Below are 144,179 nucleotides of genomic sequence, written 5' to 3'. Positions count from 1 at the left end.
CTCTCTCTCTCACTCCCCCTCTCTTAGGTGTCTCTCTCTCTCTCATTATCTCTCTCTCCCTCTCTCCATCTCTCCCTACCCCTCCATTTACCTTTCTCTGTCTCTGTCTCCCTCTCTCTTAGGTTTCTCTATCCCATTCTTTCCATTCTCTCCATTCTTTCCCTCTCTCCCTCCCTCCCCATCCCTCTCGCTCTCCCCTCTTTCCCTCTCTCCCTCTTGTTCCTCTCTCACTCTCTCCATCACTCTCTTTCACTCTCACTCATCTCTCCCTCTCTCTTAGGTCTCTCTCTCTCTCTAGCATCGAGCTCTCTTCTATTCTCTCCCTTCCCTTCTCTCTTTGTTTTCTCAACTATCTCTCTCTCTCAAGTGTCTCTCTCTCCTTCTCTCTCCCTCTCTCTCCCTTCCCCATCCTTTATCTTCCCTCTCCCTCTCTCCCACCCATTATTTCCCTCTCTACCCTTCTCTCCCTCTATCTATCTCTCTCCCTCTACCAAGTCTCTCTCTCTCCCCATCCTCTCTTTTAGGTGTCTCTCTTTCCTATTCTCTTCATCTTTCCATCTCTCCCTCCCCCATCCTCTCTCTTCCCTCTCCCTCTCTCCTTCCCATTATTTTCCTCCCCCTCTCTCAAGTGTCTCTCTCTCTCACACAAATTATTTTCCTCTCTCCCTCTCTCCCTTTCTCTTTCTCTCTCAAGTCTCTCTCTCTTTTCCTATAACACTCTTTCTTTCTCTCCTATTACCTTTCTCTTTCTCTCTCAGGTATCTCTCCCTCTCACCCTCTCTTTTCCTCTCTCTCTCTCTCAATCCTCTCTCTTCTCTCTCCCTCTCTCCCTCTCTCCCTCCCAAACCTAACCTAAGATAGAGAGAGAGACTAAGTGAGAGGGAGAAAGGGATGGAAAATGAGTATGAGACTAGAGAAAGAGCATAGGTGAGAGAGAGGGGTGGAGGAAGGGAAGAGTTGAGAGAGAGAGAGAGGTTGATGGAAAGAGAAGAAGAGACTATAGATAGAGAGAGCCCATGTGAGAGAAAGGGAGGGAGGAAGGGAGGGGTTGAGAGAGAGTTGAAGTGAGAGAGGTGGAGGAAGGGAGTGGTTGAGGAAAGGAGAGGGGGAGAGAGAGATTTCAAGTGAGAGAGAGGGAGGGAGGAAGGTAGGGATCTCTACTTTTGTCTTTCTCACTTCGTCCCTCCTTCCTTCCCTATCTATTTTTCTTTATCTCACACTCTTAAAAATCCCTCTCCTTCTCTCTACCTACCACTCTTTTCATCCCTCAGTACTTTTAACTCCCCTAACTCTCTACATCCTTCCCTTTATACTCTCTCTCTCTCTAAATATCACCTCCACTTCTATCTATCTAATCTATCTATATCTTTCTCTCTATCTATGTAGGTATTTAGATAAATATTTTAAGGGGGGAGTGCAAAAAGGTAGGTAGATTATGTAGATAATAAGAGCTTAGTGATTACTGAAATTTGATTATGTTTGAGAAATTATAATATCTAAATCTTGGGGAGAGAGGAGAGAATGAGATAGAGAGAGGTGAAGAAAGGATGAGAGAGATAGGAAAATAGATAGGTCTAGAGCTTAAGGGAGACAAATAGAGTGAGATAGAGAGATAGCAAGTGAATGATGATACGATCCTACTAATTACTGAAATTTGACTAAGTCTAAAAAATTATAGGATCTCCTAAAATCTAGAATATGCATTATGACTCCTAGAGATGTGAAACCACTCTCAAACATCCTGACAATATATACATAAAATATAACTTAAATTATATATCTTTTATCTTTCTTATACTTAATGTTATATTTTATGTATATATCCTACTAAAAAACCTAATGGAATGCTAAATGAATTGCATACAAGCTCATATTACTAATCCAACTTTATTAATTTGAACCCCGTATGCGGTTTGTCTTCTTAAAACCTCATATGCGGTTTTGTTTATTAAAACCCTGTACGCGGTTTTGTTTATTAAAACCCCATACACGCTTCATATTCAAAATACCTTGTACGCACTTCATATTCAAAATACCTCGTACGCACTTTACTTTATTTATGCTTGTGAATAGGCTTGGATGACAAAGTTGCAGGTTGGAAGTGTGTGTGGGAAAAGTGGTGCAATGAAATAGAAATTTTGATTTCAAAAGGTCCACACACCAATGGGACTCTTGGTGCAAGTTATGGAGCTATATTGAATAGCTCAACTCCCCAAGGGATGTTCCATTGTTCTCTATCTCACAGGATCCCTCAAGTCAACGCCTTTTCTCTCAGATCACTGATCAAAGTGACTTCAGGAATGACAACTCCAAGAATGAGGGATGCTTGATCAACTTAATATGAATGTATTCCTAGTTATGCATGATATTAAATCTCATATGATTTAAACTAGCATGGATATGATGATAAGATAAAAGATTAGTAAAACCTATCCTAACATGATATACTAGTCTAATATGAGAGTGCTATGATAATGGAAATGCTTCTTAAAATGCTTATTAAGATGATTTCTATCCAAAGAGAGGCTAAATGCTTGATTTAAAAATGATTATGAATTAGATGAATGAAACTTGTATACTTTAGTAAAATGTCTATAAGTTTGATACTAAAGACTTGGATATCTAAATGAGAGAATGAGAGCTCTATTTATAGGAAAAATAGGGCAATGGATGGTCAAGATTGGATAATCTTAACAAGGGTTAGGATTGAAAGTTATCAATCCATGTTCACAATTCTCACCAATGAAATGGTGACAATTGTCAACAAAAGACTTCTTGAGAGGAGATGAAAGAAGCATTAAATGCTTGAGAAGACATGATGGTTACCTTAGGAGGTAAGGGTTAAGGTTAGGTTAGGGTTATCCATTGGATAAAGTTTTTACCCAAAGGATGAATTCTTTTGCAAGGGTTAAAGGGATAACCATGGTCAAAGCAATGAATGCTTGATGAGACCCTTAGGTTAGATGAAGGTTGAGTTAGAGAGAAATTCTCTAATCATGCAAGAAGGTTGAGTTAACCATTAATGGTTAGGAAGACTTTAAAGGTTAACTTGTTGAAGACATAAAGCCTTTAATGGTTTTCAAAGACTTTGATGGTTTGAGAAGTGACTCCCCTTTGCTTAGGGATGTGACAATATTTAGGAGATGGATTAGGCTAAATTAGAAGTGATTAGAAAAATCTAGAAAGGGGTTTAGAGAGGCAAGTGGGAGATGTAGGAAAATGCAAGTGGATGGAGGGGAATTTTAATTAAAATAAATTACTTTATTTCAACAAAAATAGATGCAACTTGCATAAATACAAGTGAGGGATTTAAGTAAATAAATTAGATTTATTTACTTGCAAGGGTCAATTTAATTAAAGTTAAATTTAATTTAAAAGGGGAGAAAGGGGAATTAATTAAATAAAGTGATTTATTTATTTAAAGGTTATGAAAGGCTTAGGTGAACTTAATTAAATAAATTGAGTAACTTATTTAATCAAATAGATGAATGCGGAGAAATTAATTAAATAGAATTTAATTAATAAGGGGAACGAGGTTAAAATGAATATTAAATATTCACTTAGGAAAGTGGTCATTTTTATACGTCTACAGGGAGTTTGATTTACTTCCATTTCCCTCATTTTTGACGTGTTTTGTTTTATCAACTTGGTTTCTCAACTTTGTCATCATCAGGTTTACACTTCATCAACTGGGTATTTCTAAAATTGCCACCATATTTTGACCCATCTTCTGAAGTTTCTAACCATATAATTTTATTTAAATTTGAACAACAATAACATATTATTCTTGAATTTCTTTTACTAGTGTCTCCATAGTTCTCAGAGACATATGTGTACCATTTTTTTAATAACTTTTCATCTACTTATCCAAATTTTAAAAAAATTATATATTATTGTACTACACTTGATTCTTTACAATTTAAAAAAAATTGCATTTTCGATTATTTTAGTGCAAGTTATGCTTCGCGCACGAACAAGTACCTGATTTTCAAGATGTGCTTGATTCGAATCATAAAAAAAAAATACTCAACAAAAAATTACAAAAAAAATACAAAACTTCTAGTGCTCACTCTTAACTATCTTTCTACCAAAGGATTTGTCAAAATACTAAATCTAACTATGACTTTTTTGATGTGCACATCAGACACTATGTTATGTTTTTCAAAAAAAATCAAGATTTGTTTTTCGTGCACAAAAGATTTGACCCCCTTAATCTTATCCAATTTTGAAAAAAAAATAGTAGTTTGGAAACTAGATTCAGAGTACTACAATCTTTGTTCTTTGAGTATCTTCATATCTTGAGTGGACGACTCTCAACTTTCTCCTCCAAGTTCAGGTTTACCTATTTTCAGAAGAAGAAGAAAAGTGTTCACTTGTACCCCACTTTTTGCACACCATCTTGGTGTACTTACCCATACATATACATATGAATGCATGTGTGTGTGTGTGTGTGTGTGTGTGTGTGTGTGTGTGTGTGTGTGTGTGTGTGTGTGTGTGAGAGAGAGAGAGAGAGAGAGAGAGAGAGAGATGACATAGAAGTTTGGTTTCTTTATAGTATGTGTTATTTGATGTGATAAAGTGGTTATGCTAGTGGGAATGAATAGAATAGAAGCTAAGAGTATATAATCTTAGCCATCATTTTGTGGTAACGGTAGCATTTTGTATGTAGTGATATATTGGGTGTTACCCCAACAGTATATAGGTGATAGGGTTTAAGATGTTTTCATGGCAGACATTGAATAAAATGTAGAATGTAAACTTTTTTAATACCAATATAATGGTTACTACCCCTTAGTAGCTATTAACTAACCCAAAATAAATTGTGAAAATAATTATATTATAAATTATATTAATTTTGATTCAATATTAACAAATAAAAAATTATTATAAAATTGAGTATAAATATAGTTAAATTCTTAAATAAATTAAATTTAAAAAATTAAAACTCACTTTTAATAAATTTTAACTTTTATATTGAAAGTTACAAGTAAGATCACACTTAAAAAGTTAAAATTACTATGAAACTTATTAAAAGGTAAAAAGTGAGTATAAATGAATGATAATAATTATTAATATTATTATTTGCTAAAACATTATTATATTTGTTAAAAAAATATTATTATTTATCTATATGTATTTTTGTTATCGGAAGTGGTTCTATTTGTATTACTTTTCTAAAGAAATTACAATATCAATATCAACTTAAATCATTTTCACAACCCTACTGTATGAAAAAAATTGTATCGACAGTTTTATCAAAAAATCAATCTACTCAGTTTCTACTACTACTGAAAACTAAAATTCTACAGTCCTCGCAAAATATCATATACATTCTTCTTATGAGTAATGCCCAAAAAGTAGATGATTAATGGACACAACACAACCTATTTATCCTACTCCAAACTTAACTAATCTATATTATTTTTTCTTTTAAACAATAACATACTAGATTAATTAAAGAAACAAATTATGATCCTACTTCTTGTATCATTTAATTAGAATACAAAATAGAAATTAATCTACTTAGAACAATGGTTTATTATGATATTCAAACAAACAAGCATAACATGTCATTGCATACCTGAGTTTCTGTTTCTTGTTAGTACTTGTTGTTAGGCTAGTACTATTGCAATCGGTTGCACCCAATTTTCATTAACTAGTTATTATTCAATTGGTTTTCCACCAATTATATCCATATTTTTTTGCTTTCAATGTTTTGTTTTTCTTTAAATAGTTAAGATGCGTGATTTTTATGTTTTCAATTTTCAAATTTTGTTTTTCTTCAATCCAATTAGCTCAAATAATTTGCATCTTATTACCGGATTTCCCAGATCCACTTTCTACATGAATTTTTTTAGGCAAATTTTTAGGTCATTAAAATAATATTTAGTTTGTTTTAATTTTATTTTCAAATTATTTAAAATCTGTATCAAAATCTTTCATCAAGTAATTTGATAATATAAAAAATATATCTTTGATAAATACACTAATATATATTTTCTATGTAGTGTACAATTAAATTTAAATATTAGATAAAAAATGAATATATATATATATATATATATATATATATATATATATATATATATATATATATATATATATATATATATATATATATATATATATATATATATATATTTATTTATTTATTTATTTATTTATTTATTGGTAAACGGCCAAAGCCTAATAATTTTATTAATTTTCAAAGACCTAATACAACCCAACTCACTAGGGGCACTGGTAGGAAAGAGATAGGTAGAGAAAACCTCCAATTTAGCCCCGAAAATAAAGACTTAAATGATTAAAAAGCATCCCCTTATCCATCCATGTGGACAATAGAGGAGCATTCTTCTTTACATATTATGTTGAAACCATACATACAATTGCCCTTTTGGGCTGTTGATACATGAAAATATATCTGTGATATAATGGGGATAAATACAACAACTCATTTCAAGATAGGCAGTCTCCCTTGGCCCCTCCATCTCTGGCACTACCAAGCTTACAAATATTGACTACCTGCAACCTGCACATCTCAAACTGACAACTTCCATCTATCTTTTTTTCAATGTTGGTACCTTAATTGCCACTTACAAAATATAATCAGTGGAGTAGCTTGAGAGAGATGAATCAACGAAAAGCTTATCAAACCAAGTAGGTTAATTCCATAGTACAAACTGGAGCACCATGGTTCTTACTACGCCTGCATACTGAGAGTAATTATAGCCATGGAGAGCCACACAGAAAGTACCATAGATGAGAAATTATATCTATATGCTAAGACATGAATATCGTCATTCAAATATATGCATTGGTGCATAATATGAGAAAGGAAAGGCACCCAAAAGAATATGGCAGAAACTAAAACTGTAATCACTCCAAGGACATAACAGGACATCCCCAGTTATCCAAATGAAAATAGTATAAGTATCATTATAAGTAACTTTATATATATTAGCAGATGAAGAAGTTCAAGAGAGATCATAACCGAGGACATAATAGGACATCCCATTTATCGAAATGAAAACAGAATCGAGGATTAGGCATAAAGTTTATAAACTATAAACTATAAGAATTTCATGACATAACTAAACCAACTTATAATATTATAGTTCAAGCCAGTCCAGTTTAAGTGTGCCATGCCTATATATGATGCAACTAACTATAAAGGTACATCCCTAACTAAATATGGATCAGTCCCGCCATTCTTAAGCCCGAGCCAAAGCCAGAGCCTTCCCCGGTTGAAAAATCCTTGATATGAGGATAGCATTATTCCTCTTTTTTCATCTTCGACTTCTGTTCCAAATGCCTGTATCTCTGAAGCACCCATGACATTGGGGTTTTTGACCTGCATCGGTACCCAACCCTCATCGATCATATAGTCTACCCACCATTCTCCTTTTGGCTCTTTTACCATACCAAGCCATTGCTTGAGGAATTTGATATTCCTCCTTATATCTGGTTTCCGATGTAAAAAGGATTTCTGATCCTTGATCATGAGAATGGGTCTCTTGAAGTCTATTCTGAGTGTCTCACCCTTATCGATAGCCTCTGAGACCCTAACATAGTCCTTCAGGTAAGGAATAAGGAGTTTGTCATCTACACAATTAATGGTCGTCTCAAGATTAACCAAGTATTTATTGTTAAAGATTAGCCTGCATAATGAAGATGCAATTACCTTGTCCTCTCCCATTGTGAGTAAAATGGTTGTGAAGCCAACAAGGATGTCATTGTTTACACATTTCCTATATTCTATGTTTAGGAGCTCATCACCCAGAATTCTCTTGGTCACATGGATGACCAAATCATCCTCCGATCTTAGAAATTTTGTCCAACATTTCTTAGAGATCTCTCCAACAAAGGCCATCTCTCGTTTATCCGAACACAAGCAAATACCAAAATCCATTGTTGAAGACATAGTGCAATATGTTAGAGTGGTAATACCACCTCTAAATATATAAGGCTAGTCAGTCGTTTCAGGGATTAATCAATAGAAACCATAGCTAGGAGATATACTATCCTACCATGAGTGGCTCTTCATCTCATGATAGATGAGTACAATAATTATCGGGTGAGTCTGGAAAGTATCCATGTCTAGGATGCCAGGCCGAATCATTTCTAGAGTTTGTAGTTAGGTAACTATTAATGATTAACTATTAACCATTCGTTCTAACGGCACAAGTGAATGATTATGATTGCATCAAGCAAATGAGCAACACCCACAGAAAAAAGGCCTAACACATAATACATGAAAATCTAAGTGTAATATATGTATATATTTATGTGTGTGTGTATATATGTGTGTGTGTGTGTGTGTGCGCGCGTGCGCGCGGGCGCGTGTGTGTGTATGTGTATACATATATGTATGCACACACACACACACACACACACACACACACACACACACACACATATATATCGATGAGAGCATGAGGATGAAAATATGAGAGTAGAGAAAGTATATGAAAATAGTAGAGGATGTATATAAATAAATACTAAGATCTAGGTATGACACATAATACTAAGATCTTTATATATGGATGTATGTATGTATGTATGTATGTATGTATGTATGTATGTATGTATGTATGTATGGGAGGGAATAAGAGCGCCTGACCATCCTAGTTGGGCCATCAACTAGTACCAACATTTCTGTGAGTAATTGCAGGTTGTAAAGATGTGGTCATTTGTTTCCTTGTTCTCCTTACATAAGAAGCAGATTGATGGTCCTTCGTATCCTCTAAGTTTGAATTGTTCTGCTATGAGAACCCTTCCTTGAATTGCAGCCCAGGCAAAGAAACCTGCTTTTGGGAGACAAAATTTGTCCCAACATAGTTTAGTGGGATGTAGTCCTTGCATATCTTTGCCTCATCGTATATGGTTCTGAATTCATCTTTACAGTTGTATTGTCCATCCTTAGATTTAGACACATCATTTTATCCGACCCATGTCTGAAGATTATCATCCTACATTTGAGTATTTGATGTAGTTCTTGAATTTTATTATCCAACACGAAAGGATGCATGTCTTTCCATTTCCATCCAAACGTCGAGTTTGGTTCCATTATTATATATTCCCTTACATAATTGCCCTATAGGTCTTTCAATTTTTCCTTTATACCAATGGTATCCATAAGTTTGTCTATTAGAGGATGTCCCCCCAAGGAGTCTTCCCAAAATAAGGTATATTTGCCATCGTAAATGTCCCAATACAGGTGTTGGAAATGAGTATGCGGTAGTCTTTCGTGAAATTCTAGAACCTGGATCCTTTGGGCGGGTCCATATCCCTGAATATTGCCTCCCTATGATTATTCATTAGATATTTGTTCCTAAGTATTCTAGGACATTTGGCTTCTGAGGAGGTGTATAACCTCCAAACTAGTTTTGCCCCTAAGGCCTTGTTTTGCCATAGGAGTTTCCTTATCCCCATACTACCATCACATCTGTCTCTACATATTTTATCCCATGATATTAGTTTGAGTTTGTTCCTATCCTCTGTGCCTTTCCAGTAGAAGTTTTTTATTATCTGAGTTAATTTATTGTAGGCCCCCATCAAAAGTGGGATACATGATAGGAGGTAGATGGGCATCGTCGCTAAGACTGTCTTGATAAGCGTTAATCTACCTGCACCTGTCAGCCATAATCCTTTCCAAGATGACAACTTTTTCCTAACCTTCTCATTCAAGGGATCCCAAAGTTTATTAGTCACGATGCCTTTATCCAAGGGCATGCCTAGATATGTACATGGTAGATGACCAATTCTGTAACCTAAAAATTTTACAATTCTAGATTCCTCCTGTGCGATCATGTTAAAAAAGAATATTTCAGATTTTTCCCCATTGACCTTTTCCCCAGATGCCAGTCCATAAGAATGCAAGATTCTCTTGATTTCCTTGGCTTCATTCAACTTCCCTTTTCCCAATAACAATATGTCATCTATGAACTGCTGGTGTGTACACGAGTCCACACCTCTTGTAATTTGGATTCCTACTAGCCTTTCGTCTCTTTGTGATGCATCAAAGCATCTTCCTAGGGCTTCAGACATAATAATAAATAAAAATGGGGAGAGTGGGTCTCCCTGCCTTAGGCCCCTAGTTGCTTCAAAATACCCTTCTAACTTCCTATTCAATATGATTGAGAACCTTGGGTTTGAGATGTAGTAATGGATCCAATTTACCCATTGTTTGTTAAAGCCAAAGGCTCTCATGCAACTATAGAGGAAGTACTAATCCACTTTGTCATATGGCTTCTTAATATCTAGTTTTATCATCATATTTGGTTGACCTTGGGCCTGAATGGAGTGAATAGCTTCTTGCAATATGACTATCCCATCTAAACTTGATCTATTAGGTACAAAACCAGTTTGCTCTTCTGAGATGATGACCGACAATAGCTTTTTCAGCCTATTGGCCATGACCTTTGTTAATAATTTATATGTCATGTTGCACAAAGAGATGGGCTTGAACTCTTCCCATTTCGAGGGGTTCTCCTTCTTCGGGAGTAAGGCTAGGAAAGTGTTGTTAATATCTTTCAAGAACCTTCCTACATTTTGGGCAGATTCCAGGGCATCGGTGACCTCGTCTCCTATAATGTGCCAACATTTCTAATAAAAACCGGCAAGGAATCCATTCGGCCCAGGGGCCTTATCCCCTTGGAATTGTGATAGGGTAATTATGACTTCTTCATGGGTGATTTTGGAATTCAACATATGGTTATCTTCATTTGTTATTAGTTTAGGTATGTTTTTTAATAAGGCCCTATTGTTTAAGAGATCAGAGTGCTCCTAGTTATTAAGGATATTTTTGAAATACCAGACTGCATCCTCTGCAATTAGATTTTGTTCCGTAATGATTTGGTCGTTGTCGTTGGTGATTCGGGTGATTTTTTTTATTGCCCTTTTCAGTTTGACACTGTTGTGAAAAAATTTGGTGTTTCTGTCTCCATCCTCCAGCCAAGTTTCTCTAGATTTTTGTTTCCAGAATATCTCTTCCTTGGCTAAAATATCTTCATACTCACATAGAAGCCTTTTCTCTTCCTCATATGTTGTTTGGGTCATCCCATGTTGCATAACATCTTTATTCACTATTTCCAGTTCCTTTTCAACTCTTATCTTTTCCTCGAAGATGTTTTTAAATTTTTTTTTGTTCCAGTCTAGCAATTTATGCTTAATCTCTTTCAACTTTGAGATAAGACAATACATTTTAGATCCAACAAAGAATCCTTTTTTCCACCACTTCTGGATATTAGGGAGGAACTCCACATGTTTGAACCACATCAATTTGAGCTTGAATGAACTCCTAGTTGACTTTGTTTCCCCCATTAATTCTAATAGCACTGGGTAGTGGTCAGAACCTGACCATGGCAAAACAATGGCTTTTAACTCGGATTTAAAGTTGGTCAAGTCTCCGTTGAAGAAAAATTTGTCTAGATTTTTAGCAATATTACAAAATCCCTTCCTTTTGTTATTCCATGTGTGAATCCCCATCTCAGTCCTGATTTCCAAGAGGTTGTTGTTGCTTATCCAGTTAGAAAAGTCTTTTTGGGGCCGTCTAATGGACCTTATCCCACCACTTTTGTCTGTTTGATGTAGAATGGTATTAAAATCACCTCCTATGATGATGTGATGCGCTTCCTGGTTCATTAGGAAGTGCTCTATTTATTGCCATACTAGTCTTTTATTGTCTGTTGGGATCAGACCATAGACATTCAAGATGATAAACTCAAGGTTTAGACTAAGGGATCTTACTTTGCCAGCCATCCAATTTTGCATTTTGGCATAGCATGTGAATGTGATTGAATTATTTTTCCACATTATTGCCAACCCACCCGAAGCCCCTATAGAATCCACCATCTCCACCTGCCACTGGGAGAATTTTCTACTAAAATTGGTCATGTCATCCTTTCCCAATTTTGTTTCTTGCAACATCACTAAATCCATAATAGATTTCATTATACTGCGCTTGATTAAGCGTTGTTTGTTAGGGGCCCCCAGGCCCCTAACATTCCATGTCAGTATGTTTATTCCTTTACAGGGGGTGGGGGGGACTTTCCCGGACCCAACAGAGTTGTGATTTTGGTCTGCCCCTCTGCTTCCCCATCCATTTTCATCTTGTCTAAAAAAGACTTATGTCCTTTCTTGATGCCAGTGGACTTGCCACAATCTAGAGTCGATTTATTGCCTTCCATCTGGAGGATGCCTCTGTTGTCCATATTACTTTGGTTGTTGTTTGATACCATATTATTTTCCTCCTCCTACATAGTGATCAGTTCTTTGATTATGAATTCTCTTTCTTCATCTTCATTCAACCCTTCCACAACAAGAGAAGAATCATCCATATTGGAGGAGTCCAAGGCGTTCTCCTTAGGTGCAACTCGGGTTGAGTTATTACCTAATGTCTGGGTTTTGGGGGGAGTCTGTTCATAATCTAAATTGAGATTGGTGTTATTGGTTGCAATGTCTGTCGGAGTATCGATGTAGACCTCCTCTACGAATTCTTCTACTAGTTTTCCCATTAAGTTATCAATGGCGTTGTTCAATTCCTTCTAAATCTGATCCTCATGCCTACATCCAAGGGGCTCGATATTATGATCTGTTTTGTTTGGATTATTTTTGGTGCGTAGATACGAGGGGGGGGGTTGCATGGCTATTTTCCTTTTGAGGATCAACATTAATGATGAATCTACCAATGTTGTTGTTAAATTGGATATCGACTCTGTTCGATGACTTTTCAGGCCTATCCGGTTTTGGGGCTTGGGGTTTTTGTATTCTAGGGTTAACCCTTTTGCAAAAGGATAAATTCTCAGAGACTAGACCATAATACCATTCCGAAGATAAAGTATAATTTCCATATACTATGCCTAGGGAGATGCTTTTTAAATTGTTAATGCTATTATTTACCTCTATTAAAATTTTGATATTGGATTTTTCTGAGCAATTTGCTTCTACGGCAATGAATTTACCCAATTTATCCCCGATATCTATGAGGATTTTGGCATGCATTAACTCAACAGGGACATTGCGGATTTCAATCCATCTAGAAGTTGAGTTGAGTTCAAACTTGTTTGCATCAAATTTAGGATGCCAGTCAATGAATTTGAAATTTACTCCTTTGTAAAAAACATACTCTTCATACAAAAGCTTATTTTTCAGCGATTTCTTATAACATTCGATATACAAAAAATTGTTAGCTAGGGCAAGGATACTTACCTGGCCTTGGAATGTATCTCTCCACCAATTAGCAATCTTTGCAAGGGGTTGGCCATTGCCGCACCATTTTGTGAAGAGCCCATGTTCCATGCAATAATTCCTCAGCTCCAAAGCGACACTAGGAGTAGAGATTTTGATACATTCCAGATTGGAAGTTATAGGATTATGGGCACTCTATCTAATTTTTGCCTTAGGGGCAAAATTGTTCACAGGATGTTTAGGAGAACTTCTAACCGCCGAAGTTGGCTTGATATTCCTTAGGTTATGGCGTTGGTGTGGCAAGGCTGATCCTTCAACATCGATAGGTTTTATGAAACTCTCTGCATGATTTCTGCATGGATGGATATTGTGTTGGGGCCTTTGAAGAGGTTGACACGGGCCAGAGACAACAACCCTGGATCCCAAAGGAATGTGATTTGCCTTTGTAGCATAGCCTGGGATTCGTGATGTAATGGGAACCGCCCAGACATTAGACAAGTCCATGGAAGCCCTAGCCTCCCTTCTTCTTTCAACTCTAATAGCTCGCCTGCTTTTGATGGTTTGCCATGGTTGATTCTGCAGAGGGGGAGCCCTACCGGCTGTTAAAGGGATCCCTACATCATGCCTTTCATAACCCCTATCTTGATGATTTAATTGACCGAAAAATTGCAGAGCCATTTTTCATTCACATTACTTAAATCTGATAAAAATGAATAAATAATTTTAATATTATTAATATATTTAAGTCTATATATACAATAATATAATTAAAATTATTATATTAAGATTAAGATTAAAAAAATTAAAATTAAATATGTTAATTATATATAATCAATTAATCAATAGATATTGACAAATTTGTTAATAATTCATTAATTTTATCTTGTAATGGACGGTGATAGCAACCAGTGACGATGAATTTGGGTGGGGTGGCAAGGTCGCAACCTATGTGGCCATGACCACACAACACAAACACTCTTAAACAATGCAAGTGTATCATGGTTGGTAGATGATGATTTTTCTGAACAACAAGTGCATGGCGCTATGATTGATGATTTTCGAGAAATGACGACACTGGTCCTTCCTCACAGGAAGATGCGATGGGCAGATGTGTCATTTGACAACCATGATTTGGCTCAGTTACAAAGTTATAATCATTCTCCTCAATGGATTGTCAAGGATGGTCGTTGGTGTGACTTGGCTTATGACAAATTCCTATCGGCTTCGTCATATTTTTGCAAATTTACAGGTAATTCTATTCCAAAACCTTTGCGTTCTTATTATAAATCTTCTATTCCCAAGGCATTAATATTTTAGGGTATTCTCCTCCTCCTCCTATTGATCACCCAAAGACTCCTTTTAAGCGTTTGCATTCCTTTTTTGGTTCTAAAAAACCTAGGAAGCATAGATCTATTTCGCCTCAACCGCCATTCAACATTTGTGATGGCTCCCCGCATTCTGATGGTTTTTCCCCATTAGCTCCTTCTAGATCTCCCTCCCAAGATTGTAATCCTTCCCTCCCATCTTATGTCACCTGGCCAAATAACACTTTGGTTTCTAACCCTCACTTCCTTTCTTCCCCAAATGACATTTGTGTTTCTAAACGAGCTCCCTTCCATCCAAATCCACTTCCCCATAACTCTCCCTCTGCATTTTTCGATTTGATAAGGGGTAATCTGCATTCTTCTGTGCAGTACAAGGTTATATTCCCCGATTATATGATAAGCTTATTTCTCTGGTTTCTCTTGGTAAATTGTTAACATGGGCAAAGTCTAATTGGGATGGTATGAAGGATTTATTCCCATTTGATAAATATTCTCTATATTTCACTGTGATTTTTTATTCTAAAAAGTATAGGGATTGTGTGCATATATTTACAGGGTGGTTTTATTTTGGGATAGGAATTTTTACCTATTGGCCAAATAACACTTTGGTTTCTAACCCTCACTTCCTTTCTTCCCCAAATGACATTTGTGTTTCTAAACGAGCTCCCTTCCATCCAAATCCACTTCCCCATAACTCTCCCTCTGCATTTTCCGATTTGATAAGGGGTAATCTGCATTCTTCTGTGCAGTACAAGGTTATATTCCCCGATTATATGATAAGCTTATTTCTCTGGTTTCTCTTGGTAAATTATTAACATGGGCAAAGTCTAATTGGGATGGTATGAAGGATTTATTCCCATTTGATAAATATTCTCTATATTTCACTGTGATTTTTTATTCTAAAAAGTATAGGGATTGTGTGCATATATTTACAGGGTGGTTTTATTTTGGGATAGGAATTTTTACCTATTCTTGGTCTCCTCATTTTGGTATTCAATCGGTGAAACCACAGTTTATGCCCTTCTGGGTAACTTTCTCGGGTCTTCCTTTGGAGTATCGTGATGTGTATATGATTGAAATACTGGAAAACAAATTGGGCATCTTTATTAAGCATGATTTAGTTCCTTTTGAATGGCCTCATCTTCCAGTTCGGGTTTTTTTGTTATTAAATCTATCTAAATCCATTCCCTCTGAGATTACTATTTGCTCCAAATATGGTGCATGGATTCAGCCTTTGGTAATTCAAGATTCGATCACTATTCATTCTTGTGCTCCGTTACTTGGCCATTTCACCTCTCAATTTTGTGGTGATTCTGATGCACCTTTACAAGTTTGTTCAGATTTTTCATCTAATTTTCGACAATGTTCCTTTTTAAAAAGTAAGGATCGTCAGTCTTTGAAGGATCATAATGTTAAGGATTCTGCTCCTTTACCTCTTTCTGTTACATCTCTCATTCCATTTTCTGGATATACTGTATGTGATGTGCCTCTGATGGATTTTACTTTTCTCTGCTCTCTGCTCATGTTCTTCTTTGTTCTGTCTACCATTCGTCGGTTTTGGTCTATTTCTTCAAACTCAGCTAAGTTTCTTCCTAGTCCTTTCAAGGATTATTGGTCTTCTAAATTTTGTTTTGAACCTTTTTTGTTCTCCTCTGCGAGTTTTTTTCAAATTGCTTGTCCTTTAGTTCCGTTTCCAAAATTGTTGTTACCTTCTAATGGTTGCATAGATCATTGCTTTGTTAATTCTTCTCCTCGTTCTTCTTTTGTGGGTCTGGCGGCTGATACCAAAATTATTCATAGTTTGATTTTTGATAGTGATTCTTTTTTGCCCATTCCAAGGTCTCCTTCTTCTCTTTCCATTTTTGAAGAGAAGATTCAACTTATTGATTCAGATATTTTATTTTTCAGTTTCTTCTGATCTATTTGATGAGATTGTTGCAAAGGAATTTCCCAAATTTTCTTTTTCTTCTGCATCTGCCTCTTCGGGGCCTGTCCATGATGGTTGTCATGTTTCCTCTTCTCAGCCAAATTCAGTTGAAGGTGTGGATGCGGATCTTATTGATAGTCCTTCTTGAACTATTTCTAATTTAGATGGATTTCTCTTAGAAGTTCGCCTTGGATCAATCTCCTTTTGTTTCCCCCCTATTGTTAAAACTCCTAAGAAGAGGGGTCGGAAACCAAAATTGGCTAAAATCAAGGAGGAGATTGCGGTTGGTATTCAATCCACTATTGTAGAGAAATTTTCTTCCCAAGTCAAAACAAGGAGGGCATGTTGCTCTCCTTGTGATAAATGAGGATTTTATCTTGGAATGTCAGGGGCTTAAATGCCCCTGACAAAGGGGGAAGGATCAAGAAATTTCTTGATTCTTCAAAAGTGGATATCATCTTATTGCAAGAGTCTAAACTTTCTCAGGATTCTTTTGATAACATAATTTCCAAATGGCCCCTTTGGAAATTTGTTCATGTTCCTTCTTTGGGTGCTTCTAGTGGTCTTATAACTTTATGGAATCCTAAATCAGTCAAAGTTGAGATGTTATCTTTTGCTTCTCATTGGCAGTTGTTAAAGGTTGATTGGTTTGAAGTCTCTTTTGTTCCTGTTTAATACTTATGGTTCGACTTCTCCTTCAGATAAAACCAACTTATGGGATTCCTTATCTGAATTGTTTTTATGATATGATGATTTTTTTATTGTGCTTGGGGGTGATTTTAATGCTCTCCTTTCCTCGGATGAAAAAAGAGGGGGTAATCCTACAGCTCATAAGGTTATTGATGACTTTTCTTCCTTTGTACAAGATAATGTGTTATTCGATATTTTCCCTTCTAATGGTTCTTTCACTTGGACTAATAAGAGATCTAAATGCCATATTGCCTCTCACCTTGACATATTTCTTATTTCCCTAAACCTACGTTTGAGCAACTTTTCCTTTTCTTCTGAGATTCTTACCTCCTCCGATTCTGACCATTTCCCAATTTTGCTCAATTTTGAATATTGGATCATGTTTCCTCTGTTAGACCTTCTTTTAAGTTTGAGAAAATATGGTTCACTCATCCTCGTTTTCTTTCTTTATTAAAGCAATGGTGGATAAGTGCTCTGTTTTGCAAAGGTACTAAGATGTTTCAATTTTATTCCAAACTGAAATTTGTGAAATCTCAAATTATGGCTTGGAATAAATTGGTCTTTAAGAGTATTTTTCATGAAAAAGAGGCAATTGACAATGATTTGAAGGTTGTTAATGAGGAGATTATTAGACATGGCACTAATTCCTCCACTAATTATGCTCAAAAGAAATTGCAAGCTTATTGGGAGATCCTTTGCTCCCGGGTTGAAATCTATTAGCAACAAAAGTCTCATGAGGTTTGGCTTAAAGAAGATGACAGGAATATTGCCTTCTTTCAAGTTGCAGCCAAGCTTAAACAAGCTGCTTCTACAATTTTTAGTATTAAGGATTCTAAGTCTGGTTATGTCCTTAATTCAGATCAACAGATTAGAGAGGAGGGGGTGTCTTTTCTTAAGGAATTTTTATCTCCTTCTTTTTCTTCTTCCTCTATGGATCATCATGTGGATTTGCTTTTAGATTCTATCCCCTCCCTTGTTTCTCATGAGGATTATGACTTTCTTATGAGGCCTTTTTCTTTAGATGAGCTTCATTCTATTGTTTTTTCCATGGCCCTTGACAAAGCTCCGGGTCATGATGGGTTTACTATCTTGTTCTTTCATAAATGTTGGGATTTTATTGGTTTTGACTTATTAATGGCTTTGGAAGAGTCTAGGAGGGGTGGGTATATCCTTAAAAAATTTAACATCACTTATATTGCCCTTATCCCAAAATCTAAGAATCCCTAAACTTTTGTTGAATTTAGACCCATTTCTTTGTGCAACTCTATTTACAAAATCTTCACCAAGGATATTTATTTAAGACTTAAAATTCTCCTTCCTCGTATAATTTCTCCTCAACAAGGAGGTTTTGTTCTGGGTCAGGAAACTCATGAGGGAGCAATCGTTGCTCATGAAACTTTACATTCCATAAATTTGTCCAATATCCCATCTTTTGTGGTCAAACTTGATATGATGAAGGCTTGTGATAAAGTTTGTTGGGCTTTTTTGCTCAAAGTTTTGAGAAATTTTGGTTTCTCTGAAAGCTAGTGTAAATGGATCAAGAGTTGTATTTCTACTGCTTCATTTTCTGTCATCATTAATGGAGCTCCCTCTAGATACTTTTCTTCAACCCAGGGTGTTAGACAAGGAGATCCTTTATCTCCTTTCTTATTTATCATTATGGCAGAAGCTTTTAATCGATTGGTTATTAAGCAAAGGGATCTGGGCTTTTGACAAGGGGTGTTAATTCCTAATTTTGATATTTCAATCACTCATAACCTTTTTGCTGATGATACACTTTTATTTGGGTCTTCTTCTATTCAAGAGGCTACTCATATTAAATTTATTCTGGATACTTATACTGCTAGATCTGGCCAACAGATTAGCCCCCATATATCCAAGATCTTCATTTTTAATACTCCTCAGTTGGTGGCTGATAGACTTGTGAATATCTTAGGTTTCCCAGTAGACTCTCTTCCTTCTACCTATTTGGGGATTCCTTTCTTTATGGGATCTGCTAAGTCTTCTTTTTGGAATTCGGTTATTGAGAGACTTAAATCTCATATTTCTTCTTGGAAGGCTAGGTGGTTGTCTCTTTCAGGTAGGATACTTCTCATTAAAACGGTCCTATCTACCATTCCTAATTACTATATCTCAGTTCTTCAAGCTCCCAGATCAGTCATCTCCCAAATTGAAAAGATTATTCGATCTTTTCTTTGGAAAAATAACATGACAAAAGATAAAAGATTCCACTGATTTCTTTGACCAAGATGTCTCTTTCGAAGCAAGTTGGTGGTGTTGGGATTCAAGACTTATCTAAAAGAAATAGGGCTTTTGGGGGCAAACTAGTTTGGTTTATGTATACTAAGCCCCAATCTTTGTGGTGCCAAATTATGCAGGCTAAGTATTTGGATTCCCAAAATCCTGCTAGGATCTTCACAATTTCTAATCCTCCACAGGGGTCTACTATTTGGAACTTTATGATCTCATGTAGGGAAGTGGTCTCTAATTTTCTCTCCTGGCAGGTCCATTTGGGGGAGGATATTCTTTTTTGGAAAGACTCCTGGAATGGCTTTCCCCCTCTTTCGCAACATGATTCTCTTGCTTCTGTTTCAGTTGTTCTTTTTCAATCATGGGGAGTTAGATTGGTTGATTATGTAGATAGTGTTGATTTGTTTTCTCACAAGGTCTCATGGAAGGATCCCTCTACTCTTCCATTGTCCTTGCAGGAATTTCAAAATTTTAACTCTGTTTTGCAAGATCGAGTGGCTTTCCTTTCTAACATCAAAGATCAACTTATTTGGTGCCCTTCTAAATCGGGAAACTACTCTGTTAAAGAAGGATATTTTGTTGTTCAATAAATGACCAATCAAAATTCTCCTCATCATGCCTTTTTGTTCTGTTGGAATAATTCAGTATTACCTAGAGCTGGTGTTTTTTCCTGGCTCGCGCTGCAAAATAGAATTTTGACTAGTGATTGTTTAGTCAAATTTAATATTGCAGCCTCCTTTTCTTGTGTCTTATGTGGTAAAGCTCTTGAAGATGTCAATCATATTTTTCTTCATTGTGAGTTTGCAAGTAGTTGGTGGCATTTTGTCCTCCAAAAGTTATCTCTTTCATTCCCTTTGCCTTTATCTTTATGGGACATGTTTCAGTCTTGGCTAGTTTTGTATTCATCTTCTCTATTTGCTTGTTTGTGGTTTATAATTCCCTCTTCAATCATATGGGCCATTTGGTGGGAAAGAAACAAGTGCATTTTTAGATGTGAATCATCGGATTTATTTGTTGTTCTTGAGATTTTGGAAAGAAGTATTAGTGAGCAAGTTAATGCTCATGTTCAGAAATGTTTTAATATGAATTCAGAGTTCTCTTCCTGGGACAATTTTATGATTTCTTCTTGGAAAAGTATTGTTATTCCTGTATCACCCGCCTTTCCAAGGATTCAAAAAACAACTGTAGACAGAAATTCCATAAAATGGCATCCTCCTAATGCCCCTTTTTGTAAATTGAATTTTGATGGATCCTCCCGTGGAAATCCTAGTGATTCAGGAATAGGGATAGTTTTTCATGATCATTTGGGTTCTTTATTAGCATTAAAATCTATGCCAATTTCTTCTGGCACAAATAATATGGCCGAGGCTTGTGCTCTTTTAGAAGTTCTTGTTATGGCTAAGGATTTGAATTTCAAATACCTTCATATTGAAGGTGATTCGGCTACTGTCATTAATGCTTGCAAGGCAAGAAAAGCTGATAATTGGCATTTCTGGTATATTCTTGAACAAATATGGACTCTTCTTGATATGTTTGAGTAGCTCATCATCTCACATGTTTATCGTGAAGGTAATGCATTGGCTAATTGCCTCGCTAATATGGGTTGTGACAAAACTATTATTGATTCCTCTTGATTGGGGTGTGATTTGATGAGCTTCCCAAACCAATTAAGTATAGCCTATAGAGATTCGAGTATTTAATCTTTCTTATTATATGATTGCTCATTTATACGATTTGATATTCTCTTCTCTTGGTGAGGTATTCCTTTTCATAATTCCATTTGGTTTTGATTTGAGGTACTTTGCTTTACTCGATCATCACTTGGCATTCATTAATGATGAGTTGGTTGTTATTGATGTTGTTCGTGTGTTTGGTACTCTCTTCTGGTGCAAAATCTAGAGATATTTATTTTCACATTGGGAATCTGTTCTTCATATGTCATTTAAAGTTTGGCGTGGCATTGTTTTCATGAATATCTTTGTATGCCGCTTCTTTTGGTTTGTCAGATTTTTTATGATATATCTCCTCTTTCTTTTCATTTACGACATAAAAATTTTTGGGCTTCATTTCTCTCTAGCATTTCCGCATTCACCTCTTCTCCTTTGGCATTTGTCTATAATGGCGAACCGTAGATCTCATGTCATTGGTGTCAGTTATGTTTTGGACCCTTGTGTTTCTTGTAAATTATCTGCGTTCTGTAGTATATATATTTTGGTTGCAGGTGTTTTTTGGTGCAGGGTCATGTCAATTTTGGTTGCAGGAGTTCTTTGTTGCAGGGCCTTCAAGATATCCCATGAAGATGGATCTGTCCTTTGATGTTGGTTTAGTCCTCTTGCTTTTTGGAGCTCTCTTCTTCATTCACTGGGCAACCTATGTTATTTCTTTTTCATGTCCTTAATTTGTAAATAAGCTTGCATGCTCCTATTCTATAAAATGAGCTTGCATGCTCCTATTTGTAAATGAGCCTGCATGGTCCTTTGTTGATCTCTATTTTGTAACTAGCTCCGGCTAGAGGATTGTTCAATACTTCTCTTCTATAGTTATGTTGATGAGCAATGACCAAAGTTTTTCTTGTTGGTTCTTTTCTCTGGGAGCTCAGTTTGAACCAGTTTTTAAATATATTATTAATAAAATATATCAAGTGGCATTGCCACCTTGCCAAAAATAAAAATAAATTATATATAATAATATAGAAGTAAGTTTAAATATATTAAAATAAAAAAAATCAGAGATTAAGGTTTTAATAAATAATTTAATATTATGCATATTACTGACAAATGTTATTAACATATTTAATTATAATCTAAATTATATTTAAAACATAAATGAAATACAATATTATTTATCTTTATCATATAATATTAAATCTATATAAGGCAATAATATAATCTAAAATACTTTATAAAGATTTATATATTAATTATAAATAATTTATCAATAATAACATTACCAAAAATATATAATAATAAATATATTATTAATAATTATATTAAAAAATAATTATTAATTGAAATTAAGATTATTATTATTAATTTTATGATTATAATTTAAATAAATGATTATAACTTAATTTATAATTCTTAATTATATTATAACTTTAATCTTAATTCTTATTTATTAGTATAATTTGAAAATCATTATGAAAACTTTCACTCACCCAGACTAATCCTAATGGAGTAGTGTAGGAGGTTAGGGCTTCGCCCCAGGGATTTGCAGGGTTTCCGATCACAGGGGGGCATTTCCAGGAGCGAAGATATGAATTTCAGGGTACGCAACAAGGTTTCAAGCAGATGCGAACTGGTAAACGACCATGGCAAAAACCAAGCAAGGTTTGGGATGATCAGAACATGTTTTTTAATCCCCAAAAGCAGTGGGGGGAGGAGGCCAAAGCCAGGGAGCCCAACCTATTTAGAAGCGAGAATTTTAGCAGTTTTGGGCATCGAAATAAAGAATATGGACCTAAAACCATCTGGCAACATTTTTCAAGAAAAAGAGTGGCAACCTAAAAAAAAAACAGAAGGCGACCAATGATCCTGAGAATAGAGAAGGTGAGAGGCCAAAGAAAGTCTCGCTGATGCTGGATAATCAAACCTAGACTGGCTCAGTGGCTTTCTTCCGTGAGCGGGGTCTTTTTATGAAATATTTTGGAGATTGGCCAACCGTGGGAAAATTGAAATGTTGGTATGCGGAAAACTGGAACCACAAAATCAATCTAAAAACCCTGCCAAATGGTTTTTTCTTGGTGATCGTCGATGACGGTAAGGATACGCAGTGGATTTTGAATAGTGGGCCCTTTTTTATGGGTGGTAGGGGACTGTATATTAGAGATTGGGAACCTAACTTCAATCCCTTGCTGGAGCCAATTGAAGAGGTGCCCATATAGTTACAATTATATAATCTCCCCAGAGAGTATTGGAACGAGGAGTCCTTCCAAGCAATAGGTAATAAACTAGGTTTATGTATCAAAGCTGATGAGGCTATAGAGTCAAAATATTTCACTATGTATGCATGAATCTGCATCGATTGGAAACCCCAATATCCACTTCCAGCACACATTGGGATCATTACCAATGCAGGGTAGTGGCTACAAAAGATTGAGGTCGAAGAAACAAGTGAAAGATGCAAATACTGCAAAAAAGATGGACATACGGAGGATACATGTCTGACTGGCCCAAAAGGGAAAAATGTGGAGACAACGATTGAAGAAGAGGTAATTTTTTTTGTGAGCAAAGCAAATGAAATGGGTGGGAAGGAAACAGAAAATGGCACACCACAACCTCCGCAACAACATTTCCTTCAAGGGGAGGTTTCGACGACCACTAACAATAGGACCTCAATGGAGGATGAGATAGTAATGGATTTTTCTCTCTTAAATAAACATCTGGAGGCTGCAGGTTGGGTAGAAGAAGCTATAGTTAGAATGGAGAAAGTAGTAGAGGTCCTGGACAAAGCAAAATCCAGAGCTTCACTTCCTGTGGGAATGGGACAAACTTCGAAGCTTGCCAAGAAGACTGAGGAATTTCAGGATAATGACCCTGAAAAGGATGGAGCTAATGAAAGTAGAGAGATTGAGGGAGATGAAGATGATGATGAATGGGGATAGATGGACGAGGAAGATATCTTGGAGACAAGGACAATAGAGCAAACTGAGCCTGTGTGAAAGAAGGTTCGTGTGGGGGAAAATAAATCCAGAGGTAGAAAGTCAAATTAAGTTAGAATTGCAATGATCGAGAGTGCTAAGGGACAAAGAAAACTTACAATAGGAAAGGGAGTTACCCTTCCTAAGGGACAATGAAAATCATAACTTGGAATGTCAGGGGTTGTAATGCCCCTGACAAATGTCGATTGATCAAATGAGGTTTGGATCAATTGAGGTTGGATGTAGTGTTTTTATAGGAAGCTAAGCTTGATAAAGAGGAAGCCAGTTTGCTCATGAGATCTTGGAAGCAGTGGGCAAGGGTTTTCGTAGAATTTGAGGGAGCCTCGGGAGGGTTGGGTATACTTTGGAACCCGACCAACCATAAGGTAGAGGTAATCGTCGGCTCCCGTATGTGGTAGGTGTGTAAGATTTATTCCTTTCCCTTGAGTGTTGTTTTCTTTTTTATTAATGTTTATGGGCCGACTAAACCAAATCAACAAGGAAACTTTTTGCAATCCCTCTCTTCCCTCATCCAAGAACTGGAAGAAGGAGTTATCATTATTGGAGGTGATTTTAATGCCATAATGGAATCAAATGATAAAGTGGGGGGCAAGAGAGGACCCACTTCATCCCAAGTAAATTTTCAAAATTTTGTGATAAGTAATGGTCTCAGAGAAGTCAAATCCAAGGAAGGACAATTCACATGGTCGAACCATAGGATTTTGGGAAATCATGTAGCACAAAAACTTGACCGTTTCTTCCTGGGAGGGTCCTGGGTGGAATCCCCTCTACTTTTTGTCTCAAATATTCAACCGATGGTTGCTTCAGATCATTTACCGATGGAACTCATCATAGCATTTGATGGCCCCCCCATAAGGTGCCCTTTTAAGTTTGAAAATTGAGGGAAGGGAGTTTGCGAGACCTAATTGTGGAATGGTGGTTTGGGGCTCCTGAGGTCTTTAGTACTATGGCTTTTGGTTTTGTCAAGAAATTGCAATTTGTTAAGATTAAAATTAAAGAGTGGAACCGCACTAAATTTGGTAACATTTTTGCTAATAAGCGTGATCTAGAGGAGAGGCTGGCCACATTACAAGAGGCAATAATACAAAATGGAATGTCCTCAGAGACCTTTTTGTAGGAACGAGACCTCAAAAAATAGTACAATGAAATCCTGGCATAGGAAGAAATCTATTGGCGGCAAAAATCAAGGGAGTGTTGGCCTAATGAAGGGGACAAAAATACAAAATTCTTCCATAATTCGGTCAAGGTGAGAAGGTCATAGAACAAAATCACTTCCATTTATAATAGTGAAAATGTCTTGCTGGACAATTTGGGGGATATCAATAGAGACGCAGTTAAATTTTTTTCGGCATTATTGTCTAAGGAGGGAAATACCAGTTTAGAGTATCAACAAAATGAACTCAATGTTATTCCGGAGCTGATAACAAAAGCACAAAATCAGGCACTCATGAAACCTATCCAATTTGATGAGGTTCAGAAGGTGGTCATGGTGGGTGACAAAGCCCCGGGGCTGGATGGCTTCTCGAATTTTTTCTATCAAACCTTTTGGGATATAGTAGGGAAAGATGTTTGGGTTGTGGTGGAGGAGTCACGAAGAAAGGCGCATGTAGCAAAGGAACTGAACTGCACACTTCTAGCCCTTATCCCCAAGGTGGAACATCCTACTTCTTTTAACGAATTTAGGCCAATTTCATTGTGTAATACCACTTATAAAGTGGTAGCGAAAGTGATTTCAAATCGTTTGAAGCTAATTCTTAATCACATTATTTCAAAAGAACATAGTGGTTTTGTCCTAGGTAGATCAATTGTTGAAGGAATAATAATTGCACACGAAGCTATTTATACTGTATGACAAGCAAATGTGGAATGTATGTTGATCAAGTTGGATATCAGGAAAGCATACAACATGGTGGACCGAGAATTTCTGCTCTAAGTTCTGAACAAGTTTGGTTTCTCAGAAGGATGGATTAATTGGGTTCGAGCATGTATAGGGGGAGTGTGGACCTTTGTTCTGGTTAATGGCAGTCCTCAAGGTTTCTTTCAGACCTCCTATGGGATCAGGTAAGGTGATCCGCTTTCACCCATTCTATTCATTATTTTGGTTGAAGTTTTGGGAAGATTAATTCTCTCTCAGAAGAATCGAGGATCTTGGAAAGGAATTAAAATTGCGGAAGGAATGGATCCGGTAACCCATCAGCAATTTGCGAATGACACCCTTTTATGTGGACAACCTTCACTTCAAGAGGCCAGAGTAATTAGAAGGACAATAGATACCTTTTGCAGGGCATCTGGTCAACAAGTTAATTGGGCAAAAACAAAAGTTCTGTTTTTCAACACTAGGGGTAGTAGACAACAAGAAATTACCAACATCCTAGGAGTCAAAATGGGCACACTACGTGGGAAATTCTTGGGTACTCCCTTATTTGGTGGGCCAAACCGCATGGTTTTATGGCATATTCTTATTGACAGTTGTGTCAATTGTCTTGAAGGTTGGAAAAGTAAATGGCTCACTTTGGTTGGACGAATTATGCTCCTTAAATTGGTTCTCTCTGCTCTTCCTATATACTCCATGACTGCTTTAAAGATACCAGATAAAGTGATTAGCTGCATTAATAGAGGGATGAAATTTTTTTTGTGGAATGACAAAGAAACGCGTGATAAAATCCCCTTGGTTGAGTGGGATAAAGTTTACTAGTCCAAACAAGCAGGGGGTGTAGGTTTGCGAAATTGGACTTTGCTTAATGACACAATGGGGGAAAAAATGTTATGGAAAATTTACTCTCATCCAAATCAGAAGTGGGTACAAATTTTAAAACATGAATACCTAGATCAGATGAGCAGGGAACAAATTTTTACCATCAGTGTCCTACCCAAAGGCTCTGCTATCTGGAACTTCCTTTGCTCCTATAGACATATTATTACTGAGCATATCACCTAGGAATTAGGTAAAGGGACAACGACTAATTTCTGGATGGACTCCTGGGAGGGGAGACCAGCCCTCAATGAGAGACAAGGTTTTGTGGAAATCAAACAGGTCACAGAAGCATAGTGAGGATTGAAGGTAGGGGATTTCCTTACAAAATGTAGGACAAATGGGGTAGACCGCTGGGAGTGGAAGAAGGTGATAACCTTCCTCTGACATCAAACCACAAAGATATGTTGAAGACCATCCTGCAGGAGTACACACCACCTTTATCTAACAAGGAAGATACTCTTAGCTGGTGTGGTTCAAAATCAGGGCAATACTCAGTCAAGATTGGTTATGGTATTTTAGAAAATCTGGAAGGAAGGGTGGACTGGCCAGCTAAATTACTGTGGAGCTCTCTTATCCTCCCGAAAGTAGGAGCCTTCTCTTGGCTAGTTTTGAAAAAGCGAATCCTGATAGGAGAAAGATTGTGTAGATTGGGCTTCCTAGGTCCCTTTAGGTGCATAATGTGCAAGAAGGCAGAAGAAACTTTGGATCATTTGCTACTACATTGTGAGGAGGCACGGAAGGTATGAAGCTTCCTTCTTGGTAAGCTGGGTTGGGTCGTCCCACTACCCAACTCAATTTTTGACATTTTTATAAGTTGGAGACTACCTTGTCGTAAGTCAGTTTTCTCTAGCCTCTGGCTAGTAGCCCCCTCCATTATTGTATGGGATATTTGGAAGGAGAGAAATAGGAGAATTTTTCAAGAAAAAGAGGAATCAGTGGAGAGCCTGTGTCCAAGGGTAGAAAGAGCAATAACTAAAGTTGTCTCTATGGCAGCTAGGAATCATAATTTGGCAAAACAACCTTTCACAAATGAAGACAAAGATATTCAAGTAAACTGGTCTCTTGTGTACTGCCAACCCATTAATGGGTCCTCGGGGGTTGATCCTTTTTTTTTTTTTTCTCTTTTTTGATATAGGGGATGTTAAATGGGAACCACCTAGTAAAGAGTGGATAAAGGTCGATTTTGACGGTGCTTCAAGAGGAAATCCAAGAATCTCATGTGTTGGGGTGGTGGCGAGGATGATAACGGGTCTATCCTCTTCAAAGGAGCAAAACGTTTGAAGGATGGTACAAATAATGAAGCGGAGGTCCAAGCGGCACTTCTGGCAACTGAGTTGGCTTTAAATATGAAAGTCTAATGACTGCATTTGGAAGGAGATTCTCAGGTAGTTATTAATGTAATTGCTAAAGGCAACACTCCATGCTGGAAAATAAACCGTTGGGTGTCTATGATCCGAGAGAAGCTCAAATCATTTGTGGAATTTTGTGTCTCCCATGTCAGGCGAGGAGAAAATGCAGTGGCAGATTTGCTATCTAATATTGGATGTGATATGGACAGTTATACACCCAAGTGGTGGAAAGGAGATGGAAGACTGTGGAGGTGGTCTTAAATGCAGTCTTTTAGGAATTTGCAGCCTGCAATATGTAAGCAAGGGAAGTTTTTTGGCAAGTACACCATGCAAGTTGGAGCTTGCTCCTTGAATGTGGTAGTTATCTTTAGCAGGTTGCACGTTTTGGTGCGGGTGGAGGATGGCAGCAAATCTTTTGTGCAATCTCATGGCATTTATGCCATCACTTATGTATTCATTACTCATCCTAAATGACGACGAAGGAATTAATTTCCCTTTGGTTTGCGAGCTAGTGTTTGTGTGTTTTTTAATTGATTGCACTACTTTGTGGCTTTAATGACATTGTCATTGCAGAAGCTGGTGCAGTTTCAATTTGCAGGTGACTATGGAAGCAAACTTCACCCTACACACAGATAAGAAGTTGGTGCCATTCTTGGGTAAGGTGATAGAGAAGAGGATGCAGGGACTTTTCCGTTACAAGGCACATAAGCTGTGGAGTGTGGCTCGCCTCATGCTTGCAGAAGAGGTGGTGTATGTCCATCATCAATACTAGATGAATATGGAGGTGTACTCCTTGATTTTGGCATGGGCATGCAAGTTTGAGTCGGAGGTGGAGAAGATTAGACTCACATTGACCAAACTGATTGATGGGGAGTACTTGCTCAATCTTGACTCACTTCTGGAGTGGGTTGTGCCTCGAGTAGGCATTTGTATCAAGAAGGGAGATGACCAGGAGGAGTTGTTGCCTTTTGTCTATTGGCTGGAGGATGATATAAAAGAACAATGTCGTGAACATGCTCGTATTGGATGGGAAGCTATGAAGCTATGGAAGCCGGTAGAGACTTGAGAGACAGGTTTGAGGAAGGACGGGTTGTTCAGTTGCTGGCGAGCTTGGAAGGTGACCCTGATTTTGGATGTTTGGATTGCATCCCAAAAATGAAATATGAAGCGGCAAGAGGTAGCTCCAGACACCAAGGAGGGAGGGGAGAAGGAGAGCCAGGGCAATAGCGAGTGAGTGACCATTTGGCCATTGTTTTTATATGCTTTTACAAATTTTCTGATAATAGTTAACTATTAAAACTAAACTATTTTTGCAATATTTGGGTTTGGCGAGAGCAACATTGAACTGGTCTTTTTTGGACTTGCATAGGTTGTATGGTTTTTTAGAACATATTGTATAGTAGTGGGTAGTATGGGGGTTTGCTACCTACAGTATGTAAATGGACTATGGGAGATTGCATTTCTGTATGCTTAAAATTTTGCATTAATATAATACAAAAACTATTACTGATAAAAATAAATAAATCATTATAATAATGATTAGAATTAAAATTAGGTTTCTTAATAAGAGTTAGTGTTAGAATAAGGGTTAAGGTTAGGGTTAAAAAAAGGTTCAATTTATTTCTAAATTAAGATTAGATTTAAGCTTAGAAAGCATTAAATTTTTTTAAAAAAGATTAGGGTTGTATTTAATGTTAGAATTAAGATTATTGTTAAGGTTTGAATTAGTTATAGATTTTATTGCAATTTTGTAACTATGTTATAATTATGAGCACTCTCTATTATATTATTGCAAAAATATATTATGTCAAATTATCATCCAACCTACCTCCAAACAAAGAAATTATTATTGCAATACTAAAAAGGCAAGTACTGGCCACTATGTGGCACTTCTTTTTGTAATGTATTCTCCTAGCCCTCTAATACTTGTACTTGTATACATGCCCACATAGCTAGATGCACAATGTAATATTTATTGAAAGTTAGGTACATGTTCATATAGATAGGTCGCCTCAATACATTAGCTAGATAAATTGACAGAAGTTAGTTTCATTCAGGAATTTATAAAGAGGACAAAGTACACATAACATTGGGTTGTAAACTAATTTTCTTTTAATTATTATAAAGACAAGTCCTAAGGGTCGAACCTATGCCTTGAGGGCTTGCCACTAATGGCCTTGCCTACATCAAGCACAGAGACATCATAGTATGATTATTCAATTTAAAACCATTCCTTTTGAAAATTCAATAATGGGTACACAACCCTTTCTATGGTCCAGTTCCCTAGATAGTTTTCTCACCAACTGCCACCCACTTAGGAGAACGAGAGATGAAAATTTGGTTAAGGATATATTATGCCAATATAGTCCAAGAAATTTTACTTAAGTATTAAGTTTGCATGTGAATAATTCCATATTCATTTATAAACTAAGTTTACTTCCAGCAAGACTCCACATGGTGTAGGAATTACAAGTTATCATTGACCATAAGCACAAAGAAATTTTTACAAGAATTGGATTAATGAATAGCAAAATTGATCTCTAAGAGTGGGTATACAAATTCATAAGATGACAATAACTTGACTTAAAGTAATTTTATTATGAGTTTCTAACCATAGATTCTTAAAATGACCACCACACAAATTAATGGATATTAAGACAATAAACTAGTCAATTTTAATGTATACCAGTAAATAATTAATTGAAAACTAAGGAATATTTACTTCCTATAATTTTTTTAATTTTTTTTTTATGTAGGACTAATCATCGCAACAACCATATACTACAATTAATATTGTATTGATCCAAAATACAATAAATACCATATGGCTTATTACAATCAATTTAAATGCTATTATAAAGATCTCAAATTATAAAGCAATGTCTTTATAGTAGTTGCATCAACATTTCATAAAATTAGATAACAATAAATATCTATGATATCAACTGACATCTTTCAATTCATAGAAATTAATCATTAAATATTCCAAGAACTTATAATCCAACATGGTAAATGCTAGAAGGGTGTTTATCTAATTATGATTGAGCACCAAATCAATAACTCTCTAGTGCTAGTACATCATGATGTTGACACAATTACATAGATATAAGCAGATGGGGAGTGTGGAAGAGTCTATACCTTTATCAATGTAATATAACGAAAAAATAACGATATTTAAAATTAGAACAAATCAATCTCATATTTGCTATTGTAAATCTAACCAATGATAATCATATTGTACACTTTAGGACCTATGTTAAGACTATATTGTAGTGCGAGGAAAAGTTTCACCGTCAAGATAGGAAATCAAATGGAGATAACATATATATAATGATAAAGGAATCCACAACATGAAACAACAAATTCAACCTTGAATCACAACTAAGGGTAAATGTGGAATAAGCTCCCTTAACACAAGGTGGAAACCTCTCTTCCTTAAGTAGATATTCCTTTCATAAGATTCTTTCCTTTTAGGTAAGTGGAATTTGTACAAGGTGTCCATTAGTAATAAAGTTATTGTTTAATTAAATAGATAATACTTAAGCATTTATACAACATTACTTACAAGACAATAGTGCAAGTGATGTAGTAATAATATTCATCATACTATAACTCTATTTGAATTGAGAATATGTCTTAATGTTGATACCCAAGAGCATATCTTAAAGCATAAGCCATAATGTCGATTTAATCAAAATCCCTAAGTGAGTCTACCAAAATGGAAATATTATTATTGCACTTATCTTGCATAAATTTTTCCATACACACCAATAAATAATTTAAACAAAAATAAAAAGAACATTCACTATTATACTCGCTAACATTTGGATATACATACATGCAAATACACTTTTATACTTTTCTTAAACGTTCAGTATTAATTAGTAAGTTTAACTAAACATTTCCTTAATTAAATTAATAAATTACTAAAATAAAATGACTTTATTGTTGTTTACGAGATGGCATGAAGTAAATTAGAGTCATTGAATTTTCTTATACAATTCCATGTTGATATATTAAAAAACATAAATATATATTTTACATACAAAATATAATAATGAGGGATAAATTTTATAAGAAATAATAAAAATTCATTGAAGAGATTAAGCGTCTCAGGACAGCAGGAAAAGCTTTAAACCTTACTGCTAAATATTTTCAAACCCTAGGTATAGCCAATCTGCATCAAACGAAATTCGCAGTGATTTGAAACGGTCCGAGAAAAATGCGAGCAGAGGCGAGAAAAACGTGTACAAAAAATCCAACGGATGGCCGCATTGGAATGTCTTTCCACGCATATGGTCCGTGGATTCAAACACCGATTCGTGTTTGAAACTAACCTAGCCGTTGAGTGTTCTAGAATGTTTGAAACGGAAGGAAAATTCAAAATTCACATTTCAAATTCCATGGAGCGTGCAAAAGTATGATTATATATAACCCTCGACATTTGTAGACCAGGTACAGATAACGTTTTTTCTTTTGATTTTCTCTTTTGCCAATACTTTATTCTATTTTTTTATAATTTCTTTCATTATGTTTTGTTTTTCACAATGCTTTGTTCTGCATTTTTTCTATTTCTTGACTTTTCCATTTTCTGTATGAGTTTGTCTACAGTGTGCACACTGGTCTGTCTGTCCATGATTTTAATCTTTTATTTGTGAAACATTTTGTGTGTCTGTCGTGATTTGTATCTATTATTTGTTTTTGTTTTTCACATTGTGTGTGGCAGAGGATGAAGAGGCAAAGCATAAGAAAAGGCAGGAAAAGGCAGGGATCAGGAAATAGAAATTGAATGAGGGCAAAATTCTTCTTGCAGGTAATTCTTCTTATTATGTTTTACTTATATTTATGTAGTAACAAAGGCAGAGTAGAGGATTCGTTTACCCTGCCAGAATGAATAGGAACCACAAATATAATTTATAGAATTAATAGGAATCCCAGATCTTCCTATTTAAGTTATCTTTATTCTAAAAATTAATGGATTGTTTGCTGCACCTGATAGAATAAGAACCACAAATTGTTTATACATGGACTATAATAAAAAATAGCCATCTACCCTTGGAGCTGCCAGCCCTAGTTTATTTATCCTTAGCATCATTATCTTTATTTCTTTTGGTGTGGCTTGCCTACTCTTCACGGTGTTATGATGACAGCGGTGGGCATTATATGTTAGATATTTGATATAATTTAATGTTTTGATGTAATCAGTCTTTTATCTTGGTATAATTTACTGTTTAAAATATAAATTTATAGATAAAACGTTTTAGATTTGACCACTTCAAAGGACATTATTCTCTTAATATTTAAGTTTTCACACTATGTTTTATTTTTTTTGGAAATAAATATTTCTGTTAGTTTTAATTTCTAATAGATTAGCTCATGTTTATTTTTGTATTCAGTTGTCATGGCACTGGCAACAGATTCATGGGTGGGTCCATTTCTAAGAGGCGGCCTTGCTAAGCATTTCACGACTCCCTCTGAACCTGCTCACAGGTGAGCTGCATCATCAACTTAGGTTAAATCCTTTTTCCTTTAAAAAAACTTAAGGTGTGGAGTTTTGACTTTTGCATGTATTTTTTATCCTTTTCCTATTTAAAAACTTAAGGTGTGGAGTTTTGACTTTGGCATGTATTTTTTATCCTTTGACAATATAAACTGACATTGTATACTTTTGTTGACTCAAGACAAAGTCTACATCTCAAAATAATAGAAAACAAATATCAATTCAAAACAAAATATCAATTCAAAATATGCAAATGTATAAGCTTCACTAAAACTATCTATTAAATTCTAAACTACATAGTTGGCAATGGAATAGCAACCCCAAACGAAGTATACAAATTATTACAAACCCAAATCAAGTACGTAAAATGTGGGATGATAGATTTAGGCTTGTGGCTCTTCCTTTTTTCATTTTTTAAGTTTTGAATATTTATTAGGTGGATGTCATTGGTTTACTCAAGGAAAAAGTTTTTGGATTGGGATGTCTTAATTCTAGGTAAATCGCAAATGTTTAAGGTCATTATGTTGCAATATATTTTGTATTTTAAATTTTTTTGGGTCAAGTTTTGGAATGTTATGACTGACAAACAGCTATCGGGATTGTCTGTGGGTTGTAGAAACACAGAGAAACTGCAGTCATTGAAGTTGATGTGTTTGGTGAGGTTGAAATGAATGATTACAAATAGGACCTGGTATGTACACATGCCTAATGTTTTAGATTGTTTTCACGATCAATTTGTGTGACTACCATGCTTTGTTCTATGTGTTTCTTTTGTATACCCTTCCTTTTCTATGATGAATTTAAAAAAATAATTTTATAGATTTGGAGTCTTTAATCATTATTTTGTTGCTTTGAATATAAAAGAACTGCAATAAAACTTGAGATTAATAGTTTAATTCATTTGTGTGATAATTTATTACATTGTAATTTTCTTTCTCTTTTCAATACAAAAATGTCCTCACACATCCATTTTGTCTAACAAACTGACTGATAACTCTTTAAAAGAACATTTATCATATTGATTTTCCCGAATCTTTTTTATGATTTAATAATTTGATTTATTTCCCATAATGACAGGAACTAGATTCCCAGTGATAAAGAATATCTTTTCTTATAACCACCAATAGCAATTATACTATCTTCATCCTCTGTTTAGTGTGCATTATCTACCTGAAGGCCATAGGTCGCTGGTTAGGAGCCAACTGAAGATAAATGTAGTAGACAACCAATAAAAATAGTTAAAAGAATGAAATATAGATCTGTTTAAAAATTTAAGCAAGCTCTTGAAGAAGAAAATAAAAAATAGTTAAAAGAGTGAAATATAGAACCGTTTTAAAATTTAAGCAAGCTCTTGAAGAAGAAAGAATAAGAAGCATAAAGGCTTTAACATTATATTTCACTCAGTGTATTGATATACCAATGAAGAAAAAATAAAACACCTAAAATGAATGAAATAGACTGGCTAAAATCAGACTTGAATCATACCAACAATAAAAAAAGTGGAGCCAAATTTTTGACATAGACACTAGATTGAAAGTCATTCCACAAGGGAAAAATACAGATGCAATGATGGTCCGATATCCCTTATTTAATTGCAAATTATTGTTCTTTAATAGTGGTGCATCCTTACATTGAATAGAAGACACTATAGAATGAACTCACTAATCCAGATCCAGCCCTGTGTAGTTTCTGTTCTATAATGCATGTCTACTATCAACGCATGATCAGAGCATGCGTTGTTTTGATATTATGATTCAAGAGTTTTATATTACACACATAGTGGAACATTAAACCTACCTAGTAGACCTCTTGGTTGTGTTGGACACCTATGTGAAGCACATGAATTAATTAAATAGATGCTCTGCAACCTACTTGTTTGGGGGCTTTCATTAGTGCATGTAGAGTTTGTAGTAACTTAAGCTTTCCGTAGAGTGTTTGTTTCCATTATCACCTGAAACACCTGGTATTATGTGCTGCTTTCAAATATTTATGCAGAAATCAATAGTTGGGATGATGCCCTAGTAATATGAAAGTTGATGAATGAGAGGGGATTGAAAAAGAAATTGCATTGCAGTGTGATTGGGTTAAAGAGCAGAGTGCTTTTTTTTCTTATCGATGACAGATCCCACCTACAATTTGATGAAACTAATGCAAAGTTGGAAAAACCTAAGGCTGATGGGGGAAGCATGTAATATACCATGATTGCCATGCATAAAAGACCAAATACTGACAAGCGAAGCAGGTTATTTACCATAATGGCCATACATAAAAACATTGCATATCTAAAAATTCACAATCCATGAAGAGGCTGGATAGTAACCACCCAGATCCATCCCCCACCTTTCATCCCCCATGATTGACCTGCCAAAGTTTTCTGCACAGTGCACATATCATTTAATGATGGCTATTGTTAAGCAACCTCCTCCTCCTAATATGACAAGAGAGTATAATTTTAAGCAACGGGAGGTAATTCTATATCAGATTTGATCTTTGATATAACTTCAGTATAGATATATAATGTGATGATAATTATATGGCAATTGTGATGTCTAATATGCAGTAGGATATAAACAATGTGAGAAGTGATTTCTACCACCCCAGAGATAGTTTGATTATGCAATCACTGACTCACGGTGACAATCTGCAATCAATATTTATTACTTATAGAAATGGTGCTATGTTTGGTCCATCAATATTATGTCAACCTGAATGTGGTCGCTTAGGGGTGATTAATATTATAACTGGTTACTCGGTCAGGCTATTTACTCTCTAAATATGTTGTACGCAGTTGCCTGTGCAATTCGGTCAAGCTATTGACTCTCTATGTAGAGCATACCACCTAGAACAAGGATAGTACTGCCAGTATTTAATAACAGATCTGATCTGTTCTAAATCTGACACTGTATCTTCAATACACAGAACATTTATGCAGGAATATGCTAATCTTCTGGTGTACCTACTTATGTCTAAGACTGAAAATATATCCTTAAATACACAAAATACTAATACAGAGAATGGGCTAGTTCTCTGATATATACACTATGTTCTGGGACTGAAATATATCCTTAATACGTAGAATATGTATACAGAGAATGGATGGTATTCTGATATCGATCTTCCTGAATCAGATTCCTTCTTCCGTTTGGGTATAATCTGGGCGTCGTTTTTCCCTCTTCCTTTTCCCCCAATCGTTTCTCATTATATAACTTGTGGTTATCGGACAGTTGCAACCATTGGTTGGAATAGGCATGTTCCTTCCGTTATCGCACTTCCTTATTAACATTGTGTTTCTTCATAACAATATTATGTTTGGTAATTGATGAGTTTATTTATCGATTAGATAGCTTATACACGAGTTGCTAGGATTATTATTAACCTTCCTCCATGCCACGTTAATTGATCTTCTGGCGATTACAATGTATTTATCCATAATCATTGTTCCCTATCGATACTAATTCGGTACCGGAACCTTCACATATGTATGACGATCAATGCTTAGCCGGTTTTCTCCAGCCATGTATGTGACGGGTCTTCATCAGATGAATCTTTGGTGGTGGTATACGGAAGGAGTTTTGGTATTTAGCATAGCTCGATACTTTGCCGGCAGCGGGGAATCATTTATTGTAGAATTCCCATAGTCGGTAATACCAAAAGATAATAGAGGAAATTCTCCAGAACCATTAAATATTAATCAAATAATAATATAAAACTTTTAAGAATATTATTAGAAAAATATTAATTAAATAATAATATTTAATAAATAAATAAATTTCAAATAATCATTTGTTGTTTAATTATTATATTAATTATTAATAATAATTGCTTCTTTTAGGATACATATAGCGATCAAGGAGGGGACATGACAGGTGCTTTGGGTCCTAAAGACATGGGTTCCCTTGAACTATCACTCTTTATGCCTGATTTTACCATCACATCTTTTTACAAGGTATTTGGATCAGATCCAACAGGTTTAGGATGCCTTTTTATAAAAGACTCTGTTCTGGGCTGTCTCCAAAATAAAGGAAATACAGGAACTGGAATGGTAAGCATTATTCATGTTTCTCCTCAATACTTGAGTGATTCTGGAGAATGGCGTGATGGCACAGTGCAGGAGAGCGATGGAACTACTGAAATTGGAGAAGATGGTTATGGCTCCGAGTTCTCTATCAGATCTCATCTTCCAGCATTCTCTGGTGCATTCTCATCAGCCCAAGTAAGGGATGTATTCAAAAGTGAAATAGAATATATGAGAACAATTCTGACAGGGATGGAGCTAGTACAATTTGTGAGGAGATTGATAATCTCTCAGTAGATGAGATTATGAAAAGTCCCATCTTTAGTGAAGAAGAAAATGAGGATGCGATCTGCATAGACTTGGGTGAAAGTCCAAGTGGCCTAAATACTCAAAGAATTTCAAAAAGAGTCCTCCTAGCAATCTGGGTTTGCGCCAACTCCACAATGGGTTTTCTCAAAGAACCAAACATAAAAAATCTTCTACTGAAACCATATCCAAGTCTTCAACGGAAGATTATGGAAATGGTCCTACTTATGATGAAGAAAAGAAGAGTTTGGGTGTGAACAATGAAATAGTGGCATTTGATGCAGCAATATCATCTGTATCACAAGATATTACTCAGACTAAGTTGGTTTCTGATGCGCAAACTTCTTGTTTAAAAGGAAATACCAAGCCATTGCAGGATGATATTAAGAAAGCAACATCCAAAAAGTCTAGAGAAATTGATACAAGAGAATCTGTTTACAATAGCCAAGGAAAATCACATGCAGACCAAGATCCCAGTAAGCCAAATGGTAACAGTTTCTCACATGGATCAAGTCAAGGAGATCACCTTCTTTGAGAAGATGAGATGGAGATTTCTAGAAGAGTGGATTCACAGAGATTCCCAAAGCAGACATGGATAACTTTCAACTTAGATGGTGAAGGCTCTGTTTCTGCAGGTTACGAAATAGATGATAACAGAGACAAAGGTGGAAATCATACTTCAGAACAGAGTATGGGCATTGCAGAGGAAGTTGTTCAGTCTGTCTCTTCTGAAATAAGTAGTTGTGACAAAGATGATAAGCAATTCATGGAGCGTCCAATCCATGCAAAACAAAATATTGTAAATGCCACAACTAGCCTAGCAAATGGTCCAAGAGAGCCTGAGAGGTTTGTTTTTCAGTTAAAAGCAAGCAAAATCCAGCAGAGAATGGATGCATGACAAGGGAAAGTTGTATAAGAGAAGAAACAGAGGGGGCATTCAGGCTTCTAGATAGTAACATAATATAAGAACCATTTTGAGCCATAGTTTTCTGCACAGTGCACATATCATAATATTGTTAACAATATTATGTTTGGTAATTGAAGTAATCATCCCAGCTTTCCTTCATTTCCAAAAAAGGAGCATCAGTGTCTACCATAGGCGATTTCTTTTCTTAATAATTTGCAACAACAATCTTTATATCTGGGGTAGTTCAGAACTGTTGTTAAGTTACTGGCAGTAACATACTTGTTCTCAGTAGTGCCAGTCCCAGCTTGTCTTACATCAATACCCTTCTATTATTTTCTTATGTGCTAAAATTGAGATTTTGGACAGATTATAAGAGGATCCCAACTGGGGACATTACAGCACCTGCATCCAGCAATACATGCCACCTGTTCTGCTGTGCAAGAAACATCCATTGGTAAGAATAATTGGCTCCAATAACCTTGGACTGGGCAGTAGAAACAAAAAGACCTAGCGCTGAGTCCTTTTTCCTTCTTTTCTTATGCTGAAGTTGTTTCCTAAGCTCAGAGCTACATAGTCTGAGTGTTGGCCACTTGAACCAAGCACTGTGTCCTTTGGCACCCTTCTTCCTCACAGTTTATGCCATACAATTAATTGATTCAATTTCAGAGTCATACATAGTTAGTAGCCTCCTATTCTGATGAAATGGATGGGCTTCTTCAAGAAGATTGAAAGCGGAGCCGCTACTAAAAGTGAATACCATGCTGTACTCACTCTGAGGAATGCTAAGATAATCCATTATCCTATTCCTGATATCATACTCAACAGTACCTTCCTTGGGCAGCCCATTTAGTGCATGTGAGCTCAAGTTTGCAGATATTGCTGACAAACTAAATGAAGAAGCTTCCCAATGCTGGAACTACTGCAGGTAAGAAAAGAGCCCAAATCCACAATAATCTGAGCAGACTTTCAAAGTTTCTTCTAGATGCCCATATTCATCATTTCTGATCTCATCCACTTCCTCTGTACTATCAAATTTTGGATACATTTTCTTGAACCTGTCATAGGCCTCATCTAGCCCAAGAATACTCTCATTGTCGAAAAACCTCTCAGCAGCCTGTGCACTGGCTGTCAAGTAGTCTCTCCACGCCTTAAAACGAACTAGGGCCCTGGAATGCGAGATCCCAGATTTGGTACCTAGAGTCACAACAACGACCTCTTCTTCATCATTGCAACCTATGTGAATCACATGAATTAATTGAATAGATGGCTCTGCAACCTACTTGTTTTGGGGGCTTTCATTAGCGCATGTAGAGTTTGTTGTAACATAAAGCTGGACGAGCTTTCCCTAGAGTGTCTGTTTACATTAGCACTTGAAACACGTAGGTAGTATGTGCTGCTTTCAAATATTTATGCAAAGCTAATAGTTGGGATGGTGCCCCAATCATATGAAAGTTGATGAATGAGAGGGGATTGAAAAAGAAATTGCAATGCAGAGTGATTCAGTGAAAGAGAAGAGTGCATTTTTTCTTATTGATGACAAATCCCACCCACAATTCGATGAAATCTATGTAAAGTTGGATAAGCCAAAGACTGACGAGGGAAGCATGTTATGTACCATAATTTCCATACATAAAAGACCAAAGAATGACGAGGGAAGCAGGTTATGTATCATAATGGCCATACATAAAAGCATTGCATATCTAAAAAATTACAATCCTCGATGAACAGGCCGGATTGTAACTACCTAGATCCATCCCCCATCTTTCATCTCCCATGATTGACTTGTCAAAGTTTTCTGCATGGTGCACATATCATCCAATGATGGCTATTGTTACATCTGGATGGCCCAAAATGGTTCTGATACTATGTTACTACCTGGATAACTTAGGACTAGCCTTGCAAGGCTAGCAACCCAGATGGGCAATTCCATTTATTGGATTTGAAGCTTGTATATGATATGAGAATGCATTCTTGGTTTACAATTTTTATGCCCTTTAATCTGTGATTAGTAGTTGCATTATTGTGACTACTTAATCATCTTTAACCAATATAGACAACAACTTACATATTCAGCATTAGCAGTAGTCCCGAAACCTCTAATCATTGTTTGAACTTTGACAGCAATGGTTAAAGTCATCGGTTGCACAGAGTACATCTTATGAATGTTCTCTGTTGCAGGTTTAGTTTTTAAATAAAGTACCAATGAGTTTTGGAGTCAGAATTATCTTGATAAAACTTTTCTCACGTCAAACCTAATCATAGGTGAAAAGCAACAGAAAATACTGAGATGGGGAGGGGGTGAATCAGTATTTTCACACAATTAACAACATGAAAAACCAAAAATAAATGCTTGTAACTAGAGAGACAGACAGATTTTTATCACGTGGAAAACCCAACGGGGTAAAAAACCACGGCAACAAATGCTTCCATAAAAACAACTGGGCACCAACCCAAATACAATGTCATAAAAGAAATCGCCATATTTTAGAAAAGAATTCCCACACACAGATGTCATAAAAGAAAACGCCTCATTTTTTAAGAGGATTTCCACACACGGCTTAAAAGAAATACGCCTCATTTGTTAAAAGGTGACAGATGTTATTTTTTCACAGCACAGACATAACAAACAGTGCTAATAATAGTAACGCCTTAAACAAGAAATATGAAGGAGAAACGCGATGACAAAAACACTTGGCACGCAAGGATACGAATCTGCCAAAGAATGCACATCTTCCGAACTCATACAAAAGTGATCAGAGAATAATCATCGCACAGGTAAGTAAATGCAGAGCTACTACAGAAAAACGCCACTGATAAAAAACCGCTGCGTAAAGAGAGAATGTTCTAGAACGGCAGGTGCAGAAGCAATAAGAGAAACAACTCGTACAGATAAGATTACCGGCACACATGGCCACTTCTGAACTGAAATCGAAACACAAATCTGATCCTCATACCAGTGCACACACGACAAATTCTAAACTGAAATCTGCAAACCCCTTCTTGACATCAATGACAAAACAAATCCAACAATAGGTTGATATCTAAGTTGTCAGCCTTCAGAACTCCCTCTCACATTATGCAGTCCCTCACATATAATAAGAAATTTACTTATTAGACAATAATCAAAATCGTAGTGCAGCAATAGGGCATGCAGTTTTATCCATGCTATCAATTATCTTTGTTAAGTTTAGATCAAACTGATAGCAGTAACAGAAAATCAACACAATAAACACTCAGAACACAATAGTACCCTGGGAAAACCTCCCTCTTGGAGGTAAAAAACCCAGCAATTAATCTCAGACCTTATTAGACAAAAAGCGGTATATATCTTTACAAATTTGCTTCAATTATTGAAGCACCACATGCATCTAAACTAGGGCAATAAACCTGACATACACAGCAGTGAGACTTATCTGCAATGTGATTGAAGGAAGATGATTCGATTAGTCAAGAATTAGGTTCGTTGAGCTGGATGCAACGCAAGGTATTGATTCACTGCTTCAGGAATGGATTCGCTGATCAGAAGATGGTTCGTTGCCCTAGGAGATACTTCGCTGATCAGGAGATGATTCGCTGCCCTAGAAGATACTTCGCTGATCAGAAGATAGTTCGCTAATCAAGAATACAATTCGCTGATCAAGAATATGCACTGCTGAAGGTATTTGCTGGATACTTAATTGCTTGGATGTATATGATGCTTGCTTGAACCTTGAATATATATGAGCCTTTGCCTCCTGATACATCCTAGGTCTGCTCTACTAATAATAATAATATGCTCTTAAATTGGCGCCCATTATAGGGTCGGCCCTATTTGCAATTACAAGTTACATTTGCATATCACAAATCACATTGCCCATTTAGGGCCAGCTTAATTCACAAGTTACATATTGGTTTTGCACATTAAAGTGGCTAAGGACGATAGGCCAATTAGTCACCCACAAGTGCTTGGTCGGCCCTAGAAGGAATCTGACCTAGCTACAAACATCAACAATCTCGACATCATGTCCCTGCCTGGATCAGAACTGATTGTAATCCTCCTCACTGTTTTCACAAAATCTCTGTATATAAATTAAGGATAATTAAAATGACAATTTAATTGATCGCTAAAGGATCTATATAAGAAATCACTTCTAAAGGCAATGCAAAAGAAGATTTCTGTAGGAAACTATTTATATCACATGAAAGAACTTAATTTTCATCATTGTTAAACAAACTCAAATTAATCTTAAGATAATGGTGAAAGAGGAACAGGATTGGATCAGACAGATAACTTACCCATAAGGCTCCTCCCCAACATGCCTCAGAGTGTTGCTAATGTCCTTGTAGAGAACACGATTGGAAAGCCTAAATTATTCAATACCAACATTTTTGCCAAACTGGCATAAAGTTGTTCATATGTACTGAAGAGTGTTAGATCTGTTGATGTGCATGACATATCTTTCTCCTGACTGTTGTCGCAACTTTTATTAATATTTTGTTCCGTGTTAATTTTGCGATTTCTTTATTTTGCTAATCTAATTGTTTTTCCTACGTATATATTGGTTAGTATTAATTTCCTTAACAAATATATTAGTTAGTTCATCTCATTATCAGGGGATGTTGATGATTGTCTATCGGGTTAGTTTATCTTTATCGCACTCGTTGATCTGACAAGTTACCCCGATTGAGGTCATGTCCTTTCACTGCCTTGGTCGGGTATTTAGTTCCCTAGATCGGGAGCATTAATGGTTCGTTGTTGAAGGATATACTGCATACATCCATATAATACCTGTTGAAGATCATACTGCATATGCCCGTGTAATACCCGTTGAAGATATTGGTGTATATATATGTGTATTGACTGTGAAGATATTGTTGTGCACACTTGCATTATCTCTGAGGAGCTAATATACTCAGATACATCGATTATCGTAATCGATATCTTCAGTGACAGGAGATATATTCAGATATAATTCTGAATTAGAACAGTAGTATCAGAGATATTGCTCGATACCTCTGCAATTTTAATTCTGATCCCAAAATTTAACAAGATCAAGGGTACAGCCTACTTCATCAGTCTCACTAAAGACTTTACATTGGACAATTGCATGCTCTAATAGCTTTCCTCCCATATTCTTCTTCAAGCTTAGGAAAGATGATTGATCTTTAAAACTCTGTAAAGTTCCAATAAGGTTGGTGCCAATATCACTGCAGCTTTCGCCATGCTGAAGTCTTGTGCTACAATTGTTAAACATTTTCAATCCATCTGTACTTTCACTAACTGGTACATGAAACCTATCTATTTCTTGATTCCCATCACTTGAGCTGTTGCTTCTAAGCCCAGGTGAACCAGTGTATTTGAAGCTCAGAAAGCCTAGCCCATCTGGGGAGTTTATTCCATCTTGCTGCTGCTTTTGTGATTTTTTGGTGACTGTACCATATGAATAGGCTTCCTAAACAGAAGAAAGGATGTGGTCTTTGGGAATAAGCTACCAGTATACTTACTACCTTTTTGCTCACTTTGTGATGAATTCCTCATTGTCAGTTAACAAGAGAGACCGTTCTGCACCTCGATTGTTCAAGAGAAAGGCTCCCTATATTGAGATCTGTGGAAACAGGAGCCATAGCCCCTGGATCGTGGTGGTTCAGTTTATCTAAAAATAACCAAGATTGGATTTTGTTTTGATGTATATCCGAGAAATCAATCCCATAAAGACTGTCATGCCTGCAGTTACATTTTTGAAAGACTGCGCCATGAGTTTATTTGCCCTAGCACATTATTGGTGAGAGTGTCCATTTGGATTCCCATGATTCCTCCTTGGCCCTCAACATGTAACTCAGGAGGCTGTGTAACTTGGAGTTTTTTCATAGGGAGCTTAAAAAGTGTCATTTGGATGGTAAGCATGTTGGAAACAACTTCCACCAACAAGGACTAACCCGTTTCACGTGTTGTAACAAGTCTAGCTCATACCATGCCACCTGTTTCACAAACATCCAAGCTATGAGAACCTAGAAGTATAAAAAAGTAGAGCTCAGAACTGTCAATTTATTCTTCATCCACTTCCCATTGCTACCTATTTTAATCTAAATTCCTAGGGAAGCCAAAGCAAAATTATAACAAGTTCTGAAAATGATGATTTTTGGCAGTCAACCATGCAGCACACAGATTCCAATTTCCATAGTATCTTTTCCTGGCATCTAACTTGGTAAAACCTACAGCCGATGTTACACCAGTTACAGGTTAAATGAATTGTATTTGTTTACAATTACTTGTGTCATAATTGCTTTAAGTAAAAAATACACTGAGAAGAATAAATCAGAAGACCTTAGGGCTCATAAAAAACTTTCTAGAAACCTGGAAGTTATATGAAATTTTGCATTCAACAGCAGAATATAATCTTAATCTTCATTATATCATAGTTGAAGTTGTAAATTTTGCTAATGGCGAACAGATACAGAAGAAGGGTGGTATCAATATTCAAAAGTTGTGAGTTCTGCTAAAGGGACCTCGAAAGTAGAATAGAATTAAAACATGCATTATATCGTACTCAGCAGTGTATATTATAGTATGATTAAAGATTTTTTCCAAGGGGTACTTGATTCACAAGCAGGGTAGAATCATAGCAAAGTTGCGTTATCATGCAATCTTGTGTATTTTGCCAAAGGGGTCTTGATTGGAAGATAGAATAGAATCAAAATACTCGTTACTTATAATAACAATGAAAATTTGGCAAAGGGGCCATGATTCAGCAACAGAGGTCATAAACAAAGATAATAAAGTAAAGTTTAATTGTTAAATTGGACATATCAATTGATATTAACTATATATTTTTAACTGATTATTCCTATATACATCAGAGTAAATTTCCTACCTTCCCAAAGTGAGTTAACTAATTTTTTTGTTTTTCAATAAATGATATTGGTATGACTAGAATCTGCTTGTCACATGTGGTGCCGCTTCCTATGGAGTTGGTTGAAGTCCTGCTCATATGTTTTATCACGTTCCTCCTAATACTCTATTATATTCTCACTTTCCATCTTGAAACCCTGTTTGTAAACACTATTATTCTCGATCATTAAAATGCACTAAAATTTTCCCACCTCACATGTTGAACCTAAAGCTTTCTGTCAAAATATTAATAGGGGTAAGAGTGACTTTTAAGAATAACTTAGTTATAATAGTCACTGCTTCAACCTGAAGTACAACTGTAATGTCCCATTCCTAAACTGAGATCAGTCCCCCCTAAGCATTATCCACTGAGATCGCCCAAATTCGAGAAGTCTCCAATGGAGACCAATTTGTAAATAAGATTTGAAAAGAGACCAAATAATCTTTATGATCACTATATCAACCATATCCGAAATCAGCGATCCTATAGATCAATGTCTATTGTTAACCGATCAAAAAGAGAATAAAGAAGATAATCCCAGCCATCGAAAGGTCAAACATGTCCAGCGTATATACAGTTCCGCTATCTCAAAAGATGCATAAATAACGCAGAGATATTGTGCTTAATTGGATTGATCGATCAAGGTATATAATCGATACGTAAGAAGCAGTCATAGGAGTATCAACGCTTCACACCGTGCGTTTCTAATCAAGGAGAAGATATCTATTAGGGAAACATGGCGCCAATACAAGACTATCATGATAGAAGATATTAATCAACAATGTAAATGGTTGGTGAGAGCGTATACGTCTCAGAGAGGTCATCATCAAGAACTAAATATTGAACAAAGTTGCTAGAATATCAACCGGGTATATACCAATCATGGTAACAAATATTAGCCATAGGTGATAACCGTGTTTTCATGATCGTAAAAGATCATCCACGATTAAGGCATGAACCAACAGTAATATAGAAATCAAGCTGGGCAAATGCCGATAATTAGATTGCATTAACTAATGCATACCATAACCATTCACCCATCGATATCTGTTGAAATGAAAGCAAATGACTGAATAGCTGTTATGAGTAATGAGTAATGCTTAAGATAACACTTGACTAATTAATTAACCGACATGCTAATGAATGAAAACGACCTGGTTAAAATACAAGTAAAGGAGCTGTGTAGGGGAAAAAGCGAGACTAGGACAATGTACCCTAATCCTAACTTTTGACACACATTGCGGAATACGAAAGAGCCTAGAGATATCGCACAGTTGGCTACTTCTTTTGGTGAAAGAGAGAGCCACGGGATATCTATTAGGATTTCTATTCCCTTGTTGAAATTGAAAGCTAAAATGATACAAGTTCAAACCCTAACCTCGGAATGTAAGTATGAACTAGTAACAAGTTTGCAGAATTGAACTTAAATGATGGAAAGCTGTAAACACAAGGATAAGACAAGAATGAAAATGCGTACCCGGAGTTAAAATCTGACTGAAAATGTTCGGGACGGGGGCGCGGGCGCCATTGTCTTGATTCTGCCCCTAAAACTGCTCTGGAAACTGCTGTTTTTGCACTTTGGAAAAAGCTGTCAAAAATGCTGAAAATGCTGTTGGACCAGGGCGCCCAGCGCCCCTGTCCCAGGGACCAGGGCGCCCAGAAGGGACCAGGGCGCCCAACGCCCCTGTCCTGGCAGGACGAGGGCGCCCCACGCCCCTGTCCTGGCCTTTTGTTCTGAAATTTGGTGGGAAGGCCGGTCTCAGTCTGCTTCTTCCGGATCTGCAACCTGCGGCGTCGTCCGAGTCCCGAAACCTGCAATAATATCTGAAAAGGGGAAGGGGCGGCTATATAGGGTTTTGCCTTAGTCAAACCCCCGCTTCGGTGATTTCCACCTCCACGAATAGCGAAGTTGTTTTGTAAAATGTATTGTGTGTGCAGACCTAGTGTGTGTGCAAGGTCCAAAATGCAAGAAAGCAAACTAGAGCAACCTAGAAAGTAAACCCTAATTGCTTGTAAATGATGATGCCAATGCTCTAAATCAAGATGCAATGTGATCTAAAGCATGAATAAATGATATATCAAAGCTTATGTAAGGACATGAAAACAATATGAAATCATACCCAACCCTCAAGGGAGGAGTACAAGCCAATCTTCAGTCGGTAATCTCCTATTGTTCTCCAATGTCTTCCAAGCCCTAAATGAATGAAATTGATGAATACTTGATAGATGGATGTTGAATGTTGTTGAAGTCTTCAAAGATCTGCTCTTTCGCTGCATATGAAGTTCCTGGAAACCAAAAATCGGATCCTTTCCAATGAGGAAAGAGAGCTTTTATGTATGAAACCCTAGGTTGTAAATTCGTATTTTGGCCGACCTAGAGATTGAACATCCCGCCAATTTCTTGGGGTTAAGCTTTATTTTATGATTGGATCGTGCTCCCAAAATTTCGGGAAAAATGTCCGGGACCATGTTGCACGGGCGCCATGGTCCCGACAACTTTTCACCAAATTTTCAGGGCCGTCAGATATGATGATTTTAGAGAGAATCCCGAAGTTACAGGTGATTTCGAGATGTTTTGACCCCCGAAATCAAGCCCCCAAGTTCGAAATAGGACCTAATTAGGGTTTTTGATTAAATGATGTATAGGAGGAATAAAATGAAAACGGCACACTTTAATGAAAGGGCCCAACTTTATGATATGGGAGATGATAAAATAGGACCTTAGACCTAATTAATTTAATTAATTAAGTGCTAAAGGGGAAATGCAATGCAAAATGCAAAATGCGCCAAGGCGGGTGCTAAACTAGGTGTGAAATTGTACCACCCTAGCAAGTGCGTACAATTTACGACGCTACATTTAGCCCCCACTTTAGCGGTCATATGAACACTACGTGCATATGCAAGCTAAAGTACAGAAAAGTAAACATTATTTGAAAAAGGATATATCCATAAGTCTGTCGAACGAAGCCCCCAGCGGTATCTGCAGTACATAGTTAGGAACCACACCCTACAAAACACACATTAGATCACAAAATCACCTAATGCTTACTAAGGAAGGTGATGAAAATTCGAGGGTAGCTATATGCCCCCCCCTGTTTCGGCTTGCTAATTTTAGTGAGTTGAAACAGGGTATCATGTTTACCACTTCGAATTGTTAAAGAATATTGATGACAAATGCTCACAAAAAGATTTGATATGAGATCAAAAACTAATGGAGAATCATTTGGTAAGAAAGAGGACTAAATCTCAATTCCAACACGACAAAGAGTGTGAGGATTTGAGAGTTCTCAAACACAAGATGAAGGATGTACATGGAAACAAAATGCAAAGAGAAGAAAAAGAAAGGAAAAAAAGGCATGAATACACACATTGGTGATCCATGAGTTAGACAAATATAACATCTTCTAGAATAAGACAAAGAAGAGAATAAGAATGCAATACTTCCTTCTTTTGCGAGGTGAAAGTGATTCTTAATGAAGGATGACGCTCCTTTTAACGCAATTAGGAGAGTGAATTCATTATAGATGTATTTTACCAAGTGCAAAAGAGGTTGTAGTCAAGGACTTACACCTCTTGTAAGAGAGAATCCTTGAACAAACAACAACAAATGCATACAAGGCATAACATCAAGTAATAAAGTCCACACCATCCACAAAATAGGAAAAAGAGTGGATCCTTAGATAAAAATAAGGAAAGATCATTGCCTCAATGAGAAGGACTTACACAATCTTCTAGGGAGAGATTTGGACATAAGCAAAAGAAGAGATATATGAAATCACTCTTGTCCCCATAGGGACAAGGGATAACATAGAAAATTAGGCTATTATGTTGCTTCAAAAATATGATTGCACTTGAAATTGTACCATCATGAATGACAATGAGCCCCCAGTAAATGAGCTACCAATGTCACATAATGATGAGCAACATAATAGCCATTAATGTTATTTAAAGACATGATAGATTGAATGAGGTATTTGAATATGACATGCTAAATGCTCAACTATAAGTGAGATCAAAAACATGTATAAAATTGAAGAAGAAAAGTCACAAGAACTCTTAGAAGAGGGATGAGTGTAATTTATTAGAGCCTTATCCCTGGAGGAAAGGACTTTATGATGAATAGGAGATAAAGATTCATAAGTGGATTTAGAAATTTGAGGGGATTCATAAAGAGATTTGTTCATTGCCAAGATTTCCTTATGAGGCGAATGAGAGTTGATAGAAGTAGAAGATGATTTAGTTGAAGTGAGATCATCATCACTACTAAATATAGCATTCACATTGAGAGATGGTCTTTTAGATGCTTTAGTGCGTTTGCAGGGATTATAGCCAAGTCCAAAGGCATAATTGCGAAAATTAGTCTCTAGAGGAACTTTTATCCCTTGTTCATGAGCGCCACAACCATTTCCATGATACCCATGCTTAGCAAAAATGCGAAAACCACGACCATAACGATTAGCCATTTCAGGAAGAGAAGGTGGTTTTTCATAAGACAAAGAATCAAACTCTTCATAATTAGAGGTGTGAGGAGAAGAAGTTTGAGAAGCGGCCACAAAATTATTGCTCATAGATTCAGGTAAGACTGATTGATCTCTAGTTTCTTCCTTCTTTTTACCTTTAAGATCTCTAGGAGGAACCCTATATTCACCTACAAAGGTGGGATTAAAATCAAGAGATCCCCAATCGTCTTCCGCGAGAACCTTCTCAGGATCAAAAGCCTTTTCATGTGTAGACTCAAGTCCAGAAGGATCTTCTTCAGGAGCTTTAGGCTCATCCAAAGAATTTTGATTATCAGAGGGTGATGATTCATCCATAGGTATCTTGTTTAACGAGTCATCACTAGAAGAGGAAGGCTTAGAAGAACTCCCTTTGGAAGTAGATGTTTGCAAACAAGCCTGAAGATTAGTATCACCTATCAAGGTATATGTCTTATTGTTATAAATAAATTTAACTTGTCTATGCAATGTAGAGGGGACAGCTTGCATACTGTGAATCCAAGGTCTCCCTAATAACAAGTTGTATGTTAAATTTCCCGACATAACATGGATAGGAGTAGGCAAAGTAACAGGTCCCACTGTGACGGGTAAGGTGATAATACCTAATGAAGACTTAGCCACATTATCAAAGCCTCAAATGGGACGAGAGTCAGGCTCAATAAGGGATGTATCCACATTCATCTTATGCAATAGATTAATGCTACACACATTAAGGCCAGAACCATTATCTACCAGTGTTCGTCTTATAGCAGTGTCATTTATGATAACCACAATCATCAAGGGATCATATTGTTGTTGAATTTCACTAGTAGGCAACTCATCTTGGGTAAACACAATTTGAGCTTTAGGATTCGTCATAGAGTTAACCAAAGATACTATATTACTAGATGTATTAGGTGGAGGAACATTCAAATCTTTCAAGGCATCTTGTAACATTCCATGATGAGCAGAAGAAGTTTGGATCAAATCCCAAAGGGATATCTTAGCAGGGGTAGCTTTAAGTTGTTCTATGAGATCATAGTCCTTACTAAGCATTTGTGAAATACGAGGCGCTTGAGGAAGAATAGGTTGGGAAGGAGGAAGTGAAGTGGGGATAACTGGAGGAGGACTAGGTTGCGTATTGTTTCTTGTATTATAGGTATGGGCAACCGTATGATAACTCTCTCTAGTTAGTTGCTTAGCATACTCATAAGGGCTCTTAGAAGAATAACCTCCTTGCACAGTAATAATAGGTTTCTTAGGAGTGCAAAAAGAATCATTAGCATAACCACCTTGAACCACTAAGATAGGCTTATTTAAAGGTTGAGAATTTTGAGAAGGACAAGCACCTTGGACAGTGAAGAGAGGTTTGTTAGGTGTCTCATTCAAATGTATCAAATTGATTGAGGATGGTTTAGAGGAATGAACAAAAGTGTTGGAAGAATTATTGATAGTCTTCTCTTGCACTAAAATCTTATCACGGATTAAATCAATTTTAGGAGAGAGACAAGGGGTAAACATTGATGTTCTAGTAGGAAGAGGAAAGGTCATATCATCCTCTATCATCAAAGGATCTACATGGGGAATAAACTCTCTAGGAGAAGGATCAACACTACTCTCTAAAGTCTCACTTTTGAGAGGGAGATCTTTGAAAGAAATGTTAACCATCTTGCTTTGAACTAGGGTTTCCTTATGAGTAGAACCAAGTTGAGGAGAGGGAGAATAATTGAGATTCAAGGAAGGGGAGAAACTATCAAGGGAGTTTCCAATCTTGATTTCATCCCCTTTGGCTAGGGGTAGAGAATAATCTATACCTTCTTCTAATGGTTCATCCCAAATAGTGAGGTTGTTGAAAGGAATGTTTAAAGTATTGTCAATTTCGGGAGAGGAGCTAACATTGTTTATTAATTCTTCATCCTTAGGAGGGAAAGCATCAATAAATGTGTTAAACTCATCCTCTTTCCTCAAAATATGTTCAATATGATCTTTAGGGGAGAGAGAATTAAGGAAATTGCTTATTATTTCATCTTCTTTCTCTAAGGGATGCTTATGGGTAAGACAAACTTTAGGAGAAGGGTAAGCATTTATCATTAATTCATCATCTCTAGCGGGAATTTTGTTGGAAAAGGAAAGGCCATCACTAGGAAATGTAGGGATAATGTCATCTTCTTGCACACAAGGATCCTCATGAAGGGAGCATTTTTTAGGAGACACAAAGGCATCAAGGGCATCATCCCACAAAGCATGATCATATCTATTAAAAGGTTTATCTTTTGATTCAAAAGGAGATATTTCCTCATAGAGGGGATTATTGAACACAACCATGTTACTAGATTCAGTGGAAGAGTTGATAGGAATGTACCCTTGAGAGGAACCATTTGACTATCTTTCTCATCACATCTAAATGGCATAGTAACAAGGTTTATGAGTTTTTGGTAAAATGAAGGTTTGGTATATTTAGGTTTCAAAAATTCATCTAAAGCTTCATCTAACTCATAATCATCACAAATATGATCATCTTGCAAATAAAAATCTAACATTTTGAAATTGCATAAAATTTAAACACAATGCAAAGAAACACACTTTTTTTTTTTCTTTTTTTCTTTTTAATGAAAATGAAATGAAAACACACGAAATCTAGATCTAGATCTAACAAATGCAATGCAAGAGGAAGCAATGATAGATTCACGTCGGGTTCACCAAAATGTGTAGGGGAAAAAGCGAGACTAGGACAATGTACCCTAATCCTAACTTTTGACACACATTGCGGAATACGAAAGAGCCTAGAGATATCGCACGGTTGGCTACTTCTTTTGGTGAAAGAGAGAGCCACGGGATATCTATTAGGATTTCTATTCCCTTGTTGAAATTGAAAGCTAAAATGATACAAGTTCAAACCCTAACCTCGAAATGTAAGTATGAACTAGTAACAAGTTTGCAGAATTGAACTTAAATGATGGAAAGCTGTAAACACAAGGATAAGACAAGAATGAAAATGCGTACCCGGAGTTAAAATCTGACTGAAAATGTTCGGGACGGGGGCGCGGGCGCCACTGTCCTGATTCTGCCCCTAAAACTGCTCCGGAAACTGCTGTTTTTGCACTTTGGAAAAAGCTGTCAAAAATGCTGAAAATGCTATCGGACCAGGGCGCCCAGCGCCCCTGTCCCAGGGACCAGGGCGCCCAGAAGGGACCAGGGCGCCCAGCGCCCCTGTCCTGGCAGGACCAGGGCGCCCCACGCCCCTGTCCTGGTCTTTTGTTCTGAAATTTGGTGGGAAGGCCGGTCTCAGTCTGCTTCTTCCGGATCTGCAACTTGCGGCGTCGTCCGAGTCCCGAAACTTGCAATAATATCTGAAAAGGGGAAGGGGCGGCTATATAGGGTTTTGCCTTAGTCAAACCCCCGCTTCGGTGATTTCCACCTCCACGAATAGCCAAGTTGTTTTGTAAAATGTATTGTGTGTGCAGACCTAGTGTGTGTGCAAGGTCCAAAATGCAAGAAAGCAAACTAGAGCAACCTAGAAAGTAAACCCTAATTGCTTGTAAATGATGATGCCAATGCTCTAAATCAAGATGCAATGTGATCTAAAGCATGAATAAAGGATATATTGAAGCTTATGCAAAGACATGAAAACAACATGAAATCATACCCAACCCTCAAGGGAGGGGTACAAGCCAATCTTCAGTTGGTAATCTCCTATTGTTCTTCAATGTCTTCCAAGCCCTAAGTGGATGAATGAATTTGATAAGTGCTTGATAGATGGATGTTGAATGTTGTTGAAGTCTTCAAAGATCTGCTCTTTCGCTGCATATGAAGTTCCTGGAAACCAAAAATCGGATCCTTTCCAATGAGGAAGGAAAGAGAGCTTTTATGTATGAAACCCTAGGTTGTAAATTCGTATTTTGGCCGACCTAGAGATTGAACATCCCGCCAATTTCTTGGGGTTAAGCTTTATTTTATGATTGGATCGTGCTCCCAAAATTTCGGGAAAAATGTCCGGGACCATGTTGCACGGGCGCCATGGTCCCGACAACTTTTCACCAAATTTTCAGGGCCGTCAGATATGATGATTTTAGAGAGAATCCCGAAGTTACAGGTGATTTCGAGATGTTTTGACCCTCGAAATCAAGCCCCCAAGTTCGAAATAGGACCTAATTAGGGTTTTTGATTAAATGATGTATAGGAGGAATAAAATGAAAACGGCACACTTTAATGAAAGGGCCCAACTTTATGATATGGGAGATGATAAAATAGGACCTTAGACCTAATTAATTTAATTAATTAAGTGCTAAAGGGGAAATGCAATGCAAAATGCAAAATGCGCCAAGGCGGGTGCTAAACTAGGTGTGAAATTGTACCACCCTAGCAAGTGCGTACAATTTACGACGCTACAGGAGCAACGATTAGCATAAACAATGATAGGGATCAGCGGCGATAGTTGTAATAAGGAGTCACGACCCCTTACAAAGAAAACATGAATGGGAGAAGGTGTGACTTTCAAGATGCAATCCTTCAAGGGTAATGGATACATAAGTCAATCAGATCGCTCATTCCAAACAAGGTGTAATTAGTATCTATCATTTATCCGCAGATGTGAAGAAGTTTGTGGGCAGACCGAAGGCCAAAATTATCGAGCACCAAAACCAAGGCATATAAGTGTTTGACGGTCAAGATTAGTATCAGCCAATTCAATATAGAAGTCATTCTAAAATAGGACGAAGGCAGTATAATTTACATCTAGTCATCTGGATCCCATAAATTATAAGCAGAATTTAAGTGTCTCAGTAGGGGACATTACAACAACCTGAGTGGGTCTAATGGTGAAGGTTGTGTGCTCCATAGAGAAACATGGTTAAATCTGAGGGTGTGTGAACTGTGAAGGATCTATGCCTTATTGAACAATGCACATGGTAAATTGACTATCAGTCACCTTCGTTTGTGGGGTTTAACAACAAGGGTCTTGGACACCAAATTGGCCTCTCTGTAAGTGGGAGGATTCATACGAATTTGGTGTCTCTGTAAGCAAGAGAATTTACACCGTTGAATATGACAGTAGAGGAAGCCGACATGAATATTGTCTAGTAGTCCCATAGCATCAAGAGAATGTACTTGTTAAATTCAAAGTTTGTAAATTTTTTAGGCCAAAAAGGAGCTCAAATTTGGTTATTTTTTAAGACGAAAAGATAGAATCAGATCTTTTGGAAAGGAATTGTAATCTTTGAATAACGAGAGCCATTTTAATAAATTCATTAACCAACACCAATATGTGTTATATCTACAACTAGAACTCCCTATTTTAAACATTCTATTAAAACAAACTTCTAACGTTTCTTTAATTTGTAATAGGATATCTATTTAAAGTGCTACATGTAGAGCATATATATTTACTCTCATAACCAAATTGGGTAAGATTAGCATTTGAGCTTATAAGTTTTCTCACTTTAATTAGTTAATAAAAGTATATATGAACCTACTGTTTTAGATATATATGCATGTTAAATGTGCAGAAGCTACAATATTATCTGTCTCAGTTAAGAGTTTCCTTCATGAATAAAGCTGATGAACTTTGTGTTCATAGAATACTACATTTTAACAGCAACAAGATTTCAAAAAGAATTTTATAATGAGAGTATGCAGAACTGCAGTCTCAATTTTATTCAAATTTTCCAATGAAAATTTTAAACAAAGCCCTATATACCTGTATATATTTGAACTATAAAATAGCAGTGTGAACTATGGACAACATTCTCACCTATATATATATATATATATATAAATCCATCTGGTTGTTTTCTTCTGCAATATCGATATGAGAATGTATATATATGCTATGCTACCTAATAGTTTGATTATCCTCTTTTTATTATTGTCCTTGAAGCTTTTGTTGTTTCTTGCTCTTGGAGATAATTTGATGCTTTAATGTAAATAATAAATTTTCATCTAATATTCATTAGTTAGTTTTGCCCCTTTCGACTATAATGAAGGGAGGGACTGGGCAATAGTTCATATAATCGATGCAAAGAAGAGATGAGAAGTTCATATGTTTGATCTTGGAAATAATTTAATGCTTTAATGTAATTAATATATTTTCACCTAATATCATTAGTTATTTTTTCCCTTTTGAAATATAATGAAATGAGAGTCCAATGCAGGCATGGGACACAAGAGCCGGTAGGAGTTCATAGAACCGATGTAGAGAAGAAGAGATGGGAAGCTCACATGTTTGATCTTAGACAGCCTTCTTGTATCCCCTTCACTGTAAGGGGTTAAGATTCTTTATACAACTGACATTGTTGGCTTAAATTTAATTATAGATTAAGGCCCCGATTCTTTTTACATGCATTTAAGAAATGAAGGTTTGGCTCATGGAGTTCTATTAATAAACAGCTATGGATTGTTTTTCTGGACTTGTACTTTGCAAGATTGTCTGCATCACATGTGGTTCAGCAATTCACTGACCTCATAACACATACAGCTGCAACGCCCTATTGGGCTTCTGGTATGTCCATACATGCCCTGCTCTGCAGTTTTTTGGTGTAGCATTGTATTGTTTATTGGCTTTGAAATATTTTACAGAACCTGCAAATCATCTATAATAGTAAGCTAAAGTTATATCAGCTAACTGAGCTTTGTTGGTTTCAGAATCTAATAATTTTGGTTTAGGGTTTCAATATTTTTTTGAATTCCTTGTTTAGGGAGCTCTGGTAATTTTGTTGGATTTATTCATTTTGTTTATTATTTGAAATGGGATGCAGGGATACGATTTTTCTTGGTTTCAGGCCAGCAGATTTTATAAAGTAGAGAATGAAATATGTGTAATACAGAGAAGCTACAATCATTGAAGTTTACGAGGTTGACATGATCGATTAAAATTGAACCTAACCTGGTACGTATAGTTGTTTAATGTTTTAGATTGTTTTCACAACCATTTGTGTGATTAACTACCTTGGTTCGTGTTCCTGTTTTGTGTGATTAACTACTATGGTAGTTAGAAAAAAAACGTTTACACAACTTGTTTTCACAATATGCTTTGAATGATTTATGACTGACCCTTCTTGAGATTAAATAAATGTTCCTTCTCTGTTACCGCAATTCGTCTTTCTTTGATATTAGGATTGCTAATTCATAAAAATGGCTTTTGAGACTGCCATACTCCTCTTAGCTGCTAATGATCCCTCTGATGACTGCTCAAATGTCTAATGGACTGTGTTCTGGTCTTCATGGACCTTTGATGAGTTTTTTGTAAGTATTCCCTTTTATAGAGGCCATCATACCTTTCTGTCTTTGCTCATTAGTGAGGACTGCTCACTTGTAAGGGTATTGACCTTTGCTAGATTTGGGACTGTTGTTCTGAAAACTGTTTCTTAGTTTGGATCATTGTTTCCTTTGTTACTAGTGATGCTACTAATCCTCATGATGACCTGTGGCTCATGATGAGGATTAGTGGCATCATGAGCCACAGGTCAATGAGGGTTTTGAATGCCTCAACGTACCTTAACTTTATACCCCCTGACTGTATAGGCTCTACATATTATTGGTGTGAAGGTTTATCAAAGATCTGTCTATTCATATGATTGTCTTACTTCAAAACAGATCTCCATAGCTTATCATGAGAACCTTCAATGCTATTACCTGTGTCAGGACAAGAAATGTGACTGTGAAATTTTTTTTGTTGTTATTAATGAGTGTAGGTTTCTTTGGACAGCAGTGATCAAGGACTGCATGCTATCATGGAACCCATATTGTGCTTCTCTTTATTGCTCAGACTGCTCAAACTTTTGCCACAAGTCTGCATTCGTAGCTCTTGGTGATGGATCATTCTAGGACTCTCACAACTTTGTAAGGGTTCTTTATTATCTTTGTACGCTGTGTAACAGCCTTCCTATACAATATTAATCTATCTACTGCAAATAAGGACTGTCTTCCTTAAAGCTGCTCTGAAGCTTGATTATACTTACAAGGACTGTCATCTTGTTTATCATATATGATGGCTATATGCCTCTTGATGGAGACTCTAAGTATTCCTTGTTGCGATGATTGGTATCTTTACCTTGAGCACTGTCCTTAAACATCTTTTGAAGATATTATCCTTTAGCTTTTCTTGTTCACCATTGTGTTTTGCATTTATTCTTTGACTGCCTATTATCCATTGTACAGTGCTCTTTTCTAGTGTGCATGCTATCATGAAACCCATATTGTGCTTCTCTTTATTGCTCAGACTGCTCAAACTTTTGCCACAAGTCTACATTCATAGCTCTTGGTGATGGATCATTCTACGACTCTCACAACTTTGTAAGGGTTATTTATTGTCTTTGTACACTGTGTAACAACCTTCCTCTACAATATTAATCTATCTACTGCAAATAAGGACTGTCTTCCTTAAAGCTGCTCTGAAGCTTGATTATACTCACAAGGACTGTCATCTTGCTTATCATATATGATGGCTATATGCCTCTTGATGGAGACTCTAACCATTCCTTGTTGCGATGATTGGTATCTTTACCTTGAGCACTGTCCTTAAACATCTTTTGAAGATATTATCCTATAGCATTTCTTGTTCACCATTGTGTTTTGCATCTATTCTTTGACTGCCTATTATCCACTGTACAGTGCTCTTTTCCAGTCTGCTGATTTTGCAGTGGCAAATTGAAAAGTTATTGCTGCTGCTAATCAAATCCATGGTGCATCATTCTCGGCACTGTACTATGACATTTTATCAGTCTGGTTACCTAATGCACTTAAGGTTTAATGCCCTTGAGAATGACTGTTAATCTGATCCTTCGTATGTTTTGAACATTGTTCCCTGACTGATTCATATAGAAAACTTATTACAGAGCTCCTCTCGAAGATGATAGTCCTTGTATCATATTTTGTGTATCCTTACAACTATTTTGAAGCCTCTTTGATCTACTCTTTTGAAGATCATTGTCCAATTTATCAGACTTGGGCGTATTTGCTATCTTCTACTACACCCTAGACTAAGGTATTGGCTGATAAAAAACTTTTGTTTTGCATTAGACTGTCCTAAGGAAACATTTACACATTATGTCTTCTCTTTGAGACTATACTTTCATATATTGATCATGTCCTAGTCTGCAACAAAAACTTTGAACGTCATGCATATCTTTTATACCATTAACAGGAGATTTGGTTGTTGTTATGAGGCTCTTCTATGGCTGCAAACTTTGTTTATGAATTGATCTTTGACTGTTTATTGCTGCTCTGTATTGGCTACCTCTCAAACCCTTAGACTATCAAAATAGCATCTGATTGTTCTCTTCATTTCAATGCATCCTTTTGATATTTATCTTTACTTTTGATGTCTTGATGACATTGAGGACTCTCTTTTTTCTCCTCATGACTGCTATTTCCTTGTATACCTGAACTTTATCACGATGGTGACATCATAATTCTGCCATGATTGAATGCTCTTTGAAGACCATTTCTGTGTTTCCCCCATTGCATGGACTATCTCACTGTCAAAACTTTGTTCCTCTTTGTGTCTCACCATGACTTGATGAAAGGACTTGGAGCTGTCTTAATGGCGCTGTGAAGACTACTTTGGATATTAATTTCCTTAAGATTGTCATCAAAACCTTGCCTTCTATTGTTGTTATAATAACTTCCTTTTATCCCTTTGTTCTTTGAGTTAAGATCAACCTTAATGAAAGTTGTAGCTCTCCACTATTATGGAATAAGAGGTTTCTAATTACCGTGCAGACTTAGAAGTTTGTTGATCTCTGAATGGTCCTCAATCTCTGCAAGCATTCTGTTTTGGCTCTGCATGTTGATCTTCTCACAACAGCCCCTTCGTTTCAAGAGCAAACCTAGCGAAACCCTAAACGCATATACGAAGACCTTGCTTTCTACAAATGTAAGAAAGAACTTGATAAGACCTATCTGACCTGATTAATGGAGAACTATGTGCATGAGGCTTGCATGGAAGGATGATAGTGATCTCTATTACTTGCAACGACCTCCACAAGTACTCTTCTCTATCGTGGAGCATATTTCACATTCAACAAACCTGTAGATGATTTCTTAACTTCTTGAAAACTGAAGAACACATGATCTTGACACTCTTTGAGATAGACTGAATATTGAAGTGTAGAAGTAGTATTGAATGGATCTTCAATTCTTTATTAGAGAGATTGGCCGCCATGATAAACCCGCAACTGTAAGAAAACTTACAGAAAGATATGGCTTATTTGTATAATAACTCAAGCCTTCTCAACACAACCCTAGCCTGACTCTTTCCACGTGGAAAACATGCCTCATGACACACTATGCCACGTGGAAATACATTCAAACCTTGAATTCTTCATGCAACGCAGAAAAAAGGGCTGTGGGACACTTTATTTATTTATTTATTTATATTTCACTTTTGGGCATAGTGAATAGGTTTATGTTTGCTCTTTACATTTGAATAAAACAAAAAACCTACGGTCCCTTGTAAGACTATTTTTATCTTGAGCAAAAATAGGTAACAATTACGTCCACCACCTCTTTCACGAACGCCAACATCATCTGTTATTTTCTGCATCTTTGGTGAAATTTTTTTATCACTGTTTTAAAATTCAAACAGTTTTCCATCTTTGTGATGTTTTTTTCGGTTTTTTTTTGGTAGTTGTAAAATGTATGAATCTTTGAGCATCCTAAATTTCATTTTCTAGATTGGAAATTACTTCTATGATCATTTTTTCTTGTTGCATTATGTTGACTAATTTATGGCTGAATTGGTATGACAGGGTGGTAGACAGCAAGCTCACAACAACCCTTCTCTGCAACCTCCTCAATGATTGGGTGGCAACATGTTGCAGCCAAAAAACTGTTGTTTGATAAGAAGGATCTTGAGCAGCTTTTTGAATTAGTCGTTTTCCATCATGGTGTATTAAAAACAGCCAAAGATGGAATTAGGCTTGTATCATTTCTTTAGTTATGTTTTGGTCAAGCATACTGACTTGATAACATTGTAACATGTACAAATATAATGTTTAATAAAAAAATTATTTTGATTGGAAGGGGTTAAAAACTCCTTCCAAAGACTGAAGGGAATAGTCACTGGCCATGGTTATTCCTTGAGGTCGTGTTTTCTAACACCTTAAAGAATGGTCAATAGGCCAAAGCCATTCTTTAAGGTGTGTGTCTCATTTTCGTTGTTTTTTTTCTATTAGTTTAATTTTTATTTAAAGCATTTATTAATTTTGATTTCAATACTGAAGTTAAATTTTACAATTTCGAATAATAAATTTATCATTTACCCCCTCCCTAAATGTTTTATGAATCATTTATAACATGGTGCACAAAAAAGATAATCATTTGCTCAATTTATGAATGCAATTCACTCTACTTGACTATGCCACTACAAATTAAAAAATTGCAATCACATAATTAACATTATTGTAAATGATTGAAAACTAATCACGAATTACCCTTCTGAAAATATCATTAAAAGAGCATCATGAAAGCAATATGCATAACATTAACACTGTTTTACCAATAATTATAATAAAATATGTATTTTGACTCATAACATATTAACACTTTCAAATTCCATAACTAACAACAAATTATAAAATATGACACTTAATATAACCATCACATTTATCATCATAATAAATAAAATATTTCGACTCACAACATATTAACACTATTTCATATTCCATAACTAACAACAAATTATAAAATATGACACTTAATATAACCATCACATTTATCATATATAATAAAACATGTGTTGTGTGGTTGGTTGGTCTGGTCCGGTCTTGTCTCGTCTTGTTGTCTTAGGTCACTTAGGGGAGGCCATACAAGCTTCTACCTTCACGTGGTTGGCCTTGTTAGTAGAGAATGTTTGAATAAATATTCTTGAAGCTAAGAGAAGCTTACATGTAAATATTTTCATTTTAAATAAATAATGTTTTATAAATTTAAGGTAGTTCATTGGATGTTGAAATTCTTTAAATAAAAAGAAAACTGTGATTGCAAAGGTGAAATAAAGGCAAAGTAAATAATATTTTTTAGACTAGAAACATATATGATATGTTTTCAAGATGGTAAAATATTAGGTTTCCTTAAATTGTTGGTATTTTTATGGAGCTTGTTTTTAACTAAGTATAATAATCTTAATCCCAATCCTAACCTTCTCATAATCAAAAACTATTTCTAAGCATTATTAGGGTTTAGAGTTACGATTATTGTTAGGGTTTACATCATGGGTAGGGTTAGGGTTGGGATTATTGTTTGGGTTTAGGGTTATGAATCCTAAACCCTAAATTTGAACCTTAATATCAAAAAGCCAAAATCCTAAATATGAACTCTAAATTTGTTTATTAGAGTTCAGATTTAGGGTTCAAATTGAGGGTTTAGGATTTGGATTTAGGGTTTAGATTTAGGGTGTGGGTTTAAGGTTTAGGGTTTACTGTTCAAATTTAGGGTTTAGGGTTTGGATCAGATTTAAAGTTCGGGGTGTATGTTTAGGGTTAGGGTTTAGTTCTTGGATTCAGGGTTTATGTATAGGGATTAGGGTCAAGGGTTTGGGGTTCAAATTTAGGGTTTAAGGTTTCGACAACAAACTAAACCCTGAAACCTGAACCCTAATATCAAAAAGCCAAAACCCTAAATATGAACTCTAAATCTGTGTATTAGAGTTAAGATTTAGGGTTTAGGATTTGGATTTAGGGTTTATGGTTTAGGTTTAAGGGTTTAGATTTAGGGTGTGTTTAAGGTTTTAGGGTTTGGGTTTTGAGTTTAGGGTTTACATTTAGGGTTTAGGGCTTAGTGTTCGATTTTAGGGTTTAGGGTTCAAGTTTAGAGTTTGGGGTTCAGGTTTAGCGATAGGGAGGGTTCAAGTTTAGGGTTTGGATCATGTTTAAAGTTCGAGGTTCAAGTTTAGGGTTTAGGGTTTAGGTTTGGGGTTCAAATTTAGGGTTTCAGGTTCAAATTCAAGGTTTAGGGTTTGGAGAATACTCTGAACCCTAAACCCTAAATTTGAACCCTAATATCGAAAAGCCAAAACCCTAATTTGTTTATTAGAGTTCAGATTTAGGGTTTAGGATTTGGATTTAGGGTTTATGGTTTAGGTTTAAGGGTTTACTGTTTGAATTTAGGGTTTGGGGTTCAAGTTTAGTGTTTGGGGTTCGGGTTTAGCGATTTGGATTTAGGGTTTAGGGTTTAGGGTTTAGGGTTTGGATTAGATTTAAAGTTTGGGGTGTAGGTGTAGGGTTTAGTTCTTGGATTCAGGGTTTAGGTATAGGGATTACGATCAAGGGTTTGGGGTTCAAATTTAGGGTTTTGACAACAAACTAAACCCTAAACCCTAAATTTTAACCCTAATATCAAAAAGCCAAAACCCTAAATATGAACTCTAAATCTGTGTATTAGAGTTCAGATTTAGGGTTTATGGTTTAGGTTTAAGGGTTTAGATTTAGGGTGTGTTTAAGGTTTTAGGGTTTGGGTTTCGAATTTAGGGTTTAGGGCTTAGTGTTCGATTTTAGGGTTTAGGGTTCAAGTTTAGAGTTTGGGGTTCGGGTTTAGCGGTTTGGATTTAGGGTTTAGGGCTAGGGAGGGTTCAGGTTTAGGGTTTGGATCATGTTTAAAGTTCGGGGTGTAGGTTTAGGGTTCAAATTTAGGGTTTCAGGTTCAAATTCAAGGTTTAGGGTTTTGAGAATACTCTGAACCCTAAACCCTAAATTCAAAAAGCCAAAACCCTAATTTGTTTATTAGAGTTCAGATTTAGGGTTTAGGATTTGGATTTTAGGTTTATGGTTTAGGGTTCAAGTTTAGAGTTTGGGGTTCGGGTTTGGCAGTTTGGATTTAGGGTTTAGGGCTAGGGAGGGTTCAGGTTTAGGGTTTGGATCATATTTAAAGTTCGGGGTGTAGGTTTAGGGTTAGGGTTTAGGTATAGGGATTAGGGTTTAGTTTCAAGGGTTTGGGGTTCAGATTTAGGGTTTCAGGTTCAAATTCAACATTTAGGGTTGTGAGAATACTCTGAACCCTAAACCCTAAATTTGAACCCTAATATCGAAAAGCCAAAACCCTAATCTGTTTATTAGAGTTCAGATTTAGGGTTTAGGATTTGGATTTAGGGTTTAAGGGTTTAGATTTAGGGTGTCGGTTTAAGGTTTAGGGTTTGGGTTTCAAGTTTAGGGTTTAGGTTTAAGGTTTAGAGTTTAGGTTTAAGGTTTAGGGTTTAGTGTTCGAATTTAGGGTTTAGGTTTCAAGTTTAGAGTTTGGGGTTCGGGTTCAGATTCAGAGTTTAGTTTGTTGATCTATAAATTTGAACCCTAATATAATTGACCTATAAATTTGACCTATAATTGACCTATAATAGGGTTTAAATTTAGGGTTTAGGGTTCAGTTTGATGTCAAAACCTTAAACCTTGAATTTGAACCCTAAACCCTAATCCCCAAACCCTGAACCCTAAAACTTGAACCCTGAATCTAAGCACTAAACCCTAACCCTAAACCTAGATCTCGAACTTTAAATCTGATCCAAACCCTAAACCTCAACTCTCCCTAGCCCTAAACCCTTAATCCAAACCGCTAAACCCGAACCCCAAACTCTAAACTTGAACCCTAAACCCTAAACCCTAAACCTTAAACCCACACCCTAAATCTAAACCCTTAAACCTAAACCATAAACCCTAAATCCAAATCCTAAACCCTAAATCTGAACTCTAAACCTTGAACCCTAAATCTAAACTTTAATAAACAGATTAGGGTTATGGCTTTTTGATATTAGGGTTCAAATTTAGGGTTTAGGGTTCATAGTATTCTCAAAACCCTAAACCTTGAATTTGAACTTGAAACCCTAAATTTGAACCCCAAACCCCTAAACCTAAACCCTAAATCCAAACCCTAAACCTACACCCTGAACTCTCCCTAGCCCTAAACCCTAAATCCAAACCGCTAAACCCGAACCCCAAACTTTAAACTTGAACCCTAAACCCTAAAATCAAACACCAAGCCCTAAACCCTAAACCTTAAACACACCTTAAATCTAAACCCTTAAACCTAAACCATAAACCATAAATCCAAATCCTAAACCCTAAATTTGAACCCTAAATCTAAACTCTAATACACAAATTTAGAGTTCATATTTAGGGTTTTGGCTTTTTGATATTAGGGTTAAAATTTAGGGTTCAGTTTGTTGTCAAAATCCTAAACCTTGAATTTGAACCCCAAACCCTTGACCCTAATCCCTATACCTAAACCCTGAATCCAAACATAGGGATTAGGATCAAGGGTTTGGGGTTCAAATTTAGGGTTTAGGGTTAAGTTTGTTGTCAAAACCCTAAACCTTGAATTTGAACCTAAAACCCTAAATTTGAACCCCAAACCCTTGACCCTAATCCCTATACCTAAACCCTGAACCCTAAATCCAAGCACTAAACCCTAACCCTAAACCTACACCCCGAACTTTAAATCTGATCGAAACCCTAAACCCTCACTAGCCCTAAACCCAAAATCCAAACCGCTAAACCCAAACCCCAAACTCTAAACTTGAACCCTAAACCCTTAAACCTAAAGCATAAACCCTAAATCCAAATCCTAAACCCTCAATTTGAACCCTAAATCTAAACTCTAATTAACAGATTTAGAGTTCATATTTAGGGTTTTGGCTTTTTGATATTAGGGTTCAAATTTAGGGTTTAGGATTCATAACCCTAAACCTAACCATGATGTAAACCCTAAACCCTAAACCCTAAACTCTAAACCCTAACAATGATCCTAACTCTAAACCCTAATAATGCTTAGAATTAGGTTAGGATTGGGATTAAGATTATTATACTTAGTTAAAAACAAGCTCCATAAAAATACCAAACAATTTAAGTAAACCTAATATTTTACCATTTTGAAAACATATCATATATGTTTCTAGTTTAAAAAATATTATTTACTTTGCCTTTATTTCGCCTTTGCAATCACAGTTTTCTTTTTACTTAAAGAATTTCAACATCCAATGAACTACCTTAAATTTATAAAATATTATTTATTTAAAATGAAAATATTTACATGTAAGCTTCTCTTAGCTTCAAGAATATTTATTCAAACATTATCTACTAACAAGGCCAACCACGTGAAGGTAGAAGCTTGTATGGCCTCCCCTAAATGACCTAAGACGACAAGATCAGACAAGACCAAACCATACCAACCACACAACACATGTTTTATTATATTTATCATCATGATGATAAATGTGATGGTTATATTAAGTGTCATTTTTTATAATTTGTTGTTAGTTATGGAATATGAAATAGTGTTAATATGTTGTGAGTCAAAATATTTTATTTATTATTATGATGATAAATGTGATGGTTATATTAAGTGTGATATTTTATAATTTGTTGTTAGTTATGGAATATGAAAATGTTAATATGTTATGAGTCAAAATACATATTTTATTATAATTATGGTAAAACAGTGTTAATGTTATGCATATCACTTTCATGATGCTCTTTTAATGATATTTACCCTTGGTTATATTAAGTGTGATATTTTATAATTTGTTGTTAATTATGGAATATGAAAATGTTAATATGTTATGAGTCAAAGTACATATTTTATTATAATTATGGTAAAACAGTGTTAATGTTATGCATATTGCTTTCATGATGCTCTTTTAATGATATTTTCATAAGGGTAATTCGTGATTAGTTTTCAATCATTTACAATAATGTTAATTATGTGATTGCAATTTTTTAATTTGTAGCGGCATAGTTAAGTAGAGTGAATTGCATTCATAAATTGAGCAGATTTGGCTTTTGTAAAGGTTATCAATGATTATCTTTTTTGTGCACCATGTTATAAATGATTCATAAAACATTTAGGGAGGGGGTAAATGATAAATTTATTATTCGAAATTGTAAAATTTAACTTCAGTATTGAAATCAAAATTAATAAATGCTTTAAATAAAAATTAAACTAATAGAAAAAAAACAACGAAAATGAGACACACACCTTAAAGAATGGCTTTGGCCTATTGACCATTCTTTAAGGTGTTAGAAAACACGACCTCAAGGAATAACCATGGCCAGTGACTATTCCCTTCAGTCTTTGGAAGGAGTTTTTAACCCCTTCCGATCAAAATAATTTTTTTATTAAACATTATATTTGTACATGTTACAATGTTATCAAGTCAGTATGCTTGACCAAAACATAACTAAAGAAATGATACAAGCCTAATTCCATCTTTGGCTGTTTTTAATACACCATGATGGAAAACGACTAATTCAAAAAGCTGCTCAAGATCCTTCTTATCAAACAACAGTTTTTTGGCTGCAACATGTTGCCACCCAATCATTGAGGAGGTTGCAGAGAAGGGTTGTGAGCTTGCTGTCTACCACCCTGTCATACCAATTCAGCCATAAATTAGTCAACATAATGCAACAAGAAAAAATGATCATAGAAGTAATTTCCAATCTAGACAATGAAATTTAGAATGCTCAAAGATTCATACATTTTACAACTACCACAAAAAACCGAAAAAAAATATCACAAAGATAGAAAATTGTTTGAATTTTAAAACAGTTATAAAAAAAATTTCACCAAAGATGCAGAAAATAACAGATGATGTTGGCGTTGGTGAAAGAGGTGGTGGACGTAATTGTTACCTATTTTTGCTCACAAGATAAAAATAGTCTTACAAGGGACCGTAGGTTTTTTGTTTTATTCAAATGTGAATGAGCAAACATAAACCTCTTCACTATGCCCAAAAGTGAAATGTAAATAAATAAATAAAGTGTCCCACAGCCCTTGTTTCTGCGTTGCATGAAGAGTTCAAGGTTTGAATGTATTTCCACGTGGCGTAGTGTGTCATGAGGCATGTTTTCCACGTGGAAAGAGTCAGGCTAGGGTTGTGTTGAGAAGGCTTGAGTTATTATACAAATAAGCCATATCTTTCTGTAAGTTTTCTTACAGTTGCAGGTTTATCATGGCGGCCAATCTCTCTAATAAAGAATTGAAGATCCATTCAATACTACTTCTACACTTCAATATTCAGTCTATCTCAAAGAGTGTCAAGATCATGTGTTCTTCAGTTTTCAAGAAGTGAAGAAGTCATCTCCAGGTTTGTTGAACGTGTTCAAATATGCTCCATGATAGAGAAGAGTACTTGTGGAGGTCATTGCAAGTAATAGAGATCACTATCATCCATCCATGCAAGCCTCATGCACATAGTTCTCCACTAATCAGGTCAGATAGGTCTTATCAAGTTCTTTCTTACATTTGTAGAAAGCAAGGTCTTCGTATATGCGTTTAGGGTTTCGCTAGGTTTGCTCTTGAAACGAAGGGGCTGTTGTGGGAAGATCAACATGGAGAGCCAAAATAGAATGCTTGCAGAGATTGAGGACCATTCAGAGATCAACAAACTTCTAAGTCTGCACGGTAATTAGAAACCTCTTATTCCATAATAGTGGAGAGCTACAAATTTCATTAAGGTTGATCTTGAACTAAAAGAACAAAGAGATAAAAGGAAGTTATTATAACAGCAATAGAAGGCAAGGTTTTGATGACAATCTTAAGGAAAGTAATATCCAAAGTAGTCTTCACAGCGCCATTAAGACAGCTCCAAGTCCTTTCATCAAGTCATGGTGAGACACAAAGAGGAACAAAGTTTTGACAGTGAGATAGTCCATGCAAAGGGGGAAACACAGAAATGGTCTTCAAAGAGCATTCAATCATGGCAGAATTATGATGTCACCGTCATGATAAAGTTCAGGTATACAAGGAAATAGCAGTCATGAGGAGAAAAAAGAGAGTCCTCAATGTCATCAAGACATCAAAAGTAAAGATATATATCAAAAGGATGCATTGAAATGAAGAGAACAATCAGATGCTATTTTGATAGTCTAAGGGTTTGAGAGGTAGCCAATACAGAGCAGCAATAAACAGTCAAAGATCAATTCATAAACAAAGTTTGCAGCCATAGAAGAGCCTCATAACAACAACCAAATCTCCTGTTAATGGTATAAAAGATATGCATGACGTTCAAAGTTTTTGTTGCAGACTAGGACATGATCAATATATGAAAGTATAGTCTCAAAGAGATGACATAATGTGTAAATGTTTCCTTAGGAAAGTCTAATGCAAAACAAAAGTTTTTTATCGGCCAATACCTTAGTCTAAGGTGTAGTAGAAGACAACAAATACGCCCAAGTCTGATAAAATGGACAATGATCTTCAAAAGAGTAGATCAAAGAGGCTTCAAAACAGTTGTAAGGATACACAAAATATGATACAAGGACTATCATCTTCGAGAGGAGCTCTGTAATAAGTTTTCTATATGAATCAGTCAGGGAACAATGTTCAAAACATACGAAGGATCAGATTAACAGTCATTCTCAAGGGCATTAAACCTTAAGTGCATAAGGTAACCAGACTGATAAAATGTCATAGTACAGTGCCGAGAATGATGCACCATGGATTTGATTAGCAGCAGCAATAACTTTTCAATTTGCCACTGCAAAAGCAGCAGACTGGAAAAGAGCACTGTACAGTGGATAATAGGCAGTCGAAGAATAGATGCAAAACACAATGGTGAACAAGAAATGCTATAGGATAATATCTTCAAAAGATGTTTAAGGACAGTGCTCAAGGTAAAGATACCAATCATCACAACAAGGAAAGGTTAGAGTCTCCATCAAGAGGCATATAGCCATCATATATGATAAGCAAGATGACAGTCCTTGTGAGTATAATCAAGCTTCAGAGCAGCTTTAAGGAAGACAATCCTTATTTGCAGTAGATAGATTAATATAGTAGAGGAAGGTTGTTACACAGTTTACAAAGACAATAAAGAACCCTTACAAAGTTGTGAGAGTCCTAGAATGATCCATCACCAAGAGCTATGAATGCAGACTTGTGGCAAAAGTTTGAGCAGTCTGAGCAATAAAGAGAAGCACAATATGGGTTTCATGATAGCATGCAGACTGGAAAAGAGCACTGTACAGTGGATTATAGGCAGTCAAAGAATAGATGCAAAACACAATGGTGAACAAGTAAGGATAAAGGATAATATCTTCAAAAGATGTTTAAGGACAGTGCTCAAGGTAAAGATACCAATCATCGCAACAAGGAATGGTTAGAGTCTCCATCAAGAGGCATATAGGCATCATATATGATAAGCAAGATGACAGTCCTTGTGAGTATAATCAAGCTTCAGAGCAGCTTTAAGGAAGACAGACCTTATTTGCAGTAGATAGATTAATATTGTAGAGGAAGGTTGTTACACAGTGTACAAAGACAATAAAGAACCCTTACAAAGTTGTGAGAGTCCTAGAATGATCCATCACCAAGAGCTACGAATGCAGACTTGTGGCAAAAGTTTGAGCAGTTTGAGCAATAAAGAGAAGCACAATATGGGTTCCATGATAGCATGCAGTCCTTGATCACTGCTGTCCAAAGAAACCTACACTCGTTAATAACAACAAATATTTTTTCAGTCACATTTCTTGTCCTGACACAGGTAATAGCATTGAAGGTTCTCATGATAAGCTACAGAGATCTGTTTTGAAGTAAGACAACCATATGAATAGACAAATCTTTGAAAAACCTTCACACCAATAATATGTAGAGCCTATACAGTCAGGGGGTATAAAGTTAAGGTAGGTTGAGGCATTCAAAACCCTCATTGACCTGTGGCTCATGATGCAGGTCATGATGAGGATTAGTAGCATCACTAGTAACAAAGGAAGCAGTGATCCAAACTAAGAAACAGTTTTCAGAACAACAGTCCCAAATCTAGCAAAGGTCAATACCCTTACAAGTGAGTAGTCCTCACTAATGAGCAAAGACAGTAAGGTATGATGGCCTCTATAAAAGGGAATACTTACAAACAACTCATCAAAGGTCCATGAAGACCAGAACACAGTCCATTAGAGATTTGAGCAGTCATCAGAGGGATCATTAGCAGCTAAGAGGAGTATGGCAGTCTCAAAAGCCATTTTTATGAATTAGCAATCCTAATATCAAAGAAAGACGAATTATGGTAACAGAGAGGGAACATTTATTTAATCTCAGGAAGGGACAGTCATAAATCATTCAAAGCATATTGTGAAAACAAGTTGTGTAAACTTTTTTTTTCTAACTACCATAGTAGTTAATCACACAAAACAGGAACACTAACCAAGGTAGTTAATCACACAAATGGTTGTGAAAACAATCTAAAACATTAAACAACTATACGTACCAGGTTCAATTTTAATCGATCATGTCAACCTCGTAAACTTCAATGATTGCAGCTTCTCTGTATTACACATATTTCATTCTCTACTTTATAAAATCTGCTGGCCTGAAACCAAGAAAAATTGTATCCCTGCATCCCATTTCAAATAATAAACAAAATGAATAAATCCAACAAAATTACAAGAGCTCCCTAAACAAGAAATTCAAAAAAATATTGAAACCCTAAACCAAAATTATTAGATTCTGAAACCAACAAAGCTCAGTTAGCTGATATAACTTTAGCTTACTATTATAGATGATTTGCAGGTTCTGTAAAATATTTCAAAGCCAATAAACAATACAATGCTACACCAAAAAACTGCAGAGCAGGGCATGTACGGACATACCAGAAGCCCAATAAGGCGTTGCAGCTGTATGTGTTATGATGAGGTCAGTGAATTGCTCAACCACATGTGATGCAGACGATCTTGCAAAGTACAAGTCCAGAAAAACAATCCATAGTTGTTTATTAATAGAACTCCATGAGCCAAACCTTCATTTCTTAAATCCATGTAAAAAGAATCGGGGCCTTAATCTATAATTAAATTTAAGTCAACAATGTCAGTTGTATAAAGAATCTTAACCCCTTACAGTGAAGGGGATGCAAGAAGGTTGTCTAAGATCAAACATGTGAGCTTCCCATCTCTTCTTCTCTACATCGGTTCTATGAACTCCTACCGGATCTTGTGTCCCATGCCTGCATTGGACTCTCATTTCATTATATTTCAAAAGGGAAAAAATAACTAATGATATTAGGTGAAAATATATTAATTACATTAAAGCATTAAATTATTTCCAAGATCAAACATATGAACTTCTCATCTCTTCTTTGCATCGATTATATGAACTATTGCCCAGTCCCTCACTTCATTATAGTCGAAAGGGGCAAAACTAATTAATGAATATTAGCTGAAAATTTATTATTTACATTAAAGCATCAAATTATCTCCAAGAGCAAGAAACAACAAAAGCTTCAAGGACAATAATACAAAGAGGATAATCAAACTATTAGGTAGCATAGCATATATATACATTCTCATATAGATATTGCAGAAGAAAACAACCAGATGGATTTATATATATATATATATATATATAGGTGAGAATGGTATCCATAGTTCACACTGCTATTTTATAGTTCAAATATATACAGGTATATAGGGCTTTGTTTAAAATTTTCATTGGAAAATTTGAATAAAATTGAGACTGCAGTTCTGCATACTATCATTATAAAATTCTTTTTGAAATCTTGTTGCTGTTAAAATGTAGTATTCTATGAACACAAAGTTCATCAGCTTTATTCATGAAGGAAACTCTTAACTGAGACAGATAATATTGTAGCTTCTGCACATTTAACATGCATATATATCTAAAACAGTAGGTTCATATATACTTTTATTAACTAATTAAAGTGAGAAAACTTATAATCTCAAATGCTAATCTTACCCAATTTGGTTATGAGAGTAAATATATATGCTCTACATGTAGCACTTTAAATAGATATCCTATTACAAATTAAAGAAACGTTAGAAGTTTGTTTTAATAGAATGTTTAAAATAGAGAGTTCTAGTTGTAGATATAACACATATTGGTGTTGGTTAATGAATTTATTAAAATGGCTCTCGTTATTCAAAGATTACAATTCCTTTCCAAAAGATCTGATTCTATCTTTTCGTCTTAAAAAATAACCAAATTTGAGCTCCTTTTTGGCCTAAAAAATTTACAAACTTTGAATTTAACAAGTACATTCTCTTGATGCTATGGGACTACTAGACAATATTCATGTCGGCTTCCTCTACTGTCATATTCAACGGTGTGAATTCTCTTGCTTACAGAGACACCAAATTCGTATGAATCCTCCCACTTACAGAGAGGCCAATTTGGTGTCCAAGACCCTTGTTGTTAAACCCCACAAACGAAGGTGACTGATAGTCAATTTACCATGTGCATTGTTCAATAAGGCATAGATCCTTCACAGTTCACACACCCTCAGATTTAACCATGTTTCTCTATGGAGCACACAACCTTCACCATTAGACCCACTCAGGTTGTTGTAATGTCCCCTACTGAGACACTTAAATTCTGCTTATAATTTATGGGATCCAGATGACTAGATGTAAATTATACTGCCATCGTCCTATTTTAGAATGACTTCTATATTGAATTGGCTGATACTAATCTTGACCGTCAAACACTTATATGCCTTGGTTTTGGTGCTCGATAATTTTGGGCTTCGGTCTGCCCACAAACTTCTTCACATCTGCGGATAAATGATAGATACTAATTACACCTTGTTTGGAATGAGCGATCTGATTGACTTATGTATCCATTACCCTTGAAGGATTGCATCTTGAAAGTCACACCTTCTCCCATTCATGTTTTCTTTATAAGGGGTCGTGACTCCTTACTACAACTATCGCCGCTGATCCCTATCATTGTTTATGCTAATCGTTGCTCCTTTACTTGTATTTTAACCAGGTCGTTTTCATTCATTAGCATGTCGGTTAATTAATTAGTCAAGTGTTATCTTAAGCATTACTCATTACTCATAACCGCTATTCAGTCATTTGCTTTCATTTCAACAGATATCGATGGGTGGATGGTTATGGTATGCATTAGTTAATGCAATCTAATTATCGGCATTTGCCCAGCTTGATTTCTATATTACTGTTGGTTCATGCCTTAATCGTGGATGATCTTTTACAATCATGAAAACACGGTTATCACCTATGGCTAATATTTGTTACCATGATTGGTATATACCCGGTTGATATTCTAGCAACTTTGTTCAATATTTAGTTCTTGATGATGACCTCTCTGAGACGTATACGCTCTCACCAATCATTTACATTGTTGATTAATATCTTCTATCATGATAGTCTTGTATTGGTGCCATGTTTCCTTAATAGATATCTTCTCCTTGATTAGAAACGCACGGTGTGAAGCGTTGATACTCCTATGACTGCTTCTTACGTATCGATTATATACCTTGATCGATCAATCCAATTAAGCACAATATCTCTGCGTTATTTATGCATCTTTTGAGATAGCGGAACTGTATATACGCTGGACATGTTTGACCTTTCGATGGCTGGGATTATCTTCTTTATTCTCTTTTTGATCGGTTAACAATAGACATTGATCTATAGGATCGCTGATTTCGGATATGGTTGATATAGTGATCATAAAGATTATTTGGTCTCTTTTCAAATCTTATTTACAAATTGGTCTCCATTGGAGACTTCTCGAATTTGGGCGATCTCAGTGGATAATGCTTAGGGGGGACTGATCTCAGTTTAGGAATGGGACATTACAGTTGTACTTCAGGTTGAAGCAGTGACTATTATAACTAAGTTATTCTTAAAAGTCACTCTTACCCCTATTAATATTTTGACAGAAAGCTTTAGGTTCAACATGTGAGGTGGGAAAATTTTAGTGCATTTTAATGATCGAGAATAATAGTGTTTACAAACAGGGTTTCAAGATGGAAAGTGAGAATATAATAGAGTATTAGGAGGAACGTGATAAAACATATGAGCAGGACTTCAACCAACTCCATAGGAAGCGGCACCACATGTGACAAGCAGATTCTAGTCATACCAATATCATTTATTGAAAAACAAAAAAATTAGTTAACTCACTTTGGGAAGGTAGGAAATTTACTCTGATGTATATAGGAATAATCAGTTAAAAATATATAGTTAATATCAATTGATATGTCCAATTTAACAATTAAACTTTACTTTATTATCTTTGTTTATGACCTCTGTTGCTGAATCATGGCCCCTTTGCCAAATTTTCATTGTTATTATAAGTAACGAGTATTTTGATTCTATTCCATCTTCCAATCAAGATCCCTTTGGCAAAATACACAAGATTGCATGATAACGCAACTTTGCTATGATTCTACCCTGCTTGTGAATCAAGTACCCCTTGGAAAAAATCTTTAATCATACTATAATATACACTGCTGAGTACGATATAATGCATGTTTTAATTCTATTCTACTTTCGAGGTCCCTTTGGCAGAACTTACAACTTTTGAGTATTGATACCACCCTTCTTCTGTATCTGTTCGCCATTAGCAAAATTTACAACTTCAACTATGATATAATGAAGATTAAGATTATATTCTGCTGTTGAATGCAAAATTTCATATAACTTCCAGGTTTCTAGAAAGTTTTTTATGAGCCCTAAGGTCTTCTGATTTATTCTTCTCAGTGTATTTTTTACTTAAAGCAATTATGACACAAGTAATTGTAAACAAATACAATTCATTTAACCTGTAACTGGTGTAACATCAGCTGTAGGTTTTACCAAGTTAGATGCCAGGAAAAGATACTATGGAAATTGGAATCTGTGTGCTGCATGGTTGACTGCCAAAAATCATCATTTTCAGAACTTGTTATAATTTTGCTTTGGCTTCCCTAGGAATTTAGATTAAAATAGGTAGCAATGGGAAGTGGATGAAGAATAAATTGACAGTTCCGAGCTCTACTTTTTTATACTTCTAGGTTCTCATAGCTTGGATGTTTGTGAAACAGGTGGCATGGTATGAGCTAGACTTGTTACAACACGTGAAACGGGTTAGTCCTTTGTTAGTGGAAGTTGTTTCCAACATGCTTACCATCCAAATGACACTTTTTAAGCTCCCTATGAAAAAACTCCAAGTTACACAGCCTCCTGAGTTACATGTTGAGGGCCAAGGAGGAATCATGGGAATCCAAATGGACACTCTCACCAATAATGTGCTAGGGCAAATAAACTCATGGCGCAGTCTTTCAAAAATGTAACTGCAGGCATGACAGTCTTTATGGGATTGATTTCTCGGATATACATCAAAACAAAATCCAATCTTGGTTATTTTTAGATAAACTGAACCACCACGATCCAGGGGCTATGGCTCCTGTTTCCACAGATCTCAATATAGGGAGCCTTTCTCTTGAACAATCGAGGTGCAGAACGGTCTCTCTTGTTAACTGACAATGAGGAATTCATCACAAAGTGAGCAAAAAGGTAGTAAGTATACTGGTAGCTTATTCCCAAAGACCACATCCTTTCTTCTGTTTAGGAAGCCTATTCATATGGTAAAGTCACCAAAAAATCACAAAAGCAGCAGCAAGATGGAATAAACTCTCCAGATGGGCTAGGCTTTCTGAGCTTCAAATACACTGGTTCACCTGGGCTTAGAAGCAACAGCTCAAGTGATGGGAATCAAGAAATAGATAGGTTTCATGTACCAGTTAGTGAAAGTACAGATGGATTGAAAATGTTTAACAATTGTAACACAAGACTTCAGCATGGCGAAAGCTGCAGTGATATTGGCACCAACCTTATTGAAACTTTACAGAGTTTTAAAGATCAATCATCTTTCCTAAGCTTGAAGAAGAATATGGGAGGAAAGCTATTAGAGCATGCAATTGTCCAATGTAAAGTCTTTAGTGAGACTGATGAAGTAGGCTGTACCCTTGATCTTGTTAAATTTTGGGATCAGAATTAAAATTGCAGAGGTATAGAGCAATATCTCTGATACTACTGTTCTAATTCAGAATTATATCTGAATATATCTCCTGTCACTGAAGATATCGATTACGATAATCGATGTATCTGAGTATGTTAGCTCCTCAGAGATAATGCAAGTGTGCACAACAATATCTTCAGAGTTAATACACATATATATACACCAATATCTTCAACGGGTATTACACGGGTATATGCAGTATGATCTTCAACAGGTATTATATGGATGTATGCAGTATATCCTTCAACAACGAACCATTAATGCTCCCGATCTAGGGAACTAAATACCCGACCAAGGCAGTGAAAGGACATGACCTCAATCGGGGTAACTTGTCAGATCAACGGGTGTGATAAAGATAAACTAACCTGATAGACAATCATCAACATTCCCTGATAATGAGATGAACTAACTAATATATTTGTTAAGGAAATTAATACTAACCAATATATACGTAGGAAAAACAATTAGATTAGCAAAATAAAAAAATCGCAAAATTAACACAGAACAAAATATTAATAAAAGTTGCGACTGCAGTCAGGAGAAAGATATCTCATGCACATCAATAGATCTAACACTCTTCAGTACATATTGTTGGTGTAAATAATTATTCATCATGGATATTATTACACTATACTTAAGTTTACTTAAGAAATGCATTTCATAGTAGTTTGGGTATGTGACACCTGGGTGTTTGTGCCACATTGGGATAGTGTGCGCAGGAGAATTTCCACCTTTTATGGTGTTGATCTTGTTGTTACACTCCTCATTCAGTGGGTGATCCACCTCATGTGGACTATTATATTGTTTCTCCTACCTACCCACACCTATTTCCTACCTACCCTTGTTTCTTATTGAGCCACATGTCATGTTTGTGTGCTCACATATCCATATAGCCTTGCCTATATAAGCAGGCTTATATTCATTCTATGTAATGCTTAATGATCCAGTTGATCATATTTTTCATCTTGATAGAATACAGTTTATTTCTATCATCTATTTTGTTCTCTCTTATTTGTGCTTTCCATTGCCTCTTGATCTTGGCAAAATCTCACATGGTATCAGAGCCATTAGAGTGTCATTGGTTTGCCAATTGAGAGAAATTTGATGTTATTTGGGGTTGTGTATTTTGGAGTTTTCTATTGCAGGTTATTATTGAAGCTTGATGGATCAAATCTTAGGTTACCATTGGATTGAGGAGGTCCAAGAAAGTCAGTTTTGCCCTTTGTTTCATCAAAATCAGACTTCGGAGGCCAAATCTAGAGGCATTTGAAGTTTGACGCTGCAGCGGAAATTTTCCAGAAATTATAATTTTGTAGGCAATTTTCAAATAGTGATATCTCACTCATCCGGACTCGTTTTTTCGAGCAATTTTTTTTGTTTTGGGGTAGATTTTCATGATCTGTACAGTGGTGCTGAATTTGTCTAATTTTCGGATACAGGTTTTTTGGAAATCGCGAAATCCCGGTTTTTACAACTTTGGAGGCTTCATTTGGACTCATATGGACTCTTTTTCAGGTGCCATTTTTTTTGAAAGTGCATATTTTTTGATCTACTTTCATAATCTGCCATTTGTTTGCAGTAATTTTAAGTAGAAATTGTACTTTCATTATTTGGCCATTTTTGGCATATTTGGTACTTGCATTTTGCTTGGATCTCAGTTTAGATCACTGGCAGTATTTGTTGAAGTTTCTCAGATCTCATTTTGAGAATTTGTAAATTGAAATTAGAAGTCCACTTTGCCTTGTTTTGCAAGTGGCCTATTGTACACGCACTACATATAAAGTGCAAAAATCATCATTTTTGGGGGTACTTTGATTGAGTGAATTTGGGGGGGTGTCTCTTGTGCTTTTGTACTCTTGTGTTCCTTCCTTTTTGCTGCTATGGGTTCTTCTAAGTTTCCTCTCTTAACTCCTCATAATTATGCTACTTGGAAAATTAATGCATGGAGTAAACTTATGGAAAAAGGACTAACTCATTACATTGATGGAACTATTGTTGCTCTTGCTGATCCTAAGGTTGATCCAGTTGGTCACTTGGATTGGCTCACTAAAAATATCATGGCAATTGGTACCTTAAGAAAGTATGTATCAAAGGATCTCATTTTTCATATTGAGAAATGTACTCTAATCAAGGATGCTTGGCAAAAGTTTCAAGACTTATATGGTCAAGTTGATGAGTTTAGGGGATATCAAATTGATAGTGATCTCACCATGTTGGATCCCAAGAACTTTGATACTATACAAGATTATGTCACTAAGGCAAATGAGTTGAGAACACAACTCAAAGATTGTGGCATTGATAAGAAGGATACTCAATTGATCTTCAACTTGATAGGCAAGCTTCCACAAGAATATGTAGCATTTGTTTCTAGTTTCCAAACCCATAGGATGATAATGGGTTCAAGCTACACAATGCCTACATTTGATGCTTTCAATGAAATGTTGATGATGGAACAAACTAAGTTGATAAGCATGGGCATTCTTAAGGCTTCTAAGTCTCAAGCATTAGTGGCAAATCAAGGGAACAAAGGAAATCAAGGAAAGGACAACTCAAACAAGAAGAAATGGCAATCAAAGCCTAAGGGCAAAGCATCACCCTCTCCACAACAAGGAGATACATCCTCTTCCAAGAGGGATAATTCACCAAAGAGGGAGAGACCTACTTGTGCCTATTGTAAAAAGTTTGATCATGAGGAGCATCGTTGCCATTTTAAGAAGATTGATGAGCTCACACATATCATCAAAAAGCATAACATTGATTTGCCTAATGTCTACAAGAAGGATGATTCATCAACTTCCACTTCCTCACATTCAAAAGGAAAAGGGCAAGCATTGATGGCTTCTACAAGTGGGAAGACTCACTCTTTTGGGACAAGAAAAGGAAAAGCTCTATGTGCTACTATCAGTCATGATTCAGAGAGATGGCTTCTAGATTCAAGGGCTTCTCATCATATGGCATCTTCGCAGTCTATGTTCTCTACATTTGATCCTTGCATCATGCCGCAGATATTGATGGGCAATCATACATACATGGATGTGATTGGGAAAGGATCTATTGACATTGGGGATAACTCCTTCAATGATGTGTTGTGTGTACCCCACTTGACAAACAATCTCCTTTCTATCTATCAAATCACACATAGCGCAACTAAGAGAGTTGTGGAGTTCACACCTGAGTCAGTTTTCATTAGAGACTTGGAGACTAGAGCTATCATTGCGACTGGGGTGGTTGATCATGCATCTCGGTTATACTCCTTTTCAGATTTTGTTGATGATGATGATTTCACATTTGACAATTCTACACATGTTGATCACACTTCTTGTGATGGTTCAGATTTTGAGAACTTTGGGCACTTGAACATGGGGATTCTCACATGTGACCCCGTTCTTGAGCCTTGTATTTCATCTCCTCATATTGATATCACATCACCTATTGCACCTGATGATGCAGATAGTGCGACAATTTTGCCTTCATGTGATTCAGTGCAACAGGATATTCATTGTCTTCTAGCTTCAGATTCATGGGATGATTACTTGACAGACATTGTAGGTTTATTTATGGAATCCTACATTGCAGATTTGGGAGACATCATTGATGACATTCATCTTCTCTTTGATTAAGGTGATCCTTCTTCGATTGTTACGAGGGAACACTCTGACCCTCTTGTTCATTCTCTACATGATCATTCTTTTGAGGTTGACATGATTGTGGATACTTATGTACAACAGTTGGAGGAGGTCTCTTTATGTTTTGAGGAGACATGTGAGTCTTTGGGACATGTTCTACATTCATCTCCACTAGATCTTGGAGTGCCTTTTTCAGCAGTGTGGCACAATTTACCACCTTTGGAGGGGGTATCTTTTAGCATCGACATGAGGACACTTGAGCAGTTTTCAATGATTCCTTTCATCATGAGTTTTTTTCATACATCTTCCCTTCATGATTGGGGAGACTTCATGGATACACATTTTGTTTTGTTTCTTCCCAAGGGGAGGAATGTTGTTCGACGTTCGTGGAGCAGTTTCTTCATACATCAAGGTTCTATCATTGGTGTAGATTCCACATTGAGGGGGGCCTTCCTAGCTTCTCTTCTTCTCTCATATGGGGGGGACTTTTTCCTTACATGGGGTTTTGTCCTTCACATTCTTCTATGACAGTTCTCTTGTATGTTTTCATCTCTCTTTTGGGGGAGGGTTTTTTCCCATTGGGTTTTTCTCTCTTTCCCCACTTTGTGAGAGATTTCATTGCATTGGTTTTCATGCATTTGCATTTGCACATGGGTACCTAACATGACCTAGTAGCCGGGACCCATCTTGCATTGCTTAGTTGCATTGTAGACTTTAGTGCATTCCCCTAAGTTGTACTTAAGGGGGGGTGTTGGTGTAAATAATTATTCATCATGGATATTATTACACTATACTTAAGTTTACTTAGGAAATGCATTTCATAGTAGTTTGGATATGAGACACTTGGGTGTTTGTGCCACATTGGGATAGCGTGTGTAGGAGAATTTCCACCTTTTATGGTGTTGATCTTGTTGTTACACTCCACATTCAGTGGGTGATCCACCTCATGTGGACTATTATATTGTTTCTCCTACCTACCCACACCTATTTCCTACCTACCCTTATTTCTTATTGAGCCACATGTCATGTTTGTGTGCTCACATATCCATATAGCCTTGCCTATATAAGTAGGCTTATATTCATTGTATATAATGCTTAATGATCCAGTTGATCATATTTTTCATCTTGATAGAACACAGTTTATTTCTATCATCTATTTTGTTCTCTCTTATTTGTGCTTTCCATTGCCTCTTGATCTTGGCAAAATCTCACACATGTGAAAAACTTTATGCCAGTTTGACAAAAATGTTGGTATTGAATAATTTAAGCTTTCCAATCGTGCTCTCTACAAGGACATTAGCAACACTCCGAGGCATGTTGGGGAGGAGCCTTATGGGTAAGTTATCTGTCTGATCCAATCCTGTTCCTCTTTCACCATTATCTTAAGCTTAATTTGAATTTGTTTAACAATGATGAAAATTAAGTTCTTTCATGTGATATAAATAGTTTCCTACAGAAATCTTTTTTTGCATTGCCTTTAGAAGTGATTTCTTATATAGATCCTTTAGCGATCAATTAAATTGTCATTTTAATTATCCTTAATTTATATACAGAGATTTTGTGAAAACAGTGAGGAGGATTACAATCAGTTCTGATCCAGGCAGGGACATGATGTCGAGATTGTTGATGTTTGTAGCTAGGTCAGATTCCTTCTAGGGCCAACCAAGCACTTGTGGGTGACTAATTGGCCTATCGGCCTCAGCCACATTAATGTGCAAAACCAATATGTAACTTGTGAATTAAGCTGGCCCTAAATGGGCGATGTGACTTGTGATATGCAAATGTAACTTGTAATTGCAAATAGGGCCGACCCTATAATGGGCGCCAATTTAAGAGCATATTATTATTAGTAGTAGAGCAGACCTAGGATGTATCAGGAGGCAAAGGCTCATATATATTCAAGTTTCAAGCAAGCATCATATACATCCAAGCAATTAAGTATCCAGCAAATACGTTCAGCAGTGCATATTCTTGATCAGCGAATTGTATTCTTGATTAGCGAACTATCTTCTGATCAGCAAAGTATCTTCTAGGGCAGCGAATCATCTCCTGATCAGCGAAGTATCTCCTAGGGCAACGAACCATCTTCTGATCAGCGAATCCATTCCTGAAGCAGTGAATCAATACCTTGCGTTGCATCCAGCTCAACGAACCTAATTCTTGACTAATCGAATCATCTTCCTTCAATCACATTGCAGATAAGTCTCACTGCTGTGTATGTCAGGTTTATTGCCCTAGTTTAGATGCATGTGGTGCTTCAATAATTGAAGCAAATTTGTAAAGATATATACCGCTTTTTGTCTAATAAGGTCTGAGGTTAATTGCTGGGTTTTTCACCTCCAAGAGGGAGGTTTTCCCAGGGTACTATTGTGTTCTGAGTGTTTACTGTGTTGATTTTCTGTTACTGCTATCAGTTTGATCTAAACTTAACAAAGATAATTGATAGCATGGATAAAACTGCATGCCCTATTGCTGCGCTACGATTTTGATTATTGTCTAATAAGTAAATTTCTTATTATATGTGAGGGACTGCATATGTGAGAGGGAGTTCTGAAGGCAGACAACTTAGATATCAACCTATTGTTGGATTTGTTTTGTCATTGATGTCAAGAAGGGGTTTGCAGATTTCAGTTTAGAATTTGTCATGTACAGTGGTATGAGGATCAGATTTGTGTTTCGATTTCAGTTCAGAAGTGGCCATGTGTGCCGGTAATCTTATCTGTACGAGTTGTTTCTCTTATTGCTTCTGCACCTGCCGTTCTAGAACATTCTCTCTTTACACGGCGGTTTTTTATCAGTGGCGTTTTTCTGTAGTAGCTCTGCATTTACTTACCTGTGCGATGATTATTCTCTGATCATTTTTGTATGAGTTTGGAAGATATGCATTCTTTGGCAGATTCGTATCCTTGCGTGCCAAGTGTTTTTGTCATTGCGTTTCTCCTTCATTGGCGGTTTCTGTATATTTCTTGTTGAAGGCGTTACTATTATTAGCACTGTTTGTTATGTCTGTGCTGTGAAAAAATAACATCTGTCACCTTTTAACAAATGAGGCGTATTTCTTTTAAGCCGTGTGTGGAAATTCTTTTAAAAATTGAGGCGTTTTCTTTTATGACATCTGTGTGTGGGAATTCTTTTCTAAAATATGGCGATTTCTTTTATGACATTGTATTTGGGTTGGTGCCCAGTTGTTTTTATGGAAGCATTTGTTGCCATGGTTTTTTACCCTGTTGGGTTTTCCACGTGATAAAAATCTGTCTGTCTCTATAGTTACAAGCATTTATTTTTGGTTTTTCATGTTGTTAATTGTGTGAACATACTGATTCACCCCCTCCCCATCTCAGTATTTTCTGTTGCTTTTCACCTATGATTAGGTTTGACGTGAGAAAAGTTTTATCAAGATAATTCTGACTCCAAAACTCATTGGTACTTTATTTAAAAACTAAACCTGCAACAGAGAATATTCATAAGATGTACTCTGTGCAACCGATGACTTTAACCATTGCTGTCAAAGTTCAAACAATGATTAGAGGTTTCGGGACTACTGCTAATGCTGAATATGTAAGTTGTTGTCTATATTGGTTAAAGATGATTAAGTAGTCACAATAATGCAACTACTAATCACAGATTAAAGGGCATAAAAATTGTAAACCAAGAATGCATTCTCATATCATATACAAGCTTCAAATCCAATAAATGGAACTGCCCATCTGGGTTGCTAGCCTTGCAAGGCTAGTCCTAAGTCATCCAGGTAGTAACATAGTATCAGAACCATTTTGGGCCATCCAGATGTAACAATAGCCATCATTGGATGATATGTGCACCATGCAGAAAACTTTGACAAGTCAATCATGGGTGATGAAAGATGGGGGATGGATCTAGGTAGTTACAATCCGGCCTGTTCTTCGAGGATTGTAATTTTTTAGATATGCAATGCTTTTATGTATGGCCATTATGATACATAACCTGCTTCCCTCGTCATTCTTTGGTCTTTTATGTATGGAAATTATGGTACATAACATGCTTCCCTCGTCAGTCTTTGGCTTATCCAACTTTACATAGATTTCATTGAATCGTGGGTGGGATCTGTCATCAGTAAGAAAAAATGTACTCTTCTCTTTCACTGAATCACTCTGCATTGCAATTTCTTTTTCAATCCCCTCTCATTCATCAACTTTCATATGATTGGGGCACCATCCCAACTATTAGCTTTGCATAAATATTTGAAAGCAGCACATACTACCTACGTGTTTCAGGTGCTAATGTAAACAGACACTCTACGGAAAGTTCGTCCAGCTTTATGTTACAACAAACTCTACATGCGCTAATGAAAGCCCCCAAAACAAGTAGGTTGCAGAGCCATCTATTCAATTAATTCATGTGCTTCACATAGGTTGCGATGATGAAGAAGAGGTCGTTGTTGTGACTGTAGGGACCAAATCTGGGATCTTACATTCCAGGGCCCTAGTTCGTTTGACGGCGTGGAGAGACTACTTGACAGCCACTGCACAGGCTGCTGAGAGGTTTTTCGACAGTGAGAGTATTCTTGGGCTAGATGAGGCCTATGCCAAGTTCAAGAAAATGTATCCAAAATTTGATGGTACAGACGAAGTGGATGAGATCAGAAGTGATGAATATGGGCATCTAGAAGAAACTTTGAAAGTCTGCTCAGATTATTGTGGATTTGGGCTCTTTTCTTACCTGCAGTAGTTCCAACATTGGGAAGCTTCTTCATTTAGTTTGTCAGCAATATCTGCAAACTTGAGCTTACATGCACTAAATGGGCTGCGCGAGGAAGGTACTGTTGAGTATGATATCAGGAATAGGATAATGGATTATCTTAGCATTCCTCAGAGTGAGTACAGCATGGTATTCACTTTTAGTAGCGGCTCCGCTTTCAATCTTCTTGAAGAAGCCCATCCATTTCATCAGAATAGGAGGCTACTAACTATGTATGACTATGAAATTGAATCAATTAATTGTATGGCACAAACTGCGAGGAAGAAGGGTGCCAAAGGACACAGTGCTTGGTTCAAGTGGCAAACACTCAGACTATGTAGCTCTGAGCTTAGGAAACAACTTCAGCATAAGAAAAGAAGGAAAAAGGACTCAGCGCTACGTCTTTTTGTTTCTCCTGCCTAGTCCAAGGTGACTGGAGCCAATTATTCCTACCAATGGATGTTTCTTGCACAACAGAACAGGTGGCATGTATTGCTGGATGCAGGTGCTGTAATGTCCCCAGTTGGGATCCTCTTATAATCTGTCCAAAATCTCAATTTTAGCACATAAGAAAACAATAGAAGGATATTGATGTAAGATAAGATGGGACTGGCACTACTGAGAACAAGTATGTTACTGCCAGTAACTTAACAACAGTTCTGAACTACCCCAGATATAAAGATTGCTGTTGCAAATTATTAAGAAAATAAATCGCCTATGGTAGACACTGTGATGCTCCTTTTTTGGAAATGAAGGAAAGCTGGGATGATTACTTCAACCTCCTCCTGCTAATATGACAAGAGAGTATAATTTTAAGCAACGGGAGGTAATTCTATATCAGATTTGATCTTTGATATACCTTCAGTATAGATATATACTGTGATGATAATTATATGGCAATTGTGATGTCTAATATGCAGTAGGATATAAACAATGTGAGAATTGATTTCTACCACCCCAGAGATAGTTTGATTATGCAATCACTGACTCACAGTGACAATCTGCAATCAATATTTATTACTTAGAGAAATGGTGCTATGTTTGGTCCATCGATATTATGTCAACCTGAATGTGGTCACTTAGGGGTGATTAATATTATAACTGGTTACTCGGTCAGGCTATTGACTCTCTAAATATGTTGTACGCAGTTGCCTGTGCAATTCGGTCAAGCTATTGACTCTCTATGTAGAGCATACCACCTAGAACAAGGATGGTATTGCCAGTATTTAATAACAGATCTGATCTGTTCTGAATCTGACACTGTATCTTCAATACACAGAACATTTATGCAGAAATATGCTAATCTTCTGGTGTACCTACTTATGTCTAAGACTGAAAATATATCCTTAAATACACAAAATACTAATACAGAGAATGGGCTAGTTCTCTGATATAGACACTGTGTTCTGGGACTGAAATATATCCTTAAGACGTAGAATATGTATACAGAGAATGGATGGCATTCTGATATCGATCTTCCTGAATCAGATTCCTTCTTCTGTTTGGGTATAATCTGGGAGTCATTTTTCCCTCTTCCTTTTCCCCCAATCGATTCTCATTATATAACTTGTGGTTATCGGACAGTTGCAACCATTGATTGGAATGGGCATATTCCTTCCGTAATCGCACTTCCTTATTAACATTGCGTTTCTTCATAACAATATTATGTTTGGTAATTGATGAGTTTATTTATCGATTAGATAGCTTATACGAGTTGCTAGGATTATTATTAACCTTCCTCCATGCCAGGTTAATTGATCTTCTGGCAATTACAATGTATTTATCCATAATCACTGTTCCCTATCGATACTAATTCGGTACCGGGACCTTCACATATGTATGACGATTGATGCTTAGCCAGTTTTCTCCAGCCATGTATGTGACGGGTCTTCATCGGATGAATCTTTGGTGGTGGTATACAGAAGGAGTTTTGCTATTTAGCATAGCTCGATACTTTGCCAGCAACGAGGAATCATTTATTGTAGAATTCCCATAGTTGGTAATACCCAAAGATAACAGAGGAAATTCTCCAGAACCATTAAATATTAATCAAATAATAATATTAAACTTTAAGAATATTATTAGAAATATATTAATTAAATAATAATATTTAATAAATAAATAAATCTCAAATAATCATTTGTTGTTTAATTATTATATTAATTATTAATAATAATTGCTTCTTTTAGGATACATATAGCGATCAAGGAGGGGACATGACAGGTGCTTTGGGTCCTAAAGACATGGATTCCCTTGAACTTATGCCTGATTTTACCATCACATCTTTTTACAAGGTATTTGGATCAGATCCAACAGGTTTAGGATGCCTTTTTATAAAAGAATCTGTTCTGGGCTGTCTCCAAAATAAAGGAAATACAGGAACTGAAATGGTAAGCATTATTCATGTTTCTCCTCAATACTTGAGTGATTCTGGAGAACGGTGTAATGGCACAGTGCAGGAGAGCGATGGAACTAATGAAATTGGAGAAGATGGTTATGGCTCCGAGTCCTCTATCAGACCTCATCTTCCAGCATTCTCTGGTGCATTCTCATCAGCCCAAGTAAGGGATGTATTCGAAAGTGAAATGGAATATATGAGAACAATTCTGACAGGGATGGAGCTAGTACAATTTGTGAGGAGATTGATAATCTCTCAGTAGATGAGATTATGAAAGTCCCATCTTTAGTGAAGAAGAAAATGAGGATGCGATCTGGCATAGACTTGGGTGGAAGTCCAGGTGGCCTAAATACTCAAAGAATTTCAAAAAAGAGTCCTCCTAGCAATCTGGGTTTGTGCCAACTCCACAATGGGTTTTCTCAAAGAACCGAACATAAAAAATCTTCTACTGAAACCATATCCAAGTCTTCAACGGAAGATTATGGAAATGGTCCTACTTATGATGAAGAAAAGAAGAGTTTGGGTGTGAACAATGAAATAGTGTCATTTGATGCAGCAGTATCATCTGTATCACAAGATATTACTCAGACTAAGTTGGTTTCTGATTCGCAAACTTCTTGTTTAAAAGGAAATACCAAGCCATTGCAAGATGATGTTAAGAAAGCAACATCCAAAAAGTCTAGAGAAATTGATACAAGAGAATCTGTTTACAATGGCCAAGGAAAATCACATGCAGACCAAGATCCTAGTAAGCCAAATGGTAACAGTTTCTCACATGGATCAAGTCAAGGAGATCACCTTCTTTCAGAAGATGAGATGGGGATTTCTAGAAGAGTGGATTCACAGAAATTCCCAAAGCAGACATGGATAACTTTCAGCTTAGATGGTGAAGGCTCTGTTTCAGCAGGTTACGAAATAGATGATAACAGAGACAAAGGTGGAAGTCATACTTCAGAACAAAGTATGGGCATTGCAGAGGAAGTTGTTCAGTCTGTCTCTTCTGAAATAAGTAGTTGTGACAAAGATGATAAGCAATTCATGGAGCGTCCGATCCATGCAAAACAAAATACTGTAAATGCCACAACTAGCCTAGCAAATGGTCCAAGAGAACCTGGAAAGGTTTGTTTTTCAGTTGAAAGCAAGCAAAATCCAGCAGAGAATGGATGCATAACAAAGGAAAGTTGTATAAGAGAAGAAACAGAGGGGGAATTCAGGCTTCTAGATAGTAACATAGCATAAGAACCATTTTGAGCCATCTGGATGTAACAATAACCATCATTAAATGATATGTGCACCGTGCAGAAAACTTTGGCAGGTCAATCATGGGGGATGAAAGGTGGGGGATGGATCTGGGTAGTTACTATCCAGCCTCTTCATGGATTGTGAATTTTTAGATATGCAATGCTTTTATGTATGGCCATTATGATAAGCAAAACCTGCTTCCCTTGTCAGTATTTGGTCTTTTATGTATGGCAATCATGGAATATTACATGCTTCCCTCATCAGCCTTTGGTCTATCCAACTTTGCATAAGTTTCATCAAATTGTGGGTGGGATCTGTCATCGATAAGAAAAAAATGCACTCTGCTCTTTAACTCAATCACAATGCAATGCAATTTCTTTTTCAATCCCCTCTCATTCATCAACTTTCATATTACTAGGGCATCATCCCAACTATTAACTTCTGCGTAAATATTTGAAAGCAGCACATAATACCCAGGTGTTTCAGGTGCTAATGTAAACAAACACTCTACGGAAAGCTCGTGCAGCTTTAAGTTACTACAAACTCTACATGCACTAATGAAAGCCCCCCAAACAAGTAGGTTGCAGAGCATCTATTCAATTAATTCATGTGCTTCACATAGGTGTCCAACACAACCAAGAGGGTCTACTAGGTAGGTTTAATGTTCCACTATGTGTGGAATATAAAACTCGTGAATCATAATATCAAAACAACGCATGCTCTGATAGTAGACCTGCACTATAGAACAGAAACTACACAGGGCTGGATCTGGATTAGTGGGTTCATTCTCAAGTGTCTTCCATTCAATGTAAGGATGCACCACTATTAAAGAACAATAATTTGCAATTAAATAAGGGACATTGGACCATCATGGCATCTGCATTTTTCCCTTGTGGAATGACTTTCAATCTAGTGTCTATGTCAAAAATTTGGCTCCACTTTTTTTATTGTTGGTATGATTCAAGTCTGATTTTAGCCAGTCTATTTCATTCATTTTAGGTGTTTCATTTTTTCTTCATTGGTATATCAATACACTGAGTGAAATACAATGTTAAACCCTTTATGCTTCTTATTCTTTCTTCTTCAAGAGCTTGCTTAAATTTTAAAACGGTTCTATATTTCACTCTTTTAACTATTTTTTATTTTCTTCTTCAAGAGCTTGCTTAAATTTTTAAACAGATCTATATTTCATTCTTTTAACTATTTTTATTGGTTGTCTACTACAAATGACTTAAATTATTAATCTCAAGTTTTATTGCAGTTCTTTTATATTCAAAGCAACAAAATAATGATTAAAGACTCCAAATTTATAAAATTATTTTTAAAAATTCATCATAGAAAATGAAGGGTATACAAAAGAAACGCATAGAACAAAGCATGGTAGTCACACAAATTGATCATGAAAACAATCTAAAACATTAGGCACGTGTACATACCAGGTCCCATTTGTAATCATTCATGTCAACCTCACCAAACACGTCAACTTCAATGACTGCAGTTTCTCTGTGTTTCTACAACCCACAGACAATCCCGATAGCTGTTTGTCAGTCATAACATTCCAAAACTTGACCCAAAAAAATTTAAAATACAGAATATAATGGAACATAATGACCTAAAACATTTGCGATTTACCTAAAATTAAGACATCCCAATCCAAAAACTTTTTCCTTGAGTAAAACAATGACATCCACCTAATAAATATTCAAAACTTAAAAATGAAAAAAGGAAGAGCGTTAAAAAGGAAATGAAAACCACAAGCCTAAATATATCATCCCACATTTTACGTAGTTGATTTGGGTTTGTAATAATTTGTATACTTCGTTTGGGGTTGCTATTCCATTGCCAACTATGTAATTTAGAATTTAATGGATAGTTTTAGTGGAGCTTATACATTTGCATATTTTGAATTGATATTTGTTTTCTATTATTTTGCGATGTAGACTTTGTCTTGAGTCAACAAAAGTATAAAATGTCTGATGCAGCTCACCAGTGAGCAGGTTCAGAGGGAGTCATGAAATGCTTAGCAATGCCTCCTCTTTTAGAAATGGACCCACCCATGAATCCGTTGCCAGTGCCATGACAACTGAATATAAAAATAAACATGAGCTAATCTATTAGAAATTAAAACTAACAGAAATATTTATTTCCAAGAAAAATAAAACATAGTGTGAAAACTTAAATATTAAGAGAACAATGTCCTTTGAAGTGATCAAATCTAAAACATTTTATCTATAAATTTATATTTGGAACAGTAAATTATACCAAGATAAAAGACTGATTACATCAAACATTAAATTCTATCAAATATCTAACATATAATGCCCACCACTGTCATCATAACACCGTGAAGAGTAGGCAAGCCACACCAAAAGAAATAAAGATAATGATGCTAAGGATAAATAAACTAGGGCTGGCAGCTCCAAGGGTAGATGGCTATTTTTTATTATTGTCCAACTGTCCATGTATAAACAATTTGTGGTTCTTATTCAATCAGGTGCAGCAAACAATCCATTAGTTTTTAGAATAAAGATAACTTAAATAGGAAGACCTGGGATTCCTATTAATTCTAAACAATCCATTAGTTTTTAGAATAAAGATAACTTAAATAGGAAGATCTGGGATTCCTATTAATTCTGGTAAGCCAAACAATCCTTTAGTTTTCATTGGAAAATTTGTGGTGCCTATTCATTCTGGCAAGGTAAACAAATCCTCTACTCTGCCTCTGTTACTACATAAATATAAGGAAAACATAAATAGAAGAATTACCTGCAAGAAGAATTTTGCCCTCATTCAATTTCTATTTCCTGATCCCTGCCTTTTCTTATGCTTTGCCTCTTCATCCTCTGCCACACACAATGTGAAAAACAAAAACAAATAATAGATAAAAATCATGACAGACACACAAAATGTTTCACAAATAACAGATTAAAATCATGGACAGACAAACCAGTGTGCACACTGCAGACAAACTCATACAGAAAATGGAAAAGTCAAGAAATAGAAAAAATGCAGAACAAAGCATTGTGAAAAAAAAATACATAATGAAAGAAATTATGAAAAAAACAGAACAAAGTATTGGCAAAATAGAAAATCAAAAGAAAAAACGTTATCTGTACCTGGTCTACAAATGCCGAGGGTTATATATAATCATACTTTTGCACGCTAAATGCAATTTGAAATGTGAATTTTGAATTTTCCTTCCGTTTCAAACATTCTAGAACACTCAACGGCTAGGTTAGTTTCAAACACAGAATCGGTGTCTGAATCCACGGACCACATGCATGGAAAGACATTGCAATGCGGCCATTCGTTGGATTTTTTGTACACGTTTTTCTCGCCTCTGCTCGCGTTTTTCTCGGACCGTTTCAAATCACTGTGAATGTCGTTTGAAGCAGATTGGCTATACCTAGGGTTTGAAAATATTTAGCAGTAAGGTTTAAAGCTTTTCCTGCTGTCCTGAGACGCTTAATCTCTTCAATGAATTTTTATTATTTCTTATAAAATTTATCCCTCATTATTATATTTTGTATGTAAAATATATATTTATGTTTTTTAATATATAAAATATATATTTAAATTATATGTAATCTTGTTATATACTAAATTCAATGGTTTAAAATATAATAGAATATGATTTAATTTTAGTTTATTAACTTTGAATAAGAGTATGTGTTTAGGGAGCCTGCGTTGAGTAGTTAGGCTCTTGTTTGCAAATAGTATGTGCAACGTTTAATATGTTCATGAGTATGAAATCTTATATTTGATGCAAGGGATTTGAATTATATTTATAATTTTTCATGTATCTTTCGAGTTCTATAGTGACCCCTTTTGTCCATCTCCCATATAAATATGAATGACTTAGCGATTAAACGTAGTAAGGTTTGCACTTGTTTTACTTGTGGGCAGCATATGGTGAGAGAAGAAAAGGAGCTTGTAGGCACAATGAGAGCCAAGGTAAAATAGGGATGTCAACATGGAATAGTATAAGAAAATTCAATGACTTTATTTTCCTTCATGCCATCTCATAAACAACAATAAAGTCATTTTATTTTAGTAATTTATTAATTTAATTAAGGAAATGTTTAGTTAAACTCACTAATTAATATCAAACTTATAAGAAAAGTATAAAAGTGTATTTGCTTGTATGTATATCCAAATGTTAGCGAGTATAATAGTGAATGTTCTTTTTATTTTGGTTTAAATTATTTATTGGTGTGTATGGAAAAATTTATGCAAGATAAGTACATTAATAATATTTCCATTTTGATAGACTCGCTTAAGGATTTTGATTAAATCGACATTATGGCTTATGCTTTAAGATATGCTCTTGGGTATCAACATTAAGACATATTCTCAATTCAAATAGAGTTATAGTATGGTGAATATTATTACTACATCACTTGCACTATTGTCTTGTAAGTAATGTTGTATAAATGCTTAAGTATTATCTATTTAATTAAACAATAACTTTATTACTAATGGACACCTTGTACAAATTCTGCTTACCTAAAAGAGAAGAATCTTATGAAAGGAATATCTACTTAAGGAAGAGAGGTTTCCACCTTGTGTTAAGGGAGCTTATTCCACATTTACCCTTAGTTGTGATTCAAGGTTGAATTTGTTGTTTCATGTTGTGGATTCCTTTATCATTATATATATGTTATCTCCATTTGATTTCCTATCTCGACGGTGAAACTTTTCCTCGCACTACAATATAGTCTTAACATAGGTCCTAAAGTGTACAATATGCTTATCATTGGTTAGATTTACAATAGCAAATATGAGATTGATTTATTCTAATTTTAAATATCATTATTTTATCATTATATTACATTGATAAAGGTATAGATTGTTCCACACTCCCCGTCTGCTTATATCTATGTACTTGTGTCAACATCATGATGTACTAGCACTAGAGAGTTATTGATTTGGCGCTCAATCGGAATTAGATAAACACCCTTCTAGCATTTACCATGTTGGATTATAAGTTCTTGGAATATTTAATGATTAATTTCTATGAATTGAAAGATGTCAGTTGATATCATAGATATTTGTTGTTATCTAATTTTATGAAATGTTGATGCAACTACTATAAAGACATTGCTTTATAATAGCATTTAAATTGATTGTAATAAGCCATGTGATATTTATTGTATTTTGGATCAATACAATATTAATTGTAGTATATGGTTGTTGCGATGATTAGTCTTACATAAAAAAAATAAAAAATAAATATAGGAAGTAAATATTCCTTAGTTTTCAATTAATTATTTACTGGTATACATTAAAATTGACTAGTTTATTGTCTTAATATCCATTAATTTGTGTGGTGGTCATTTAAAAAAATCTATGGTTAGAAACTCATAATAAAATTACTTAAGTCAAGTTATTGTCGTTTTATGAGTTTGTATACCCACTCTCAGAGATCAATTTTGCTATTCATTAATCCAATTCTTGTAGAAATTTCTTCGTGCTTATGGTCAATGATAACTTGTAATTCCTACACCATGTGGAGTCTTGCTAGAAGTAAACTTAGTTTATAAATGAATATGGAATTATTCACATGCAAACTTAATACTTAAGTAAAATTTCTTGGACTATATTGGCATAGTATATCCTTAACCAAATTTTCATCTCTCGTTCTCCTAAGTGGGTGGCAGCTGGCGAGAAAACTATCTAGGGAACTGGACCATAGAAAGGGTTGTGTACCCATTATTGAATTTTCATAAGGAATGGTTTTAAATTGAATAATCATACTATGATGTCTCTATGCTTGATGTAGACAAGGTCATTAGTGGCAAGCCCTCAAGGCATAGGTTCGACCCTTAGGACTTGTCTTTATAATAATTAAAATAAAATTAGTTTACAACCCAATGTTATGTGTACTTTGTCCTCTTTATAAATTCCTAAATGAAACTAACTTCTGTCGATTTATCTAGCTAATGTATTGAGGTGACCTATCTATATGAACATGTACCTAACTTTCAATAAATCTTACATTGTGCATCTAGCTATGTGGGCATGTATACAAGTACAAGTATTAGGGGGCTAGGAGAATACAATACAAAAACAAGAAAGAGAAACTCGGGTATGTAATGACATGTTATGCTTGTTGTTTGAATATCATAATAAACCATTGTTCTAAGTAGATTAACTTCCATCTTGTATTCTAATTAAATGATACAAGAAATAGGATCATAATTTGTTTCTTTAATTAATCTAGTATGTTATTGTTTAAAAGAAAAAATAATATAGATTAGTTAAGTTTGGAGTAGGATAAATAGGTTATGTTGTGTCCATTAACCATGTACTTTTTGGGCATTACTCATAGGAAGAATGTATATGATATTTTGGGAGGATTATAGAATTTTACTTTTTAGTAGTAGCAGAAACTAAGTAGATTGATTTTTTTGATAAAACTGTCGATACAATTTATTTTGTACAATAGGGTTGTGAAGATGATTTAAGTTGACATTGATATTGTAATTTCTTTAGAAAAGAAATGCAAATAGAACCATTTTCGATAACAAAAATACATATAGATAAATAATAATATTTTTTTAACAAATATAATAATGTTTTAGCAAATAATAATATTAATAATTATATCATTTGTTTATACTCACTTTTTACCTTTTAATAAGTTTCATAGTAATTTTAACTTTTTAAGTGTGATTTTACTTGTAACTTTCAATATAAAAGTTAAAATTTATTACAAGTGAGTTTTAATTTTTAAAATTTAATTTATTTAAGAATTTAACTATATTTATACTCAATTTTATAATAATATTTTATTTTTTAATATTGAAACAAAATTAATATAATTTATAATATATAATTATTTGTACAATTTTTGGGGGTTAGTTAATAGCTACTAAGGGGTAGTAACCATTATATTGATATTAAAAAAGGTTTACATTCTACATTTTGTCTTAGTGTCTGCCATGAAAACATCTTAAACCCTATCACCTATATACTGTTGGGGCGGCACCCAATATATCACTACATACAAAATGCCACTGTTACCACAAAATGATGGCTAAGATTATATATTATTAGCTTCTATTCTATTCATTCCCACTAGCATAACCACTTTATCACATCATATAGCATATACTATATAGAAACCAAACTTCTATGTCATTTGAACTACTTAATTCACACACACACACACACACACACACACACACACACACACACACACACACACACACACACACACACACACACACACACACACACACACACACACACATGTATATGTATATGTATAATTGAATTAAGTAGCAAAAATTTTCACCAACATCAAGAAAAAATGGAGGTACATTAGTATTAAATCATGGCAAGGTATAGTCAAAGTTATCCATAAATCTTTATTAGGATTTGTTAGATGGGTCAAATTTGACATCAAAATGTGGGGAAACATTTGAGTTAAGTGACCCCGTGATGTATTCACCTCACATTTGAACAAAGATTTTGTCACGATCACCATTCACGGTTTATTTTGAGAACTTTATATTACAATATAGTTAGAATGGAATTGACAAAAGTGATGAATAGGGTTAATATTAGAGGTAGATTGGATGCAAGTTCCTTACGAAAGACCCATTTTCTCTAATTGGGTGAACCTACATTATTATTGTGATGCAGGAGCATCCCCGATTCTTGGCAATCTTGCATCAACAAAAAACATTTATTTTCAGTTTGTTTTCTATTTTGCAATTTCAACATTTCTTTCTACATTTTCTTGCATTGGCTCACCGAATCTCATGGAGCTGGATTTTGCTTGAGAACGTGATTATCTTCCTTATTCCTGAACTGCAAAATGTTTGGATATTTTTTTGACAAGTTATCGCTTCCGAATTCTAAGACAGTTGTTTGGCTTAGAACATCGGAACCGCCTGGACCTATTTTGCTATTGGTGAATCTTGTGGATCCTTTCCATAGCTTGCGAAGCCCTATTTTGTTGATTCCAATGCTCCTTGGTGTGTGGCCAACCTTCCCTCTAATCCGCACTTCATCCTTTGTATTTTCTGGAGGAAACTTTTTTGCGGAGGCCAACCTGGTGATTTCCAAATTTGATCTTGTTCTTCAACATTTTATCCCTCTTGGGCCAACCCGGATCCCTCTTGACCATATAAATCAATGTAATTTAGCATCACAATTTATCAGAGATAGCATAGAAGACATATCTTAAGATTTAGAGGTCCGGAGTTGACCGATTTTGTAATTGAGTATGTATGTGGCAAGCCAGTGAACCGAATCTTGTATCCCGGATGTTATCGATTATTTGTAATTAGTTTTCATGATCTAATTCATTAGTTCTGCATTGACTCCATCATATCCTCTTGTTTTCGTTGTGTTTACTCTTGCTGCCTGATTTAGATTTATCTCTTTGAAGTCCCTCCTAACCGGTGACTACACCAAGTGGTATCAGACAGAGATTTTATTTCAGAGATTGTGTTATCCTGAATATTTTGTTATAGGGTGGCATATTATGGATCTGGCCTACAATTGCAAAGGACTGGCATGAAGATGGCACAAAGAGGAAATATGAATGGTGGAGCGTGTGGGAATGTAGACCCTGTTGTGATATAAATGTTGAGAGGAATTGCAGCCCAATTAGAAGCCATTGAGACAGCCCAGAGAAGAGGCTGACATATTGAAGATGTGAGCGAAGATGAAGAAGAAGAAGCACCAACAGAACAAGTAGCAAATCCACCAACGATTGATCCAGATGAAGAAAGGTTATTGAGAGTTTTGAGTAGGGTGAATACTAAACCACATTTAACCCCACCGGAGTATGATGGAAAGTTGGATTTAGATGAATTAATGGATTGTGTTGGAACCCTAAAAAATTTCAAATTTTAGAGCTCCTGATCCATAAAAAATTTCTTTGCAATGGTATGAAACACCTATATTCAGGTATGATTTTCCATTTCGAGCTCCTACAAACCTATTCTGATGAATACGTCAAGCGGTCAATTGCTAAGGTATGTATGTGTTTTTATAATTCACAAATTCAAATTTTCCAGGTACGCTATTCTGAACCAAATTTCCACTAGATCTGAGCATGGTTCTGTTACTTAAATTATTCCTTTGCATTTTGTGTATATTTGAGTACCTTCGTTTCAAATTTTGGATTCGTACGATATCGTTTGATATGTTTTCTAAAGGCAAATCTAAATACAACTTATTCAAATTTACAATATGCAATTCTAAATTTTGATCAAGATGATTATAGTCGATTATTAATAAATCGTTTGCAGGATCATCACATTGAATAGATCATGTTTTAAAGTCTTATGTTTGCATTTTATATTTTTATAAAGGTCGCCATATTTACAGTTAAAAAGTTTGTTTCAAAAGGATTAAAAAGGAATGCTTGGATTTTGATTTTTACAAAATATATAACAAGTTTTATGGAGAACCTATCTTCTAAATAAAAGATTTAATATATTGCCAAAAGGAATAAATTTTTTTCCAAAAAAGTAAACCATTTTGATAAATGATTTTAGAAAACTTTATAAGGTGACATTTGCACAAGGTGGGGCCCGATGGGTGAAACCCATCGGGTATCGACATAGGAGTTTCTGGCTTTCCCCGATCACCTGATGAAGGATTCCTGCTTGTGGCACTGGTGATTTATCTGCAATAGTTTCAAAGGAAAACGAAGAAATCTGTTGTCAGATCCAACAAAATATCAATCCATTGTAGATGCAGAATGGAATAGTATAAATTGGATGAATATGTAATGGCTAGAGTACCTGGCAAATATCGATCCAATTAATCTATGCGATGAAGCCAAAATTGAAAAGCGTCGTACTACAAATACTTGAGGAGTTGTGGGTGTATTGTTCAACATGTCTTAATATCTTGTGGTCATGCATCTCTTTGTGCAGAGTGCAGTCAACAATGTGATGTCTGCCCCATATGTAGGGCTCCTATTCCAAATCAAGATGGCAATGTGTGGTTGCGTTTATACGATGAATGTTTGGAAGCTGGCCTAATCTATAGAAGTCGTGATGAAGACATTAATGAAATGGAAGAAGATGCCCAATTTTCAACGAAAGATGTTTAGTGGCTTCATTCATTATTTGATGTTGCCTCTGGATAATAATTTGGTCTCCTTGGTTTGCCATTATGTCACAGATGTTTGTATGGATGAAAGTGTTGTTTCTAGTGATCCCATTTTGCTATGTTTCTGGATGAAGCAATTGTAAAGGAGTGGTGCAAGAAGAAATTATTGAATGTCGCATGTCATCTACAGGAGATTTATAACCGTGGAGTGAAAGAAATGTAGAATCACTATAATTTATCAAGTAAATTCATGATGCAACTTGATAGTGTTGGCAATGTGCTTGAAGTGTTGGAAGAACCACTTTTGGAGTCATCTTCACTACAATTGGTAGAGCTTCAATTTTTTTCTGAGACAATATCAAAAGTGAAACAACATTTAGAAGCTATGATCTGGTGTGCAAGACAAGAATTTCTCAAGGGTGTTCAATATTGGTATATGAGTATCTCTCATTAGAGAAGTGCATGGACTATGTCATTGTTCTTTCATACACACTTCCAAGAGTTTTCCGTCGGATCACAACATCGGTTAGACTGCAAATTGTGACATCATTTCCCGAAAGAGCACGGTGGTATCTAAAGAATCAGTCGATTTGCCCAGGGGGCCGTTAGTGGGTGATGAGTAGTTTTGTAGCCCAAATTGGGGCTCGAGACTCGGGTACATGTTATTTGGTTAGTTTATGTTTGATGCTTTCATCTGTATCAGTCCCGATACGTGTGGATGTAACATCCAGCCTTCATCCATCCCTCTTCGGCTTTCGTATGAGAATGATTTCATCCCCCTGTTCGACCACTGCTGTTGTTGAAGGTGTGATTGTTTTATTACGGTTGCAAAAGGGTTCTCAGTGGACAGCGAGAGACTATACAACGTCAGTTAAATGATGAGAAAAAGAAATAGAAAGATGGTTCTCGAGTGAAGTCATTGAATAAGACATTGTCTGCAACTCATGAAAAGATAACTATGGCAGAGGAAATGATGTGTATATTAGAGCTATTGGATTGTCTCGTACCCCTCATTATTCTTGCAAGATTTATATCTGAAATACCTTGGATGGACTTTAATGATAAGAATCCTGTTGTCCGAAAATCTTCTATTGCTGCCCTAACCCTATTTTCATCGGGCATAAGGGTAACATAAAACAACCCTCCCCGATAGACCAAAGTTACCCTAATGAAGACATGGGGAGAGATCACATTTTCAGTTTTAGTCATCGGGCATCAGGGTAATAAAAAATACCTATCCCGATGGAGAAATGTTATGCCAATGACATAGCATTAATGTTTCATTTATTTTTCTTCTCATTGGGAGATTGGAACAACTAAAAATATGTTATCCCGATGGTAAGTAGTAGAATATTATTTTTCCCATTGGGCATCGAAGCAACTGTAATTGTGCTACCCCAATAAGGCATAGCTATCCCGATGAGGCATGCAAAGCTATGCCGATGGAGATCATTAAGGTAATATTATTTTAAATTTTCTCTGCCATTAGGTAAGTATTATTAATTAAATATTACTTAGAGCAATATTTTGACTATAGTAAATTATTAAAGTGATATTTTTATAATCTTTACTATAGCAGTTTTATTAATTTAATTATTTAATTACTGAATATAATATTTTAGCTTTGCTCTAATGTATATACGGAGGTGAGAGCATATTTATTTGAGGGCAAATATTATTTTTATTAACATTTGCATAAGGGATTATTTTGTTAAAAAAATTTATCCCTAATGTAAATTTTCATTCATCAATAAATTGATTATGCCATTTTGTGTGTAGAAAGATTATACTTATTTCCTCCCCGGGCAGTAAGTATTTCTCACTAGAGGTCCAATATAATGATTTTTTTAAATTTATTTAATACTTTAAATCATTATTTTGAAAATAACATTATTACATTGCAAATAAAATTCCAATATTATTTATTTTTTATCCTTTGAATTGCAAAAGAAATATTTTGTTAAAAGGATAAAAGATATTTTATTCAAAATTACATTTTAGAATGTTTCTTTACTTCAAATAAAATAATGAATAGTATTCGATATTTAATGGGTGATTTTTGTGTTTACCCTAAGTAAATAAATTGAATATGTTCATTAGGGTGAATTATTTTTATCATATAGTTAATGATTTGATTGATTTTTGCAAGCATATATTCTATTGGAATTGCCCTAAAAGGGTGAAAATGTGTTCTTATCACATGGTTGGAATATTGATTCATGGATGTCATTTTCAAAAGGGAAGTATATTCTTATCATATCACACTACCTTATGTTATTATTTGAACGCACATCAAGATGAAACTTATATATGTTATTTACCCTAAATAAGTGCTTTGAATATATATATTAGGGTAAAGTGTTATTTTATATAAATGGATGTTATGTTTGCAAAATTATTTCCTTAAAATGTAAATTCTTTGATTTAAGTGAATTATCCTAAATAAGTATTTTACATAAGTGAGAAGGATTATTACCCAATCAAAGGTGGTATGTAGTTAATGTTTAAAATCAAGGGATTTGATTGGTTTATTTTATGTGCAGGAGATATTGAGGAGATGATGAATATTTTCCCAGAAATGTTATCAAAGCGAAGGATAAAGGATATATTATTAAAGCATTATTTAGTATGGTGTTTTAGGGTTTTCCTTTTAAATTATATCTATAAACCAAAGGGTGTGTCCTTTGGAAAACAATTGTTTGTAACTCCCTCCAGTGTATGAAAGGGTGTGTCCTTTCATATGTGCCTACGGATTCACATACTTATAGGGAGTCATTTTTTATGTAAAAGGAGGGAAAGTCATAAGAACAAGATACTGCTATAAGGATTGAATATCATTTTGTATTAGAGAAGTCTATAGGAAGAAGAAGTATCATTTTGTGCAAGCAATCTGTAATGGAGTATCTACAAGTGCAGCTTATGTATGCAATCATTTCCTGAAGATTAATATACAAGGTTCGCTATTTCGTTTTCCAAATATTGTGTACACTTTTGCGTTGATGATTATCTTTGTCCTCTTAATAAATATTTTTATAGATTTACTATGATGTGAATCACATGTCGTTGCATTAAGTGAAAGATTGAGTTCTTATTGTTTGTGTAACGCATACTGAACCTTCATAGTTGATAAGAAATTGTCTCTTGAGTTGATAAGATATTTTGTCCACAAAGTGTCATATATATCCCTGGATAGAGGTACTAGTTTGTTTTTGATCTTTTAAGATTTTGATTTGTATGCATTCAAGGTCCTTGATAGAGAAATGTTCTTCCCAAATCCTATATGAACTGATCTATGTAGATTTCATTTGAGTCCTGAAAGCAATCTCATTTTTAATATACATTCACAATCATTTCTTTTCAAAACATTCAGTTAAAGCACATAATAAAGCATAGTTGCAGAACAATAACTTGCCAGTTGTGTAAACTTGCTAAAAGGTTTAAATCCACTATAAATAACCTCTTTTGTGCTTGAGAGGAAGAGGCATATCCACCTAGGTTCAGTGGAGCCTAAAGTGCAAAGGGATTTGGTCTTTGACCATACTATTTGTTAGCCAAGGCTGGTTGGACTACTTGAGGATTTGGCAGGTCTTTTGGTTTTCCAATTTGTGGTTTTGGGAACCAATAGATTGGATCTCAAAGATGAAGAAGTATTTTGATTTTGAGAACATCGTAGAAGAAAGGAAGGTGAAATATGCCTGTACCCAATTGAAAGGTCATGCATCTCTTTGGTGGGAACATTTGCAGGTTGATAGACAGAGAAGAGGTAAAGAGAAGATAAAATCATGGGAGCGGATGGTTGCCAAGTTAAAATTGAATTTTATGCCAGTTGATTACCAAGTAAATCTATTCCAGAAGTTGCAGAACTTGAAGCAGAAAGAATCTAGTGTAAAGGAGTATATTGAAGCATTCTACAAGTTGAATATTAGATCCAGACATGTTGATGATGAGGTTGAACAAGTTACAAGATATTTGAATGGATTGCAGATGTCTATACAAGATGAACTCAATTTGATCAAGTTGTAGAGTGTCGAAGAAGCTTACTAATATGCCTTGAAAGCAAGAGAGAAGTTGAACAAAAGACATGAGTAGAGACAAAGAGGTAGTGGTGGAAGTTTTTCTAGAGGAAGATTTCAAGGAGGAAGAGGATATTCTGGAGGAAGAGGAACCTGTATAGATCAGAACAAGGACAAGGAAGTAAGCAAAGAAGGTAACTCATATCGGAAGGATGATAAAAATTTCTACCGAAGGAGAGAACTCGATGGTTACCGAAATGAAGGTTTTGGAAAAGATGATAAAAGGCAAGATAAGAGAGTGTTTAGAGGAACTTGCTTTAAGTGTGGAGGAGAAGGACATCGTGCTTTTGAATGTAAGAAAATAGAGAAAACTAGAAGAACAACATTGGTAGAAGAAAACCCCACTGAATTAGCTAACAAACCAGAAGATGGAGAACTGTTGATGATGAGGAGAGCTTTGTGTCATGCCAGAGAAGATGAAGAACCCTTGTAGAGGAGAAATCTGTTCAAGACCAGATGTAAGGCATCTGGTAAGTGGTGTAAAGTAGTTATTGATAGTGGTAGTTCGGATAATCTTGTTTCAGAAGAAATGGTGAATAAATTGATGTTGGAAAAATTGAAACACCCTAAGCCTTATTAGATAGCATGGATTCAGGATGATCATAAGTTGTTAGTAAGTGAGCAATGTGTTGGTGAATTGAAAATTGGAAATTATCATTATGAGGTTTTGTTTGATATCATGCCTATGGATATTTGTCAGGTCTTTTGTTGGGTAGACTTTGGTAGTTTGATAGACAGGCAATACATGATGGAAGAAAGAACATATACACTATTGTAGCAAACAGGATGAAACAAACCTTGTTACCCTTGGAGGATCCTTTGAAGAGTGAAGACTGTATGAATGCTAGAATATGTTTTGTGTATGGAAGGAAATTCTTGGATGGAATGAGAAATGAGAATGTGTGTTTTGCCTTAGTTCCTGAGAAGACTAAGAACCTGGAGCATGAAGAACAACCAGAGGAGATAAAAGAGTTGCTGAAAGAGTACTAAGACATCATTTCAGATAATGTGTCTGATGGATTACCACTTGTGAGGAGTATCAGTCATTGCATGGACCTAATTCCCGGAGCTAGTTTGCCTAACAAAGCTGCACACTAGATGACACCGACAGAGAATGAAGAGTTGAATAGACAAGTGCAGGAATTGTTAAAGAAAGATTTGATCAGAGAAATTTTGAGTCTATGTGCAGTACCAGTAGTATTAGCACCTAAGAATAATGGAGAATGGAGGATGTGTACTAATTCCAGAGAAATAAACAAGATCACAGTGAAGTACCGATTTCCTTTACCTAGGATGGATGACATAATGGATTGTTTGAGTGGAGCCAAATACTACATAAAGATAGACTTGAAGAGTGGATATCATCAGATCAAAATCAGAGAAGGAGATGAGTGGAAGACAACATTCAAGACAAATAAAGGACGGTATGAATGGTTGGTGATGCCTTTTGGGTTGACTAATGCACTAAGTACTTTCATGAGGTTGATGAATGCGGTATTGAAGAAATTCTTGGGTAAGTTTGTTATTGTATATTTGGATGACATTTTGATTTTTAGTAAGACAAAAGAGGAGCATTTGTTGCATTTAAGACAGGTTTTGCATAGGTTGAGAGAAGAAAAGTTGTTGACAAATCTAAAGAAGTGTACTTTCATAAAGGAAGAGTTAGTCTATTTGGGATTTATGATATTTGTGGATGGACTGAAGATGGACCTTGAGAAGGTGAGAGCAATTTTTGAATGGCCTACACCAAAAAACATTGGAGAGGATAGATCATTTCATGGATTGGCTAGTTTCTACCAGAAGTTTATCATAACTTTAAGTTCAGTTTGTAGCCCTATGACTGAGACAATGAGGGGAAATAGGAAGGAATTCAAGTGGACAACCAAAGAAAACAAGAGTTTTGAATTACTGAAGCAGAAAGTGACTGAGCAGCCTGTGTTAGCTTTACCAAATTTCAACAAAGTATTTCAAGTGGACTATGATGCAAGTGGGAATGCAATTGGAGTCGTGTTAAGTCAAGAAGGGAGAGTAGTAGCTTATTTCAGTGAAAAGTTGAATGATGTCAGGAGGATATATTCGGTGTATGATCAGAAAAATTATGCCATAGTTCAAGCCTTGAAGAAGTGGAGACATTACCTGTTGCCTAAGAAATTTGTATTGTATATTAATCATCAAGCCTTGCAGTATTTGAACACTCAGAGCAAGTTGAATTAGAGACATGTGAGATGGGTAGAATTTTTGCAGAGTTACACCTTTGTGTTGAAGAATAGAAGTGGGAAGTCAAACAAAGTTGTTTATGCATTAAGTAGAAGGAGGAATTTGCTGACAAAGATGAGAGTGACATCATTAGGATTTGAAGAGATGAAGACCTTATATGATGATGACCCAGATTTTGCAGAACCTTGGAAAGCATGTAGAGCACTGGTTATGGTAGATAGAAGCAAATGGTTGGATTTCTTCATTCAAAATGGGATGTTATTTAGAGGAGTTCAGTTGTGTATACCTAAGAGCTCTATGAGGCAAAATCTGATAAAGGAGAAGCATAGTGGAGGATTAGCAGGACACTTTGGTATTGACAAAATGGTAGCATTGGTGAGTGAACATTACTTTTGGCCTCAGATTCATAGGGATGTTAGGAAATTTGTATAGAGCTGTAGAGTTTGTCAAGTTGCAAAGGGTAGTAGTCAGAATGTGGGATTGTATAAGCCTTTGACAGTTCCGAAGAGACCTTGGGAAGACATAAGCATAGATTTCATACTTGGATTGCTTAAGACACAGAGAGAGAATGATTCTATATTTGTGGTGGTGGATAGATTCTCAAAGATGGCTCGTTTCATAACTTGTAAGAAGACGTCTGATGCAGTGCATGTAGCTGACTTATTTTTCAAGGAAGTGGTGAGATTGCATGGATTACCTAAGAGCATAGTTTCAGACAGAGACACTAAGTTTGTTGGTTATTTTTGGAGAACACTTTGGAAGAAGATGAAGATAGATTTGGAGTTCAATTCTACTTTTCACCCATAGACTGATGGATAGATAGAAGTAGTAAATAGGAGCTTGGGAAATTTATTGAGATGCTTAGTTGGAGAGAAAATCAGAAGTCGGGATTTGATTCTTGCACAAGCAAAGTTTGCCTACAATAATTTAGTGAACAAGAGTATCGGAAGAACGCCTTTTGAGATTGTTATGGGAGCACACCCTAGAGGTATATCAAAATTGAGAGATATCCATAATGAAGACAGGTAGAGTGCAGAGGCAGAAGAATTTTCAGATCACATGAAGACCTTGCATACTCAAGTTAAGCGACATTTGGAGGATATGAACAACAAGTATAAGGAGAAAGTAGATGAGAAGAGAAGACATAAGGAATTTGAAGTTGGCAATGAAGTAATGGTGTATCTGAGAAAAGAAATATTTCCAGTTGGAACATATAACAAGTTGCGAATGAAGAAGTTTGGACCTTGCAAGATCTTGAGGAAATTTAGTTCTGGGAATGCATATGAAGTGGAGCTACCGGATAATTTGAGTATTTCACCTATATTCAACATTGTAGATCTACATCAGTATCATGAATCCGAATTTAGTAAAGACAGTATTGCAGACTTGGAGAAGCAGTTACCCCAGAAGGAACCAGAGAAAATTGAAGATATTTTGGACAGTAGGATTGGGCGTAGTACCTGGAGTAGTTAGTACAAGGAGTATCTTGTGAAATGGAAGGACAAACCAGTTGAAAATTCCTCTTGGATTTCTCAGGCAGAGCTGGATCACCTTGGTTTTCCTCTGACCCCAGCAAAGTGAGGGACTCACTTTTGAACAACCCCAGATGTCGGATGTAGGAGCATCCCTGGTTCTTGGCAATCTTGCATCAACCCAAAACATTTTTTTTCAGTTTGTTTTTTGTTTTGCAGTTTCAACATTTCTTTCTTCATTTTCTTGCATTGGTTCATCGGATCTTGTAGAGTTGGATTTTGCTTGAGAACATGATTATCTTCCTTATTCCTGAACCATAGAACATTTTGATCATTTTTCGACAAGTTATCACTTCTGAATTCTAAGACAGTTTTCTAGCTTAGAACATCGCAACCACCTAGACCTATTTTGCTATGTTGGCATTTGACTGAACCGATAAAGACTGTTGGTGATTTGTAACTGGTAAATGATTGATTGGTGAATCTGATGAAGAGATTGAGATTCATGTTTGATGACTAAGTCTTGTGTTGTCATTCATGGCAAAAATATTTTTGTGGTCATCTAAGTCTTGGAAGCCAACTGGTAAGGTGTAACTAGTACAGATGACAGTTTACCAATGAACCGACAAATAGGTTCTTAACCGGTAAACAAAGATAGAGTTGCATTCATGTAACCGGTATAGGCGATTGATGAAGAGTTGAATGGTGCGGTTTTACAGGAGTGATGGAGATAGGTATTTGGAGCTATGTTCATGATCACATTGATAGATTCAACAGGACAAGCGAGATTTGATGTACAAAGTAGGTATTTTGATGAACACTTAACTAGTAGTGATAAAGTCACTTAAATTGATAAAACGACACAAGTTTTGATTTGTATGTCAATGGTCGACATAAGTTCGATGTGCAATATTTTTTTTCTAGATTCATTGAACTTAGGAAATTGTTCCAAGGTTGTAGCTAACTTAGTTAATGTCAATAAAAAGTGTGATGAGTTATGAGATAGACATATGATCAAAGGCGAATATTGAGATTGTGGTTGTGCGGTGATTAGTGAAGCTTTGTATTGATGTGTTGATGTTTTGAGGATCTGAAGCAGATATTATCATACACATAGGTTTTATATGAAGATCATTTGAACTGTTGTTATCCTAACAGTTACAACAGTAAAATCCCCTAACCAAGTAGGTCCTAACAGGCCTTACATTGTAAATCCCCTAACAGGGTAGCTCTTTATCAGAGTGCTAAATCCTCTTGCGAGGTTGATCCTAACAGGTCAAAGATCCTAACAGGGCTAATCATTTAAATCCCTTAACCAAGTGACTCCTAACCAGGTCTACTCCTAACAGGGCATGTTTGTAAGACCTTAACCGCTCAAGATTTATATTCTGCAGATAGTGAATATTGTGCGTATTAACTTCCACGGTGGTTTTTCCCTTTTGGGTTTCCACGTATAAATCTCTTGTGTTATGTGGATTTTGTTTTATTGGGAATTAGCGTATGTGGCAATATTCCTCTTATGCTTGTTAAGTTTTAAGTTATTTAAGGTGGTGATCAGATTCATATTGTTTTTTCTTGCACTGATTCCCCCCCCCCCCTCTCAGTTCCTTATAAGTTTATCAATTAGTATCAGAGCCAACCTTCTTTGAGGCTTAACTCTTGAGAAGGATTCCAAAGGCAAACATGGGGAATATGAGTTATAGAGAGATGTCTAATAAACTTGCAAAAACTAAGGATGTCCTAGAAACATTGAGAGGCAAGTATAAAGCTTCACTTGCTAAGAGAAGAGAGCGAACCAAACAACTGTTGGAGGTTTCTTAGAGCAGTTCTTCTGATGAAGAAAACATAGGTGCATTGTTTGATGAGGTGGAGAAAGTGAATGATGAGAAGACTAACTTGAGGAGAGAGCTAGAAGCCCTAACTATTCAGATGAGTCAAGAACTTGAAGCAAGGAGGGTTGCAGAAGACAAAATAAAAGAGAAAGAACATGAGATCTTCAAGATAAATTAGGAAAATGGCACTCTATATGCACACTAGTATGAGGAAAAAGAAGAAAAAGAAGAGATAAAGGCAAAACTAGATATGGCAATGTCTCTTAGAGAGACTCTCATGAAAAGGAATGAAGACCTTACAAAAGAACTTGTTGATGCTAATGAGAAGCTTGCAAAGTTTAACAAAAGTTCTACCATGCTTGATGAACAGATCCAATCTCAAAGGATGAATGGTGATACAACTAGATTGGGTTACAATACATTTGAGACAGGTGAGTCTTCCAGTACTAAGGACAACATGCATGAAGGTAAACCTGCTCCTAAGATTCATAAACCCGTCGATAAGAAGTCCTATAAGCCTGTTTGTTTCAATTGTCATAAGACATGACATACTACTAATATTTGTAGAAGCAAATCTGATGTTGCTAATGGTTATAGACCCAATGCTTATCAAGGATATAAGCCAAGAACCTTTAATAGTTATTGTTTCACTTGCAACATGCATGGACATAGAGCTATTGAGTGCAGGTATGGAGAAAATAATCCAAGACCTCACATGAGTCAGAGGTCTGGTGGTGGTTGGCAAAGAACCCTTAATGACCAAAGAAGTCCTAACTGGTAAAGACCCTATGCTAATCGATATAGTCCCTATAAGATGGAAAAGAGGATGAATGTGGTTTGCAAAATCTGTCATAACTATGGTCATGTAGCTATGAACTATAGAAGAAGGGCTGGTAGAGGCAATGTTGGACCTTGGAGAGCATCTGTTATGGCTTGTTATCATTGTCATAAACCGGGACATATGCAAAAGTTTTGCAGAGCAAATGTGAACCAACCAATGAATCAATTTGTTGATCGGAAAGGGAAGATGAAAATTTATGTGGAGGAGACCAGAGTTGAAATGAACAAAATATGGAAAAAGAAGGATGATGAGAATATTGAAGTCAAACCATTTGAAGATCCTATTTCTTTACCTAGTGTGGAGAACCCTTCACTGACAAACTAAGTTGTTAAAAAGCTTAGGGGGAGCTTAATGTTAGATCCATTTTAGAACCCCCTGAAGGACTGTAAGGTATGTTAAATCTACATACTTTGATGTATTATGATATTGTGAAGAGATTTTGTGATCAAACCGGTAGGTTTGATGAGTTATGTGAACCGATAGTGTGTTAAAAGATATTTTAGGGTTATACTGGTAATGGCATTTAATGTGGTAGTTAATGGGAAAATAAAAGGTTATTCATCTAAGAGCAAGGCATATAGATGTTTTAACAAAAGATTGTAGAAAATTGTTGAAAGTACAAATGTAAATATTGATGAACAATTCAGAGGAACTTCAAGGTACATAGACTCTGAACCGACAATAGAAATTTTGACAAATGAACCTATAGTGAATCCACCGGTACAGAATGATGATCCAGTTACCCCGGTATCATCTGAGGATTCCACAGTAATTGAGGAACATCAACAAACAAAGACACCCCAATATGTAAGACTAAATTACTCTGAAGATCAGATAATTGGAAACAAGTTTAAAGGAGTTATGACAAGAGGAAGATTGGCAAATGAAGAGGTATGTCTTATTTATCAAATTGAACTATCATCAATTAATGAGGCATGTGAAGATAAATTTTGGATTAAAGCTATGGAAGAAGAATTAGAACAAATTGAGAAAAATAACACTTGGACATTAGTTCCCCAACCTAAAGATAAAAATGTAATTGGAACCAAATGGGTATTCAAAAACAAACTTAATGAAGATGGTAAGGTTATCAGAAATAAAGCAGGACTAGTGTGTAAGGGATATTCTCAGAAAGAAGGAATTGATTATAATGAAACCTTTGCACTGGTAGCTAGAATTGAGGCAGTCAGATTATTTTTGGCTTTTGCAGCACATAAGAACTACAAAGTATACCAAATGGATATTAAATGTGCATTTTTAAATGAAGATCTTGAAGAAGAAATTTACATTGAACAACTTGATGGATTTTCTTTGACAGATAACAAAGATATGGTTTGCAGGTTAAGAAAAACTTTGTATGGATTGAAACAAGCTCCAAGAGCTTGTTATGCAAGATTGGATAAGTATCTTTTGAAGATTGTTTTTTCTAAAGAAAATGCAGACAACAATTTGTATTATAAAGTGACTAATGATGACATCTTGGTTATAGAAGTATTTGTTGATGATATAATATTTGGAGGAGAAGATGGATTATGTAAAGAGATTTCTATTAAAATGCAGCAAGAATTTGAAATGTCTATGATTGGAGAAATAATTTTTTTTTTAGGATTGTAGATTTCACATACTGATAAAGGTATATTCTTGAGTCAATCCAAGTACTTAAAGGAGTTATTAAATAAATTTGGGATGGAGAACTCTAAATCGGTAAGCACACCTATGACCACAAATGACAAATTGTCACTAAGGGATGATTCTACACCTGTTAATCCAACTAGATACAAATCTATGATAGGAGGTTTACTGTATTTAACACAAACCAGACCTGATATTATGAATGCAGTATGTATTGTTTCAATATTTCAGAGTAATCCTAGAGAAAATCATGAATCAACAGTAAAAAGGATTTTCCGGTACTTACAAGGTACTATAAATCTTGGATTATGGTATCCTAGAGACGAAAACTTTGAATTATGTGCATACACAGATGCAAATTGGGCAGGAGATGTGGATGATAGAAAAAGCACCACCGGCAGAGCATTCTTTCTTGGAAACAGACTAGTTTCCTCGTTGAGTAAGAAACAAAGTTGTACATCTTTGTCAACATCAAAATCAGAATATGTTGCAGCAACAACTAACTATACATAGGTAATATGGCTTAAGCAAACGTTGAAAGACATAAAGGTAAAATGCAAGGAACCTATTACTATCTATTGTGATAACACTACAACAATTGATATATCTAAGAATCCAGTATTACATTCTAAAACCAAACATGTTTCTATCAAACTGAATTTTCTAAGGGAAAATGTTGAAGCAAAGGAAATAAAACTTGTTTATGTGAATACTAAAGAGCAGATTGTAGATATCTTTATTAAACCTCTGCCTAAGGAGACTTTTGAATATCTTAGAGATCAGCTTGGGGTCATACCCCCACCGGTAGAGACTTAGGAAGTTGATGATTGTCATCAACCGACAGAATTAACAAAGAAATCTTTTACTCTAGCTTTGATGGGAAGCTACTTCTCAGGGGGAGTAGTTGGTATACTAAATTGATTGGTATTTTGTATATGAACTTGGCTTGGTAAGAACTTTGGCATTTGATGTCAAAGGGGGAGAGATTGGTATGGAAAAACACAAGGAAAACACAAGGAAAACACATGTTGCTCCCAGGGGGAGAGATTGTTGTTTGGGAGAGATTATTACTCTCTGTATCTGTATTTTGATTTCTGGCTATGATCTCTTTTTGGAGATTGTTGGTTTTTGGTATTTGGCATTTCTGTTTTGGCACTTTGATGGTTTTTCCATCTTGTGTTGCCATCAATGCCAAAGGGGGAGATTGTTGGTATTTTGGTATGGTTTTTTTATTGATGTCAATACCTACTAAACACTTATCAACTCTGGCACTTTGGAGAATCGGCAACATTCACCGACAAGCAAGTGACTCATGCACAGTCACCGATATCTGGTACACCAGCAAGATATAATGATCACTGGCACCTAGAATAGCATGGAAAACACTTGGTAATATTGAAGACATCATTTGGACATCTTGTCTTGGAGAATTGGTTATTGGTATACTCATATTTGCATATTTGTTGTTACCGACAAATAGGTCTAGGGTTACACCGACAGGTTTATCTTTTCCAGATCAGCACGACACACTATGGAGATGATTAATTATTGTTGTAAATGCATTAAGTCGACATGTTGAATCGGTTATTGCATCGGATATTGTATTGTTTGGAAAATGTTTTTATTGTAATATCTTGTAGAGCCGACCTACTAAAATGGGTCTTAGGTTATGGTATAAATGTAAGATCTTATTTGTAAGATCAAAAAAATGCGAAAAAGGATTGTGTGAAGGTATATGCAAGAATAAGCAGAGCTATACATGCAGACATCATTTAAAGATTGAAGGAGGGTTTTTGTGAAGACAATCAGAACTACACCGGTGCTGAATCCAGCATATGAAGATGTTATTTTGTGCAGTACATTCTTATTAGATTTTACCATCCAATTGTAGTCAGTGTGACTCCCATTTTGTGATTGAGCAGTGAGCTCTAGGCGCTTGGCCTTTCTGCATGTGCAGACCCCATTTATGTACACTTATTATCTGTAGTAGTATCATCTGATTGTGGGTAAGGTTTCCCATTGTGGTTTTTCCCCTTACAGGGTCTCCACATACAAATATTGGTGTTATGTGTTGTGGATGACTCTGTCTTTATGTTTCATGCACTAATCCTTACCGGTATAGTAACCAACTATTAAAACTGTCTACCGACATATTAAACTAGTTTATCGATATTAAGCATTAAATTGGTTAAGTTGTTTTTGGTTTGAATTTATTAGACAATTGATTCACCCCCCCCCCCCCCCCTCTCGGTTGTCTCTGGGACCTAATAAATAGAAGATTCTCATTAACTACAAAATGGATAATTAAATCCAATACAATGTAATGCTCAAAATAGCATCTCTAATGCTTGGTTCAGCACTGGTTTAAGCTCAGTCAGATACCTTAACCAAAATCTTTCGTTGTCTTCACATAATATCCTGCTCTTCCATGCTAAAAAAAAGTCCTTTTTCTCTCTACAAAATTATCTAGAAGATCTCATATATATATGAGTCTTTACAATACATCATGTCGGCTTACAAATAATTAAGTACATTTACAATATAATTCATATAAACAAAACTTTTTCTCATGTCGGCCTGAGAGCTGGTATACTTCATTGCCAGTGTAATTTAGATATTGGTGTATGATGTCTGCGATGCCAGTGTATGTGTAGAAATTTGTTACCGATTGTTTGCCATCAATGACAACATCAACCATATTCTCATAGAGTGTAGATACGAAACATGCTAATCATTGTAGGTCAAGAAATAATGATACTGGATAGTCAAAGCAATTTAGAAGAACAATGTTACATGTTATGCATGCAACAAAATAGGTCATATTGCTAAGTATTGCAAAAGCAAGACTCAACTGGCTAATAATGATAAAGACAATGAGAAAGGGAAGTAGAAGGTAGATGAAATACAACAAGATCATACTAAGAGATGGGCTAGAAAATCTGAAGAACAAAGTGGAGATGGATCTATACCGGTATATCCACTGGTAGAACAAGGTAATCCTCCACCGGCAGGAAATTCCACCGGTAACTAAGGCAAAAGCCTTAGGGGTTGGAAAATTCACTGCTAAATTTTGCATGTTACCCCAGAAGAGATCTAAGGAGATTTGGAAAGAAATCTGGAGAACTGTGTTCATCAATAAGAACTGTGTTTATCATTGATGAAGGTTACCTCAACACTTAATTGTAAAATCGACATCCGTAGGGTTGTTGGTGAAACATTAATGACATACAATTAGGGTTTTATTCGCTGATAAAAGAAGCTAAGTGAATTCATTTTCACTCATCGAGCATTCAAGCAATCAGAGCGAAGTAAAGACAAACTAAGAGTGAGCAAAGCATTGAGAGAGGATTTTGAGCAGTTATCTGAAGCACTCAAATCTCTCAGTGGCATTCACTCAGGTATTTTCTGAAATGGCATCCGGATCTTCCGCTCCTACTTTTATTACAAATCTGACAATCATCAAAGTTAAGGATAGGTTAAGGCCAGTCTTTAAGGAGGTTCCCAAAATTGCAAAGAAGGAAGACTCTATAGGAGCATTTTCTAGGGTTCTAGAAGGAGTAATGTATGTTGAAGATGTGAGGGCATACATTCACTACACTCTTGAGGATCTGGGCACCAAAGACATAAGAAAGAACGTATCAATCAGTGACATTGGGAGACACTGGAAACATTAAACCATAATTTAAGGCAATTGAGGATCTAGGGTTAGCTGGTATTCTGCATTTACCAGAATTCAAGGATGAAGTTATCAGATATGTCTTGAGAAGGGTTCATAACGAATTCATTTGGTTGGACAAACCCTACATGATCACAAAGGAAGCTATTCAAGATGTCACTGACTTACCTAGGGTTGGACAAGAACCTGGTAAGAAAATTTCTAACACAGAGGTTCAAAAACTCACTAGTTCCACACTGGATAAGAGATCAATGAGGATAAGCACAATAACCAACTCAGACATAAAATTTGCAAGCATGATCATAGGATATAAGGTAACTCAATCAAATCTCTTGAACTCTGTTGCAAGTTCATGCATTCATGCCGCATATCAAATGTTAAGAAATAATGTGAAATATAACTTATGTGAATGGATGAGGAGTGAGTTAATTTTAAACCTTACTAAGATCAAATGAACCAAGAAAGGCACCTTCAGATATAGAAACCTAAATGTTTGTTTAATGCTTTACTTTCTAAATGACCTACCCGGTTTAGGAAAGAAGCAATGGGCTCATGACATACTGGTAGGTATGTAGATCAAGATGGCTATCACCGGTCTTGGTACCAGTAGAGATGAGAAACTTTGGGGGTACTTTAAGATATTTCAAGAAAACATGAGGAAAAGGGAGAGAATTTTAAAGAATATTGTGGAGAAGTATTCCACTAACATATGTTTCATAGTGAAAACTGATTGAAACTCTCATGGAAGCAGTTGAACCCAGGAAAATCTGGACAACTGAGCTTGGATATGAGGTAGATGATAGTATTTTTGAGCTTTATACAAAGATGTTGTTAGATGCCCCATTAGATGATAAGACAAGACACTTTGGTATAGCAGGAGAAAAGGCTCTTGAAGTAAAAACAAGTTTTAACAGGAAGAGGAGAGAGAAGAAAATTGATTAAATGTCTGCATACGTGCAGAATGTGATTTACAAGATAGATACTCAGCTAGGTTCCAAATCTAAACAGGTAGTCAAACTGACAGAGGTTGCTACTGAAGAAGTGAAGAAGCCACAAGTTCACATTTCCCCAATCACTTCTGACTCTAACCCTGAGGATAATGAGCCTCTGGCTTTCAGAAGGGTGCAAAGGAAGGATGTGGTAAAACCACCAGTAGAGCAACAAAAGACAAAACCAAGGAGGAGACTTGTCAGAAAGGTATCTCAGCCTATTGCACCTCCACCACCAGTAAGGAAGCCTATGTAGAAGAGGAAACCAATCACACCGGCAACAACAAGCGAAAAATAGAAGGGTGATGATACTGGATTTGGTAAGACAACAATGACCTGTGCTGAAATTATTGATGAAGTTAGAAAAGATGGGATATTAAAGAATATATCAAAATATTATGAAGTTTTTGAAGAGAGTGAGCAAAATGAGTTAGAGGAATCTATTTTATTGTATATAGATATCTATAAGAAGGCATTAGTTGAAATTTTGAAAGAGATACGTTTATCTCTATACAATAAACTTGAAGCTAGGAGACTTGATGCTATCAAGAGGGATAAGGAAATCAAGGAAGTTGAACTTTTGGAACAATGTGGCACTATAAATAAGGAAGAGATGAAAAGATGTATAGATACTGCTAATAGGACAATTTTTAGTAGTAAAAACCGACAGATAAGTCTTATGATGGGTAAAGTGAATGAGGTGGTAAATGAGACAAGTAAGGGATGGACAAAATTCTTTTAGAAAAACCCAGGCTTTCTCACATCTTAGGAAGAATTTGCAAAAGCAACATCCCCTATAATTCCTGACAAATCAAAAGGAAAGGGTATTTTAGGCAGTTCTACTCCAATTTTGACTCAATCACAATCGGCTGCAACTAAAGGCACACATCCACAATCGACAGTCACAGAGAGTGTACAGTTTATACCGACACAAACCAATTTTGAGCAAGAGAGTGTACAGGACATTGGAAACACTGTGGATAATACTCCACTGGCAGTAACCAACACTGCACCAAGTGGCGAAGCCATCAGTATAAAAGAGGTTGAGATAGAAAAGGTTAAATCAATTGAATCCATACTGGTAGGCAAAATAGATTCACTGGCATGAGTCCGGAAATTGACACTTCTCAGGTCGAGAAGAAATCCGTTTCTGAGTTAAGTCCAACAAAACTAATAATGATGGCTACTCAGAAATTGCTAAAGGAAGGAACTGTAGACAAAGGGTTAATTGATCAATTGGTCTCTGTATTACACAGAATAATGTCTGACTGTCAGATAGAGGATGGAGCAAGCCCTTCCGGTAAGCTCAAAGCTTTAACAGAACATATTTCAAATAACTATCAATCCTTGAGACAGATTGCAGACCGATAGGCTTTAGACAATTTCTCTATAGCTAAAAGAGAAACTTTTGATCAACTCATAAGAACTGGGAAGAAGAAAATAGAAGGCAATCTTATTCCCATTGATTTTTTTTTAAAACAATGTACTAATATCTATAGAGTATGTTGTAATTTGGGAAATCTTACAGCCAATATAGATAGCAAATTGAAAGAGTTATATGACAAAATGGCTAATATTGCTAATTATTTTGATGGACTGACTGCACTAACTACATCTGCTGATGGACAAATTTGGTCCTTGGAGAACCAAGTTTTTGATTTTGAGAAGGAGAAAGATAAAATAATAAGGAGATCAAGAAATTTAAGAGGACTGGTGAGTCCAAGACTTGACTCTTTGGGTGTTCACAAGAAATAATGCGTAGATATGCTAGCAAAACCCACACCGGTAGATACCCAAGAGAAGGAATCATTTTCCCACTTACTCAGTGGACTTGCATCGATATCTGATACTTTCAAATTAGGCTAGGACATGTATCTTCAGTTGCTACAAAAAGGCATACCCATAAATCTTGAAGATGACTAAGCTCGAGTGACACTAATAATATTCTTTCATTCTTTTATTCTTTCATTGGTCTTTGGAATTAATGTCAAAGGGGGAGTATGAACACATGTTAAAAATATCAATGAAATATTATCAGATGAAGTATATGGAGTTTATTGCTCAGGGGGAGCACACCAACAGGGAATCCATTTTTCACATGAGTGTTGCCATCAATGCCAAAGGGGGAGATTGTTGGCAATTGACACTCATTGGATTCATTTTGTTGTCATTGATGGCAACAAGACTTGATGGAAGTCACAAACTAGCACTAGGAGGCAGATATCAACATTGGAAGCATTTAGGGCTACATTGACACCAGCACCGGCACCGACATCAGTACTTCAAGGAAGCTGACATCAAGAAAGATTTATTTTAGTAAATCATTTTGTAATTATTATCGAGGCCGACATTGAATATCTTTTGTAAATGCATTGTAAGCCAACATAAGGCATATCATATGTAATAGGTATATAATTCAGCCTGCTAGGTGAATTTTAAAGAGCAAGAGATTGTGTGTAGATAGACATATAGCAGAACTGTGAGATGAGAAATATATGTATGGAGATCATTTTTTGCATGCGAACATTGTATCATGCAATGATCTATAGATAGCTAGGAAATCACTCTTGGAGGACAAGTAATACCAGTAATAGTTCAAAATTGTGAACCGGTACAGAGTAGAACCAAAACCAAAACTTTATTTGGCATAGCAGATGCATTCTTGAGTTTATTTTCAGTAATTTACTTTGGTAGAAAGATTGTAGTCAGTGAGGCTCTTTAGTGATGAGCAATATGCTCTAGGCAGGATGCCTTCCTATAAATGCGGGCCCCTATTTATGCAATATCTTTTCATATGGCCAATGAACTAATATTGTGGGTCACAACTCCCACTGTGGGTTTTTCTCATTGAGGTTTTCCACGTATAAATTTTCTATGTGTTATGGTGTTCATTTATGTTGATGATTTATTTGCTTCTTATTATATGCTTATTTGTTTACCGGTACATACATGCATGGTTTAGAAAGTTAACTATTGGAGATTCTGGCAGAACACTGATTCACCCCCCCCCTCTCAGTGTTCTCAGATCCCAACATATCCAATTACAACAATCATTATCCAGTTACATCTCATCATGATCTCAACTGACTACAAATTCTATTACAAATGATCACAAGATACTAGTTACATAACCTTTCTCATGATATAAATACATGATTCCAACCTCAATTACATAGATAATACTCCAAAGTTCCATCCACATGAAGAGATGATATAAATTCACATCCACACATGCTAGCATCCAATGAAGAACATCCTACTGGAAGAAGACATCAAACCACCCGACCATGTGGAACCATAAGGAACCACCCCCCGTGGTAGGAGATGACACAAGGTTCCAAATAAACACTCAAGACCTAGGATGACACCTAACAACCAAGGGACTCAACACGACATCCACCAAAAGATAAACAACCAAATAGAAATAAACCAAACCACATCATGAGGCCAAATCAAAATTAATAAACTCCTAGAGGTGTACCAATAGTCATGGCATAAGGATCATGGACACATGTAGGGAAAGAGTGTCATCACATGCTATCCTCACATAGAAGGGGCCAAGCCACACCCTAATAGACATGTCGAGTCGTCTCAACCTATGAGCAATCAAGGGAGTTTAATTAACTATCTCTATGGTCTTCCCAAGCTCATCTTGAGTCTCTACTCAAGGGCTATGAGGTGGGTATTGGCATTGTGTTGTCATTGATGTCAACTGGTATAGAAGGACAACTGGTGTGGGAGTATTGTTGACATGAAGTTTTTAATTTCAACTAAGTATTGTAGGTCATCAATAAAGAAGAAGAATGTCATTCAAAGGAATGATCATTGGGGTCACTGGAGTCACCGGTACACAAGTTAGTACTTGACTTGTGTGGATGAAATGGATAGGTTACCATTACAGTGTATCACTGGTAAGGATAGGATGTCAACCGGTAAGTGATGTGTTCAGAGTGAGTAGCTGCCAACCGACAAGCTTATGACCAGTGTACAAGTAGGATGAACAAGGTGCTTGAGCTATTGTTTGTGATGAAGAGGCAAAATGTTACCTGAATCACATCAACACAGGAGGAGAAAGATGCACAGGTCACCGATATGCTATGTGGATGCAAAACAATAGGACTCCCACTGGATGAAGATGCAGTCACCATGTGAAGAGATGATTGACAATGAATGTACCCCAACAGGATCACATGTGCCTATTTGATGATATATTGCACAAACAAGGAAGCCACATGAGTGCATTGCAGGATGCAGATGATAAGGATTCACTACCACCTGTAAGTGGAGCTTATCTCCTATTACGTATAGTGTGCATCATAGTTCTGCGAGATAAGGAAGAAGAGGTAAAGGAAGGTGTTTACCAGTATGTATATCCACCGATAATGTAGGCAAAGTGTAGATGTAGAAGACTCCCATATAATGAAGATGTGCATAAGGTAGGTTAGCAAGAGTGCTGACTGGTTAAGGTTTTCCACTGGTAGATTGACAAAGTGCAGACATGAAGGGTAACTGGTAAAGTGTGAGATACCGACAGGGTTAGTGAACTGATAGAAAGGAAGGACTAGTTGTGTGTTGATTGTAGGTGACCGAGTCTAACTGACACAAAGATCTTTGTTAAAGTGGATATCGACATGGATGCCATGTGGAGTTGAAGTGGCAAGCTTGCAGAGGTCGGTGAAGTGTCGTGTAGGGATAGGTGTTTCTATAGGTGTGCACTTAATATGGAGCCCATTATTTGTAGATCAGATCAGAGGAGTGGGGCTCGAGGAAAAGTGATGGATAGAGAAAGATCAAGGATCTGTTTGCACCTGAATTGAAGCAAGGAAATCAGATTGTAGGAGGACCTTGAGAAGGAAACAACTGATATATTTATCTCATTTTGACATATGCAGGTCGATAAACAGGGTCGTGTTTGCTAAGTTTAGAAAATGTGTATTGGAAGGCACATTAATGGTGGTGATGTGCAGATAGTTGTCTTGGTTTAGATTGAATGAAATATGATTAGATTCGATGTGCCTCGTGATCAGTGGAAGGAACCTTAAGGCGTCAAGTTTGAATGATGCTCTTGGCAGGAAAATATGGCTATATGTATGCGAGCCAAAGATATTATTATAGCCACTAAAGGAGAGAGTATTGCTACTGCATGTAAGAGAAAATCAATCAAGTACTCAACAAGCATCTAAAAAGAGACAGAGTGTGTGCAAGTCTGAATCAAGTTGAGAGGATCAACCGACAACGGTGAGGAACAGGTAATCTACAAGTAAGTATGTGAGAGAAGTATACCGATGGTGACCAAACCGGTAGAGAAGAGTAGCAGAAGAGTGCAGAGTAGTCAAGAAGGAACTGATAGAAGATAGTACCGGTGAAGATTAGAAGAGCAGTTGAGAGAAGAGACAACAAGAATAGAGAACCGATAGAGAGAGAACTGACAGTGAACTGGACAAAAGATCCAGTAGAGAGATTTGAAGAAGTGTTACAAAATCGATTTGTAACATGACTATTAACTTGAAAATGATTATGTTTTGTATTCATTGAGTTGGAGCTTAGTGCAAGGGTTGTAGCTCCTTGTGTTGGTGCCCTAAACATTGTAATCAAAGATTAATTGTGAGGCTAGATTGGAGTAGTAGTTCCAACAACATTTCTCACCGAGGTTTTTCCCATCTTGGGTTTTCCTCGTATATGTTGGTGTTATGTGATGTCCCTCTTGTGTGAATGCATCTATGATTAGTCTCCCCTCTAACTGGTAAGTTTGTATTGAGTTAGATATGATAACTGGTATGCTCACATAGGATAGTTAAAGGGAAAAGTTTGAGAACCACTGATTCACTCCCCTCTCAGTGGTGAATTGTGTCTAACAATTGGTATCAGAGCCTAGGTTCCTAGTCAGATGAGATTTCTCGAGCTTGGGTAGATTTTGGCTTAAGGACACAATGGTTTGTTCAGTGTCAATCCCTGATCCAGTTTTGATGGTTCAAACTATTCCATTTGGAGTTGAAGAATGGAAATCTACCTATCCTCTCTAGGGTTTGATGTATGGATGTCTGTTGTAAATGGCTACCCTAGTAAAGTCAGTCCTCCCATTGATTCAGATGCAGAAAGAAGATCCAGGTGCAATGAAGAAGCTATGAAGGCTATATTCAGTGGATTATTCAGTGATGTTTCTACACAGGTAGATAAGTGTAGATATGCTAAAAGCCTATGGGACATATTGAAGAAACTATATGGCAATGAACCTTGCACTGTAGAACCTGTTTGTGGAAACAAGAAAAGGAATGAAGCATGTGTGTCTGCCGATGCTGAAGGTGAATCTATTAGCAGTAGAAAAAACAATGAAGAGGAAACTCACCTCTCTAGGCTCAAGAATCAAAAGATGAGAGGCACATATCAGAGAGTGATCATGCAGATCACTCTTATCGACAAGATGTGTTTGGCAATGATAGTGAAGGAGAAGAAGAAGAAGAAGAAGATGAACCAAAAGTTGATCTTGAAAGTGAGCTTGTGAATGCACTTAAGAACTCAATAGAGTAAGAAAGGAATACAATCTATTCAAGAAATGTTGCTAGAGTGGAGCAGAACCAATTGATGAAATGCCTTGAAGAATACGAGAAATGTATCTTAGAGTTGAAGCCTCAATAAGGAAACACCAAGGAGTGTCGGTGCAGTGATCTAGCCTCTGAGCTAGAAGTAAAAGATAAAGAATATCAACAACTGCTTGAAGAAATCGATATTCTCCAAAATGACCTTGAGAAGTGTTAGGATGAGCTCAAGGTAAGAATCCGGTTTGATGGAAACAGTGATGCCTTGGACAAGATGTTGAAGAAGCAAAAGAATTCCAAGGACACTGAAGGTTTAGGAAGTGGTTCTAGTGAATGCTCCACCAGCAAGAATGTCCCCCACAGTGACATTATGTTTGTCTCTTCAAATGGAGAAAACAAGGGACAAACCTTCATAGTTAGAAATGCTCCTCGAAAGAAGGTTGATCTAACTACAACCGGTTAAGACTTGAAGAAAAGAATGAAGACCAGTGCTGCAATAAGGAGGAACAATACAAATCCAAAAGGAAAAGGGAAAATGGGAGAAGACGCCTTCATCGGAAGCAAGAACATGAGAAGACAACAAAGAAGACCTCCTACCGGTAGAGGACAAAGAAATGCTACTGCCCATATGTCAAGATAGGTGTGGGAGAAGAAGAGATCATATGGAATAAATGCAAACAATGGACAACCTAGGATCCATCCTCAAAGAGGGAGAAATGGAGATGCCAGACTGGTAAGATCTCCCCATGCATGGTAGAATAATTTTTTAAGTCATATGCCATCCTTCTTAGATTATTGCTTTGCATGTAATGGTCATGGCCATAGGGAAGAATAATGTATAAAGAGATATGGAAGGAATAATCTAGGATCTCATAGAAATCATGCATATGAGCAAAATGTATCAAGGAGTAGATACATGCATATCCCCTCTCCTAGTTATGCAAATAGTGTCTATTATAATTGTAATAAGGTTGGCCATAGAGAGTTTGAATGCAGGAAGAGGAACTTGTAGTCATATGTATAATAGCTATGCTCAACATAGAAATGAGTACAAAGCATATAGAAGTCAGAGACCTGCATGGAACCAAAGGAGAAATGTCCCTGCAGAATAAAGAGGTCCACTGGTTTTGGTTGCTAGTCCCAACAACATGACCAGAAGAAGATGGTCAAACCGATATGTTAAGAGATTCCCCAATCATGAAGTTGGGATGAATGTTGTGTGCTACTATAGCACTACTTCCGGTTGTGATGCAGAGTCTGGAAATGAAAGGACCCATCAGCAGAAGAAGGTGAGACCTACTCCCATGACTGAAAATGGGAAAAGAATGCAACCAAGCGGGTATGGAGGAAGAAGCAAGAGGATGCAACCATGGACCGACACTATGCATTCAATGCACATGTGATATCTCTTAAGGTCTAAAGGAGATGCAGGACCTCAAGGGGAGTAACATATTGACTAGATCATTCACCCCCTCAGTGAAGAAGGACACTTGGAAAAACAAGTTGTTGTCGATATGAAGGATGGGAATGAGAAGATAAGTGTGTGTAATGGTTTCCTTGGATACACACCTAAAAATCAGTGTTGGATCACCACTGCATGTGTCAATGGATGGGGATTACCAATTGAAATCAAATACATAGTGACACAAAATGTCAGGAGTCACATGAGGATGCTCTGGTAGTAATTGATGAATACTAAGAGGGGGGGTGAATTAGTATGCCAAAAATGTTTGCACTAAAACACTTACACAGTCTAAAGATAAACCGGTAAAGCAGTCTGACAGTCAAACTGGTTACCACACATGCAAACCAAAATGTGAATAAAACATTCACCCACAAAAGTAATACAACCATAACACAAGATATTTGACGTGGAAACCCAACTAGGAAAAACCATGGTGAGATGGAACTCACAAGTCACTATCTACAGAATAGAAACCAGACCGGTTAAGGTCTTACAATGTTCTTCACCAGAACAGATCCTGTTAGGAATCTCAATCTCTGTTAGGAGATAAGTCTGATTAAAGACTACCTTGTTAGAGGATTTTAGATTCACATGTGTGAACCACCTTGTTAAAGGATTTTACAAAGGCTTTGAGGCCTACTCGGTTAGGGGCTACAGACTTGTCAAAGATGTGAGTAATCAACAAGTGTTTGATCTATCTAATAGCACAAACTACTTGGTTAGATCCAGTATTGCTCACAGCTAATGTATTCCAACATTACTTCAGTCTTCTCTATCTCTCTCTCAGTTACAACTTGATCTTCTTAGATAAGATCGCTCTTACAACAACTCAACATCCACCTTAAACCCTAGCTCAACATTAACCCTTTTCACAACCACCTAAAACCCTAAACATGATGTCCTTTTAAAGGAATCTGATTTCATGTCGGTCCAATAGGATTTCTTTACAATTTCCTAGGTTCAATGAACCCAGACATACTTAGTAACACGACACAGGAATCACCGTCAATGTGTCAGCACCATCAAACAATCGGTGGATTGGTAACTCATCACAAAATGTCGGTTGGTAACTCATCACAAAGTATTACCGGTTCATACAAAATACCGATTGCCGGTTTGACAAAAATGAAGACTGGTAAGAATGTGTTGTGCCGCTTTGCTGCCTCGTATCGCTTGTGATCTGCGAACCGCTTGGGGTCGACATGCCGCTTCAGACTAGGAAACACATTCTGCAAAATTGCCACTAGTCTAGAGACTAGTAAACAACATACCGGTTGGAACAAATACCGGTTGAGCATAAGCTCATACATATAAAGGGGATCTCAATACAAGTGTGTGTCCATCAATGACAATCACAACATAAACCACAAAAATACCAACAATCTCCCCCTTTGGCATTGATGGCAACACTTAGGAAAATAAAATTTTGACATCTAAGTGTTTTACAACAGAAAAACTTGTCATTAACAAAATTGCTGCCCCTAAGCACATACACTATCCCTTAATCAACAGAGTGTATAGCAATTTTGCATTCAGAGCATAATCATCAGAGCATATAGCATATATCACAGCATATATCAAAATTTCAAAACAGATACTTCTCCCTCTGATATACCAAAAGTTCAAAATTTAAAACCATATACTTCTCCCCCTTTGCCAACAATGACAAAGTACCATTGAAAAACCTGTTTCCATATATATATATAAAAGAGTTTATGACAATAATGAATAATACTTGTCAAAAACCGCTTTATAGTCCTACAAAAATTGTTTCATGGAAAGAGACCAGGACTCAAGTAGGGAGGTCGCCACTTCCTTCTCTGTCTGCATTTGTGATACCTGTTCCTCCATGGCATCTATTGTGCTTAGTTCTTGTGTGACTGTCAAGGCATCCAGGTTCAGATAGCATTTCTAGAGAATTTGCAGTCATGGAAGTAATACTAGTTGAAGCTGCTGCAAATCCCTAGACCTTGTGTTGATCTCTTGCTCCATCTTGGCTGACTGGATCTGGAACCAGTGAACGGTTTGCCCATATGCTGCAAAGGAGTCGTAAGGAGTCTTGAATGTGCTCAAGTAGGACTGTAAGTCCATTTGAAGCTGTTGCTTCTTGGCTAGCACATCATCACAGAACAGGTGAGGTTGACAGATTTTGCTGAGTAGCAAGTTTTCCTCATCCATGACACTCCTTTTGTCCTTTTGATCCTTTAGCAGTTCAGTCCTAAGCTCATTCAATTTCTTCACTAGAGAAACATTAAGAGCCTTTTGGTGCTCTTTCTTTACATTGGCCTCTGCTGCTTCTTCTAGACTCTGCACCTGATCATCCACTACAGTACACAGAAGTTTGAGTTGTGCTAGTGATGAATCGGTGTCAGGAAGATTAGTGCCAGGTATTAGACTGGTAAGTGTATCTACAGCTGCCTGGATGATGTCCTATTCCTTTTTCCTGCGAATGATCTCAAGGCACTCTTGAGCAACCTTGATGCTTTGCATAAGCTCCGACTCACTTGTAGATTGGAGATCGATAGGACTAGAGAGATCAACCAGTGAGGGTTGACTTCCAATTGCCTTCGGAGTCTCCACCTAAGAGCTTTTTGCCACTTCTCGTTCCTTGGCTTCTTCAGCTTTCTTCTTTTCCGCTTCTCTTCTCTTCTCTTCTTCCTTGTCTTCCTCTACCTTTTTCTTCTCCTCTGCTCTCCTCTTCTGCTCTTCCTTTTCTTCTTCTTCCCTCTTCTTCTTCTCTTCCTCTTCTTTTTTTTTTCTTCTCTTCCTCTTCCTTCTTCTTCTTCTCCTCTTTCTTCTTCTTTTCTTCCTTGTCCTCTTCTTCTTTCTTCTTCCTTTCTTCTTCTTGCTTCTTCTTTTCTTCATCTTTTCTTTTCTCCTCTTCCTCTTTTCTCTTCTCTCCCTCTTTCTTCTATTTCTCATCTTCATCCTTCTTCTTTTTCTCTTCCTAATCTTTTGCCACTTGCTGTGTGTCCACAGCTTGTTCACCACCCTGATCGGCCTGTTGCCCCTATTCAATACCCTCAGAAGGTATGTCTTGAGTGACATCTTCTACATCCAGGGCATCGACATCTATGGTGTCGATTGGTTCTTCCACCAGGTTTCCTTCCTCATCAAAAACCTCATCCGGTTTGGAAATAACTGGTTCCTTTTCCGCTTGGAGGTTAGCCATTCATGCTTTGTGAGAACTGATAGCATGGGCCATGTGCTAATGTGTATCTTTTTCTACATCATCAACTCTCCCCTCCAACAACCAGAGTCTTCTTCTCCTTGTGAAGAAGAGACCTTTATTTTGATCCAATACATCAAACAATTCTGAATTTGAGAGTTCGGGGAAGTACTGTGCAAAAACTTTCTCCCTAATCTCCTATTCCTTTTCAATGGCAATGCGCCATTTGTTATCCAATGCTTTAAATAGTGAATCTAGTGTCTGAGACTTAATCTCTGATGGTGACAGGTCATTTTTACATAAATAAAGAATGATTTCCTGTAGTACTTCATCTTTTTCCTCACTATTGAATTCATCATAAAAATCTATTAAATCATGAAGTAACTTTCTCCTAATATTCTTTACTATTCTTTGACAATGTGTCAAAGGTTTGTAAGAGGAGATATCTATATTTACCGATGCGGATGTTGTCGGTTCATTCTTCTTCATCTTCTTGGTCTGTCTAGCCTTCTTTGGCTGTTCATCAGACTCGATTTCTTCGGAGTCCAGTTCATTTGCCTTAGTCTTCCTCTTCCTTTCGAAGACTTTTGCCGGTGTTACCTCCAGTTTCTTCTTTGCTGGTGACCGCTTGGTCACTCTTGGAGTCGCAGTGGTAGCTGGTGCTGATGCTGCAGGCACTGCCTTAGCTTTCTTAGCTGCCGGTTCTTTTCCCTTCTTCACCGATGGTTCTTCAACTTGTGCGATCCTCTCCAAGTAGGTTCTAGTCCTCTTAGCCTTTGGATCAAGAGGCAAGGCAATAAGGGTTGAAGCATACCCTTCCAGCATGTCAAACATGACCTCATAGCCCATAGGCTCCACTTCCTCCATTCTAGGCTCAACAGCCTCCATTAGACATTTGTCCACCTGAATAGTGAAACAGATGTCATCTTCGTATTTCTTTACTATGTCACTTGAGATTCTTACCCTCTGACTCATCTTTCTTTTGAACTCATCAAAGTATTTATTCAGTACCTCAGGGTAGCCGGTTCCAATGGCTTGCACACTTTCCTTTATCTGCTTGGTTACCAGTTGGTCAGGGGACCACTGGACATCTCCTACACCCAGAAAGTAGCCTTGGAAATAGAAAAACAACCCTACCAGTAGTTGTCCAAACTTAAACCTCAGTGAATCATCCTTTTTTATTGCATTAAGATGTAACAGGAGTTGCCTCTGCATACCGGTGCATATGTCAAATGATTTATCCTCTTTAATCATCCGGTAAGCGACATTTACCGCTGCAATAGATACAGAATTAATCCTGTTGGCTGAGAATGTTCTGTAGCCTATCACCATGCAGGCGTATTTCACCAGTTCATCCTTGATAGGATTAACTGTCATACCTCATGAATCACTTGTCGAACCAGTGAGCTTGGTCATTTCCGTTTTGCTTACTATTCTCAGGTCTGGCACTTCCCCTATGTTGCAGAAACCAGTGACTGCATGAATTGCCTCAGGCGTGATATCATGCGTCCTCTCCAGGTACATCTTGTCACCATGGACTCTGCTCAAGATGATCCTGATGTGATCCTCCGTGAAGTCTTCCAGAAAATATACCGCATTATGGAGTTTCTTCTTCTCTAAGATACTAAACTCTGGTTTGATCTTTTTGTCCTTGCCACAAAATAGACCTAACTAAGTGTGAATAGCTAAAGACCCTAGGTCTTCTATTTTGCAATCAATATAATCAGAAATTCCTTCTTCGACTATGACTCCAGCCGAAACTTGTGATAAAGCATTATATTTGGCCTTCCTTTGAATAAAACTTTCTGACTCTATGGATGTACTTGAACTAGTATGAGATGCGGAAGCCATTGTAGATTATTTCAAGAACACGAAAAATACCTTTCAAACGCGAATTTAGGGCTTCTAGATTCTGCTTCACTTCGCTCTCCGTCGGATGCCAAATCACCGCTTTGAGTTCTCCACTACCGCTTGCAAACTAAATTTGAATCTCTTTCAAGGTTATCCAATTTCTTGAAATCTAAGCTCAAATTGCCTTTTCTTCACTCTGCACTTGAAAACTTTTCTTCACTTAAAAACAGATAGCGAGAAATGATTTGAAAAATTGCATTTATACATGTCTCTCACCTACCATCATTAATGCTCCTCTATTAGGGTGTAAACCCTAATTTGCCTTTTTACCATTTCTGGTCTTCTGCCAAGCAATAGGTATCACATACTAGTTAAGGTCTTTTACCGGTGTCAACCAGGGGTTCGAAAGCATTTCGCCATTTGCTCCCCCCTAAGCCTTTGAGGCTTAGTTTGTCGGTTCCGATGTTTCCACACTAGGTGCAGAAACTAGTTCCTCCTCCGACAATATTGGTTTCTTCCTCCATGTTTTCTTCATGTCTCCTTGAACTTTTTCAACATCTATCTCTCCTTCCTGAGTGACCGGTATATCATCAGATATACTTTTTTTGCTTCTGCAGAATCTTGCAATGTGACCCGGTTTGTTGCAGTGATAGCAAGCAAGTCCAGGTGCTCTCCAAGGTCCATTGTACATGTTTCCATTCTTTCTTCTGCATGTTGCAGCAGTGTAACCATGACCATGAAAGATCATACAACTTTCTCTCCATCCAGTTGCCGCTTGATGACCACCGCTTCTTGACTGATGATTGAAGTCATTAAACCAGTTGTGGCTCCGATTCATAAAAGATTCAGGACCAGTTCCGTGGGTCCTCTGAGGATATCTTCCAGTGTTATCCACTACAGATCTGCATTCAAATGCTCTATGCCCAAACTTGTTGCATGCATAACAATGACCATTGAACTTATTGAATCTAGGTACATTGTTGATGAAATAAGGAAAATTATTGTAGGCTTTGCTCCTACATACATTGGCAGTGTGTCCTTCTTTAAGACAGTTAAAGCAAACAGGTTTGAATTTTTGCTTACCTTTTCCTTTGAGTGTCGGTTGCTTCTTTGATGCTTCAGCATTTGTTCCTGAGGATTCTCCTTCCTCATGTCCAGAAAAACCATGACCATTGGTATTCTTTGCCGGTCTAGATGACTCAAGCTTTTGCTCTAGCTTGACAGTACTTTTGCCAAACTTAGCAAGTATTTCCTTTGACTCAAAGAGTTCTTTGGAAATAGTAGTATTTGTCTCCATTAGACTTGCATTTTCAGTGATGGCTATGTTCAGTTCTCCTTGCATGTCTTCCTTTTCCATTCTGCTCTCATGAAGGCGAGCAATCAGTGCACTAATCTCTTTTTTCAACTTGGAGATCTCATGATCTCTATCCTTTATCTTATCTTCATCTTTTCTCCGGTTCTCAAGCTCTTGACTAAACCGAATAGTTAGTCCCTCCAATTCCTTTCTTAGATTGGAGTTTGAATCATTCAGCTTATTCACTTCAGCAATCATGGCTTCCATGTTAGCTTCATCTTCAGAACTACTTTCAGATAGTTCCATTAGTCTCTCTGCATGTTCTCTTCTTTTTGCTTGAGATGCCTTGTATTTGACCATAAGATCATCATAGGCTTGCTTAGACTTAGTGAGTCGTTGAGTAAGTTCCCTCAAGGTGTATTCCCCCATATCTTTTTCCAAGTGGTTAAACTTATACAGTCTAAAGATAAACTGGTAAAGCAGTCTGACAGTCAAACCGGTTACCACACATGCAAACCAAAATGCGAATAAAACATTCACCCACAAAAGTAATACAACCATAACACAAAATATTTGACGTGGAAACCCAACTGGGAAAAACCACGGTGAGATGGAACTCACAAGTCACTATCTGCAGAATAGAAACCAGATCGGTTAAGGTCTTACAATGTTCTTCACCAGAACAGATCCTGTTAGGAATCTCAATCTTTGTTAGAAGATAAGTCTGATTAAAGACTACCTTGTTAGAGGATTTTAGATTCACATGTGTGAACTACCTTGTTAGAGGATTTTACAAAGGCTTTGAGGCCTACCCGGTTAGGGGCTACAGACTTGTCAAAGATGTGAGTAATCAACAAGTGTTTGATCTATCTAATAGCACAAACTGCTTGGTTAGATCCAGTATTGCTCACAGCTAATGCATTCCAGTATTACTTCAGTCTTCTCTATCTCTCTCTCAGTTACAACTCGATCTTCTTAGATAAGATCGCTCTTACAACAACTCAACATCCACCTTAAACCCTAGCTCAACATCAACCCTTTTCGCAACCACCTAAAACCCTAGACATGATGTCCTTTTAAAGGAATCTGATTTCATGTTGGTCCAATAGGATTTCTTTACAATTTCCTAGGTTCAATGAACCTAGACATACTTAGTAACATGACACAGGAATCACCGTCAATGTGTCGGCACCGTCAAACAATCGGTGGATTGGTAACTCATCACAAAATACCGGTTGGTAACTCATCACAAAGTATTACCGGTTCATACAAAATACCGGTTGCCGGTTTGACAAAAATGAAGACTGGTAAGAATGTGTTGTGCCGCTTTGCTCCCTCGTACCGCTTGTGATCTGCGAACCGCTTGGGGTCAGCATGCTGCTTCAGACCGGGAAACACATTTTGCAAAATTGCCACTAATCTAGAGACTAGTATACAACATATCGGTTGGAACAAATACCGGTTGAGCATAAGCTCATACATATAAAGGGGATCTCAATACAAGTGTGTGTCCATCAATGACAATCACAACATAAACCACAAAAATGCCAACAGTAATGATGGATCGGTACAAGAAACCGGTATGTGCAAGATATTACCAGCATGAATGCTAACATGTACTTGTAGGTAATGTAAGACAATGAGGTTGGAGATCATTGCATTAGCCCCGGTAACATGGAATGGGGAAGTTATGTCTTAGGTGGTGTTGATGAAGACCTGAAAGATATTTGATGGCCTGGTTGTTGATCATGCAGGCATGTATGTTTTTGGGATAACCAGTTTAACTCTTGGCATGATGATGACATTGTATGTCATTGTGTACATCCAGGATCATGTCATAGACTGTGGTGGATATGATGGAGCTAAAAGATCATCAGATGATCACATATGCACAATTCAACCACTATATGGAGATTATTGGAGCCTTGATATTGGACTTGACAGGCATTGTAGACCTGAGATGTATGAATCAGGGGGAGTTCAAGTGCTTATGAACTAGAGCCGACATGCTTGAACTTGTGAGGATATTGACTGCCCAGACTACAGATGATGGAAATTGTTTTAGGAATACCCAAGAGAATTTCATGGTTAAGGGTATCTACTTTTCATTTGGTTGGTTGTATTCATAGTACAATCACATTTAATTCTAAAGAAATTTGGGATCTAATGGGAGGTGATGGAGTCTGATTGGCAAGTAAGCAATAATCACTAACACATCCTTCTGTAATTGAGCGCTTTAACAATTTGTATCAGATTTACATGCTTAATTGGTGTTAGTTGATGGTTGTGTCGCCCATATCAATTGCTTCTCCTGAGAAGATGTAACAAGTGGTATCAAAAGAGGAGATGCATCCGATAAAGATAAAGGGGGAGAAAGATTGCTGTCAGTGATTGGTAAATACAAGGAGGAATGATATCCTGACAATACCCTTTCCAAATTGTTTTCAAAGGGGGAGAAAGATTATGTAGTATTGTTGGGTGAATATTTTGTCACCAGCGTACCAATAGAAAAATATATGATTCACACACAGCTATGTTGAGAAATTAATCTCTTCTCTCATCAAGGGGAGGTTCCCTGAGAAATTTCTTCTCTAATTAATAAGAAATCAAAATCTGTAGGTTGGTGTTGGGCATATAACTCTCTTTTTTCAAAGTCTATGTATTCTCCCTCCACCTTGTTACAATTTCTCTATCTCTTTGGATACTTAAAGAAAAGAACAATGAATCTAACAAACTACGCTAAAACTTACTATCAAGTAGCACAAAGTCTCCCTTGAATGTAACACTAACTCAAACTGATTATTACGAATAATTAGAAATTCAACTTACAACTTCCCAAATATCAGAAAATTTCCCAAATATGCGAGGAACACATAGTCTACTTGCACGATTCAAGAGCTCTTTAACCACATAACAATATCTCCAATATCAAAGAATTAAAGAACATATACAAGTAATGGACATAATAACATTAACTCATATAAACAATTTTCCTGACACAACACAAAGTCTGAGATCAAACAAAATTGCTTTCTTTATTTGCTTGATAGAATCTTCACAACAAGAGCTCAAAGTCCTAGTTGAGGCAAAGATTTTGCAGAGTTTTGCTTGGCATGAAAAAGATAAATATTTACAAATGAGGTCCTCCTTAAATAGGAAAAGAATGGAGAAAAATGTGGGCACAGTTGACTAATTCAATTGCACAGTCCCACTTTACTTCAACTACAACATGAGGAAAACGTGCAACTGCAAGAAAACTAGCAACTTCTAATGATGCAGCTGCATAAAAAGAAAAATCTAAAAGGGGACACTTTATTCATCTTTCTCCTCCTTGCTTGATCAAAACTTCGTAACAAAGAGTTGAAAGCTGTCTGAGAATCCAACTTAACACTCTCATGTGTTTCTACCCCAAGCTCTACAATTTGCATGGTGTAATCCTCAGGTTGTATATTGCCTTTATCTTTATCTAATGATGGTACCATGACCTCAACATACTTCCTTTTAGAAGTTGAGTCTACTAACACCCGAGATACAGTCTTTGGCTTCTTTGTTCCTTTAGGCTTCAGAGGAACCAAATGCTCAAAATCAAACTCATCAGGAGAAATTACCTGTTTTTTCCTCTTAGGCACCACTACCTCCATCCAAGGTGGTAATTATAGATTGGCTGATGGAGTAGTAGCTCCTTGCTGAACCTCAGTCAAGATTTTGGGAGCAGGCTAACTAGAGCTCACAACAGTTACGAGTGTTGTCATTGGCACCAATGTTGAAGTATCTTGTGGGACACCTGTCGATGTTGCAACAGTTGCTGCTGCTGACATCTCTTTAGTCACAGATGAGAGAATTGAAGGTGTCGTGGATGCAACCTCAGTACTTACCAATGGTGGAATTTCTGTTATGATTGTAGTAACAGGTAAGTTCACTGTAGATTGTTCTGCAAATGCCTCTTCCATGGCTTCATTAAAATCCAGCATTGAAGATTCAATGGTGGATGAAGGAAAATCATCTAAATTGGAGAGATTGGTTAATGCAAAAAATTGTTGAGCAGTCTCTGACTGCGCCATGTCCACTCCAAGATCCCCATCATGAAACTCCCCATCCTCTTGATCAGAATCAAAATCAATAGAGTGAATGATCACCTCTAAATGAGTTGGTACCTGTGAAGTGATTGGGGCATTAACTTCACCCAAACCTGATGTTTCTTCAACCCGTGCTTCCTCTTGTTGAGGAATTTCCCCTTCTTCAGTCTCCTTCTCTTTTTCAATTTCAATGGTAGGCTGTTGTTTTGGTTCCTTTGTAACTGTCCCCTGTACTGCTGATGATGACTCACCCTTCTTGGACCCTTTAATTGTGAATTTAATTTTGGGTCATTTCCCCTTAGATTGTGTCATGGGGGCCGAGGATAGTGCTTGTGGATCTGCCCTGCTTTTCGTTCTTGTCTCAGTCGTAGCTATCTTACCAACTGGGCCATCACTATTATCGTCATCCCTAGAACTAGAAGGAAGTTATTTCATCCTAAGATTCTTTTTTAACAACCAAGCATTGGTGTTTTCTAGAATGGGAGAAATTCTCTAGGTGATTGATTTACTTTCCTTTCTCAACCATTGCACAGGAGGAAGTGGAGAGTCAGCAATCTTCTTCTCATAATAGACTGGGTCTATTATGTCATCAGTGTCTTCCATGGTCATTGGGATTTTTGCCAAATCCAAGTTCTCAATTTGCTCCAACGTAAGACGACTAAAATCCATCCTCCTTATATCTTCTTCATCTTGGCAATCTACCCATACATCCTCAAATCTAAAAACATGAGTGTAGTTTATTTTAAGCTTATTTTTCATGCCATGAAAATCAAAATTGTTTCATGCCTTGAATCTTCTCATTATGTTCCATTGTATCTCTTCCTCCATGTTCTTTTCTTTGGGGTTAGTTAAAATTGAATATCTACCAATAGATTCAGGAAACTTCAACCTAGTCTTATGTGCTTGTGATTTCTTTTTATGCACATAGATTAGTTGTCAATATAATTCCATGAGGATGATTTTATTAGAAGGATACCTTGGAAAAATTAAGGGCTCACTCGAGAAACATCCGATCCGAATGTAGGTGAAAGTTGGAAACTAAAGAAAAACACATCTGAAATGGGACACCCTATTATATGCAGCTTGTGACAATCTTTTCTTCTGCGGGTTCTTATCAAACATGCACTTCCACACAACAAAGAAGGCATCATTGACCCTTCTAAAATGGCTTCCTTGATTCTTGATTGTGACTTGATCATAGTATTCCTAGACAATCACTAATCTCCTATCACCCTTGGTAGACAAACCTGGATATTGCCTCATAGAGGCAGCTGCATACACTAGGTACGAGGTCATATAGAATTTCAGTGTCACCTTGACTTCCTTCAATTGAGCATAGAGTGCATCATAGATCTATTCACCCCAATCAATTCTCGCAGCCCCTTTCTTGATTATATTCATGTAATAGCACATCCAGGTTTGAAATTAATGAGAATCCTTTAAACCCTTCACCCTTGACAACATAGTGACCATATCATTTTACTCTTCATTGAAGTCACTTTTGTGAAAATATTTAGGCCATCGTGAGGTGGTAGAATTTATTGTAGTAGAGAGGTACATTGTATTGATTACTTTCTTGCATTTCTCCTCATTTTTCTCATAGTACTCTTGAGCACTTTCTTGAGAAATGCCAGCTACTTCCTCAACTGTAGAACCTTTGAAAACACTGTTGAAGAAAACACTATCCAAAGTCAAGATCACATTTTGATCAACATCCCTAACTTTTCTTGTATTCAGATTGAAGTGATCCGCTACTGCAAGTACATAATCAAAATCATGAGCTGCAACTGGGAAGGAAGCATACTTATGTAGCTCTGATTTGATCAAGTTTGTCAGGCAAGAAGGAGATTTCTCAACCCGATCAACAAACTCCTGCATACTAACATGACCAATTTTTGTGTCTTTAATTTCCTTGATGTTTGAATCCACTGAACTTTTCGGGTACAAATTCAAGTACTTGTCGTACTTGTACTTCATCTTCCTTGCTGATGTTTTTCCTGGTGAAGATTCCAACTGACTTGAAGAGGGTTCTGATTTGTCATGAGAGGGCTTTGACATATGCAAATGACTGCATTCAATACCAAATATTAGCCTCTTCAATAGTTATCATCATCAATAAAACCACATTTTATCAATCAGATCGAAAAAACAGACTTGGAAAAGACTTAGGAGCAAAACTGTCAAAAATTGTAGGTCGGAGAAAAAAGTCTGATCTGCACCTTAGGAATCAAAATTTGCACATCAGGTTTTAAAGTCTGATGTGCAAAAATAAAACATCTTTACTTGCATATCGGACTTTAAAGTTCGATGTGCAAATAGGGGAAAGTCATCAGCACATCAGATTAAAGTCTGATGTGCAAGTTGGAAAAAATCATTAGCACATCAGACTTTAAAATCTGATGTGCAGATGTAAATCATTTGAAAGACCAGCACATCGGGTTTTAAAGTCCGATGTGCTAGGGAAGGGCAACTGATTGGCATGTCAGGTTTTAAAACCCGACATGTCAATCAAATAATCTCCTCTCGCATATCGGACTTTAAAATCCGATATGTGAGGTTTACCCTCTTGCATATCAGATTTTAAAGTCTGATATGCAGAGAGTTATCTTCGTATATCATCCTGCATGTCAGGCTTTAAAACTTGACGTGCAGGCTGGGGAAAAGAAGGATTAAAAAGGGCAATTGGATTTTAAAATCTGATTACCCTAACTAAATCGACAAGGTTTAAGAGCAATCAGATTTTAAAATCCGATTGCCCTTCGACAACAACGACAAAACAAAAACAAAACGAAGGCAATAAGGAAAGGAAAAACATGGAAAACAAATAAAAATCCTACTTGAATCCGAGCGGCCGATGATGAAAATCAAGTGACAGATGAATCAAAGTCAAATTCGTGAGGAGAGGAGTAGGAGGGCACGGGCAAAGGAGAAAACTCAAAACAAAATGAAGAAATAACCTCAAAAGATTAATAAATAATCCCCAAATTAGCAAATAATGTGACATTAATTACTAATCACGTAGTGCATGTCGAACTTTAAAATCCGACATGCAGGAATAAACCCTTGCAAGTCGGACTTTAAAGTCCAACATGCAACTTTTAACTGGAAGACCTGCAGATAAGACTTTAAAGTCCAAACTGCAGGGGAAGGATTACCTGCAGGTCGAACTTTAAAGTCCGATCTATAGGGATAAACCAAACCTTCTCACATCGCACTTTAAAGTCCGATGTGCAACTTACTTTTGAAAAGAAGGAACCCTGTAGGTCGGACTTTAAAGTCCGACTTGCAGGTAAAACTGCAAATCTTAAAAACTTAAAAAACAATAAAAATGGAAAGTGAAAAGCTAAATTAGCTAACCGACGAAGTCGATCAAGCTCTCCTAGAGGTCATAAGGTACGAAACGAACCAATTTCATAGGGTTACTTCATGATTTTGGCCATGTTGAAATCGAGGACAACAAGTATACCACATGAAATCGAGGACAACAAGTATACCACATACTACCTGTGTGAGAATCCATGGATTATCCAAAGGGGGAGAGTTGGATTACACAAAGGGGAGAGAGATTATGTAGTATGTCAGATACTACATCATTGACATCAAGGCCAAAGGGGGAGATTATTGGAATTGTGTTGTCATTGATGTCAATTGGTATAGAAGGAAAACCAGTGTAGGAGTATTGTTGACATGAAGTCTTTAACGTCAACTAAGTTTTGCAGGTCACTGGTAAAGAAAAAGAATGTCATTCAAAGGAATGATCATTAGAGTCACTGGAGTCACCGATACACAAGTTAGTGTTTGACTTGTGTGGATGAAATGGACAAGTTATCGTTACAGTGTATCACCGGTAAGGATAGGATGTCAACTGGTAAGTGATGTGTTGAGAGTGAGTAGCTGCCAATCGACAAGCTTATGACCAATGTACAAGCAGGATGATCAAGGTGCTTGAGTTGTTGTTTATGATGAAGAGGTAGAATGTTACCCAAATCACATCAACATAGGAGGAGAAAGATGTACAGGTCACCGGTATGCTATGTGGATGCAAAATAATAGGACTCCCACTGGATAAAGATGTAGTCACCATGTGAAGAGATGATTGATAGTGAATGTACCCCAACAGGATCGCATGTGCCTATTTTATGATATATTGCACAAATAGGGAAGCCACATGAATGAATTGCAGGATGCAGATGACAAGGATTCACTACCACTGGTAAGTGGAGCTTATCTCCTATTATGCATAGTGTGCATCATAGTTCTATGAGCTAAGGAAGAAGAGGTAAAGGCAGGTGTTTACTAGTATGTATATCTACCGGTAATGCAGACAAAGTGCAGATGTAGAAGACTCCAATCTAATGAAGATGTGCATAAGGTAGGTTAGCAAGAGTGCTGACTGCTTAAGGTGTTCCACCGGTAGATTGTCAAAGTGAAGACATGAAGGGTAACTGGTAAAGTGTGAGATACCGACAGGGTTAGTGAACTGACAAAAAGGAAGGACTGGTTGTGTGTTGATTGTTGGTGACTGAGTCTAGCTGACACATAGACCTTTGCTGAAGTGGATATTTACATGGATCCCACATGGAGTTGAAGTGGCAAGCTCGCAAAGGTCAGTGAAGTGTCATGTAGGGATAGGTGTTTCTACAGGTTTGCATTTAATATGGAGCATGTTATTTGTGGATTGGATCAAAGGAGTGGGGCTCAAGGAAAAGTGATTGACAGAAAGATCAACGATTTATTGGTACCTGAATAGAAGCAAGGAAATCAGATTGTAGGAGGACCTCTAGAAGGAAACAATTGAGATATTTATGCCATTTTGACAGATGCAGATCGATATACATGGTCGTGTTTGCTAAGTTTATAAAATGTGTATTGTAAGGCACATTAATGGCAGTGATGTGCAGATAGTTGTTTTGGAGATCAGATTGAATGAAATCTGATTGGATCTGATGTGCCTCGTGATTAGTAGAATAAACCCTAAGGCACCAAGTTTGAATGATGCTATTGGCGGGAAAATCTGGCTATATGTGTGCGAGCCAAAGATATTGTTATAGCTGCTAAAGGAGAGAGTATTGCTGCTACATTTAAGAGAAAATATGTCAAGTACTCAGCGAGTATCTGAAAAGAGGCTGAGTGTGTGTGAGTGTGAATCAGGTTGAGAGGATCAACCGACAATGATGAGGAACCGGTAGTCTGCAAGTAAGTTTGTGAGAGAAGTATACTAGTGGTGACCAAACCGGTAGAGAAGAGTAGCAGAAGAGTGCAGAGTAGTCAAGAAGGAACCGATGGAGAGCAGCAGAGCAGTTGAGAGAAGAGACAACTAGAAGAGAGAACTGATAGAGAGAGAACCAATAGTGAACTGGACAAAAGATCCAGTAGAGAGATTTGAAGAAGTGTTACAAAATCCATTTGTAACAAGGCTATCAACTTGAAAATGATTATGTTTTGTATTCATTGAGTTGGAGCTCAGTGCAAGAGTTGTAGCTCCTTGGCTTGGTGCCCTAAATCAAGGGTTGGTGCCCTAAACATTGTAATCAGAGATTGATTGTGAGGATGGATTGGAGTAGTAGTCTCCAACAACATTTCTCACCAAGGTTTTTCCCATCTTGGTTTTTCCTCGTATATGTTGGTGTTATGTGATGTCCCTCTTGTGTGAATGCATCTATGATTAGTCTCCCCTCTAACCGATAAGTTTGAATTGAGTTACATCTAATAACTAGTATTCTCACATAGGATAGTTAAAGGGAAAAGTTTGAGAACCACCGATCCACTAATCAAATTATTTTAGTTATCACTGGCAAATTAAAGAAAAACTCTCCATTTGGTTCCATGACAAGTCTAAACCCTAATCATCCTTACAAGGAACATAGTAGCCTACTACTCATGACCCCAATCCATACATGCAAGAGCCCACTCTTCCTAACCATGGACCAATACCTTATGGTGAAACATAACAATAAAAAAATCACAAGGAGGCTCAAACATATAATCCACCAATAACAACATCATACTAATACAAATATGAAGCATAATAAGGACCATACAATAATCATTTAAAAAGAGCCTCAATCATCAAAAGAAAAACAATAAGAAAGAGCAAGGCATACAACATCTTACTCAACAATATACATATACATTCCTCAATGGTGAGGCACAACCATCCCACTGGAGCTCGCATAAAATCATCCTCAACAACAAGACATAATCCTCTTATTAGAGTTGTAGCTGCATCTATGCACAACCCTCAACAACAAGGATTAATCCTTCTTGTTGGAGCCAATACAACAATAAAATGAATGATATTGAATCATAATCATCTCAGAGAAACTCAAGACAATCACTGAAAGGCCTATGGTACAAGCCAAAATCCAAAAACTGACCTTAGAAGGACCAAAATTTACAAACTTGTAAAAACGGGCGAATTGCCGCATCCATGGTGCAGAATGGAGCATCCATGGTGTAGATTAGCACATCCATGCCATTCTATAGTGCATCTATGCCATTATGTACTGCATCCATGCCAGAGACCAAAAACATGAAAAGCAAAAGGAAATAAGTTGCAAAAACACCTAGAATTGATCATAGACTCACATAAGAAATCATAAATACTCCTTGAAGGTGTGGAAGGCCAAAATAGGGACAAATTAAAACACAAATAAAACAATGAGGCAGTACAAGAGCTTTCTAAGATATTTTACTAGCACCTCATATGCACAGACATACAACAACTCGACTAAATGATAAAATGGAATAGGAATACTTTTAGAAAAGATATAAATGACAACACCCAAGCAATTTACACGACAGACAATGAAAAATACAATTCTCAAGACTTCATATATGCATTTCACGAAAATGCTACAAAAATTACTTTTGAAAATAAAATACACATGTATACATAAATATATATATTTCAACCCCCAATATTTGCAATAAAACTATAAACATTACTCCCCCTTCCCTGCACTGAATCTTTATGCAAACAAGCTTTCCAAATGAAGATACATAGGTGTAATCATGAAACCAACCTGGAAAATAGAGTGATGGCAAGAGAAATTCGATGAAGAGAAAAACCAAAATCCTCAAGCTTCAACAATCCAATCCAACCAAGCTTCCCATCAAAACCAAAATCTCTAGCAATATTCAAAATTCTTAGAGAAGCTAACCCGACAATGCATGGGAGAAAAATGTTGGCATTATGTGAACCGGTATAAGGACATGATGACATTGTATGTTGTCATTGATGTCAATATGCTGAAGAAGAGAGAACCGGTATGTTACCAAGAACCAGTATATGTGAGAACCGGTATAACATTGTGAAGCGGTGTGTTTGTTCAAGGTGAACTGACATGTGGATATGGGAACCGATACATGGAAGCTTTGTATGACTACTGGTTGGTAGTCTCAACTTCAGGGTTTCTGGTTGAAGTGCTTCAAGCCTATGTGACTCAACCGGTAACTTTGTGTGATGAGTTAGCATTGTAACAAAGAATAGATCATGTTGCCACGTCAGCCTTCTGTGTGTGAAGGATCTTGCATGAAGGAGAGTGTTCCTATCTACCTCGGGAATGTGCAAAGTCTTTAAATGGTGAAAACGCATGATGGGTTATCAGCCGCCATGAAAGTGGTGGAATACAAATGATGGGGAACATCTTGAGATCGGCTCAAGATTGTTGCATTTAATGCAATGTGCTTAATGGTTGGGATTGAACCGTTTGAATTGCTTAACCTAACAGGTTTAGGGTTTAGGGTTTATGCTACTAACCTATCTGTTTCCTATAAGGTCGATGTTGTGTTTCTTTAAGAGGTTGTTGGCAAAAGTTGTGTGTGTGTATCCAAGTGAAGAGATACATGATTCTTGCCAGACTAGAGAAGAGAAGTGATACCTGCAGAGTGTAAGTGCAGAAGGTGAAGAGGAGCTAAAGTGGATCTGCATTGGCATTGAGTGTTGTTACCAGATCATTGTAATACCTGTTGATCTCTAACCACTTCAATAGTTGGGAAATCCCTTAACAGGGTAGATTTAACCGACTTACTGTAAATCCTTTGACAGGGTGACTCAAAACCATTGAGTTCTTGAAATCCTCTAACAAGGTAACCTTTAACAGGGTTTAACCCTTAACCGGGTATACTAGCCATCCCCTAATCAGGTGATCCCTAATAGGATCGGTTCCTAACAGAACCTATTGTATCAGTCTTTAACCAGATAAGGCTCCTAATAGAGCAGACTTCTAAAGAGTTCAAAAACAGCTTGTGGGTATTCATCCCCACCGTGGTTTTTCCTAGTTGGGTTTCTACATGAAAAATCTGTGTGTCATGTGTGGTGTCATTCATGTGATGGTTTAAGTCATTTGTGTCTGAAGGTAAATCATGTTGATCTAGCTGTTTATATATTTTTGATGATAGATTACCTGTTCATGCACTAGGGTGAAATGGAAATGAAGTATTAGATTGTATGAAAAGATAAGTGTCAACCGGTTTATGTTTGTCTCAGTTATTCTGGGTTTTGCCGGTTGTACTCTGTTTAAGACCAGTGTTACTATTTTTCTGCCAAAGCACAGTGTCTGCTGACAAACCGGTTTTAGGAATATGTTTTTGCCTGTACTGATTTACACCCCCCCCTCTCAGTACCAGTTTGGTACTATCCATTCATCATTGAGTTATCAATTGGTATCAGAGCGTCCTCCAGGTCCTTTGTGCTATAAGCTTAACCGCTTGAGGAAAAGATCCTAGTCTAATGATGAAGAGGGAAGGTCCAAAGTTCAAGAGAGATAATTTCAATACATGGAAAGATAGAATGAAGATATACATCAGAATCATGGGTGCTCAACGCTGGAGCTATGTTGAGAATGCTTATGTTGCCCCTGCCGGTACTCTCACCGATGACCAAAAGAGAGAGATGTAGGAGAATGGGCAAGTCATGGAAGCCATAATTAGTAGTTTATCTGACATTGAGTTTATTGATGTCCAAGATAAAGTTAATCCCAAAGAAGTATGAGATATGCTTGAAAATATCTATGGCGGTGATGACCATGTAAAACAAGCTAAGGAAGAAATACTTAGAGGGAAGTTTGAAGACATGCAGATGGTTGAAGGTGAGACCATTCAACAGTATGGAATAAGAATCAAAACTGTTGTCGAAGATATCAACAGTGCAGGTGGTAAAATGGAAGATTCCACTATGGTAAGAAAAGTTCTGAGATCCTTATTACCGGTCTATGCAATAAGGGTTGCTGCTATTTGGGAGTTGAGATCAATAGACAAGACTAAGGTATCCCTAGACTCCATCATTGCAAAGTTGACAACCTATGAGCTAAATAGTTTTGATGACAGTGTTCAAAAGATTGAATCAACTTTTAAAGCTTTTGTTGTACCATCCAGAAAAGGAAAAGAAGCAAGCACCAGTGGTGAACCAAGACAGAGCAGATAAATGGATGATGAGGAGATTCTGATGGAATTTGAAGCTCTTCTTGCTAGGAAACTTCCTAAAGGAACCGGTAAATATAGAGGTAAGCTCCATTTGAAATGCTTTTCTTTCTAACCAGAAGGACATATTGCTGTAAACTATCCTAATGGTGACAACAAGGACAAACCGGAAAGGTTCAAGAAATTCAAAGGAGGAAATCAAAGAAACTGTTTTGTGGCAGTTGATGAAGGTGTCATAGATGAAGAATCAGAAGATGAAGAAAATGAAGATATTGTGTTTGTTGCTATCAAGGAAGATGTGTCAGACAAGAAGGCTCTTGTCTCCCGCTTTGATAATTCCAATGAGTGGATTATTGACAGTGGCTGTTCTCACCATAGACTGGTGAACGGAGCAAGTTTCTATCCTTGGAAGAGTATGATGGTGGTGTGGTTCACTTTGGTAATGATGCACCATGTATGGTCAATGGCAGAGGGTCCATCTCTCTAAATGGAAAGAGTAGTGATGACAACGTGTATTGGGTTGATGGTCTTAGACACAACCTTCTGAGTGTTGCCCAACTGAATGATAGTGGTCTCACTCTGGAATTCAAGAATGGAGTGTGCAGAATCAAAGGAA

At 36.5% G+C, this 144,179-nt stretch overlaps 2 long non-coding RNA genes and 1 pseudogene across 4 annotated transcripts; 2 read left to right on the top strand and 1 right to left on the bottom strand.

The window, feature by feature from the left end:
* The first annotated feature begins 32,243 nt into the window (after positions 1-32,243).
* Positions 32,244-61,263, top strand: LOC131062443 (uncharacterized). 3 transcript variants are annotated; one of them, XR_009110892.2, is made up of 8 exons: positions 32,244-32,599; positions 32,871-32,957; positions 33,541-33,634; positions 34,261-34,335; positions 56,366-56,471; positions 56,636-56,712; positions 56,969-57,099; positions 60,962-61,263. It is a non-coding gene; the product is annotated as an uncharacterized LOC131062443 (long non-coding RNA). The 3 variants fall into 3 exon arrangements; XR_009358763.1 differs by having other exon boundaries at positions 56,601-56,712; XR_009358764.1 differs by lacking the exon at positions 60,962-61,263 and adding an exon at positions 57,905-57,985.
* A 15,070-nt stretch (positions 61,264-76,333) lies between these two features.
* LOC131062427 (uncharacterized) lies at positions 76,334-88,934 on the top strand (annotated as a pseudogene).
* Positions 88,935-90,569: 1,635 nt separating this feature from the next.
* LOC131062444 (uncharacterized) lies at positions 90,570-92,406 on the bottom strand. The gene is made up of 4 exons (XR_009110893.2): positions 92,054-92,406; positions 91,704-91,780; positions 90,925-91,020; positions 90,570-90,628 (listed from the first exon to the last, which is right to left on the bottom strand). It is a non-coding gene; the product is annotated as an uncharacterized LOC131062444 (long non-coding RNA).
* Positions 92,407-144,179: the final 51,773 nt, after the last annotated feature.

The sequence above is a fragment of the Cryptomeria japonica genome, chromosome 8, assembly GCF_030272615.1.
Source record: "Cryptomeria japonica chromosome 8, Sugi_1.0, whole genome shotgun sequence".
Lineage (NCBI taxonomy): Eukaryota > Viridiplantae > Streptophyta > Pinopsida > Cupressales > Cupressaceae > Cryptomeria > Cryptomeria japonica.
The sequence above is the reverse complement of the archived record's forward strand: the minus strand, read 5'-3'. Positions and strand labels throughout refer to the sequence as shown.